Raw genomic sequence first — 137,357 nt, 5'->3', positions numbered from 1 at the left:
ACAGACTCAGGGCTCTTTACTTTAATGATAGCAACAACGTTCTCTTGAGTGAATTTGAGAAGATTTATTTAGCCGCACCGTTCGAGGACGACTTCGACGCGGTCAAGATATCTATTGTTTACTTAGTAGAGTTAGTTCTGTTGGGGAGAGAGAGGACTCTGAAGTACGACTATACATTGCTGGGAATAGTCGATGATTGGGAAACGTACTGCAACCACGATTGGGGGATGCTGTCCTTTGATAAGACTATATCTAGTCTGAAACGCGGCCCGACGAAGAGGTCGAAGGATGGTCGGTTCAGGAAATCGTACAATCTCTACGGTTTCCCTTGGGCGTTCCAGGTATGAGCCTAGATATTTGTTTACAGTTTTCATTCCTTTTAACTGATCAATAACGTCCACCACTTCTATACTTACAGGTGTGGGCCTACGAGACTATATCTTCCTTATCTGGGCGTGTGGCCAATAAGGTAAATCCGGACGCCGTGCCACGGATTCTTCGGTGGAGGTGCGGCCATTCAACTGCATGGTATGTGCTGGACAGAGAGATTTTCTGATCTAGCACAGTAAGTTCAATCCTGTTTATACCTATAAGTTTCTTTAATTTCCATATTTATGCTGACACGTTCATTACCATTGCCGTAGGGAAGAACTCGATCAATAGAAGCAACGGATGCTGAGACGACCTTCCTAGATAGGACGTTCGAACCACCGGAGCCCAAAGATGAGGACGAAGTCCCACGCGAGAATGATGCTGCTGAACCATCAAGTGCACGTGTAGGACCAGAGAAGGATGACGGGAGACAAGGAGGGAACGTCGACGAAGGTGTCAGAGAAGACGTCCATGAAGAGGCTGAGGAGGAGGAGGAGAATGGACGTGGTAAGAAGGTACGCATGTCTAGTGTGCGTCTGAGGAAGGTTGAGAAACGGATGAAGCGCATGGACAAGCGCATGAATGATGGGTTCGAAGGTATTAAGGCCGAATTAAAATCCATCCGGAAGTTCTTGCGAAGAATCGCTAAGGTAATAACGGTTTTCACTTATAATAATTACAATGTCGTTTTTATATAGCGATAACTAACTTGGCTCCATTGTATAGGGTTTACCTGTCGACCCGAATGACATGAGAAGAGGCAGCAGCGGTGATGGTACTAGGCAAGGAGATGGTCCGAGTGATGGTTCTAGGCTAGGAGATGGTCCGAGTGATGCACCCAGTGGGGGACGTAGTGATCGAGGTGATGGTCCTAAGAATGGCGATGGTTCTACACCATCTCCTAAGGATGTGGACGACATAGATGACATGATCATCGATCCCCCCCATGTGATCGCGCACGAGACAAAGGAACATCAGTTCAGCCAAACGACCGGGGACCAGGTTGAACCAGAACGCGAGGTATGTGTTCGTAATCTATAAGTTCAAATTCGATCATAAGCATGGTCTAACGAAGGTTACTCTGCCCTGTATCAACAGCATTCACCTGCCTTGACGCGCAAGGAAGACATGGGTACAGAGGACGTGTTCAAGGAAGATATCGGTTTACATGCGCGTTGTGAGGCTGCCCTTCTCGAGCAGACTCCTGTTCAGAGCAGACAGGTGGACCATATTACGATCGATTCGCATCCGTTAGAGTCATCTATGGACGACGAGGTATTTATTTTTGACTTTTCAACTCTAAACACAAGATTTTATTTGCTAACAAAATTTATCCAGGACGAATACGCCGAGGACTTCACGGACTCTGATGCGGAAGGGCCGGGAGCGACGTCGCAACCAGACCTGGATGAGGTATGTGTGCTATCGCAGCCCGTTGAACGTCAGAACCCTCGACGGGGGTCTCGGAAGAGGAAGCTCCCATGGAAGCTTCGGGGGTCGTTCAATGTCATGGTGGACGGGAAGCGGAAGAAGGTAATGCGATATGACCCACTAGTCTACGTCCCCTCTGAACAAGTCCAGAAGTTTCATGCTTGGCTGGCTAACCCTAAAACTGACCGCGCCACTCGCAAATCATGCTACGATGATCGAGGAAAGACATGGTTCCGTGACCTTATCAACTCGGGCAAGTGGATGACGAGTGAGGTACGGGTTCGAAACCCCAAATATGTGTTGTACTGGTATTTAGTTTTTTTCTAACAACAATGACTTATACAGGTGATCGATTCGTTGTTCATGTTCACGCGGAACAAACTCAAGCAACGACAGGACTTGTGTTCTCGAAGACATTGTCCTTGCGGTATGTAATATATATATATATATATATATATATATATATATATATATATATCTCATACGCTGACCGTTTTTACAAATTCATGTGCTAACCGAAATTTTTTATTCGTTGCAGAACTTTCTTCGACGAACAGACGGACTATATCAACGCATGACAGCCCCGAACGCTGTACCTGCGAGAGTTGCAGTGGAATACAATTGGGCTGGGAAGTGTAAGACCATCCTGAGCTATATGGACGGGACGCACACCGACTATCAGACACGATGGCTTGATCTAGATGCTGTTTACCTGCCATACAACATCGGTGGCAACCATTGGATTATGCTACACATCGATCTGCAGGAGGGTGAGATCATTGTGTGGGATTCGATGAGGTCGATGACACCCTTTCCAGCTCTGGAGTCCGAGTTGAGGCCGATGACTGTTGTCCTACCGGCGTTGATGCACAGGTCCGGTGTTCAGGTACTGAGGCCGACACTACCGAATACGCCATGGCGCATTCGTCAAGTAACGTCTGCGCCCCAGCAAAGCGGGTCTGGTGACTGTGGGATGTTTTGCTTAAATATTTCGAGTATGATGTAACAGGGTCAAATATGACCGGCTTAACTCAGGACAACATGAGTTTCTTTAGGGAAAAATTGGCCATAGAAATGTGGGCAAACCGATCTATATTTTGATACTAATCCGCTTATTAGTACTATGCCATTATTTTATTACCTAGCTCTTACAAACTACTTATCTTGCTTCGTATAAGACAAATATGTTAAGAAAGCAATTTGATAAATAAAACGAATCAATACAACATTGACCATTTAATATTCCACCCAAAAGAACAAAGTATGGAAATCACTGAAACATTTCACGGGCGAAATGACCCTATTCAGGGGCAAGAAATATTTCAGTCACTGAAATATTTCTCGGGCGAGAATACGGCCATTTCGCCCGAAAAAGTTTTCATCCACTAGTGCGTTGGTCTTTGCACTATTTCACGGGCGAGAATAGCATTACCCCGCCCGAGAACATCCTTCATGGCAAGATCTCATCAACATTTCGCCCGAATATATGATGATCGGATTCCAATACACAAAAAAGAAAATACATGGACATAAGTAAATCATACATCGAACTAAGACTCAGTTGTTTGTAATGGTTGGCGGCAAGTTTTCCTATTGTGACCTTGCATTCCACACTTGCTGCATTTATGTATCTGTTGAGGCTCGCCTGCTGATGGTATTCGTACTGTTTGTCGTCTACCAACTCTTGCAACGAACTTCGGAGGCTCGATGGTGTACTCAACAAAGTCGTCTGGTAAAGGCCAGTCCTCCTCATCACCCAATGGGTAGATTGGTTCGGCGTACGCGTTAAGAAGCATTTCTAATTTATACTTGGGCGAACACAACGTGTATATACTAACATTACGATGCATGGCGGCAGCGACAGCATGGGAGCACGGGATCTGGAAGTAGTCAAACTGCTTACACGTACAACTCTTACTGTTTAGGTTGACACGCATCTTGCTGTTACCATCGTGTACCTCGTACTCGTAATTATCAATCGGTCTAATCGTATGTTGTCGGGCCTGCTCCACTGCACTCTTAACAATCCCCTCAGCATAATCAGTTAGAATGGATGCTCTGGTCGATGCGTACGTCCGTCGTTCGTAATACCATCGTTGCAGAAGAGCCCTACAATGTTCTAATAGTGCAGTGACTGGCAAATATCGTGCGTGAACTAGAACTACATTCATGGACTCTGCAATGTTAGTTGTCATCTGATTGTACCTCAATCCAGGTTGATATGCGCGTGACCATTTATCGAACCCGAGTTCCTCCAAGTACTGTCGCAGTTCTGCGAACCCCGCAAGCTGATTCCAATAATACCTGAAGGTAGACTTCTTGAATGCCTTAGCTGCTAAGAGGTATAGCCATTCCACGCCTTCGCTCCGAATCTTGAACTTATCATTCAAGTTCATCTGCACATGATGCATGCAACTGACGTGTTCAGCAGTGGGGAAGACAGAAGTTACAGAGTTATTAATGGTTCGGTGTCGGTCATACACGAACACCAATCCTTCAACATCTCCAATACAACTCCTCACCCGCTCCAAGAACCAAGTCCAAGACTCGTCTGTTTCCCTGTCTACGATTCCAAATGCAAGTGGATATATCTGATTATTACCATCAACATAGGAGGCTATCAATATCACACCTTTATATTTTCCCTTCAGATGTGCACCGTCGATGACAAGTACGACGTGAATGCAACTTCTAAACCCCCGGATAGAGCAGCCTAGGGCCATGAATGCATATTGGAAATATTTATCGTCCTCCAACTTCAATGAAAATACCGTGCCCGGGTTCACCGATTTCAACGCCTCACCGTATTTACGCAAAAGAGTGTACGACTTCTTCGGCGATCCCATTAGTAGTTCCAAAGCCCTCTCTCTCGCACGCCACGCCTTTTCATATCGAATGTTAACACCGTAATTTTTCCGCATGTCATTAACAATATCCTTCGGTCTATAACATCGACTTACATCCTCAAATGTGGACTTTATAATCTGACCCACCACACGACTTCGAGCTTGCCGGTGGTCATGTTTCATTACCTCACGAGTGCAACTGTGAACCTCATAGAATGTAGAGATAAGAAAAGTATATGAACCTTTAATTTTCCTTGAACGTAGGCTCCATTTGCACCCATCCTCGGTGCATCCGACAGTGTACAAACTTTTTGTCGACTTCTTCACGCGATATTCAAAATTCATCTTCATTGCGTACACCGAGAGTTTGAACTGCAAATCTTCTTTCGATCGAAAAGTACTCCCTACCGCAATGTCCTCCGTTGACGAACAAACTTCATCACCTGTCCTAACAATTTCCCTTGAGCAAGAAGCTTGATCGGTTGCGCACAGTGCATTCGTACTGACCACGTGCACTTCGGTCGAGGGGTCCGATGATGGACCGGCTACATCGACTGGGTTTACTTCCTCCTCGTTCTCAAAATCAACATCATCCTCGAATTCAGTATCCTGGTTGTCATCATCCTCGGCCTCGTACTCGTACTCCACGTCGTTCTCATCGTTATCGTCCCATTGACCGCAATAGTTTGTTTCATCGTCACCGAAGTTACATGGGATTACATTGTCCGTCAGCGACGTCATTGATGGGACAAAACATGATGGGCCTGGGAGCGTGGAATCAAAAGGAAACGATGGAGCATAATACGGAACAGTCTGCCCTAACTGGTGGGGAAATGATTGGAATGCTTCTGCTTCTGGAATGTTACGATTCATTGAACTGCTTCCACTGCCATGTATTTCCTTCGGTACGACAGATACATACAATGGGACTTCAGAGGGATGTGGAGGGCCTCTTAAAAAAAATCTAAGGCTATGGTCATCAAAGATGTAATACTTCGGAACCTGGTACTGCAGATTGAACTTATATACATAGTGTATCAAGATTTTGAACTGATCCGGATCTATTCGGGTAAGGCTGAACATAGCACTAAGGAGCTCCTCATAAGTTATAGAGTCGTCCACATCCAAACCTCCCATAATTCCACCTTCATATAGAAATTGTGACTCATTCCAACTACCACCATAACTAACAAATAGGCGAGACATCCTGCATGTGGAAAGAGAAGAATTCGAAATTCGAAATTCGAAATTTTCGACGTTCTCGGGCGGAAGATATTGTCGTTCGGGCGAGAATTCACGCCCGTATACAATATGATTCTCGCCCGAGAAACTCATATTATATTGTCATTTTCGACCGTGAATAACCCTAACTTCGCCCGAGAATCATGGAAAAATACAGAGTATATGCCCCAAACATGTCGTTCTCTAAGGAAGAATAAAAACCACAAAGATGCACTCAAACGTTTCCAAATAAACAAAAAACAAAAGGGTAGACATGTGCGACTTCAGAGACGAAAAACACAAAAAAAGACCATTCTTTGTAAATGACATTTCACCTACCTCGTTTGTGTAGAAATCTTACTCAGCTACAAACAAACTGTGTGTTCAGATGGAAGAGTTACTTTCAATGTACAATATTCTTTTTGTTATCTGCAAAGCTGAGTACGAAGTGCACAGATGAAGAAGACTGGTTTGCTGAAGTGCACAGATGAGAGGTGGTTGTTTGATTAATTGAAAAACCTTAAATTCTCAGGCGAAATAATACCAGTTAACGGCCGAAAATTCATTGTAAGTCAACCCAACTTCTCGCCAATTCTCGCCCATAAACAACCCAAAATTAGCATTTCGGCCAATTTTCGGGCAAGAAAAATACGATTTCGCTCGAGAATTAGTTATCATTTTCACGCTTACGGCCGGGGAAATCACGTTTAAGCCCGAGAATTGACGCTATAATTGAGGGGTAGTTGGATACATTTACTTCCACTGACAATTCTGAAAAAGCAGATTTGGGTCATTCAAAACAATTTTTGAGGGGTGGGTTATTTGAGCACATTGGAAACTTATCATGGTCATATGAGTCATTTTCCCATTAACACTAAATAGACGGTTGATATTGAAGATAAATATATTATTATATATATAATTAAGAAAAATACACATATATGCATAAATTCGAGTTGGATTGGGTTGACCTAATTTTTTAAAGGTTTAACTCGAAAATCACAACCCAACCCGACCCGAGGCTTCATCTAACCCAACCCAACCCTTATAGTTTGGATTGAGTTTGTCAGATTGTCGGATTTTTTGAACACTCCAATTATTTTATAAAAGATCTAAAATTTAAGAATGGAGAAACTTTACTTTCCTCTAAAACATTTGATTCTAAATCACTATTATCGATTATTCTTTTTCTTTAGAATCTTTCGTAAGGTCTAAATTTTGTTATAACACCAAATTGTTCATCTTTTCATTCGTAGAACCACTCATGGATCGATTAAGTTGGAAAAATAATTGAAATGTATAAATTTTAGTCTTATTCAATGGATTAATTCATTAATAGACTACAGAAATGGGAAAAATCCTATAAATTGGGCTAATGCACTAACCTATAGATAGCTTATGTTAGTTTGAATTTGGATACGTGATCCATGATTCATTAATAGTTTATGATATGACCTAAATGCTTAATTATTTTAAAAAATTAAGGGTTGAAATATCTATATATGAATTAAATTTATCAAATATATTAACTTTTATTCATCTTTATTTAATTAATATTAGAGCAGGGTCTTGTGTTTGAATCCTTGAATGAGTCCATAAGCGATGATAAGTGAGGAGGGTTGAGAATTAAAACGTGTCTGCGATTACAGGGGGCAAGCGGTGCTGCTGCTGAATCCTCTTCTGAAGAAAGATAAGGCAACCAAGAATTGTGGAGCACCCAGCAGGCAGCAGGGAATTTGAAAGTTGTTTCTCAATGGAGCTGACTCTGCCTACCCCCTTCTCCACCTCCTTCCCCAAGAGTACGCTTAAATTCTTTCTGCTCTCAACTTCATTCCATTTCTCTGTTTCCCATCACAAACTTATCTGACCATGTTGCCGATTTGGGGGTTTCCATTAAAATTGTTGCTTACAAGGTAGATGTACTCGTGGGTTCCTAGAGTTCTAGCTTTCCACCATTTCTTTTCTTGCGATTGCCCATTATGTCTCTTTGATCTTTCTGCAACAGGGTTTTGGATGGTTTATTTGTCTGTGTTGGGATTTTCAATGCCCATGTAACTGTTGTTTAACAATGTTTGGTGACAAATTGGTTGCTTTGGATAACTTGGAGAATCTATATTTTGTTGGTCCCCAATGATTAATGTGATTGTTTAATTGCTAACTCATCTTTAATATGAGTTAATTAAGATGAATCTTTGGTTGGCGAGCATTTTTGGGCTCTGAATGTTGTGATGATTGATAATAGATGGGGTTGTACCACATTGCTGAATCAAGGTCCTTATAATGGCTTACAAGTAAGTTCTTCTGGTTCAAGTTAATCACGGTGAAGACTGGGCGGAGCCAGAAATTTTCATATGGGAGTGCAAATTTTTACATTCTAACATTTTGTATGTATAATCTTTCTGTTACGAAGATTTAGGGGGCAAATTAGAGAGAAAAAATTAAATCATAACCTTTTTTTTATATACATAATTTTGCTCTCTCCTTCTTTTGCTCCACCCTGATAAAATTATGATCAAAATTGGGAAATGTAGTTTATAAAGTGGTGCAACACTATTGAAGATGTTCATATCTTATTTAGGATGCTTTAAGGGCACTTTGTAGGTGAACAAGAAAGAGCGCCCTTTAATTTTTGTTCAGGATGCTAATATGTCAACAATAATGTATCCCAGAAGGGACGTGTCAGCACTCGTGGATTACATTGTCCAATGTGTCCTGAGATGGCTGTGACACGTTACACATGACAAGATGTCGTGATCAGATCATAGAAAACTTTCCTTCTTATCTCTTTCCTCTCATTCTGTTTACCAACTCAACTTAATTCTACAAGAAGAGCATCCTCACCATGGTGCTGTACTGCCTAAGTAAGAATATATATGTATCTCATTTCGTTTAGCCATATACTTTCGGCTTTCTCCTTCAAAAATATGGCTATACAAAATCAAAGGATAATGGATCCTAATCCCATCGACCTAGAGTAAAAGGAAGTTGAGTTGTAAACTTCTTTATAGTTTCATCTAAATACTCATAAATCGTCAGTGAAGTTTCTATGTTAGATTGGGGGATTAGAGGAATTGTTCAATTTTCCCTTTGCCGTTCAAGAATCTACATCATGAATTTTTGATATACTATTCTTCAGTGCCTAACTGATATGACATCAAAACTTTCTGCTGACAAGATTGCTCTTCATGTGAAGTAATTAGGGGTCCTAAGCCCATCAATCTTGGTCTCTGCTCTTTGGATTCGAATCCTCTTTTAGCTGATGTTAAACTACAAGGAGGAAAAAGAACATTGACTGTAGCTTCTTCCCTACCCGAAACAGCAGCTTCTGTTGCCATTGCTGCTACAGTTGTAGGTGCCGCAGCCACCCTCCTTTCCAGAAGAAACAAAGCTTCTGAGGCAGAGGAGGTATGGTTTTAGATCTAAAATGTCACTTTTGCGCTATTATCATATAATAAAACTGTTCAAAACCTGCATCTCGTCGCCATGTTCGTGACATTCTTTATATGATTCTTATCAAACTATCATTGAATCCAAATACTTAAGCTGATACATTATGATACTTAACACTTCCTTCACTTCTTGGCTTGAAAATTAGCACAAGCTTAACAAGTGCTTTGATTACATGTTAAACTATCATTAAACTTAAATGCTTAAACCACTCGAAGAGTAGCCACCTTCTGACTGTCTCATATTCATTGGTAATCCTGTAAATTTCAGATTCCTTTGAGAACATGTGAAGATTGTGGTGGTTCAGGCTTATGCTCTGAATGCAAAGGTGAAGGGTTCGTTCTTAAGAAACTGTCAGATGAAAATGCAGAGAGGGCGAGGCTGGCTGCAAAAAACATGGCGACTCGATTCACCGCGGCGTATGACTTTCTTGTCTCTCTCTCTCTCTCTCATTCTCTTGTTTGAAAGCTTGATCTTTCAACTTATTATATCTGGCTCAAAATTGTCTCAGGCTTCCTAAAAAGTGGAGCTACTGTTCCAAGTGCTCTTCTGCTCGTTCTTGTACTACTTGTGGTGGCAGTGGGACGTTGAACTCTTAGTTTTAATTTGCTCAAATCATCTCAGAAATGCTCTTTTTAATGTAAGTTTGACTTTAACTTTATCCTTTTATGAGCTTGCTCGACCAGTTGCAAGCTATAGCAATGTAAATAGTAACACGTTGTGTGTGAAATTTTGAGTACTTTTAGTATATTGAAGAAGTGTAGGCTAGGAAAAAACCTTAATATTTGCTGACTGTAATCTTCCTATTCTTCCATTCTACAGCAATGTCAATGAAAAATTTATTCGCATTAACATTCTTCAAATTTGTAACTTGCCTCATCCTTTGTATGCATTTAACATTAAAAAATTTAAGGGAATTTATAATGGTGTTTGCTGTGCTTTTAGATTCTTTAGAGTTGGCAAGTGGGTGAGGAATGACTCGTTATCAGATCTATTTAGAAATCATAATTACGGGATTGAAAAATATAAAATTTACATTTTTGTCATGAAACAATCTCTAATTAGATGGTATCCATAACACAAATTACTAGTATATCTTTGGATTTTTTTTTAAAAAATAATGGTTTTTAAAAAAAAATGACACAAATAAGGTAGGTTTGAAAGTATTTTCAAAATTAGGGTAGGGAAATCGCAGCCATTGGATGCGATTTCAGGTAAATCGCATTTAATGACTGCGATTTTAGGCCGAAATCGCAGCCAATGACTGCGATTTTGTGAAAGTCGCAGTCATTGCCACGACTTCGGTGTGACATGGCTTTAAAGATGCCACGTGTTGGGCATGTAGTTGCTGCGAGTTATATATGGTATATATAGTATTTTGTAAATTGATTCAATGATTGTGCAACATTGGTCATAAAGATCATTATCAACCCTCTATCAGGGCGGTTTGACCTTCAATTTTTTCAATCTTTCTCTTTTTACTTTCTTTTAAGTTTTTTTTTCTTTCAATTTCTCTTAACATTTTCTATTTCATTTATTTCATTTCTCTTTTTACTTTTTTTTTTCAATCAATTTTTCTTTTAATCTTTTCTATTTCGTTTTTTCTTTTAATTCTTTTTTTTTTCCAATTTGTACTCCTACTCCACGTTTTTTACATTTTTCTATTCCAATTTCTCTTTTAACCATTTTTTTTATTTCATTTTCGCTATTAACTTCTTTTTATTTTCAATTTTTACTCTTCCAACGTTTTTTTAACTTTTTTTTCTTCAATTTCTCTTTTAACCTTTTTTTTAATTTAATGTTCTCTTTTTACTTTTTTTTTTAAATTTCATTTTCTCTTTTTTTAACTCCTTGTTATTTTTAATTGTTTGTTGCCGTTACATACATGTGATTCTTTTTATATAAATTATTGTAATATTTAGTATGATCTAAGATTTATTGAAAAACTATGTTCTAGACGAATGTATGCTTTTACTTATAATAAAATAAATTATATTTTATAGGTAAAATAAATAAAAACTATATAGAAAATAGAAAATAAATAAAATATTTTATTCGTAAAATAAATAAAAGACTAAATAAATAAATATATAAATATTTTAAATGAAAATCGCGTTCAACTTTATATAAATAGAAATTGCGTACAATGTACGCGACTTCTATAAATGGAAAGTCGCGTACAATGTACCTGATTTCCTTGCTGAGTCATTCTTCGAGGTCCAACTCATCTATGTTATATTGGCACCTAAATCGCATCCGCATATTAATACTTTTCTATGCAAATGGTAAAAACTAAATCAAGGACTCTTAGAGTTAACTTTATGGGAGCACCCACTCAGCCCTATCTGATAGAAAACATTTCCCAATCTCAAATCTCTACCCTTCAAAACCAGTCTACCTTAATAAAATTTAATAAAATTTAGACACCTATTTTCGGTTAAGAGGTTGTGAGTTCAAATCTCTACTTCTACATGTTGTACTAGAAAAGAAAAAAAAATTAATAAGTTAGAGGTGCAATTTATCCGGGAACTAAAATTTCTCAAGTCTAATATAGAACATGTTAGATAAGAAAAATGCACACTTAATAAAAATTTGAATTTTCGTAATAGTTTAAAATTAATTTTGTTACCGTTTACAATTTTTTTTACAACAAATGCAGGTTTTATTTAATTAAAAAACTTTCTATGTAAAAATGGGAAAATTTAACTAATGATTTTTTTTTTTAATTCTTTTTGTCTAAATCACTTTTTCCATGTCTAATTAAGTCTATTATTACTTAACCATGAAAGTACATCCATTTTTCCATGTCTAAATTATCAACATGAAAATTCTTACCAAGGTTGTCAAAATATAACTACTTCTATGTAAAGAACTTCTTTGTGACCAAAAAAAAAAAAAAAGCAAACAAAATATCCATGTACAAGAACCAAATAAAATTTAAAGTTACAAGTTTCTTTTTTCCTCTCTCTCTTCTTCTTTCTTCACATCACATCACTTATGGTGTTATAAACGAGAGAGGAGATAATATTTTATCCCATTTAAAAAATAATGTACTTATAAATCCAATATTTCATATTTTTTTTACTTCACGTATTTCGTATCAGTAGATATGTCATCCTTCACATATATATTCATGATGTTTTCATTTCCTAACTAATGTGAAACTTTGTTTGCATTCTTATAAATCCAACAAGAACACAGCTTAGCGATAATTGACATATATCTCAAATTAAAAGGTTGTAAATTCGATTCCCTACTCCCCATGTTGTTAAAAAAAAAGAATCCAACACTTCAACCCCAAAAGAATTAAGGGCAAGGTGAATGTGTGTGAGCAAACAAGTGCATCGATTTATTGTTTTCATTTAAAATTTTACTGGAATTGTACATAAATTTCGGATTTTTTTTTCTCTTTCCAATATTTAAAAATACAAATAAAAATATTATACGTTTTACTTATAAAATACATATCAATAACCTGATAATTTTTGTTTTAAAAAAATATACTTTTAAAATCCTACAACTTTGATTTTTCAATTAAAATTTTTTCGACGAATAAGAAATAGAAACAAAAAATGATTATTAAAAATTTTTATGTTTCATTTTTCAAGAAAAAATGTAAAATGTAAAGAAAGAAAGAATGAAAAACATAACACAAATACTCAGGGCACGTTTTTGTTTTTCTTTTCTATAAAATGGAATACAAGAAATAGAGCGGTTGAGAAATTAAATGAAAAAGAGAGTAATAATATTAACAAATGAACCCTAATATTTAACACACCTTTCTTTCTTCTTCCACCCAACCATTCTCTCTTATGCTATGCCCAGTAAATTATGTTTGTGGGTAAAGATTTTGCATCTCCTTTTTCATTAATCTTTTGCAATGTGAATGATATATAACCAAATTGACACAATAACATCACTATCAACCATGTTGGTCCAATTTGATAAACAATAGATCTTATAATAACAATATTTAATATATACAGTGGACATTCATCTATTAAACTCTTGAGCCTATAATTATTAAAACGTAGGAAATACTTTAAAACTCAAATCATATTCAATAAGAACCTAAAAGTCATCCAATTTAATATTATTTTGGAGAAAAAAATACAAGGAATAACTCCAAGAGCTCATGAAAGGGTAAGATAGACGATATAAGATATAATTTATGTCTCCAACAGACCAGCAAACGTACGACTTGGGAGAGCTACAAATCGTACAAGTTGAGATTATAAAAACAATAGACTTTATATGAGATTTTTGGTCATTTATATATCATAGCATGCTGTGCGTAGGATGAAGCACTTGAATTTGTCATTTTTGCAGCAAAAAATGAGGTCAGACAAAAGCATAATGTATATATATAATAAGATATTTTACTTTGGGAGAATTGAAATAGATTAAAAGAAAGTATACAGGGAGACGATAACTCCATATGATTGGTGCTTCATTAACTTGGAATATGCAAAAGAGTTGACAAATGTGTAAAGCTGAATCAATTGGGTGGGTCAGGTGTTGGGAAAATATCATGGTAATCATATAATCCCATTGATTCAGCGGTTTTATTTTGTGCATTTTTTAATGAAGAGGTTCAGATGCACAACTACCAATTTGTCAAATATTGATTGTCTAGTGGCCAAGTAGAGATGGAAAGAGGTAGAAATTAGGGTTGAAAAAAAGTCGGTTCGGATCGATTTTCGGACCTAGAGAAAAAAATTGAAATTGGTTCGATTTATTTATTTATTTTTTAACAGTCACTCCCTCTTGATTTGAGGAATAAAGAAAAGTTTGATGTCAGAGCTGAGGAATAAAGAAAAGTTTGATGCCAGAGCTTACTATAGTATATACTTTTTCAACCACGTTAAATAGCTAATCGCATACATAATATTTACTTTTGAAATTTAAAAGATAATTTCTAAAAGTTGAAACATATTCAACAAGATTCTAAATATCTTTTGAAGTAAAACAAGATTCTAATAATGAGATTTACACAATTCTTAAAAAAAAAAATACAAAATCTTTTTGAGTGTATTGTCACTGGTTAAATCTCGATTTCTGTTATGACTCAAATTCTATCTTTAGAAAAGATATTTGATGTCACGACTCTGAGTCTATTTTCTCAAGTTTCATTCTTCTCCTCCTAATTTTCTCTCCCACGTCCCACCCAATCTCCAGCCACTTTTTCTCCTAATTTCCCTTTTTCAAATTTGTCATTCAACTTCTTTTGCAAAAATGGAAAGTAAGTATGCATTTGGAGAGAGAAAAAGGAAAAAAAAAGTTTGAGTTTAACGGATCGTTTGTTTTTTGAAAATGCAGGTGTTGGGTATCTTCAGATGCCTGAAATTTCAAATGTCCGAAATTTTAGATGTCTGACATGTTCAGATGACCACGTTTGTTTTTGCAGGATTTATTTATGGGAATGTTCTAAATTTATATAATGTTCCAAAAACGCCCTTATGAATATTCATATAATTTATACATTAATCTAATATAATTTGCATTAATAATAGATTTTCTAAATTAATTTAATATTTTAGGTTTTTTTATATTAATTGCATATATGTATTAATTTTTGTATGTTATCAGGTAAAATCATATTAATATAAGACTTTGTAAAAAGTAATTAATATTGAATATAAATTTAATTTTCAACTTTAATATTTTTTAAAAAATACAATTATATAAGGTAAAATTCATTTATTATATTATCAAATCATTTCTTTTAAGAAGAAAAATATCAAAGGTAAGCTGATCGTTAAAAAAATGTTGCTTTAAAATTATGTATTTAAGATAATAGATATCATTCATAATAATTCATTCTAAATATTAAAAGTAAATGGAGATATTATATAATTTAATTGAAGTATATTTTATATGTACATATAATACATAAATATACTTAATTGCTTATAAGCCCATGAGTATATTAATTTATTTAAACTATAAAATTACAAATAAAACCAAATGAATTTGATAAAAGAAAATATATGAAAAAATAACGAAAGCTAAAAACGTCAACATAGGATGCCCTCGGAATCATGGAAATGCATGTTTCAAAAGGACATCCAAATTGACTCGGATGCTTTCCAAATGGGCATCCTAGGATACCCGGACATCTCGAGATACCCGAGTATCTTACATTACTACAAAACAAACGTGAGAATCCAGATGCCCGCCTCACGGAAATCTTGGATTCTCACGAAACAAACGGTCCTAAGAGATAAGTATGGAAGTTAAAAAATGTATGCAAATGGCTGAATTCCTAAAATAGCAAAAGTTCTACACATTAGATGTAGGAAAGAAAAATTATTTAAAACATATTTTGAATATGTATGCAAAATACATATATATACACATACATACATATTTTGGAAAAAGATATCATTTCATGTGAGGGGTGGCCACATTTAATAAAATTTTTCACTATTTACACTATAAAACACTTTAATAAGCTTAACTTCTTTCCTATTATATTTTTTTAATTGAGTCATTTGAAAAATGCTCTATTTCCTTTTTCTTCTCATTATTTTTTAGTAGATACAGTTTCTATACATAATTATCTAGAAAATAGTTTATATAACTTTGAAAACAAAATATATAGTTTCTATAATTCTAAATATATACCCATCAAGTATTTGGCTTTAAAAACACTTTGTAAAAAGTTAATATACTCTAATTTATTTCAATTTTTACTATTAATTGAATCATCTTCATTTTTGTTTAGTACAACGTGTAGGTGTAGGAGATCGAACTCACAATCTCTTGGTTGGAGATATATGTCAATTACGGTTAAGCTATCTCTCTTTGCCGAATCATTTTCATTTCATTTGTAGTTACATCATGTATTACATACTTATATATAATTTTTTGTTTTTTATTCTTTCTCTGATATTAGAGACATTGATCCAAAATAATAGATTTTTAGCCAATACTCCCCATCTTGTAATGATACTTGATCAAATCATCAAAAGTATTAATATCATTATTACTTTTTTTTAAGTACAATGATCAAAATATTATAAATGTTAAAATATTGGGAAGTAGAATATAATTAAATGTTAATGAAATAGGAGATAAAGGTGAGGGGTGGTAACAAGATATCTAATATGGTAAATTGAAAACAAAAGGTGTTGAGTTGTCATAATACAATAGAAAATAATATTGTTGGTTTGGTAAGCATGGTGGGGGTATTATTTGATCCTTGGGATATACGATGGGGCCTTTGGAAGTTAAGTTAGATATGTAATGCGGCGGCCGGAGGGGATTCTGTAGCTAGTCACAAATATTAGGTGTCACAATTGTAATTGTAACTGTCAACGCGAACTCGCCACTATAAATACCTGAACTCAGCAGCTGAGCTGATCCCCCATTGGTAGTAGTAGGCGTATTAATTCAGGTTAGAGAGAAAGAGAAAGAGAAAGATCATCAGAGAAAATGGCCGGCGGTAGTGGGAATGTTGAGGGATCCCCAGGGAGCTCGATGCATGGAGTGACCGGGAGAGAGCAGACATTCGCGTTCTCGGTGGCGTCCCCAATAGTCCCAACAGACACGAGCGCCAAATTCGCACTCCCGGTGGACTCGGAGCACAAGGCGAAGGTGTTCAAGATCTTCTCCTTAGCCAACCCCCACATGAGAACCTTCCACCTCTCATGGATCTCCTTCTTCACCTGCTTCGTCTCCACCTTCGCCGCCGCCCCTCTCGTCCCCATCATCCGCGACAACCTCAACCTCACCAAGTCCGACATCGGCAACGCCGGCGTCACCTCCGTCTCCGGCAGCATCTTCTCCCGTCTCGTCATGGGCGCCGTCTGCGACCTCCTCGGCCCCCGCTACGGCTGCGCCTTCCTCATCATGCTCTCCGCCCCCACCGTCTTCTGCATGTCCTTCGTCTCCTCCCCCGCCGGCTACATCGCCGTCCGCTTCATGATCGGCTTCTCCCTCGCCACCTTCGTCTCCTGCCAGTACTGGATGAGCACCATGTTCAACAGCCAGATCATCGGCCTCGTCAACGGCACCGCCGCCGGCTGGGGCAACATGGGCGGAGGCGCCACCCAGCTCCTCATGCCTCTCCTCTACGAGATCATCAAGAAGGTCGGGGCCACCCCCTTCACCGCCTGGAGGATCGCCTTCTTCATCCCCGGCTCCCTCCACGTCCTCATGGGCATTTTGGTCATGACTCTCGGCCAGGACTTGCCCGACGGAAATCTCAGCAGTCTCCAAAAGAAGGGCACCGTGGCCAAGGATAAATTTTCCAACGTAACTTCCCACCTTACCCTCTAGTAGATAGTGATGTCTATTATAATAATTAACGGAAGATGTTATTGTTAAATGTTTCAGGTGCTGTGGTACGCGGTCACCAACTACAGAACTTGGATCTTCGTTCTCCTGTATGGCTACTCAATGGGCGTCGAGCTCTCCACCGACAACGTCGTCGCCGAGTACTTCTACGACAGGTTCGACCTGAAGCTGCACACGGCGGGAATCATCGCAGCCACCTTCGGGATGGCGAATCTAGTGGCTCGCCCCTTCGGAGGGTACGCTTCCGACTTCGCAGCTCGATATTTCGGGATGAGGGGAAGGCTGTGGACCCTGTGGATCCTCCAAACGTGCGGTGGAGTGTTCTGCATGTGGCTTGGGAAGGCAACCCAGCTTCCAGTGGCCATAGTGGCCATGATCCTGTTCTCAATAGGAGCCCAGGCTGCGTGCGGAGCCACGTTTGGGATCATTCCTTCATTTCCCGGCGCTCGTTGGGCATTATATCGGGCCTCACAGGCGCAGGAGGCAACTTCGGGTCTGGGTTGACTCAATTGGTGTTCTTCTCGACAACGAAATACTCCACAGACAAAGGGTTGTTCTTGATGGGCATTATGATCGTGTGCTGCACTCTTCCGGTCACATTGGTTCACTTCCCGCAGTGGGGGAGCATGTTCTTGCCGCCCACCAAACACGTGGAGAAATCCACAGAAGAATTCTATTATGGGTCTGAATGGACTGAGGACGAGAAGAAGAAGGGTCTGCACCAGCAGAGCATCAAGTTCGCTGAGAATAGCAGGTCCGAACGTGGCAGGAAAATTGCGTCAGCTCCAACCCCACCCAACGCCACTCCTTCCCATGTTTGACTTCATTAATTATTTGCCTCATCCTCCAACCTTATAATATTAATAATTAATGCTTCATTTTGTATATCTCTGCTGTGCTATATATATTTTCTATATTGTAATGGGTTTAATTTGGACTTTTCTGCAAGAGTTAGGATCCAAGAGGGAAGTTCTTTACTTTAGTATATTCTGGAATCTCTTTGTATCTGAAAGAACCATCTTCAAAGAGTTTTATAATGAGACTTTGGATGCATCCTAGCTAGATGGCATTTTGTGATTGGATCCACGTCCTGAATTATAACTTTTCATTTGCTGATATCATCCATCTAGGGAAGGTTGAATTGTTCCTCCTTTTGAGACATTATTATTGGAGTGTGACATGCATACATTATAATATATAAAAGATGTCATTTACACAATACGTCTGCTTTAAAAAGTCAGCTGGTTATGTTCTATACTTTGGCATTCGAATAATTATTGGCGTCCGCATCATGTTGATGTGCTATTTTAATTAGCTGCCTTGGTGGATTATTAAAATTAATGGCCATTTGTGTGGCTCTTTAATTAATTGACATACTGTAGTTTAAATAATATAGGAAGGATTGTAGGCTTGGGATGTGTGAACCGTACTTATCCCACACTTGGGGAAGAAGACTTTTCCTCAAGACACTTTAAATAATAATCCTTTTTTTTTTTTTTCTCTTTCCTACTCTTATTTGAGACTTTCACGTTTCTTTTACTTCCAATTTTATATTCTTGAAATTATAAATTTAGCTCACGGAGTTTTGATGGTTGAATTTATCTGGTCCTTAAACTTTGGACAGTTTGAATTACATTTTTCAACTTTCAAATTTAATTTTAAGTTAAATCTTTGTTGTTAAAATTTGTTACTTAGAGGTTGATATGCGACACGATATTTATTGAGCTAACGAAGAATGATTTGCACAAATTTTATTTAAATCCAAGCATGTATAAGATGTCAGTAAGTTTTGACACTGCAAATGAACAATGGTCGGTGGATTCTGGAGCCTCCATTCATGGTCTTCATTTATTGGCATCACTTTCGTTATAAATCACGGTAAGAAAACGAACTTTCTGCGACATTTTGTAATAATAGTCGCTAAAGAACATTTTAATTTAAACGACGTTTTTGTACAAATATCGCTAGTACTATATTTCAGTGATGCCATTATGAAACGGAGTTGGGAAAAATTAGTTACCAATAATGATCTTTTCCCCTTCAATAGTTGTTCAGTAGAAACTAAATCCAACACACAATAACAGAATATATAGGGAAAACACATAGGCTACGTCCAATCTTTTGCTACACGTGGGTTCTACTATAATATAGTTGGTACAATGGGCATACAATTATCTCAACTCTAGAAGACTCAGACAAAAGTCATCCAGCTTCTAGGAACTACAACAATACGATCCTAGAAAACAAGAATGAAAAACCTCACGAAATACCTAAGAGAACTGGTTGCCGACGATGCACCCAACATAGTCACGACCGCCTCAAATATTGTGCAACAACACCTCATGAAAACCTAACGAAATAAGGTGTATTTAAACACCTTTGCAACACCTCTTGAGATGATGTACTCCACATCTCAACGCTACGAACATTGCAACACTAAAGAGACACCTCCTGTGATTTTTTTTCTTGATTCGCGACAATGTCGCTCGCTTGGCTAGCAGACCCCAGCACCTGCATCTTTTTTTTCACTCTTTCTCCTCCATTGAATTTGGCTCGAATCTCAACAATCTCCCACTTGGAGATGGATAACAATTCTGCCTCCCATTGCAACAATATTGTCCATCATAATTCAGTTTTTTAACTGGACCAACAACTTCTAACTGATCAACATCTTCTTGGCACCAAACCAACGCTCGACTCCCACTACACCAACAACTTATAATATCTTATGTGACGTTTGAGTAGAGAGGATGAGTACATTAATGAACTGATACTCATCCGAATGGAGGCATCCTGAGACCATGGAAGCATGGTTAAGAAAACACTTAAAAGAATTGATAGTTACCACCTATACTAATAAGGTGCACCTTCTTTGTCGCTAATACTTTTTATTTGCGACGCATAAACCCCGTCGCTGATAATAATATTAGCGACAATACGAATAAGTCGCTAATAGTAATTATTAGTGACAACAACCGTTGTCGCTGGTAATGATTATTAGCGACGAGGCACTAACTTTGTCGAAAAAAGTAAAAACGACGCGGTTTTATCGACAAACTTAGCGACGAACGTGCTCCCGTCGCTGCTGATACTTTTAGCAACGAAATTGGATCTTCAGCAACAATTTTTCTATGTCCCTAAAAGCCTATTTTCTTGTAGTGTCAATCGTAAGAAATGTCAAGGATCCTACATTGGTAAGATAAGAGACCTAGCAAAGGTTTATAATATAAGTGGGCTACTATTCTCATTGTCAATTGGTTTTGAGATGAAACCTCATGAATAATAATATGGTATCAGAGCCCAAAACGCTCAAGCGAGCAACTGATCCAAAAATGGGATCCGGCCAAGATCGAGGAGCTAAAAGAGCCACGATCTTGAGGAGCATATTAAGGATCCCACATTGAAAAGAAAAGGGACCTTACAATGGTTTATAATAGACATGCAATTGGTTTTGAGATGAAACCCGACCATGAATGTTAATATGGTACAGCTCAAACGAGTATCCAACTCTGTCTTTCTGAGAACATTTCATAAAATTCTATTTCATATATGATTTATGAAATCAATTTTTCTAACACAATTTCATAGTTTCAAACATTTATCAAAATTTCAAAACAATTATAAATGTTCAGTAAATACAATTTATAAAATTTCTGAAAACTTCTAAACATTAAATATATAACTTCTTCAAAGTCTTTAATAATATATAATAGAAAAACACGTAAATTCTGCTTGACCTCAAATAACGATCTGTCAAAATTAATTCATACTTTATTCAACACAAATTGAACATAAACCATAAAATTTTCTGTTTGGGGAGGAAAAACCCTACTGCCACGTGGAGGACGAGGATTCGCCACTAAAGGAAGATCCGAAAGGACAACTCATCGAGCTCCATCTCGGAACCTACCGAGGTGGAAGACTCCGCCATTTCCCGTCAAAGATCAACTCGTCATTTTCAGGAAAGTGTCCTAGCTCAATTTGTTGGAGCCCGACACGTCCGACCTTAAATCAGACCAAGGTAACCGCTTGTCGCAACCCTTGTCGGAACGTAAACGTATAAATAGAGGGTCTCATTTCACCATAAGGTATCGAATTTCACCTCGAACTTAATATTGAGTCCGAACTGCTTACTGACGCTCTATTTTTCATTGAATCTCTTATAATTTTCAGATTTCTGTTTTCAAATCATCAACCAAACGCAACCTTAACAACCTATAAGAGAATTTTGATGAGTTGTGCTATGATCATGATGTTTATTTCCATACCATAATTTTTCCCACTATAATATTTTTCAATTATGCCTCAAAATTAGTAACAAGTAAACTTTCCCCAGATGACATTAGCTAGCAAATCAGCAAATCAACTTTATATAATATAAAAAGAAAACTTTGAATTGGACCCAAACACAAGATGGCATTTAGGGTGCATCCAAAGTATGATTATAAAACTCTTTGATGATCACACTCTTTCAGATACAAAGAGATTCCAGAATATACTAAAAAATTCATCCCCATATATTCTAGGGATAGGTTGAACATGCCTTTAGGATAGATAAAACTGCAATATATAATACAATATAGCAAAAATTGATGCATTATGATTAATTATAAGGTTATTCTAATGGGAGCTAAGGTTGACATATACCGTAGGATTTCTTTCTCCATGTGATGTGATTTTGAAATATGTTAGATTTCTTTTTCCTAATTTGAAATATACCTAATTAAAAGAAGAAAAATGAAATGCAAAGCCTACATCTAACTGTTATATATATTTTTTCGAACACACATGATGGAAGTAGGAGATTTGAACTATGATGCTTTAGGAGGAGATTTGTGTCTTAATTAGTTGAGTTATAGTTAGGTTGACCTCTACCCATTATGATTAAGAACAATTGTTGGATGCAGGTTTCGTGAGTTGTACGTCACCCAATTCACACTCTCTCTCCTCTATTTGAGGAGGCGCAGCCCAAATCCACACATTCTCCCTCCTCTACCTGAGGAGGCACCCCATCCACACTCTCTCTCATCTACGTGAAGAGGCGCCACCCCTTCTTGTTTACTTAAATTCCAAGAGAAAACCATTGATGTCATTCTCAAGATTTTGAGCTTGAAATCACTCTCAATTTCAACCAGATTCACAAATTTTTCTTGAAATTTTCATAAACTCGAGTTCTCTTGATTAAGATTTCGAGCGATATGTCGTTTTTTTAACCTTTTCATAAACAAAGGAAAAAAAACTAAAAAAGAAAAAAGAAAAAAAAACATCCTTCTCCGCAAAAGAAAATGTAATAGAAGGATTTCTCATTTCCATGTCCGAACGAACAGCACCAATAGTGCATGTCGGAAGACGTCTTGGGCTTATCCCAAACATATGTTGCAAGTCCAATTAAAATCTTCCAATATCCATAATTTCTGTGATTTTTCTCAAAATATCGTCAAAAGTAAACAATTAAACTGCATTAATATCCACAATTTCGGTGATTTTTCTCAAAATATCGTCGACATCGACATGTCTGTAAAATCGAAACCTCAACATTTCCATCGACATTGAAATTTTGAACCTTACATGTTGTAAGGTAGCATGAGAGAGATGAAATAATGGTTTTTAGTGAAGAGAGAGTGAATGAGATAGTTAAAAGAATATTTTAAGTTTATTTTAAAATGTTTATGCAAGAATTTGCACAACCATGATTTAACTTGAAGCCGGTCCCTGCTCCGACCTGAAACTCTAAAGGAAGACCTACACAAGAGGCAAAATCTCCGACGCTCAAGTCAGTAAGCAGCTCGAACTCAATATTAAGTTCGAGGTGAAATTCGATACCTGATGGTCAAAGGAGGCCATCTATTTATAAGTTTAGGTTCCGACAGGAGTTGCGACAAATATCGCTAAAGAACATTTTAATTTAAACGACGTTTTTGTACAAATATCGCTAATACTATATTTCAGTGATGCCATTATGAAATGGAGTTGGGAAAAATTACTTACCAATAATGATCTTTTCCCCTTCAATAGTTGTTCAGTAGAAACTAAATCCAACACACAATAACAGAATATATAGGGAAAACACATAAACGATACAAAGGCTACGTCCAATCTTTTGCTACACGTGGGTTCTACTATAATACAATTGGTACAACGGGCATACAATTCTCTCAACTCTAGAAGACTCAGACAAAAGTCATCTAGCTTCTAGGAACTACAACAATACGATCCTAGAAAACAAGAATGAAAAACCTCACGAAATACCTAAGAGAACTGGTTGCACACCTTTGCAACACCTCTTGAGATGAGGTACTCCACATCTCAACGCTACGAACATTGCAACACTAAAAAGACACCTCGTGTGCTTTTTTTTCTTGATTCGCGACAACGTCGCTTGCTTGGCTAGCAGACCCCAGCACCCGCATCTTTTTTTTTTTCACTCTTTCTCCTCCATTGAATTTGGCTCGAATCTCAACAATCTCCCACTTGGAGATAGATAACAATTCTGCCTCCCATTGCAAAAGATTGGACGTAGCCTATGTGTTTTCCCTATATATTCTGTTATTGTGTGTTGGATTTAGTTTCTACTGAACAACTATTGAAGGGGAAAAGATCATTATTGGTAACTAATTTTTCCCAACTCCGTTTCATAATGGCATCACTGAAATATAGTACTAGCGATATTTGTACAAAAACGTCGTTTAAATTAAAATGTTCTTTAGCGACTATTATTACAAAATGTCGCAGAAAGTTCGTTTTCTTACCGTGATTTATAACGAAAGTGATGCCAATAAATGAAGACCATGAATGGAGGCTCCAGAATCCACCGACCATTGTTCATTTGCAGTGTCAAAACTTACTGACATCTTATACATGCTTGGATTTAAATAAAATTTGTGCAAATCATTCTTCGTTAGCTCAATAAATATCGTGTCGCATATCAACCTCTAAGTAACAAATTTTAACAACAAAGATTTAACTTAAAATTAAATTTGAAAGTTGAAAAATGTAATTCAAACTGTCCAAAGTTTAAGGACCAGATAAATTCAACCATCAAAACTCCGTGAGCTAAATTTATAATTTCAAGAATATAAATTGGAAGTAAAAGAAACGTGAAAGTCTCAAATAAGAGTAGGAAAGAGAAAAAAAAAAAAAGGATTATTATTTAAAGTGTCTTGAGGAAAAGTCTTCTTCCCCAAGTGTGGGATAAGTACGGTTCACACATCCCAAGCCTACAATCCTTCCTATATTATTTAAACTACAGTATGTCAATTAATTAAAGAGCCACACAAATGGCCATTAATTTTAATAATCCACCAAGGCAGCTAATTAAAATAGCACATCAACATGATGCGGACGCCAATAATTATTCGAATGCCAAAGTATAGAACATAACCAGCTGACTTTTTAAAGCAGACGTATTGTGTAAATGACATCTTTTATATATTATAATGTATGCATGTCACACTCCAATAATAATGTCTCAAAAGGAGGAACAATTCAACCTTCCCTAGATGGATGATATCAGCAAATGAAAAGTTATAATTCAGGACGTGGATCCAATCACAAAATGCCATCTAGCTAGGATGCATCCAAAGTCTCATTATAAAACTCTTTGAAGATGGTTCTTTCAGATACAAAGAGATTCCAGAATATACTAAAGTAAAGAACTTCCCTCTTGGATCCTAACTCTTGCAGAAAAGTCCAAATTAAACCCATTACAATATAGAAAATATATATAGCACAGCAGAGATATACAAAATGAAGCATTAATTATTAATATTATAAGGTTGGAGGATGAGGCAAATAATTAATGAAGTCAAACATGGGAAGGAGTGGCGTTGGGTGGGGTTGGAGCTGACGCAATTTTCCTGCCACGTTCGGACCTGCTATTCTCAGCGAACTTGATGCTCTGCTGGTGCAGACCCTTCTTCTTCTCGTCCTCAGTCCATTCAGACCCATAATAGAATTCTTCTGTGGATTTCTCCACGTGTTTGGTGGGCGGCAAGAACATGCTCCCCCACTGCGGGAAGTGAACCAATGTGACCGGAAGAGTGCAGCACACGATCATAATGCCCATCAAGAACAACCCTTTGTCTGTGGAGTATTTCGTTGTCGAGAAGAACACCAATTGAGTCAACCCAGACCCGAAGTTGCCTCCTGCGCCTGTGAGGCCCGATATAATGCCCAACGAGCGCCGGGAAATGAAGGGAATGATCCCAAACGTGGCTCCGCACGCAGCCTGGGCTCCTATTGAGAACAGGATCATGGCCACTATGGCCACTGGAAGCTGGGTTGCCTTCCCAAGCCACATGCAGAACACTCCACCGCACGTTTGGAGGATCCACAGGGTCCACAGCCTTCCCCTCATCCCGAAATATCGAGCTGCGAAGTCGGAAGCGTACCCTCCGAAGGGGCGAGCCACTAGATTCGCCATCCCGAAGGTGGCTGCGATGATTCCCGCCGTGTGCAGCTTCAGGTCGAACCTGTCGTAGAAGTACTCGGCGACGACGTTGTCGGTGGAGAGCTCGACGCCCATTGAGTAGCCATACAGGAGAACGAAGATCCAAGTTCTGTAGTTGGTGACCGCGTACCACAGCACCTGAAACATTTAACAATAACATCTTCCGTTAATTATTATAATAGACATCACTATCTACTAGAGGGTAAGGTGGGAAGTTACGTTGGAAAATTTATCCTTGGCCACGGTGCCCTTCTTTTGGAGACTGCTGAGATTTCCGTCGGGCAAGTCCTGGCCGAGAGTCATGACCAAAATGCCCATGAGGACGTGGAGGGAGCCGGGGATGAAGAAGGCGATCCTCCAGGCGGTGAAGGGGGTGGCCCCGACCTTCTTGATGATCTCGTAGAGGAGAGGCATGAGGAGCTGGGTGGCGCCTCCGCCCATGTTGCCCCAGCCGGCGGCGGTGCCGTTGACGAGGCCGATGATCTGGCTGTTGAACATGGTGCTCATCCAGTACTGGCAGGAGACGAAGGTGGCGAGGGAGAAGCCGATCATGAAGCGGACGGCGATGTAGCCGGCGGGGGAGGAGACGAAGGACATGCAGAAGACGGTGGGGGCGGAGAGCATGATGAGGAAGGCGCAGCCGTAGCGGGGGCCGAGGAGGTCGCAGACGGCGCCCATGACGAGACGGGAGAAGATGCTGCCGGAGACGGAGGTGACGCCGGCGTTGCCGATGTCGGACTTGGTGAGGTTGAGGTTGTCGCGGATGATGGGGACGAGAGGGGCGGCGGCGAAGGTGGAGACGAAGCAGGTGAAGAAGGAGATCCATGAGAGGTGGAAGGTTCTCATGTGGGGGTTGGCTAAGGAGAAGATCTTGAACACCTTCGCCTTGTGCTCCGAGTCCACCGGGAGTGCGAATTTGGCGCTCGTGTCTGTTGGGACTATTGGGGACGCCACCGAGAACGCGAATGTCTGCTCTCTCCCGGTCACTCCATGCATCGAGCTCCCTGGGGATCCCTCAACATTCCCACTACCGCCGGCCATTTTCTCTGATGATCTTTCTCTTTCTCTCTCTTTCTCTCTAACCTGAATTAATACGCCTACTACTACTAATGGGGGATCTGCTCAGCTGCTGAGTTCAGGTATTTATAGTGGCGAGTTCGCGTTGACAATTACAATTACAACACCTCATTCTGACTATATAGAATAATCCACTCCGGCCGCCGCATTACATACATAACTTACCTTCCAGAAAAGCCCCATCGTATATCCCAAGGATCAAATAATAATAGTATCCCCCACCACACGCTTACCATACCAACATTATTATATTCTCCCATGCTTTTTCCCTTTTCTACTATTCTGGACAAATAGTATAATCATAAATCAAATATGCCGACTTTGTTCCTGATCTACCACATATTAAATACCTTTATACCACCTCTGACGTTTATTTCCTATTTCGTTAACATTTTAATCTCCTTCAATTACATTGGCAAATATAAATTTAACTCATTGATAATAGGCACATGTTTAGGTCTATTGAAAAAAAATTATTAAGTGTGGTTGCCACAATAGAATTGTCCAATAACTATTTGATACATATCAAAAGGCGGTGATGACAATATCCATATTTGGTCTTATCTTCGGATAAAATAAGTTGATCGACCACCTACTTCTGCACTGTGTTCTGGGCTAGTTCGTGGTATTGCCTTTTAGGTGAATTTTCTACGATGATTTCGCTCCCTGGTTGTAAATTGTAAATTGACAATCTTCTACAAGAAATTCTACATAAAAATTTTAATTCCAAATCTATTATCCTCGTGCAATGCTGTGGTTTTAATAATTATAGAACATGTGGCTGGAACAAAATCATCTTACTTTCTCAAATTTCACCGGATCAAACATCCATATTTGGAAAGATATCAAAATTTCAGCTTTAACCTGGTCAACAAAATCTCATCTCTTTTGTAAGTATGCTATTTGTACAATTTTACTCCACTAGAATGCTTCTTCATAACACCTATTATTTTTCTATGTTTCTCACGTACCCATTGATGAAATGGACGGTATCTTAAAAATAAAAAGTTTTCAAAAATTTGATCCATCCAAAATAAGTTTTATAATTTCTCTTTAAAACTAGGTTATTCTAGCCTCTTCCAATAATTTCTCATCCATCGAGGCTCTAGATTTATTTCCCAATCTCCCTACTCAATTATATCACACCTCGCCAGTCGGCACCTAGACATTCACTATTTGACAAATTGGTAGTTCTACACATTAGAAAAAAAATGCACAAAAAAGTTCTGATCGATGGGATGATTACTATAATATTTTTCCCAACCACCTGACCCACCCAATTGATTCTTTACACATTTTCCAACTCTTTTTGCACATTCCAAGTTAGAGAGAAGCAACAACCATATGGAGTTATCGTCCCTTAGATACTTTCTCTAAATCTAAATACTATTTAAATTCTCCAAACCAATATCTTATTGTATATTATGCTTTTGGCTGACCTCATTTTTGGCTGCAAGTGACAAATTCAAGTGCTTAATCCTACACAGCATACTATGATATAAATTACCCACAATCTCGTATAAAGTCTATTGTTTTTATAATCTCAACTTGGGCGATTTGTAGCTCTTCAAGTTGTACGTTTGCGGGTCTGTTGGAGACATAAATTATATCTTATATCGGCTAGCTTACCCTTTCACGAGCTCTTAGAGTTGTTCCTTATTTTTCTTTTCTCAAATATAATATTAAAATTGACGACTTTGGGACTTTAATTGTATACGAGTTGATAAGTTGTGAAGTGTTTCTTACTTTGCTGGTAAAAGTACTTTTCGAGATGAAGCTATAAATTTTGTGGGTGAAAAATTTTACCTTATTGAAATGAATGAATGATATCTCAAAATTCAAACTATCTCATTACAATAAATTTTGAGTAAGAAATACATTCGCTCAGAGGGGATCAGCTAGCTAGCTTATTAAATAGCAATATTAAAGAAAATATGGATCCTTTTTAACATTTTGGTATTACGTTAATTTGATCCTAGCTTAGTATATAAGATATCTATTAGCACAACAACCATGTAGTTAATCCTCCACAGCCCCACCCCAACTTAGTTATGTTGAATGCAAATGAAAAAAAAAAAAAAAAATTTGGTACGTACATTATTGAGTTTTGCCACGTTAATTTGACTTTGGAAAGAACCTTCATTTTAAAATTAGTATCGTTATTAGCTATATTGGTTTGTGTAACTTAGAATAAATTTCTCTTTTATTGGTTTGTGTACATGTATGTGATTCTTTTTCATCCCAGTGAAGTTTTATAAATGGAACCGGCTACGTTTTGACTGTTTATATATGTGTATCAATTTTTTTTTTTTTTTTGAGAAATTGCACTAATTACACCTCATAAAACTTACAAAATTGTCGCAACTAAACTCAATCGTTATAATATATATTGTTAGTGATAGATTGCAAATTGTAGAAACCCATCCCTAAACTATAATAATTGATACAATTAAATCTCAAACAATAGAGTTTTTACAATTTAGTCCAAAATTTTTAAGCTAATATTTTAAGGTTAAAATTATAGTTTTCAAACTTTATAGACATTTACTGCTACAGTAAATGGACCAAATAGATAACCCTCAGAAAATTCATAAAGTAATTAAATTTATAATATAACTTAAGTAATTAAATATTTGACGATGTACAATACCAACTAATATTTAATCAATTGAAAATGTTATATCCTTATTTAGTTAACGGTATTACCAATAAATACTATAAAGAATCACAATTGTACATATATGTTCTCTAACTTGAGAATTATGATAAGCTATTTCATCAAACCAATAAAATATAATTAACCTTCCAAATTGAGAGTATCTTCTGGGTTTACTTAACAGCTTAATATGATGTTTCCAAACTAGCTAAACCTTAATTGTACTCTTAAAAGTCAGAGAATGGCTACAAGGAAGAAGCAATTAATCTTGTCAAGGCCTTGCCTGATGGCCGACCTCACCATAACCTTCCTTGGTGGTCGATCTAAAGTGACCGATCTGAGGTCTTCCCTGAAAATCATTCAAGAGAGAACGACCTTCCATACCTAGTCAAATTTCAAATGACAAGAGTATGATCTGGAATAGCTACTCCCGACATGCTCAACCGCTAGTCGGATTCCTTGTCGGGTACCTCAACCTACAAATAGGGCACTTCACCCTTCAGTCAGGTATCGTATTCTAGCTCGGTCTCCATATTGAGGTAGGACTTAAAACTGACTTGAGCGTCGGAGTGTTTGTTCTCTTGTGCAGGTCTTTCCTCGTCAAGTGGTCTTTCACCTCATTCCTGACACTTCAGTTCATTTCAGTCCGCCCACCATCACCTCTTGAGTTGGTCATTCTTTTTCAAGGACACCCAAGCTCTCCCAGCAGTCATACTTGGGGTAGGTTAAGCTCTCCAAGCAATCATACTTGAAGTAGGTCGAGCTCTTCCGCGTGGCCGGTCGTACCTCGATTAATTTTTATTTTTGTTTTTACATAAACAAACCAGTTTAACTATGTTCAAATTGCTTCCAACTAAAATAGTTAATACTTACAAAACCAAAAATTAAATTAAACAAGCAACATCAGCACATTCATAAGCAAAATAACGAAGTCAAAATCAAACTAATTACAAATTAATTCACAACATACCTTCAGCACAGGTTACAAAGAATGTCCGGGACCAGTACGATACTGGCCACAGTAAGCTCAAAGCCAAGCTTATAAATTCCAACCTAAAAACAACTCATGAAATAAAAGACACAGAGAACACATAACTGAGATTATATGTATATTTAAGTAACAATCAAACTAACAACAAGAACATAACTTTCTATACTTAGTGACTTTTTAGTTCTCAATTTGATCAAAAGTACCTTCTACTTTTAATAGGAACACTTTTAAAAGTATTTTCAAATATACCTTCAAACTCTTTTGTCCAAATAAAATTAATTTCAAAATAAATGTCTATAGGTGAACCACCGCGAACAAATCAGCACTGGGTCGACCACCATGGGACTACTAACATAGGTAGACCAACTCGAGTCGACCTGCTTGGGCCGACCAGCATGGCTCGACCAGCCTAAGACTCTTAGGGATCCCACATTGAAAAAGGGACCTTATAAAAATTTATATAATAGACATGAAGTACCTCCTCTCATAGTCAATTGATTTTGAGATAGAACTTCATGAATATTGAAAGAGACGACCACCCTTGGTAGACCAGCACATGCCGATCACCTTGTGTTGACTAGGCCAAGTTGAATAACCTAGCTGAACACTTCAGGTCGTCCCACCTAGAACAATTGGTACAGGCCCTACTGGATGACCATCTCAGGCCAACCACCTCAAAACTACCATCTTAGGTTTAACCATCCAAAAGTTCATCAATCAGAGCCCCACCACCCCACTATATGGATGATCACTTTTACCAAAATTGTAGGGGAGGAGGAAGGGTGCTTGAGATTGGGAGTAAAAAAAATTAATTAAAAGTAATAGATATTTATGAAGTAATCAATTAATTGTAAAGAATATAAAAATAATTTATTTATTTAAATTTATTATTAATTATAATGTATTTTTTAGTAATTTTATAATTCTAAATTCACCTTCAAAATCAAATATTATTTAAAATTACTTTTAACTATATGAAAATCAGTTTTATAAAATTCATTCCATTTAAATCTCTTTTTAAAAAATCAATCATTCCCAAAATATATTTGAGGCATCTTTTCCATTTTCTCTATTCTATCTCTTTTATGAAACAAGATTATGATTATCTTTGATATCCATTTTTGTATTTGTTTGTTAGGAATTGAGTCAAACAGAAGATCCGTGTCGTACGAGGAAAAAGATTTTCGACAGTATTGCAACTTTCCACGGCGATTAGGATATTCTTTCTTATAAAAATTAGGATACTACTTTCATAAATGTTAAAGTTTTATTTGTATAGAATCCAAAAGAGAATTGAGTAGTTGTGGACATTGTTTGAACAAGAATTTGTATCTCGTGGTTTAGTGAATGTGATTTCAATTGTGTAATATCCTTAATTAAATAGTCATTGTTGGAGGTACTTCGAAGCAAGAAAGTAATTATAGGTGATATCTTGAGTGAGATCTCCAAAAAAGTGAAAGAAATCTACACTGTAACCTTCTTGTTGGTGTTTGGTGGAGCCAAACCACAATTGAAGGATTGAAGAATTGGATGAAGGATGAATGAAGAAATGCATGGGAGCTGCATAGGCACGCTGGCTGAGGGGACAACGTTGAGATGATACATCAGAGTATCTCATTGCCGTTGAAGCGAGAGGAATGCGCTGTAGGGGTCGGAGCGTAGAGATGCCAAGGACAGCTTCTCAACGATGCCGCGAGGGGCGTGCGTGCGTTGAGTTTGCATTTGTAGCGGTTAGATGCTATGGACTGTGTGTCAACGCTGCGACACATATTACTATAAAATCCTCGTTTTGTCTAGGGTTTTGGGCAGTCATGGGGTTTAATTCTTTAGCCGATTATTTTAGAGGGTTTTGTGGCATATTTGAGGCGATGGCCCGGGGCGTTGGCAGTACACAAAGAGGGCAGATCGAGATCAATATTTGGGGTAATTGTATCTTGATTCTTTGTGAGTTACCTAAGTATAGTCTTAAATACCTAGAAGTTAAATGACTTTTGTTGAGACTTCTAGAGGGTGAATAATATGAGGTAAGAAATTATTGAGTGCTTGTATCCAATTCTGATTTTAGTGTAACCCGCATCTGAGCGAAAGATTGGATGTAGCCCATGATCTATTAAGGTGAACTAGTATAAATTCTTGTGTCGTTTATTGCTTTCCCTATAATTTTCTCTGTGTTGTGTGATTGGCTTAGATTAATTAACTGGATTTATCTGTGGAACGGGAAATTGTCTGGAGCTCGAGCTCATAATTTCCCAACACTTCTTAAACATAGTATAACTTGCTTTTTGTAAAAGATTGAACGTAGTCCCAATATTGAGACGAACTAGTATGAAACATTCGGTATTAAGCTTTTATTATCTCTATCTCTTATTTCTTTTATTATTGTTACTTACTTATCTGTTTTTAACCTATAGGATGAGAAAATAAAATAGATGTGTTTATAGACTTATGAGAGGATCGATTGACGCATATATTGTTTTTCACAACATTTATTGTTGTCAATTATTTTAAAATAATTGAAAGAGATTAAATCTCCCTTTCAAAATGATTTTTTAAGAGATGAAATATATCTTTTTTCACAAGCTAAAATGAAAAATAAGCATACTTCTAATGTCTTATGAAATTTGCAACAAAAAATAATATTTTTTTTCTATATCTAAAATTTGAAAAAAAGAAAAAAACACTCTTAGATGTTTCTAAAAGTTGAAAAATAAGAGATAAATAACCTTATCTAATTCAAGATTTCTCAAAAGTCAATTACAATAGAACAAAACAACGAACGAGAATTTGGGACCCATTGTGAGCCCTTTTTTTTTCCTTAAATTCTTCTTTTAAACAATTCTATTTTACTAAAAAATTATTTATTTTCTTAAATCTAGCTTTTAAAACTTGTTTTAAATCTTTAAAAAAAATCTGAAAATTAAATAAAGTTGCTCTCAACAATTGCTTTTTTTAGGAAAAAAATTTCTTTGTCAAAGTTTTCTTTTCCATTTCTCAATTAAATATACCACCGTACGGCTAGACGATCAATGTTTGACAATTATGCATAAAATAAAAGCTTTGACCAATTAGATGATTAATAGTTGGATTTACTTAACCGACACGAAATGACACAAAATACTAGGCCAAATAAATAAAATAAAGATGACTGAGCAAAAAAAAATCGATATAACAAGGGAGGTCGGGAATATACATTTTCATTGGTTTTTTTGGCTACCCGCCATAATATGTTTTTTAGATAGCCTATTCTTTTATGTCACTGTCATGTCATTCTTAAATCTTCACTTATTAATTCAATCAACATATATATCAACTAACAATGTTAAAAATAGAGAACTAAACCTGAACATATAGCTTAATTGGATATGCATATACATACTGATCCAAAGATCGTGGGATAGATTCTTTAACATGTGTTTGTTATCCTAAAAAAATGTGAAGATTAGAAATTCATTAGAATTATCAAAAATAAAAAATTCATGCATATATATATATATATCTTAAGAATGAACAAACCACCACTCAACCCAAAAACTTAAGCTGATAGATTTGGTAAATTTAATTCATTTATATGGATTCTAATAATATATATATATATATATATATATATATATATATTTATTTATTTATTTATTATTGTTGTTTGATGATGGAATTGCACGTTACAAGTCAATGAAGCGCCAAACCATATTGGAGAGTTGTTGTCACCTACTATTCCCCAAATCTAATTCTAATCAATTCTCCAAAAGCAATATCTTATTATATGTTTTTTTTTTTTATTTTTTTGTGAGAAAGACCCCATTTTGGCTGCAAAATTACATTTCCTAATGCTTAATCCTACCTAGCTAGCATGGGATGATAGGATGACCCACAATCTCATAATATAAGTACATTGTTTTTATCAAGTCAACTTGTACCATCTTTTTTTCCCTACCGTACCCTTTCATAAGCTCTTAGAGTTATTTGCTATATTTTTTCTTATAAAAGAACATTAAATAGACGACTTTGAAGCTTTGATTGGATATGAGGTTAATTATTTCGAAGTATTTCCTTCATTTCCCACCGTTTAATATTGTATGTTTAAGACTTGGACAAGTGATCGAATGTCGACCACATGTAAACTATGAATTTTTATTGTCAACCATAGCTATATCATCTTTGTTAATTCAGTAGAGGTTAGGACCTTATTGAACGCCAATATAAGCATAACTAAGTAATAAAGGTATTATCGAACGAAGTTCAAATCCCCACACCTCCACAGAACCCACATGCCTCAAATTTACCATTTTGATCGGGAGCGTTTCGAGATGCACTGACAGAATTTTAAGAACTCTAAATTTACAACGCGGAGGATGTGGTGCCTCAATACGAATCATGGGAAAAGTCTTCTTCCCCAAGTATGGGATAAGTACGGTTCAAAAGCCAATGCTTAAGGCTATATATTATTTTAAATTAAAACGACAATATAATGTCATAGCCACACAAAATCAATAAAGGCTTAGCCCCACATTCAACATGATGAGGCCAATAATTTGAAATATATAAAATTGCAACATCAATATGACTTTTAAGTTTGACATTATTATTTGAATGACGTAGGACTTAATTTCCATATTGACCAACTTTTATAAATGTCAATCCATGCTGAATGTAGCGAAATACAGTGTTAAAAGTTCTTACAAGAAAAGAATTACATGCACAATATCTCTAAAGATGAGACGTTGCCAAAAAAAACAATATATACAAGTGTGAAAAAAACCCCTAAACTTTTATCCATTTAAGTTTTCCACAAACCGTCGTCACGGAAACGAAGAAGAAAGAATGCGGTACCTTTCTTAGTTTCTCGTAATTCAAAATTACATATAAAATGCAAAGAAATTTATAGTACTACGAAACTTTTATTACTGACGTGTCTGATATATATTTAATATATGTATGATATCTACTTATATAACATTCATATACAACTGATATGTCACTAATATAACTATGACTTATATTATTATATGATTTACTATTTATTGACTTAGTATTGATGTATGTCTAATATTTACTTGATATACTTATGATATACCATTAATGTACCGGTGATATACAACTGATTTTTACTTCTTATCTGCTTATATAATTTTGATATGATTTACCATTAAATTGATTTACCGTCGATGTAGCACGAATATATGTGTGATATATGCTTAATATACTTCTGATTTACCACTTATATAACTCTTATATAACTATGATATCTACTGATATAACTTCAATTATATAACTTGTCACGACCATATCATCTCATTGAACTTTCAAGGACAATCGTCATAATTAACCCTGGCCGACATCTCACCTTTTGTTAGTACAATAAATGCGGAGATGAGATCGAACTTCTCACCTTAGGAAAGGAGTAAAGTGTCTTAATCGCTCAACTATGCTCTTGTTGTCACATCTCACATTTGTCAGTCATGCATTAATTAAAAAACGTCACGAACGGTCAAAAATCCGAAAATTTTCATTTTTTCCCTCCAAAAATGTGTTTTTTGTTTTTTTAATAATCTTCAACAGTATTTACTGTTCATCGGCGTCACAAAAACCCAAAAATTCCAGTAGTGTAAAGATAAACATAATTTAAAAGTCTTTACACATAATTGAAACTTCTAAATTTATAAACTAAATAAATATATATTTAATGAACCATATAATTAAATCAACCTAGCTATAAATTAAGCTAATACTTCTTTTGAAGGTTCAATAATGGCAATTTAGTTGACCTAGTTTAATGTCTTCTTTTCAGGTTAAAGATGACCCACCGATGTAGAGAGTTGACATTCTGCAAATTTTAATTTTAGTCGACTTTCCTCTCCATCAACACAATTGAAAATTTTTGTAGAGAGATGGAGATGACAAGGATTTGGAGTAATCTATAAATTTTTGTGCAACTTAAACCCCTTTTTTCCTAGTTTTGTTAATTAACTCTTTTGTTCTTGTACAAGTATTTTCTTAATTTTCTGTTTTCTATAGGGAAAAGAAACGAAACATAGCAAACAAATATGTATGTGAGATTCAAACATTAAGCATTTAACTTATAATTAAGGTACTTACACCTTAATTATTGAGCTACATTTAGATTAGGGAGTCATCCTCTCATTTTTATTTATTATAAAAAGTATCATTTTTAATGACAAAGTGAAAATAATTTTAACAGAAATAACTAGTGGAAGACAAAGCATTGGGATCGCATATTGGATTTCAAAACCCAAATTTCCAATCTGCTCAACGTTTGAGTTATGTTGTCCATAGAATTTATCTTAATTAGTTGTTCTATAGCTTCTTTATATCAAAAGAAATTAAAGAAATAAATAAGATAAAATTAAGAACTGTATTATTGTGAAACCCTTTTAGGTTTCTTGTTACCAAGTACTTTTCAATGATAAAAGTCCAAATAAGTATGAAAATTAGAAAAGAAATTAAGAATCTACTTCAATTTGTTTATAGATTTAAAATTTTAAAATATCATCCATTATATATGAACGGTAAAATTCTAAAAAAAAAAAAGAAATTTAGGATAGTTTTATCACCTACCGTACCCTTTCATGGGCTCGTAGAGTTATTTGCTAGATTTTTTCTTACAAAATAACATTAAATAGACCATTGGAAGGTTTGATTGGATACGAGTTGAATTATTGTGAAGAATTTCCTACATTTCCCACCTTATAATATTATTGGTTTAAGACTTTGACAAGTGAATGTCGACCACATGTTAATATCTACCATAATTATATCAATTTTGTTAATTAAGTAGAGGTTAGAGTTCTATTCCGCATTAATATATAAACATAGCATCTTAAGAATCAAGGTTCAAATCCGCACACCTCAACATTTATCAAACCTCAAATTTACCATTTCAATCTTAAAGAATTCTAAATTTACCATGTGGAGGATGTGGTGCCTTGAGTATGGGATAACTACGGTTCAAAAGCCAATGGTTAAGGATATATATTATTTTAAATTAGAACGACAATATAATGTCACCTATAGCCACCAAAAATTAATAAAATGGGTTTTGGAAATTAATTATAATGTGTAGGGACAAAATGATCAAAGTTTGATAAAGAATAATATTAAAAAACAAAGGCTTAGCCCCACATTCTATATGACTTGTAAGTTTCAACATTATTATTTGAACGACGTTGGATTTAATTTCAATATTGACCAAATTGTATATGTGAATTCATGCTACATGTGGAATAATACGAATGTAACAGAATAAAGTGTTAAAAGTCCTCACAGAAAGAACTACATGCACAATATCTACAAAAATGTGGCGGGGCCAAAAATACAATATATTTGAGTGTACAAACACGGTAGAAACAATAACCCTAAAGTTTACCCGTTTAATTCTTCCACCGACAGATATGAGGCGAAAAAGAAAGAATGTGGTACCTTTCTTAGTTTCTCGTAATTCGTAGATATGAAATATAATGAACACTGATTTTGTCCATATAAATAATATAAATAATTTAATAATGTTTGTTGAGCCCATATCATTTTTAATGATCAGAGTGTTATCATTAAAAGTTATATGTCTCGAGATTTCGAATTTAATAATCATATTGATTGTTAGAAAATTATTTCTAAAAATCATATTCTTTACTATTTAAAACATATTGTTTGTTTTTTTTTTCTTTCAAAAGTTATCGAATATTACAAGAAAAAAGAGGGATATCATAGTTAGAGATCAAAAGACACACCAGAAAAATAAAGAGGCAAACCAATAAAGCCTCGGAAAAAATAATCAAGAATGAAAAGACAAACTAAAGCAAACCAAACAGCTAGCATGAGAATCGTAGCTCACATCCCCGAGAACAAAAAAATATGTTTGAGCTCAAATTTGTCAAGCTCGGAAGAAGGATAGGTCGGAGTGATCGGAACGTTCTCCTATGAGTTGCCAAACGACTTCCCAGAGCACTTGAGAAACCTGCAAAACAAGGTTAGCACTCTGACGAGTAAGTTAGTTTCAATCCGATCTAACTCGCCGAGTATATCTTGGTTTGCGTACTTTGCATTTAAGACAAGAGTTTCTATTTATAGAAACTAGGCCTGATAAGAACTCTGACACACCCTAAAAACGCGGCGTGTTGTCGGGTTTTAGGAAACACCGTTACGGATAAGGCTATAGGTCGGCTCGGCTTACTTAGGTCATGTCTTTGATTCCGATCTTAGTGAACTTGTGAAAATTAATATATTTTATGCGGTTTCCAATCCGTGCACCTTTACGATTATGACATGTGGCAGGTGAAGATGAGCATCCAACATTAGCCCCCACTTTGGCGAGGCGAAGGTCGGCTCAACGAAGGACTCCGAGGCAACTAAGGATGAGCGAAACTCACGTGTTAATGCGTGACGTCACAAATGTCGTCAGCCCTAAGTTCTGTCTCGAGAACCAAAACGTCGTCACGGGGATCACCATCATGGACAAATATTGTCTGTTGATTCTCTCCTGATCGGACCGTCCTTGTGCCTCCGGGCTGCTTTATAAAAAGTGAAGTTCTTTCCATTTCACTTTTCACTTTTCACCTTGGAGTTTTTGAGTACCTCGGCCGTCGCCTAAGTCAGGTATTTCCTCCCTCCTCTGTTAGGTAGTTTTTTAGGCGTCTTCATTAGTTCTAACCATGAGTAGCTCGTGGAGTGACTCATCGTTTGGGTCGACTAGCTCATCAAGTTCAGATAGTGTTCTAAGGGGCCCGAACTTAGCTTCCACCTCGGGAAATCAAAGTGTAGATCCTAGCTTGGTAAACCCTAACGTAGCTTCCACCTCGGGAAATCCAAATGTAGATCCTAGTTCGGTAAACCCTAATGTAGCTTCCACCTCGGGAAACCCCACTTCTGGCCCGGTAGTTGAGCTTCCTCCCTCGACCTGCTCGGTAGGTAGACTGGCCGAGCTTCACAAAACGTACCTCATCCTTGATTTTGTAGAGCTCAGGGTACCCAACGTCGGCTAATACCTCGAAGACCCCCCTCTGCGCTTCGTTAGTTTCTATCCCCAAATGTTTAGTAAGGGAGTTAGGCTTCCATTTCATCCATTCATTCAAAGGTTCTTTAGCACGGTCAACCTCTCCCAACGGATGGTCTACCGTGCTTGAGGCTTACGTATTGTGGTGGATCATCCGGGACGAGGACGAGGGCGAGGATAGACTAACGATAGATCAGCTTCTAGCTACCCACAAAGTCAAAACTTCCAACGAGGGGAAGGGTAGATATTACCTCTTTGCTCGTAGGAATATAGGTAAGCTCATTAGGAATCCTTCTTCTAATAAGAACTGGAAGGAGTGTTGGTTCCTCTTTTCTGGCGATTGACTTGTGAAAAACGAGGGGGGCGAGTCGATCTGCCACATCCCAGTAGAGTTCGGAGATATAGGTGAGTGTCCTAGGCAAAACTAGGTTCTTTCAGATTCCTCGCGCTTCTTCTTCTGACAATATGTTATGGTACAGCCCTGTCATCTCCTGTTCCGAGGATCAACGACAAATCATGGGAGATCATCAAACGCGCTCAAGGTCAGAACCTAAGGTACGCTCTGTGCGATGAGGCTCTTGTTTCAAACTCCCACCTCTTCTCCTGCAGTCTCAGCCTTCACGACCAGCCAGACGAGTTCAAGAAGTTTCCCAAACCTCGACAATACGGGTCAGAAAAGCACAAAACTTCAGAAGGTAACCTATGCTTGGCACGTTGGTTCATATCCTAAACAATCTCACTAACTCTGATCTCCCTCATAGGAATGGCCTCTAAATTCCTAGCCTTTGGAAGCGGCAAACGACAACACGCCTCGGCCTCGGTTGCTCAACCGACGGCTCCCCAAGCTCGTCAACGCACGAGCAGTGCCGACGTCGTGGCCCCTGGTCTTGCTAACCTGGCTAGGCTTTAGGCCCTGCAAGCTCAGCTTGTGCAGACCATTGTGAGAGGCGAGGAGTCGGAAGCTCCTCTAACGAGGAAGAGACGGGCGAAGGATGCACTCTGTTCTGAGGAGGTCACCTCCAAGTCTCTGCCTGCCCCTATCGAGGTCGACTTAGAGGATGGGTCCCCACTAGGTCGGCAGTCTTGCGACAGGTTCAGATTCCCATTCAAGCTCGCGTTCTCACTTCCAAGCATCCACGATGTAGCGACGAAGGTGAGGTCCTCTAACTCCCGCTGGGTGGACTGAGCTGTCCAGACACCTGGGAACCCAAGAGATGCACTGAGGAGGACTATGACTCTTACTGCAGAGGTAGCCTCGTATAAACTCTCTTCTTTTCTCTCTGTTTCTTCTTTCCTTCTTCTCTTTCTTACATTGGTTTTGTGCAGCTACATTACCATGCTTGCCTATCTGCCTCCATGGTGAGCTCCGAGCTCGAGGGGCATGACATCAGGGAGGAGGAGTCCTGGGCTTCATATGAACAACGGATCACCGAGCTCGAAGCAGAGGTAGAGCGAGCTCGGGCTAATAAGGAGGTCGAGGTCGACAGGTCTCGAGCCCTGATCGCTCAGGCTCGCGCCGATCTGCAGAATGCCAGGGTTTGAGCTAAGATGACGAAGAAGGGCTGGAGGGAGGCTCCAACAGAATATGGCGAGCTGGGCCTACTTGGAGAAGAAAGTGAAGGAGTTCCATGAATTTGACGGACTTGGGTGGGATTTTGTGGACAAGGGCTTCTACTATGCCATCGGGAAGCTCAAGACCACTTGCTCGGAGGAGGACATTGCCGTCGCCGAAAAGGAGTATGAGGCTATCTGGGTCGACCGTCCTGCTAACGCTGGTAAGGGAGTCGAGACAGCGAATGCTGACGCTGGGCCAGCAAACCTAATGGAGACGACGCTCCCGAAAAATAGCTCTTTCCTTTCTTCCTTACGTTGTTTTCCTCTCTTCATCATCATCATTTTTTTAACTTGATCAATGTACTGAGCCGAGGCATACATACCTCAGCTCTAACTGCAATTTGTTATTCAATGAAATAAGACTTTGTCCAGACCTGAGTTGTTCTTTTCGATGTCTGTACACTTAGAATTTCAATTAAATTTTAATTTTAGTTTCATTATTTGAGTTTGTCAAGTCTGGGTAATCTCTTCCCTGCCCAACGACTTACGAGTCGAGGTAACTCAGCTCGGCGGTGTGCTCAAATTATAAATGATGGTCAGGTTTTTACGAGCTGACCAATGCTTCCAAGATTTGAAAAAAAAAGCAACAATCTTTCTCCTTATGGTCTGGCATAGGTCATACCACGTAGTCTTCCTTGGCGCCCATTTGACATAGCTCGGTAGTAGTAGACGACACTAATGAATATAGTCAAATTTTGTACAAGTTATTGGAGATCGGCATTCATTAATAAATAGGAATTTTACATGTTGGATTACACAATTTTCTCTTTTGCCCTACTGATGATAGACTCGTAAGTAGTCGACGTTCCACGGATGGGGGAGTTGTCTCCCACTGAGGTCAGACAGTAGATAGGCTCCGAGATGAACTACTTTCATGACTCTGTACGGGCCTTCCCAATTCGGTTCCAGGGCTCCGACATGCTACATTACCTTATTGAGGACGAGGTCTCCAGCCTTGAACATTCGAACTCTTACCCTGGCATTGTAGTACCGAGTCATATGGTTCTGGTATTTTGCTAGCCTGAGCTGGGAGTGAGACCTTTTCTCCTTCAGCAGGTCAAGATTCAGGAGAAGAGCTTCACTGTTGGTCTGCTCGTCAAAATTTTCAACTCAGAGCGTTGGCATGTCGCTTTCTACGGGAATGACAGCTTCCGACCCGAAAGCTAGGTCGTACGGCGCGACGTAGTTCGGTACTACCACAGTACTTCTAGAAGCTCTTCTGCCCACCGACCCTTTTGAGACTCAAGCTTTGTCTTCAAGGTGCTTTTGATAATTTTGTTAACAACTTCAACTTGCCCGTTTGACTTCGGATGAACTGGCGACGAGCTGAACTGTTGACAGAACTAATTAAACCAGGCACTATTGAATTGCTTGTCGTTGTCGGTAATGAGAGCGTGCAGTATGCCGAACCGACATACTATGCTTCTTCCACACAAAACCAACGACCTTCTTCTTGGTAATGGATGCCAGTGGTTCGGACTCTACCCACTTGGTGAAATAGTCTACCACCACCACGACATATTTCAGCTGTCCCTTCGCCTTTGGTAGTGGATCGATCAGATCTAGCCCCCATTGAGCGAAAGACCAAGGACTCGAGATCGGCGTCAGCATCTCCGAGGGTTGTCATAGGATGTTTGCGAAGCGTTGGCACTTGTCACACGCCTTTGCGAACTCGTTGGTGTCATGGTCAATCGTCGGCTAATAGTAGCCTTGTCGGACGATCTTTGCAACCATAGATCGAGCTCCATCATGGTCCCGCAAACTCTTTCGTGAACCTCGCGCGGCTCCTCTGGGTCGAGGCACCGCAACAACAGTAGAGAGTATCCCCTCTTATAGAGCTTGCCCTCTTGTATTATGTAGTGAGCCGCTTGACGTTGGAGCTTCCTGGCCTGGCCCTGATCTGCCGGAGTTAAGCCACTGGTCAGAAAATTTTTGATCGGATCCATCCATATGGGCTAAGCTGACTGGATTTCCATTACTTACGATTGGTCGATGGATGACTCACCGAGTACTTCTACTGGCACCGTTCTTGGTAGGTCGGTTTCGTAGGTTGAGGCTAAGACACCAGTGTGTCAATGTTAGAGTTTTTTGACCTCGACAGTTGTTGAATCACATAATCTTTGAACTGGGCAAGGAGCTCCCGAGTTCTGTTCAGATACCTTTCCATACGAGCATCCTTCGTTTGGTACTCCTTGGTCACCTGATTGACAATTAGTTGTGAATCGCTGAGGAACAAAAGACGTTTCACGCCCATCCCCTTTGCAACCCTTAGCTCGGCTATCAACGCCTCATACTCGACTTCATTATTCAAAGCTCTAAAGTTAAATCGAAGTGCATACTCAAACCGAAGATCATCGGGGTCGAGGAGCAACATGCCTGCCCCATAGCCCTTCTCGTTGGATGAGCCATCTAAGTAAAGCGTCCATTGATCGTGGACGTCGACCCTTAGTCTGGCCGGAGTCAACTTGACAACAAAGTTTGCGGCTACCTGACCTTTCAATGCTGTCCTAGGCTCAAAGGCGATGTCATACTCACTAAGCTCCAAGGCCCACTTCATTAGCCGACCTGACGTTTCGGACTTATAGAAAATCTTCCTTAGAGGAAAGTTTGTCAAAACGACTATTTTATGAGCTTGGAAGTACGGTCGCAGACGACGCGCCGACGTCACCAATGTTAGGGCCAGCTTCTCAACATAGGGATAGCGAGCCTTGGCCTCGGTCATCGACTTGCTGTGTAGTAAAAAAGGTTTTGCCATCCTTCCGCTTCCCTTATGAGGACTGAGCTGACCACATTTTCTGACACGACCAAGTATAAGTAAAGAACGTCGCCAGGCAGCGGCTTGGACAACAGCGGGACCGTGCCGAGGTACTGCTTTAGCTACTGAAGTGCCGTTTCACAATCGTCGGTCCATTCAAACCGACCCTTTTTCCTTAATGTTTGGAAGAAAGGAAGACACTTGTTGGTGGAGCGAGATACAAAGTGATTCAGAGCCGCTAAGCGACCATTCAACCTCTGAAGTTGCTTGACATTCTTCGGGGCTTCCATTTCGAGGACTGTCCTTATCTTGTCCGGATTGGTTTCAATTCCCCATTCGTGGACCATGAATTCGAGAAATTTTCCTGACGAAACCTCAAAAGCACACTTGCTCGATTAAGCTTCATCTGATACTTTCGGAGTACGCCGAAGGCCTCTACTAGGTCGGCTAGATGTGAACTCGTTTGCTTGCTTTTTACCAACATGTCATCCACATATACCTCTATTTTGCGTCTGATCTGCTTGGCGAACATCATATTTACCATTCGCTGGTAGGTCGCGCCGGCGTTCTTTAGACCAAAGGACATGACGTTATATCAATATAGCCCTTGGTCGGTGACAAATGAAGTGTGCTCTTGGTCGAGTGCATGCATCCGGATCTGGTTGTATCTGGAGTAGGCGTCCATGAAAGAGAGTAGCTCGTGCCCTGCGGTCACGTTGACGAGCTGATCTATTCGAGGGAGGAGAAAACTATCTTTCGGACACGCCTTATTGAGGCTCGTAAAATCAATACAGACGCGCCACTTGCCTTTAGACTTTTTAACTAAAACAACATTGGAAAGCCACGCGGGGTAATGAACTTCTCTTATGAAATTAGCTCGTAATAGCTGTTCCACCTTCTTACAAATTATATTACTTCGCTCGGCATCGATAGGCCGACGCGTTTGCCTTACAAGTCTATAATTAGGATCTACATTAAGCCTATACACCATTATGTTTGGGTCGATACCCGGCATGTCTTCATGGGACCATGCAAACACGTCGGAGTTCACTTTCAAAAACCCGACGAGCTTTTCCCTCACCTTAGCCCCAGCCTGCTGCCGATGCTGACCTGCTTATCCAGCCCCAGCAAGGGGACAAGTTCTAGCTCCTTTGCTGGTGTGCCGCGATTGAGCTCTGTCTCGTTGTCATCTGGTGGTCGGTTGTTTCAAATTCTATGATGGATGCGCAAGTGGCGGTCCCCTTCATAGCAGCTGCGTAACATTCCTGTAAGGTTCTTTACTCACCTCGGATTATTGCTATTCCTGTTGGGGTTGGATATTTCAGAACCTAATGGTAAGTAGAAGGAACCGCTTTAAGGTCGTGAAGTACCGGCTGACCAAGAATGGCATTGTACGCTGAGGTGCGATCTATCACGACAAACTCAACAACCTTGGTTACTTGGTGCTCCCCCTCGCCAATGGTCACAGGGAGCGAGATACATCCTTCCGCGCTAACTGTCTCCCTGCAAAGCCAACCAAGGGCGATGGGTTGTGCTTCAAGTGCCTTCTCTCCCATCCCAAAGCTGAGTAGGTCGAGAAGGACAATATATCGGCCGACGCTCCTCCACCAATAAGAACTCTTCTGACCTTCACATGATCTATCAGACGGGTGATCAGCAAGGCAGCGTTGTGAGGCATGTGTACCCCTTCACTGTCCTTCTCGTCAAACAGGATCGACATCACGGGCTCCTTGAGGTATAGCGTATAGACTTCATGTGCTGCTTCACGAGCTAAGGCTTTTCTGCCTTCTCTCTAGTAGGTCTCACTAAATCCTGCCAGTTGTCGTTCCGTGACCCCATTCTCTTGTCATGCGACGAAGTCGCCCTCATCCGCCCCATTGCTCAATGCTCCCTGCTACTTCGCATGGCTTTACCCGTCCCCGGTGTTTCTGCCCCGATTGCCCCCCACTCGGACCCCATGAATGGTAGCGATCCTCTCTTCGTTTGGGCGACTGTGACCTTTCTCGCTTCTCTTCCCAAGCCGATTCTTCCGGCAATGCTCGCTCTATGTTGCCAACATATTTCTTCAAATAACCCCTCCGAATCAAATCCTCGACTTGCTCCTTTAAATGGAAGCAACGGGAGGTATCATGGCCAGGATCCTTGTGGAATCGGCAGTAGAGTCGCTTGTCTCGCTTTCCCGATGGTCGGCGGAGCTTTTCCAAGGCTGCGAACAGCGCCTCCAGGTCGGTGTCTTAGACTGCCGCGTAGATCTCAGCGATTGAGGCATTCAGCGGAGTAAACATGTCGAACTTTGGCCCGCGACGATCTGAAATGACCCTTTCCTCATGCCGACCTTTATTCTTGTCGTCATCAACTCGCCAAGATGAATTTCGATCATCACCGCGCCGCTTCTTGGAGGGTGGAGACTTGTGGTCCCAGTCTCTACCGCGGCTACTTCGTCTGCTCCGTCGGCATTCCACAGCTCTAGGCCGTCAATATACTGGCGAGCTCGAGCAAACATTTCGTTTAGATAGGCCGGCTGGTAGCTTCCGAACTCGATTGTCAAGTTTCTGTCGTTCAACCCCGTTGTGAAGTACATCATGGCAATATCGTCAGTACAACTCACCACCTTGACATGCTCGTCCATGAACCGAGCGATGTACACCGTAAAGGACTCATTGTCCCGTTGCTTCACTGTTCCGAGGTGAGAGAGCGGCAACTTCAAAAACTGCCTGGTTGAGAACTGATTGATGAATAACCTTCTCAGCTGTTGATAGCTGTCGATTGACCTCAACTTCAACTGTCGGTACCATAGTCTAGTCGAGCCTTCCAGCGTTATCTGGAATGCTCCACATTTCATAGCGTCACTTACTGCCAAAAAATCCATTTTTCCTTCGAATACCTCTACATACGAGATCGGATCCCCAGACCCATCATACGAGCTCATGACGGAAGCTTTGAACCTCGGCGGGATTGGGGCATCCAGGATCGCTTGGGAGAAAGGAGGCTCCTACTACTCAACCGCGTGGTGCAGATTCAAGGGTTTGCACTGTCGCTTGAGGTCTTCTATCTCCTTCTGAAACTGACCTCGAGAAGGTCCACCTAGGATCGGAACGATTGATTGCCCTGGGAGGACCTCTGTCGATCATTTACTTCCAGGTTTGTTTCTCTTGGTAAGTCGGCCTGGTACTCCCTATCCTCAAGTACCATCCACCGACGTCTCGATGATCCTTCGCCTCGACCCTGGCGGGCGCTGTAGCTGTTGAGCGATGCCTGATGAGTCTGAGGCAGCAGAACTCTTGAGCGTTGGTTTTCCCTTTGGTTGTCTTGATGAGGGTGGCCTCGCGCCTGTCTCGCCGGGGTACCACACAACCCCGGGCGTTGAAGCCTCCACGAGGGCATTCCAGCTCGGGTCTCCCTGGCGTGCTGGAATTGATACTATATTCTTTTGGTAGGGTGCATCAGCCTTTTTCCCCTGGCTAGACCCCTAGAGGCGGAAGAGTCTGACACCTCACTTCCCCTCTCAACTCTAACGGTGTCTTGACCTATGTCAGCTCGACAATTACATTAGTTACAACGACGGAATCCACACCTACGTCGGTATTCGCCCCGGAACACGCACTTGTGTTCCTCCAAGTGCGAAGACGAGGAATACACGACGGCAGACCGTTCCGCTGAAGTTGGAGTGGTGGAAACTGGTCTGAGGCAAGCTTGAAGTCTCGAGCCACTATGGGATTAGTCGTGATAGGCTGACCTCCATTCTCCTTGACGACACCTGCCGGGGGCTGATGCTCGGCAATCGGAGTTCCTACCACTTGAGAGTACGTGCGACGAGGATGAGCGTTGAGGGTGGTGGCATCCCCCATTGGAGACAAATCGGTGAGAGCTGAGAACGTGATTGCTGGGAGCAGGTTTGGGCCATTAGCTTAAACTGCCGAAATGAGACTAACTTCAAGAAATGTCGTTCCCCACAGACGGCGTCAAATGTTTGAGCTCAGATTTGCTGAGCTCGGAAGAAGGATAGGTCGGAGTGATCGAAAGGATCTCCTCTAAGCTGCCAAACGACCTCCAAGAGCACTTGAGGAACCTGGAAAACAATGTTAGCACTCCGACGAGCAAGTTAGTTTCAATTCGATCTAATTCGTCAAGTATATCTTGGTTTGCGTACCTTGCATTTACGATAGGAGTTTCTATTTATAGAAACCGGGCCCGACAAGAACTCTGACACACCCTAAAAACGCAGCGTGTTGTCGGGTTTTAGGAAAACTGTTATGGATAAGGCTATAGGTAGGCTCGGCTTACTTAGGTCATGCCTTTGATTCCAGCCTTAGTGAACTTGGGCAAATTATTATATTTTAAGCGGTTTCCAATTCGTGCCTTTACGATTATGACACGTGGTAGGTGAAAGATCAGTATCCAACAAAATAAATTAAATAAAAACTCTTTCATGAAGTAAATTTTAAGGGAAATTAGAAGTAACACTACTATCTCGCCAAGTAATCGCACAAAAATATATGCATAACTCCAAACAATATGTAACATAATTGAGGTTTATGTTATCTCAAAATATAAGCTATATTGACACAGTTCAAGTGATCCTCCATACTCGTCGTGTTGGCGAACGATCTGATCTAGTAATACAAAAGAATATTGCACAGCTCTGCAAAATTCATCACACAGTACTCCAGACCTTAAAAAACCAGTAGAAAACTAATCAGGTCAAAATTATTGGTTTCATATATGTGCCGAATTCTTATTAACTTCATGCATGATCGAAATTCTATGAAGATGCTCAAACTAGTTCAATTATTCATAAACATAATTTAAAAAAGTTTTGAAACGTAATTGAAACTTTAAATTTCAAAAACTAAATAAATATATTTAATGAACTATATAATTCAACTAACCTAGCTATAAATTAAGCTAATACTTTTTTGAAGGTTCAATAATGGCAATTTAGTTGACCTAGTTTAATTTCTTTTTATGACCCACCGATGGAGAGAGTTGACATTTTGCAAATTTAAATTTTGGTCGACTTTTCTCTCCATCAGTACAATTGGAATTTTTTTTATAGAGATGGAGATGACAAGGGTTTGGAGTCATCTAGAAATTTTTGTGTAACTTAAACCCTTTTTTTCCCTAGTTTTGTTAATTAACCTTTTTGTTCTTGTATAATTATTCTTAATTTTCTGTTTTCTAGAGAAAAGAAACAAAATATATCAAACAAAATGTGTGTGAGATTCAAACATTAAGCATTTAACTTATAATTAAGGCTACTTGCACCTTAATTATTGAGCCCTATGTTTGAGTCATGTTGTCCATAGAATTTATCTTAATTAGTTGTTCTATAGCTTCTTTATCTCAAGAGAAATTAAAGAAATAAATAAGATAAAATTAAGAACTGCATTGTAAAACCCTTTTAGGTTTCTTTTGTTACCTGAAAGCACTTTCAATGACAAAGTTCAAATAATTTTTATAGATTTATAAATTTAGATTCTCATCCATTATATACAAACGGTACGTAGCATTCTAAAAAAACAAAGAAATTTAGGATTATTTGATAACGTTTATGATTAATGATTTCTTATTTCTTGTTTTTAATTTTTAAGAAACATAAGTATTTGGTTACTGTTCATAGTATTTTGTTTCTTCACTTTTAATTTTCAAATTTGTATAAAAATTTTGGAAACAATAAAATCAAGTTTCTTTTTCTTGTTCTCGTCTGCAGTTTTTTCCAAAATATAGATAAAAGTATTGTTTTATTTAAACTTATAAAATGTATAATAATGTTTTTAAAAAATAAATATAACGTAAAAATGGAATATTTAATTAAAAATTATAGAAGTGTACTATTTTAATTTAAAATTTTAGAAAATGGTAAATAAAAATTGTTTTCAAACATATTTCAATTTATTTTTTCAGTAAATAAGACAAAGAAAAATTAAGAAATGGTTACCCACCATAGATATCTTTTATTTATTAAAAAAACAAAATATGAGAAACAAAAATAATAAACATAAACGTTATCGAACAGCCTTGTGAGTTATGTTTCAATATTCATAGGGTTCCATCTCAAAACCAATTAGCTTAAGGTCTTTTTTTTTCTTTTCAATGTGAGATCCTTAACATGTCCCCTCAAGATCGTGGCTTTTTGACTCATCGATCTTGGCCGAATCTCATTTTTGGACCGAATGCTTGTTTGAGCGTTTTGGACACTGATACCATATTAATATCCATAGGTTGCATCTCACAACTAATTGGCAATAAGAGGAATAACCCATGTCTATTAACTTATGTAAGGTCAATTTTCTTTTCAATTTGGGATCCTTAATATTATAAACGGTTTGACACTTTCTTGTTTATTGTATTTTATGGGAAACCCATGTTGTCGGCCATGGGTTTGGAAACCTTGACTTCTCGAACATAATCTCATGGGAATACTATTCAACCCCATAAATTGCCACCATTAATTCTTTTTCATTTTTCCCTTTTTTAACTTTTCTTTACATTTCAAAATGGTGGAATAGTTCCAAAAAAATAATGAAGAAGAACAGTTTTGATTAAAAAAGATTTAGAAAACTCGACACTGGGCTGTATATTCATGTACCCAAACATAGGCTACCTAATCTCAAGATACATTACTGCCACCAAAAGCTTCTTCCATGTATCAAATCTTCAAAAATCTATCATAGGTTTAACATTCTCAAGCTACCGATGTCGAACCTGCGTGTCCAAACACCCCTAAAAAGACTACCGACGTATAGTTGGATATCACGCCCTAAACCCATTAAAGTAGTTAATTAATTAAAGTATAAGAGATAAACTAATTAATTAAAAGCCTTCTCAAGTATTGGATAAGTATGGAAAGTACTAAACTAGTTAAATATTCTAGATTTCAAGGACAATGTGGAGTATTATTGGATAAGATGATGCTGTCACAGGTACATGCACACGTGACTAAGCCTCAATAATCAATACGATCTTGACTTATATACTATAAGCCCAATGACGAAAAATTATTCTTATATGTGTACTACTTTGTTTTAATTTGTCCATAGCTAACATGAGCACAGTTTAACAGTTAGTTATTTTACTCATTCCCTAAAAGGTTGAAAGTTCAATCATTCATCCCCACATGTGTTGTAGAAAGAAACATTCTTTCAATCAAATATTTATGTGTTTTACATAACTACTACAATGTTTTAAATTTCGATGTTAAAAAATATTTTCTCTCACTTGAAAAGATGCATAAGCCTTTTGAAGTTGGAGAAAAAATATTTTAAATGGTGTCAATTTTAACTAAACATGTTAAACGTCTCATGTTGAAAAGATAAGAGATCTAACAGTGGTTTATAATATATAATATATATATATAGGTTAGTTGGTTTTGAGATGAAATCCATGAATATTAATATGGTATCAGAGTTCAAAATGCGCAAACCAGCATCCGGTCCAAAAGTTGGATCTGACGAAGATCAAGATAATAGAACCTCGTAAATATTAATAAAACATTCATGGTTAGTAGAATAACTTTGTCAAATGTGTATATAGCTTATAGAATATTATTAACAATACTGGTTATGTTGGCTTATACTCAAAGACATTTTTCAAAATTAAATACAATAAAATCTTGTTTGAGGTTAACTGTCACAAGAACGATTAAATGGATTAGCAATATTGTCTATTGAAAATGATATATTAATGAGGTAGATTATCAAAATTATTTAATACATTTTTTATATCTCGAAAAGTAAGAAAAATAAATTTTAGATGATAAACTTATATTCTATATCATGGCTGTGTCAATTGGAGTTTTGGCGACCCTATAAATATCATCTCGATCTACCCTTTTGAGTTCGGCCACCTTGAATGGCATGAGTCGCATGCTACGATTTTTAGTGGATCTAGATGAAAGGCCGATCGGCATCTACCAAACTAGAGGGATTGAGAGGGAGAGTCTCTCAGAACCAAATGAGACTCGAAAGAACATGAAAATTAATTATTAAACATAACATAAAGTTTAATGATACTAACCAGAAGCGTATTGGGATCCTTCTCCTGACTCTTCCTCTCATTGTCCCTCTTCACTGCAAAGTTATGATCATTTTCTGCCATACCTCTCAAACACATGTAATCCGATTGTGAAAACATTGAGGATAGAAAATACAAAGCTAAATTAAACAAAATTATCTTTTGGTTACATCCTTAATCACTATCAAAGTCATTTGATTTTGAAGTTTCAATGGGGCTTGAACTATTAGTATTAGATACTTCAACATTCTCCTATTCGTCGTTTATAAAATCATCATCTCTGGTTCATGGTATACCTATATACAATTGTTTTGAATGACTTGTCGTAATCACTATCAAAGTCATTTGATTTTGAAGTTTCAATGACACTTGAACTATTAGCATTAGATACTTCAACATTCTCCTCTTGGTTTATAAAATTATCATTCATGGTTCATGGTATACCCGTATTCAACTATCTTTGAATTACTTGTCGATCAATAATAGTAGGATTAACGTCATAGCCGAACCATCTGTTGTGTTGTGACTGAAGCATATCTCATGGGTTATTAAATTAAAGAAGTTGGGTTGGGCCATTAGTTTTTGTTTATGCCCAATTATGTGGCTACTTTATTACATGGTGTAAAACCCTAATTTGAGACAATTCTTCTTATCGTGAGATTGAGAAAAAAGAGGTAGAATTTTGGTACAGAGGGTGGAAAAATCTACAAAAGAGTTTGTTTCTTTCTTCTTGTATTTTGTCCATTGTTTTCATCTTCTTCATGGGTTGTTCTGCTTAGAGTTTGGATTTGTTATTCTCCCTCGTTCTATTTGTTTTGTTCTTGGATATTGAAGCTAATAGAAGTTTTGCTCTCACCTTGCACAGTGGATGTAGACCACATTGGTCGAACCACTAATAAATTTTGGTGTCGTCTTCTCTTCCATTATCTACTTGATTTAGTATTAATATTGCTTGGTGGATTTATCTAGATGTTGAATAATACTGTTTGATAAAATAAGCAGCGATTATTGGTGTAATTTTGCACAACACCATCTAAGGAATATAGGTTTCTCTAAGGTGCCCCCTCATCACTACCATAATCCCTTCATGGCTTTAACTATACCACTCTCAAACTTTATGGTATATCCTAGTTCATGAAGCAAACTAGTTGAAATTAGATTTCTCTTAAACTTAGGAACATACCTAACATCGGTTAAAAGTCTAATTTTTCCTTCATGAAGTTTAAGCCTAATTGTGTCCTGATCTTCTACATTGCAAAAATGGCAGTTTCCTAACATAACTTTCCCCTCGTACTGGTTTGGAAGTTCTTAACCAATCCCTATTGGGTGTCATATGCAAAGAACAACCTGAGTCTATGATCCATGTATCACCCTCACTAGGCCCACTCGCCATAAGGACATGGTCATACTCCTCACTGAGGTTGACCCCATCGTTATCCTCTTCTCCCCTTATCCCTTTGGTTTTGGTTACCACCCCTATTCTTCATAAGGTCAGAACAAAATCTCCTTATATGACCTTCTTTATTATAGTTATAACACCTCCTATGACTAGGCCCACTACACTTAGATCTATTCCTACTTCTTCCCCCTATTAAATCTCTCACTAGCAAATAAACACCCGCTATTATTCTTTTTACTATCCTTCAATTCTAACTCTTTCATTTTAATGGCATTAATCACAATAGCAGATGTAAGATCATCTCTATCATACTTTATTTGCAGACTTAACATCATTATAACTATCATGCAATGAATTTACCAAAATGGTTGCATGATTTTCATCGAAAAAATCTTCACCAATATTTTCCATTTCATAAACTATCTTGTTAAATTCATCTAGGTTTTCTTTCCTGCTTTTATTAGTTTCCATTTTAAAACTAAAGAAAATTTACTTTATATATATTTTACTAGAAAACGAAGCTACTTGATATAAACTTTCTAACTTTTTCCAAAGCTTCCTTGTATTGTCCTCACGTATGGTTATATGACACTGTCTACCAAGTGGATGATGATCAAGTTATGCGTCATTCCATCCATTTCTGTAAGATCATCTTCGTCCTTGCCAACACTTTTTGGAATTTTCTTTGGATAAGGTAGTCAACTTTCTGTTGCTTCAACATGACCATCATTTTGATTTTCCAAGAGACTGAAGTCCCCTTTTCCATCAAAAGGCTCCATGAACTTAGTATCCCTCAGAATGAACAGTACCTCGAAAAAGAATATTCTAACAATTTTCATAATATTAACAAGAATTTACAAAATATTAGCAATGCTATAAACAATATAATTTTTAGGCAATAAAGAATGCGGATTACACAATAAAGAGAATATTAGCTTTGATACCAATTGTTATGATTTTATATAAAAAAACAGAATTGTTTGTCTCCTTAATATATTATTTGTAGCCTAAAAATGGTATTATAAATGTTAATTATGAGGTGAATATGCACAGAAATGTCCCAACAAATATCTAACAAATTTCCAACAATTAAACAGTAACGGATTAGAGAGAATTTACCCAAAATTTAGAGTGGTTCAGTCCCAAAAAAGACCTATATCTACTTTGCAAAGATTAATATCCATACGAATCTATATTATTAACAATAGAGATCTATACATACACTACATAGGAACAGAAACAAAAGACTGAAATCCAAGAGCCACGAATCAATTTCAAGAATGCTTCAATTCTGATTCTAGAAAGAATTCTAAGAGCAAACTTCAACTCAATACAAATCTGTAGAAGAACAGTATATAGATCTAAAGAAATAGAAAAATACAACTTTAATGCCCCGATCTACACCAAACCCAAGTTCGAATCAGAACGGGATCGCCAAAAGAACCTCATGGTTGCCTAGACACTTCGACGGCAGCATCGTTTCCTGTTCGATTGGCGGTGGCGATACGACTTAAAGCCCTAACATATTGTATTTATATGAAGGGTTGGAAATAAAAGGTGACTAATAAAGAGTGAAGGAAACAAACAGTGGGCTAAAGACAACATTTAATAAAATTTGGCTTTAACAAAAAAAAACACACACACACATCAAATAATTACTACCCACACTGGCGGCAACATCATTTTCTGTTCATGAGCGGTGGCTAGCTAGATCTAGTGGGGGTGGCAGTGACGGTGCACGGTGGTGACGATGTGCTCTTTCTCCCTTTCGGTATTCACTCTCTCACAACAAGGTGGCTCTCCCTCTTTATTCTTTTTTTATTTCTATCTTAGGGTTTAGAACAAAAATAAGGATGGTTTTATACTTAGGTTAGTGCGCCCGAGGGTTGGATAGAGATTGCACCTAAAACTTAACCCCACACAAGTACAATGTTACATAGATGGTCTATTTGGAAATCATAATTAGTAAAAGGATGGAAAAGTATAGAATTTACACTTTTGTCATGAAACAATTCCGTAATTAGATAGTACCCATAATACAAATTACTAATATATCCATAAGATCCATCTCAATATTAAATAATTATTAAAATATAGAATTGATAAATTGGGAGGAAATCCCTTAAAATCCCTTAAATCCCTTAAAATTTATACTTTCCAAAATTGAAAAATCAACTCCCAAAGTTTTGAAACCTCCATTCTTCTTCCTCGTTTTTCTTTCCTTCCTCCGACCGTCGGGTTTACTTCCTCTGAACCTCCGACCGTCGTCGTTGTCTCCCTTCCTCCCCGGCGGCTCCGCTTTTCTTTGTCGCAGATGATTTCATCTCCTATCGCTTTCGCAAGAGCATTTCATTCCGTCGGTTCCTATTCTCCGGTAGTTTCTGCCTGCATTCGTCTCCGGCCGAAGTCCTCCATTTTTCTCAGTCGCCAGAGCAGTTCATCTCTAATTTGAAGGATTTACACTCCATCTGATAAGTTTCAATTTCTGATTTCCTTTGTTTGAAATATTGTATATGTGAGGATGTATACTATAGTGATTACGTTAGAATATATATTATAACTCAAGTTTTATATATCCAGATATATACTGATGGTGATTTAAAACTAAAAATCTGGTGGATATATATTGCCTACACTATTATACTGGTGGATATATACCGTTAGTGATTTATATCTTGGCTTTCTGATGTTTATGTTATTTTGTGGATATATACTGATAGTGATTATTATTCTGGTGGATATATACAGATAGTGATATATATACTGACGGTGATTTACATACTGCCTACAATATTTACATACTACCTACATACTGAAAGTGTCGTATGGTACTCATCTAGCTCTAAGTATTAACTAGTTTGAATTAGAGCAATAACTAAAGAAGAAAGTTGTAAGATATCAAAGTTTATATGGGATTTAGATTATATCTGGATAAATTTTATATCTCAAAAAGTTTAGTCTATGTTATACCGAATATATTGTATATTCAATATGTTATACTTACTACTTTGTCTTATAGAATTTCATGGATATAGTGACTGAAATTCAGCTAGGATTGTTTGTACTCTTGGCCCTGAAATGAGCATTTAGTATTTTGCATTTTTTATGTAGATATATATTAGTTGGATTACATTAACATGGTCAAGTGCAAAGGGCTACCAAAACAGAAGGAAAGAAGAAGTAATAGGTTACTTAACCAATCTTGCAGCAAGTCGAACAAAAACCCTTTATATATTAATCTTAGCTTATAGGTATACACTACTTTCATTCTATTATTTTGAAGATTTATATAGGTTATAAATACATTGTATTTTTTCAATTGGTGTGCTCTTAGGAGAGCACAGAGGAAGAAACAAAAGAAAAGGATGCTCAGCCATTGAAGTGTACCTTTTACAAAAATTTGTTCGGTAATATGCCACGTTATTAGAAGTACCCACCAATATTCATTTTACCATAACAAGGTGAAAAAGTCAAGACTGAAGTTACTATATGTGATCCTATAGTTGAGTTTCCAAATGAAGATGAAATCGTTGGAACTAAAATAGTTTCTTTTTGCGGTAATACATTTCTTTACCTACCAATCCCAATTGTTCCATTATCTCTTTCATCAAATTGGCATATGACATTTCTTGATGTATAATTAGTTCTGACACTTTATATTCCACGTAATTATCTCTGTGGTTCCAAAATCCACTATGAAAGATGCGTACGGTAATAGAAGTGCTACTTACATGACATTTATAAAAGTACATTTACTTACGTGGGTATAAATTATATTTTACTTGCGTTTATACATAATGTTAATAGTAGATTTCAAAAGTACAAGTAGAATATATGTTATAATAACGAAACAACATGAACATAATTTATACCCGTGTATAGAAATAGCTAAACTGTAATTTAAAAAAAGAAAATAACATTCATTCATACACATATTTCCTTCGATGTATAGATAAACTGTGTTTTTCTTCTCCTTTGAATATTGGCGTAATCAATACATGCTTTCCATTAATTATCTTCTATTAAAAGATAAATAATACAAAAATAATAATAATAATAATTAGACAGTTGAAAACTAGTGGGAGTCATAGATGACCTCAAACACAGTAGAAATAAGACATTGTCAAATTAATCAGCATCTAAACCTCATAAAATTGATTTCATTAAAACAAACCTTGCACTCAAACAACACAATAAAACAATTCGCGTGCAAATATTCAAGCAATATGGGTATGAATGAAGGAATGAATGAATGGTACCTGTTGAAATATTCAAGCAATCAAATAAAAAACTAAAACTCAAATAATGGGTATAAAGAAGAACCATACCAGACAAGCAGTAGCAGAAATGAGAATGATGAGAAGATGTTGCACCCACAATAATTAAGATTTGGATATTTTTTAATTAACAATATTGATAAATAAGAAAAATCAATCTTTTTGAATGAGTAAATTAAGGTGTTGAAGGGGTGAATTAAGAGATTTGAATTGAAAATTAATATGGGACCCACAATAATTAAAGGAATATTATAATAATTTATGGAATTAAATCTTTTATATTTAAAAAAATAAAATAATTATAATAAATGTAAATGCAATAATTAGGGGTAAATTCGAAATTAAAATAAAATCTTACTTGCAGAAATCTAAAAGTGTAAAATTAGAAAATTTTAGACATTTATGTAAATAAGTTTCTAAAACAGCCCTTCGAAGATATTATTCCTTTTATTTTTATTAATTTTTTTATTTAAATGATTAGATTTTATTTTTATCACTTTTTTCCAAATGAATGAAGACGTGATTGAATTGGTCCCAGTTACTCTTCAGGACGGAATGGAAGAAGGGAGGAGATTCTCGAACCAGGAAAAGGATCTAATGACTTCGAAAGAATTGAATGAGGAGTCGTATGAGGTGAAAATCTTATGTACGATTCTGTCGAGTGACAGTAAGGGTGACTTATCTGTCAACTTTTCCACTATCATCCCAAAAAACCAAACTCTGCCTTACGTAAAGTTGTCAGAGTACGCTTAACCTCGGGATTTGAAATCACTGCTTATATACCTGGTATTGGCCATAATTTACAAGAACATTTTGTAGTCTTAGTAAGAGGTGGATTTCAAATCTTTTAGACCCAACCTAAAAAATCTCATACTTTGTAAGCAAAATTTTAAAAAAATTCCTCTCTCACCAAAATTTTCTTTTGTCCGACTTTTTTCCATGCTTTTTTTTTTTTACAATAGCATGGTAAGCATATACTCATCTAAATGGTTATATAATATATACTTTTTATTGTTATATACTATTATGTTATAGAATATATATTCCAACTACCACTATATAATATATTTTTATCCCATAATTTACAGTATGATAAATATATACTACTGCGAAAGGTTATATTATATATAGCCTTTAGTGGTATATACTCAAATATTTAGGTTACGTAATATATAACTTTTGGTGGTATATACTAAAATATTAGGTTATATAATATAATTTACCATATATTCAAAATCTAATCAACTCCCCTAACACGATTTTAGGTTTCAAATTAGAGATTTTAGGGATTTGGGGATTTCCAAACAAAAATCAAGGATTTGATTAAACATGGCTGCACGTTTTAAGGATTTCAAAACAAAAATTAGGAAACCGTCCAAATTCTATTTGATTTTATTTTTTATCCTTATTTAACATATATTAGAAAGAACCTATGAGTAATTTTTCTAATGGATTCCACATGGATCAATCTTCTTGACAATAATGTACATTGTTAAAAAGTTAACCTTATTGTGTAATTTGAATCCTAAAATAGACTAGTTGTGTACCAATCTCTTGTTACTAATATAGACTCGCAGAGATATTAATATTTGCAAGGTGGATGTAGGTCCTTTTTGGGACTGAACCATTATAAATCTTGTATCTATTTTCTCTATTCCCTTGCTTATTAACTGCGGGAAATTTATTAGAAATTTGTTGGAACATTTCTATGCATATTTACCTTATAATAGCATTTACAAATTCTGATTTTAGCTTGTAAAGAAGTTATTAAAGAGAAAAACGATTCTGTATTTTACATAAAATCATAACAATCGAGGCCAAACGACACATTAGAAAACTTAGGCGTATGCTCGAAAGTGCTTCAAAATGTGTCAGTAGGTGTGTGAGCAGGAATCCCTCCATGTTCGCTCATGCAACTAGGAGTTTGCTGCTTTAATGAACCAAACCAAGTCGTGAATGTCTTAAGTTTAAGTAGGAAGACAGAGCTAGTGACATTGAAGTGTGAGATATTGACAGCCACCAACAATGTCATGAATATCGTTCTTCATCAAATACGAGATGAATTTGAAAGAAGACCCGCAAGAATCCTTGCACCAACCAAGGAATAAAAAACTTGATTTGGATAAAAGATGGGTTGTTAGGCTCACAAAAGGAAATCCACATTTTTTTTCTTAACTAGCAGTCAAACTCAAGATAAAAGATTCTTCATTAATTTAGAGAAGAAAAAAAGAAAAAAAGAACTCCCTAAATTAAGAAAAGGGTTCCCAAGCTAACGTTCAAATATTTTAAATCTTGGTTCGGAGAGATAGCCTCTCGCCTTTTCGCTTCGGGAAGCCGTTGCCCCACCGAACCTCCCGTCTCTTTTCAGTTTCGTCTTTGGTTTACACTCTTTAGTCTTTATTCCATCATCTTTTTCCTTTGTTCCTTCGATTTTGATTCTCTGTATTTAGGGCTTCTCTTAGTTCTTTAAATTCCTTTGTTTGCTCACCATAAACCGTAGAAAGCCCCAAATTGTTGGGAAGATTTCGGTCGTCCTGCAGCGAATTCAATTCCTTAGAGGCTACAATTTAGGGCTTTTCTGAGTAAAATAATTCGGAATGGCGAAGACACCGTCAATTGGAAGCAGAGTGCGAAACAAGCTAGCAGATATTACGAATTCGAAATCAATCAAACCTCACGTGGAATATGAAAGTGCTTCGAAAACTTTGCACCCAAATCAAGAAGTCATCGATCAGCTGGTGAAGGTGCCGATCTTACCTCCCTTGGCTGTTCTTGAGATTCTTAATTGTTCTTTAATCATAACGCGTTGTTCCTGAGATATTTCTTGGATTGGGTGTAATTTGTGGAACAGGAAAATATGGCTCTGATGAAACTTATCGTTGAGAGGAAGTATCCTACCGGATTTTGATTTTCTGTACCATATTTAGAGTCCTGAATAAGAACTTACATTTTTCACGTTAAATTATCACTAGTTGGTTCAATCAATATTCGGGTTAATAATGATTAACACTCTCAAATAGTAGAGACTTATTAGAATCAAAATTGGATTAATGAACTAAATAGACACAACCATCCAAATTTGAGAATATAGTTTCTAATTTGACCCAACTCCAAAATTCTTCTTATTTTCTAGTGAAATCAAACCTTTCAAAAGTATTTTCCTGAACTTTTGAACAGTAAAATTATTGACCTGAGTGGAGCAGAGTTGCAGAAACTTCGGGCAAGTATTCAGAAACTGCAGCTTCAGAATTGGCATCTGGCTCAGTCAAACAGTCGCTTTTTAGCAGTATGATGATATTTATCCCTCTGCTGAGTTCATTTCCATGGACACCTCTAGATAGGTAAATTAACTATACATCGTTTTCCTTTTGCAGGAAATCAATTTTGGGAGAGATAGAGTAAGTTTTCAAAGTCTTGAATTGATTTCTTGCTGCACTTATTGTAGGAAAATTAAATCCTGATGTGTTCCAGGTCAAATCATTGGAGCATGAGATTGAATGCAAAGAGGCCTTATTAAGAGCCAAGTGTTTGAATCTGGAGGTAAGGTAGAATAATTAGGGACAAAATCAGCTGTCGGAATTTTTTCCATCATATATCTGTTCACGGTCATGTCAAATGAGTTAATATTTGTGTAGGCATGCCACCTCATTATTCAATTATCAATAGCCACAATTTAAAGTTTAGGAACTAAAATAATTATAACCAACAAAATTCTGAATTTCTAATTTAATCAAATTCTTGTCAAGATAACTCACACACAGTTATGACAATCTTACTTACACGAATGGGATATGTTCAATCAGTCGTACCGCTTTCGCCCTGAGATCTAAGGTAACTCTCGCTAGGAAAAAAATCACAAATAAGTACTTGAAATGCTCTTCTAAATCAACAATTCCTGCTTTTTCACATCACTATTCTGTACATTATAGACTAAGGAAATAACTAGACCCAACTAGCTTTCGGGGAAGATTGAAGTTTCTTTTTTCCCAAAACTTAGATGAACATGAACATGTTTTTTGAAAAGTATTAAACCAATTTTCATCGATGAACAATGGAAAAGGCTTGTATTCCTCAAGAAACTGCTACATCTTCTGACAGGGGAAAGCAGGGATGATGAATAATGGAAATTCTGTATGGCAGGTAATTGGTAATTTCCCTTTTTCTTAAGGTATCTGTTGTATTCCTCTGGTTTAGGCCTCACACTTTGTTCTAACAAATTGGTTAAGATAATTTCACTTATTTTCATGGCTGCAGGAAGGAGAGAAGCCAACAGGGCAATCTTCACTTAAAACTGACATCAAAGCTTGCAATGGAAATAAAAAGCACGCCGGAAGAACTAAAAGCCAATGTAGGTTCATTGATATCAATATAACGATATGGACATAAGTGCTTTTAAAAGTTAAAACAAGTGTTTCTAGAATAAATAAGTGACTCCTAAAAACTCATTTTGATGTTTGGTTTTACTCTTTTGATGACAGAAAAAGCTCTCTATATTTGTTTGTCTGCTTATCTTACTTATTTGTTGTGGCACTTTGGAAAACTGTAGCAATGGGCCCTTCAACTTCATACTCATACTCATACTCATCAGTGGCGGATAAAGAGAAAGTTGAAGGCAAAAGGTAACGCAATATTTCTACTAGTATTCTTCAGAGTTTTGTTGTTTGCCTTATTTATTTTTACTTTCAGGCATTGTGTTAGAAGACAATCTGGTAGATTTAGGAATCAAGTGAGAGACCCTGAAGAGAACTTGTTTGAAATAGAAGACGTGAAATTTCCTGCTACTGGAAAAGAAGAAGAAGAAGAAGAGAGGAAGAACAATATTCAATTGGAAGAAGCTCCATTTCTGCCGCAACGATATTCAATTGGAAGACCATTACGCAGAGCAGCTGAAAAGATTCAATCCTACAAAGAATGAGAACTGAGTTCCAGTATACGGTGTATGTATTTTATGATTATAACATCTTATGGTTTGCTGTTTGTATTTTTTTGTGGGTAGAATGCTGATTCTGTTGCAATTTGTTTCCTTGTATGTATTTGTAATTATAGTATTTTGTGGATTTGTGGTATGTGATGAAGTTGTTATGTATCAAATGATTCTAATTTCTATTAGAATATTATTAATATGAGGAACGACCTCGAACCCATCACCTATTTGAATATTAGATTGATTAGTGATGTGTGTGATGATCCTTGATTTCTCGTCTTTCATTAGTATTCGATTGCTAAGTTTGAGAGGGAGAAATGTTTATGAGATAGGAGTTTATTTTGTAAAGGTGAGGATTATAAGAAAAGTTTTAATTTCTTAACCGCTCAAGTCGGAACTATTAGGAGTATGATAATGTTGATAAAAGTATTGATCCAAACGAGTATGATAAACGAATAATCAAAACTAAGACCAAGTAAATAAAAATTTATTAGTCTCATACAAGTTATATAAATTATTATTTTACTAATGCACCAGGAATAACTATATAAATGACACCAATTTAAGTATAGTTTTATTACTAATAACTTTTAAATTCCTACCCTTACATTTTGTTTGTATAAATGAAAATACATATAGTCTATGAAATTTCGAAGTTTTATTTATATAGTCTTCGTATTTTAAAATGTTTGTAATAGGTCTTAAAAAAAATTATAAAAATAGTTAGTTGCAAGGGATAATTGACCAAACTAAATGAGCATAAGTTAATGATATTGAAATAATTGCTATACAAGTTTAAATGCAAATCTTTGGTAATTTTAAAATAATTGATTTGCCCCCCTAAACAATATTTGGACCAGGCTTATTCGAAACAAAATATTGCAAAATTTTCAATACTAGATTATTTACTCTGTTTAAAAATTCCAATACTAGGTTATATACAAAATACTCATTATATTGTGATTTTGTAATAATACAGTTAATATAAATCAAATTAGGTTGGATTTTTATTTATTCGTAGTTATCTATAAAAACATTTAGAACGTAAATGGTTAAGCAATATTATGCATATTCTCAAAAAAAAAAAAAAAACAATTACTATGCAAATAAATAGTGGTTTTGTATAATTACTCAAACAATGATACTCATAATATAAAAATTTCAAATAGACGTATTAAATATTCACTATTAAATTAAATACCTAACACATATGTTAAAATTTTGAAACAAAACTTTATATTTACTCTTATCTCCAAGGAGTGAAAGAAAGTATATATATATATATATATATATATATATATATATCAATCAGTATAATGGGAAATAATATTTTAGTTACAATTCTATTTTGGTCTCTGTATTTTATGGCTGTATTTTTAGCTCTATACTTTTTACTTTAGTTCATTTAAGTTTCTGTATCTTTAAAATGTTCATTTTGATTACTATACATTAAAAAAAGTGATCATTTTCGTTCCTATTTGCAAAACTTTAACACATATTCTATACATAACGAAAATCCTTTAGTATAAAGTAATAGTTACATCTTAAAGAAATATATTAAGTGTAGTGTCGTGTTGAAATTGTGATACAAAAATGAGATTAAAAACAAATTAAAGGATCAAAATAGTTAGTTTAATATTTTAATGAACAAAAGTTGAAACTACATAGAGCAAATAGTATTTCAAATAGTGTGTAATTACCATCCGACCCAAGCCATCGTAGGCCTTAAAAGTAGTAGTCCATTGGTCAGTTTTGGGCCTAAATATGGGCCCAAAATATCAGGTTTGGAGCCTATGATAGTGACATGTGGGCCACACCATGGTGTTTCCCATTTACAATCCAAAATAAAAAGAAGGAAAAAAAATGGAATTTTCAAAAATAATTAGGTATGGGAGCATATTAAAAAAAACAGCAGCCATGTGGCTAAAGCCTTATTTTCAAAACCACGTCACTGTCAACCAAAATGCTGTGACAAATCCACCAAAAACCAAAAATAATAATAATAATATCATCCTTATAAACCGTGTGGACCCCACCCTTCTGCTTCGACTTTCTTCAACATTTTTATTTCCCAATTTCTTCTCCTATTTTTTCCCCAACTGAATACTCAAAAATCCAAATCGAAAATGAAGTTTATTATATAGTTTTTGTTAGATATATGATAAGATTTCATGATGCATAATTCAATGTCACATGCTTCATTCCATTATGTCTTTCTTTGGGTTTGGCCCTCAAATCTTTTCCTTTGTTTTTATTTTATTTAAAAGGATTTTTTTTTCTTTTTCTTGGTGGTTCGATTATGATGTTTTTTCTTTTCTTTTTTAACCGTGTTGGCCGGTAGCCGAAATTCAAGTCACTTCTTTTATATAGTGTAAAATGTAATTGAGTTGTATAAGAAAATGAGCTACAAATCTAGGAGAGTGGAGGAGAAAATTCTTCATTTTCTAGATTTATTATTACTTTTCAGGAAATGAAAACACATCTCATCTTATTGTCATCTTTACGTTATATCTTTGATGTTGAATGAATAATGATGAAAAGGATAATCTTATTTAATAGGATAAACTATAAATCTAGTTCTATAAACTTCGATGGTTTTATTATCTATTCAGTCCTCCAATTTTAAAAGCTTTCAATTTAAATTTTACGTTTTTTTTACAACAAATATAAGGATGATGAATTAAACCTCCAATCTCTAAATAAAAAGTAAGATGCCTTAACCATAGTGCTATGCTTATATTGACCCCATTAATGAAAAATTCAAATGATAGGTAGTTCGTGATAATGAACACGACTAGTTAAATGAAAATATGTGACCTAGATTTATTTATTTATGGACTAGAATGACATGTTGATTAAATAAACATTGACTAATTTAACATGACACGATAAATAAATGACTCAAAATAATGAACAAAATAATATATCTGTCATGATATAAAAAAAGATTTTGATATCGAAAATTTAAGGTTAAAATTACCTCATTAAATTGAATACAGAGACAAAAATGAATCCTTAAAATGTTTTTTTTTTTTTTTTTTTTTTGCTTTTTCAAGCAAAGAGTATTAAAATGAATCATAAGAGTGACATAAAAAGCATTTTTGCATGTGAGCTAGATTGTGCCAAAGTGCTAATGGACAAAGAGAGATCTTTAATGCATGTGAATTTTAGCGAATGATATCATGCCACGTGGCGGAACTATAGTGAGTGATCCAAGCCTCACATGCAAACCAAGATTGAGTTTTGAAGGTTAATTTGGATCAATGCAGACAAAGTTGAAACCGCGTCAGGAAACAGAGGCTTCATTGGACTTGAACCGCTTTCTGGATAATACCAAATCGATAACAATTCAATATTTGAATTTTAGTACGTAACAATTTAGTCTTTGTAGTTTAAAGTTTGTAATGATTTAACTCCTATCGTAAAAATGTTTGTTAAGTTTTCTTATATATGTAGATCAAAAAAACTAATAAGGGATCGAATGTGTTTAGAAATTATAAAGACCAAATTATTATATGATAAAAATTGATACTTAATTTTGATGAGATTTTTAATGGTAGGGACTAAATTGTTACAAATTTTAAACTATATGAACTAAATTGTTATATTCAATGACTAAATTGTTATCCATTTGAAAGTACACTAAATAATTAGTTTAACAAAATTATAGGAACCAAATGTATTTTTCTAATCTTATATATATAGTATATAAGTGATATACTTTATTAGTTATGTAAAACTGACGTGATCATATTCTTTATCACATAAGTATATATCGATAATATATCATTATCAATAATATAAAAATGGTATAATACCAGTAATATACAAGGAAGAAAAATGTAGTATTTATAAGTTTTTTTTTTATTCTTTTTGTGTATAGAAATCAGCAAATATGACAAGTAGTTTTATCAAGTATTTTAAGTTTTCAAAATGTAACGGTTTATAAATATATAAATTTATTGTGTTTTCGGATTCTGATTCTGTCCCTATTTATTACATTGTCTTTTAACTTCAAACACTAGGTTAAATTATTTTTTTGGAGAAAACTTCGGTTCGGAATATGAATATCCAGGGGTAAGCTCCTTCTGAATACCTATGTGGTTCAATAGTATATAGACGAGTGTTTTCTTTAATTATTTATTAGCTTTTAGTATCTCATAAATATCTTCTATATTTTCTCTTCCTCCCTCTCCGTATTAAGTCACATATTTCTTTTTTTTATCTCTATTAGGAGGGAAGTTTTTCGGAAAAAACTTGGCTCCTGAGCAACCTTTCTTCACCACCATTAAACATTTGACAACTAAGAGAGAGAAATGCATAATGAATAATATTATATTTCAAGTTTAACTTGTTGGTGAGGAGATTCGAACTCACAGCCTCTTAGTTTGAGGTATATGTCAATAACCGAGCTAGGCTCGCTTTGACATTGTATTTCAAGTTTTATTTTGATAGTTGAGGCAGTTATTGGGCTAGGGTCGTATATAAACATTACCAAATGTGGGGAAACTAGGTTGATCTTAAATTTTTTTCTTACAACAAAAATATACCTTAAAGTTTGGATTATGTCGTTATCATTTTAATAATTTCATTTCTATCCTCAACCTATAAAATTGTTTTAAAAATTAAATATCCCTTTATCTATCAACTTTCTGTAAGTTAAAAAGAAATTAGAAATGTGACAGGTGGTGAACAGTAAAAAATTAAAAAAAGTACACATGACAAATTTTAAAAAAAACTTCCCCATTAAAATGAAAACATAAATATGACAATACTTATTATTAATATTTAAGAGGTTCCATCTCAAAACCAATTTCTTTTCCTTTTTCAATGTGGGATCCTTAACATGCCCCTCAAAATCGCTCTTGGTCGGATCCCATTTTTGGACCAGTTGCTAGTTTGAACGTTCTCTGCTCTGATACCATATTAATATTCATGGGTTCCATCGCAAAACCAATTGACAATAGAAATGGTAGTTGATGTCTATTATAAACTATTATAAATTCATTTTTTTTCAACGTGACGGGATCCTTAACCATACTACTAGAAATTAGCTTTTTATTGACCCAAAAAACAATTCTCGGCAAAAGTGAAAAACTGACTCGAAAAAATTTATCCCGATGCAAAATATTGGTTGAGAAAATTGTTAGTGTAGGCCCCTCAGAAGAACTCTATGCCAATGCAGAAAACAAAAACATTGGTAAAAAAGTTGTAAAAATCGAGATTACATGTAAGCACAAATGGAAATCGAAGGGTTATAGTCAGGTTCAAAATGGTGCCGATAAGAAGTGAAGCATATTTGGGGAGTTTCAATCAAAAAATTTCGTGTTTAAGGGGAGGAAGTCACCCATTGCGAGAAAAATCGCAGAGTTTTTTTTAAAAAAGTATGGGGTTTGAAAAGAAACGTTTGTGAGAAGAATATGTTCTTGGGAGAAAATTTGTGGGAGAGTAGGGTTTGGTGGAAAGCACATGGCTCGGAAGCTAGGAGAACAGTAAAAAACAACGATTGACCGATGAAGGAAGATGATGTTCATCCTCAAACGTAAGAAATTATCGAGCACTTCATGGTCCCTAAGTTCGATTGTCGTGGATTTTCATTTTTATATTTTGTTTTAGCCCTAATTTTTGTCAATTGATCGTGCATTCAGAAGGCCTTATATTTTGGCCGTTTACCTCTTCAAAAATTTTGTTTTCTTCCAAATCTTTGGATTGTGAGAGGATGTACTCTCTCACAATATTTTATTTTTTTATCCTTACATCGTCTCAAGGTTTTGGTCTGAGATTCGTCTCTTTAACTTCAAATGAAACTATTTTTTATTAAACTTTACCACAGAGGAGAAAAGACAATTTGAAGGCCCCTGGGACGGAATGTGGTAGGTCTTCGAGCCTCACGCTCGATTCTTGAGACTCATGAGCCGTCTCGCGAAGATCTTCAATCTGAACTTTCGTATCGACTTTCTGTTAAGTCTCAAACCACGCCTTCGCTATCGCAAGAATATAGCGATCGAATTAGCTATTACTTGCTCAGCTACTTTGCGTATTATGAAAGTCGTATTGTCCGAAGGGGGCATGCTGCAACTGCATAGGTGAGTAGTAAGCGTAGGAAGCGTGCCCAAATGGTAGTGGTATAGCTGTGTGGTTTCACATTACTAGATTGAGATCTACAAAGGTGGTGGGGACTTCGACTGCCTTGTATCAGGTGAAGATAAAAGGTTACTAGAAGGAGCCTTCGACATTGATTTCTTAGTCGAGCCTGGTGGTTTAATCGGTTTTGAAATGGATCGCCATATGAATTTAGCCGCACTTTGGGGAGGAACTACCCTTTTTGAATCTATGCAATGACCCAATTTATCATTATATTATTTTGTGAATTTAGAAAATAGAAAAATTGAGGAAAATAAAAGACTAGAGATTTCTAGGGGGTTTTTCATTAAATATATAAAATTTTCATTTAAACGATGTTGATGCAAAAATGTAATCAAGCATCGTGGAGTGACCTGTCTTGGACCCTAACAAGCTGTTGCAGAATGAGTTAGGTAGGGAAGGTCTTTCTGAAAACTGAAGTATAGCAAGTTTGAGAGGGAAGACCTCTCGGTCGAGCTGACTTAGAGTGAGCCAGAGGAGGAGATTTGCAAAAGTAGGTAGAGCACTTCGACACTCAAGTTAGTTGAGTTCGAGCTGGGTAGATCAGCTTCAAGCAAAAATTGCATACCTGATTGAGTGGAGTGAAGATGTATTTATAAGGGTTTGAGGGGTAGTTACCCATCCCATCAATCTAGAACTGTTTCCCAGGTGGGAGGTGGGTGAACTACTTTGTACTGTTGACGAACTGTATGACATTAGAAATTTGTCCCTGAGGAGCTCGGTGGACGTCGATGAGCTTAGGAGCTCGGCAGTGGTAAGCTCTTCTATTGATGAGCTTAAGAGCTCTTTTGTCAATAAGCTTAGGAGCTCAACGGTAGATGAGTTTAGAAGCTCTTCTATGTATGAGTTTAGGAGCTCGACGATAGTCAATAAATGTCAGGTCAACATCATATTAAAAATAATGTGAGGTGTACTAATATTAAAGATTTTTTTATAAAAGTAAAACTATAGTGTGAAGAAAGGGAATATGGTCCTATTTTTATAGTACTAAAAAAATTTTCTAAGAGATACTTAAAAGTCTATTTGGTAAGCAATTGTATTCAGATTTACTAAATCAAATGAATTGAGTGAATATGTATTTGATAATTTTTTTTTTTAAATTTTTTTTGAATTCTGTCATCTAAAGGCTGGAAATTTTGAAAACTTCAATTTTATCAGATTTTAAATTTGAAACTTTAATTAAAATGCAGAATTACATTAGAAAAGATAAAAAAAAAAACTTTGATACATATATTATTTCAGGTTATAAACTCATTTTCATTATAAAAAAAATAAAACATGTAAAATACAATATATTATAAATTATATAATATTGTAAAATAATAATTCTACAAAATTTAAAACAAAAATGTTAATAAATTAATTGATATTATTTTAGATTGAATTAAATATTTAGTTTTTTTTAGTGCAACAAATGGGGGTGGGGAATCGAACTCACAACTTCTTGGTTTAAGATACATGTCAATTACCGCTGAGCTATATTCGCTTTGACAATTAAATATTTAATTGGTAACTATCACTAGTTTATAAATATATTACTAATTAAACACACATTGAATAATTTTTTAAACTAAGATTCAATATTCAAATCTGTCACCAAACACATATTTGAAAATTGAAAATAAATAATATTATTCATTGAATTCCTTGTTCTTAAATTTATATTTTGTTACGGTGGAAAAAAAAATCTCGTCACAGAGCCGTCACAGAGCCACAAAACATGCAACCAGGCCGCCCTCACCAAATGAATAATCAACCTAATATGTGCCCAAGGGAGCGCACGATCTGGAGGGTCGATCGCACTCAGTTGAAGTCAACTGGAAGACTCTCTAACCATCCAGACTACCGACATGCTGCGCAGTCCGATGAGATCCTCAGATGTGACTCTACGTAGAGAATAATTGTTGAGCATTGACTATAAAAACTAGGTAATTACACCAGTATAAGGTATGCGTGAATCTGAAATCTAAATACTACGAACTACAAATCTGATTAATTGCTAACTTTAGTGTTAGAATTCGACTCTTCTTCTTGCAGGTTTTTGTACGCAGTGGACTCATTTCGAATTCGGACGCTCTTCGAGTTCTAAAAAGATTTCGGATTCAACATGTTTTCAGATCATAACTCAAATACACCCACCAACAGATCCACAAAGGGACCGAGGGCACGTGTTCCCGAATTTGAATATAGCTAATAATAGTACTAAGTTTATCAAAATTCACTTTCGTTCGCTGGCTTCCTTGTTGCCTTGAAAACATGTGTTATCCTCCGTGGTCCTATGTTTGAGCTTCAATGATAGATTTTCTTTGATTTTTATTTATTTTGCAAAAAGGGCCTATATTGGACTTTTTAAAATATTTTTTTATTTAAAATAAATAATTTTAATTTTTATGTCTTAAGTTTTATAACGTGGACGATAATTTTTTTAATGAATTAAAATTCACACTCCTAGAGTTTGTAATTTTTATTTTCTATTCAATTTCTATTAGTTCCCCATTAAATTAAAAAAAATTGCAATCATAAATAGTCAACAGTAAAATACATGTTGCTGAGAGGTCAAAGAGTTTAAATCCATTTCCATATTTGTTGTACTCAAAAAACAAAAAAACAAAAATTTAAACGAAACAAATTATGAAAAAATAAAATTCACTAATTTAATCAAAATTTAGTTTCTCAATTAATTTTGATTAATGCACAAAATCTACTAGGAGAGGGAGGAATTTTTTCCGAAAGCTATCCACGAATATGTATAAATTTAATAGGTTTGCCAAAACTTACAAATTTAAGTTAAAAAACCAACTCTTAAAAATTCGTTTTTATTAAAATCATATCCATATCATATCAGTATGTGTTTTCTAACTCATTTGACACAAATAAAAATATTTTTTTAAATCTTTTTCAAATAAAAATCTATTAAAAAGTATCGTAAGGTACAAAGATTAGAACACTTGTATATCTTAAATGTAAGATGCAAAATTATACATATCACTAAAGATCCAAAGTTATATGTATTTGTATCTCCATGATACAAAATCATGGATTAGCCACTGCACTCTTACTTATCGATAAGTATTTAAGTTTTATTTTTTAATATATTTAATCCAATAATAAAAAAGACAGAAGAGAGAACATAAGAAAAGAAGAAAAAGAAAAAAAAAAGATTGGCTTCTCGAGAGGGCTCCAAGGCATGATGTGATGTGAAGACCGACCGCCTAAAGAAAAAGATTGTAAAAGCCAAAACAGAATCTCAATCTGTTGTGTGTATATATATATTTTTTAAGAAAATGAAGAAAAAGGGAAAATCCAAATTGTGGAGCCCACACGGTTGGGGCAGTTACGACACAGAAGAGTAGGGCAGGGGATTTTGTTTCTATTCGTTCGACAGGTAGTAGCGGTTAGAGGGCCCCACTGAATGTTGTATAACTTACTTTCTTTCAAATTTCATTTAGCTCCTAATTCTGTATATATATTTATTTTTTAATTTGTATCTGTTGCTCTAATTTTCCTATTTCATGCTACTCTAAGTTGTATACCCTAGGGTTTTTTGAAAGTTTGAATTAATTAGTGTTAGATTGTTGGAACTTGTAATATGTATGTCTTCTTGCTAGTTCACAAAGCCACACCTAGCAGATTAATTAAAGGGTTTATGGTTTAGAGTTTAGTAATCTATTGTGTTGGAAGCAATTTAATCGACTGTCACATATCAACATCACAGACATCACTTGCCAGGATGATCGGGAGAGTCAAATAAGAAGACTCAACGAAGACAAGTTCTTTGAGCTCGACATCCGAAGTTGAGCCGAGCAACATTCTACATACTGGCCGACCTATGTCAGGTACGAGCCGATGTTAAAGAGTAACCGAAAAAGCACAAATGACAGACATGTTCTCTGACACGATAACTCGATCATAAGGTTATCAAAAGTCTTGTCGGGAACTCGCCTCAAGAAATAGAGAGCCCCGCTTCTTAGGTATTGGTGGAGCCAAATCGACACTGGAACGAGTTAGGATCAAGTCGAGATGAGTCGGGATAAAGAGGAATGAAAAACTGTCTAAGAAGTGGAGCTACAAGCCATGGAGGCCGAGGAGGCACACAGTGGTATCATGAAGGTGGGCGCGCAGACTTTTTCGTCCGTAGCACCATGGCACAATTGTAACCATGTTATAAAAGCAACAATTTCGTGTTTTAGGCTTTCTTGAGCTGTTTTGGGAGAAATCTTGTGGCATTTCAAAGGCAATGGCTCGAGATATTGGCAGTAGAGTTGGGTAGATCAAGACTAATGTATTCAAGGTAATTAGATCTTGATTCTTGTGAGTTTTTCATTCTTGTACCTAAGTATATCGTGTTAGAATGCTTAGAAACTAGAGGGCTTTTGTTGGGACCTCTAAAGGGTGAATATTTGGTGGAGATATTTGAGTTCTTGTACTAATCTCATATCATATCAGTAGAACCCGCATATGAGTAGAAGACTGGACATAACCATTGTTGGGTTAACCAGTATAAAATTCTTTGTTTCGTTATTGTTTTAGCCTTTTAATCTCTTATTGTGTTTGATTGACTTTTGGTTTGCTGGATATAACCATGGAAGGAGAAATTGTTAGAGCCTTAATTTCCCAACACATATAAGGTATGCAAACTATATTCTCTCTCGAAGATAGATCGGCTTGTGTACTGACTAGAGCGTTGAAGTGCTAACTCTGTTTTGTAAGTTCTTTGTACTTCAGTGCACGCAATCCGAGCTTTGTGGATCCGAACTTGATCATTTTCATGATCAAGCACATTGAGTTGATTGTTTTTTTTAAATGTTCAAATTTATCCCTTGGTTAATGGATTGAATTGTGAAAAATATAAGAAAAAAATAGTTCAAACTCCTATAGGTTGCATAGGGCACATCACCTGGACAAAATTTCAGATTGAATCTAACCCGAGCATGTAACCAAAGAGTATCTCGGACAGTCCAAGAAACATCTTAATATGGATAGTGTATATAAGTACTCTCAAGGTGAGTAATTCATGTATGGTCCAGGTATAATCCATTTTGAGAAATTTCCTTTCCAAATTTATTTCTCCTCCCTCTCCTTGGAAGAAGAAAAACAATCTTTTCATCTTTATACACTTCTTTCAAGGGAGTGTCACGCATGCAAATCTAGTGGTAAAGATATATAGCAATGAAATTTTTAATTATATCAAATACTAAATGAGGTGTAGGAAAACTTCAAGGGTGTTTGGATGTGTAAGGAATGGAAACAAAGTCTCACATTAGTTATATAAGCGAGTGATCCATGGTATATAAAAGAGGATAATTATCTCCGTTGATATAAAACTTTTTAGGTGAAATCAAAACAAAGTTGTGAAGACTATATCCAAAGAAGACAATATCATACAATTGTGGAAATACTTGAAAGTACAAGGGATACTCTTGTTCTATAGAAAGGAAACAAAAAAGCGTTGCTACTCAAGATGGAATCGAGAACTCGAGGAGACATTGCTTAGAAACTAGATTTGAGCCTCTAGGCACCGCCCTTAGTTATGCGACGTTATCCTAGAGTACCATGGCACTAGTTGAAGCAGAAGGAAAAACTCAAAAACCTAGAGTCATGACATAAATATGTTTTCTTTAGAGAGGGAAAAATCTAAAGTCATTAGGACATCTTTTCTTTTTGAATACCTAAATTACAGGATCTTGAATTTGATGGTTTGGTATTATTCATCACGTGAAGCATATCATCGAGCTTAGAGACCCTCTTTGGTTACGGTCTTGCAGACCGAGTTATGGGAGCATGGGAGCAAGTCCATGGGTTGGTTGCCCTATCAAGGCCATGGCCGTAACTTATTAGATGTACTACTAAAGCATTATTAAGTAGATGCAATAATGCTCAAAGTACATACTCAAATACGTAATTTAATTTAAAACAAATCTATTTGTATTACAAAAAATCCACGAAGAGATATGCTTACGCATTAGATTCACCTACATAGAACAATGGCATATACTTTGGATGTCCAAAAAGTACATCGGTCAAAAAGAAAGATCCCTTCGGTTGTTGGTTATTTCGTGGGTTTGTCTTACTTTTTGAAAAGGACACAATCATTCTCAACTGTCTTAAAAGTAATTCGTTTATCCTTTTTTTTTCCTTAAAAAGGGAAGAAAAAAAACAATGGAATGCCAATGCTTTTCTTTCACAAGGAATGATGAGTACTCTTGATTTACTTTTGCCAAGAATGCTAGCTTGTGTCATAATCAATTGGGATTTGTATCTTTTTTTTCTTTGTTTATATGTTTGGATCAAGGATATGTATGTGTGAAGCACAAGAATCATATTCCAATTTAAGATTTTCAGTTTCTATTCCATTAAATTGAAAATTATCTTATTAATTAAATACTATATCATAATTTTATGTTAACATACTATGTGATTTGTTTTAAAAGAAAGAAATCTATTACCTAGAAGAGATGATGGAGTGACCTTAACGAGAAGAATTAGATATAAATGTTCGTTAGGAATCTAACTAAAAGGAAAAAAGATTCATGGTATGTATATAATGATGTAAAATGATAACATCTCTATTCGTATGAGACTTTTTGGGTGAAATAAAAAATAAATCCATGTAGGCATGGACTCAAATGAACCATATCATACTAATTGTCCTAACAAGTGGTATCAAAGTCTATACTTTAGACTTAGTTGTATCAATCGACTGTGTAACAAAAAAGGTCGGAAGCCTAAAAAAAATGTAGTCACGTTGAGTTGTGGTTTAGCTCTATCAAATATACCATGTGGTTTTTAGAGAAGGTGGATGTTATCCTAGAGATAAGATCAAGTTCTCGGTAACTATTTGAATGGAAACTTAATGGTGATTTGTTCAAGGGAATGATTGGTGGTCAGTTTTTTGAGGGCATAATTATTTAGAATGTGAACATAATCTCACATCAATTAGGAGAAGAAAAAAAACTCGATTATGTATAAATAAAGAACATCTTCATTGATACAAAGTCTTTTAAGGGAAACTAAAAGCAAACTTAACCGAGTTTAGGCTCAAAATGGACAATATCTTATTATTGTCAGTGATCGTTGATTTTCAAGCAAATTCAAGCATTTAATGACATAAAAAATAGACTAATAGGTAAATCTTTCAAAAACTTAACATTTACTCATCTAGTTATTCATTTGTTTATTTTATGATGAAGCCAAAATTGGTATGTTAACTAAGCATTTGAAACAAAAATTAGTGAGCAAAAGTCAGCTCTCCCTAGATAGTGTTAGTAGTAATCAAGTACTTATCGACCTAATTATAGTTAACCCACCAAACATTCTTGGCAACTTGTTTTTTATTTTATTTTAATTATTTACAATTCCATTTCCATTTCCATATCCTCTCTCATTGCCAACCCATATCATGATGATCTCAGGTGCTGCATATACCTTACCTAAAGCCCTTAATTTAATTTGCAAATTAAAACACCATAACGTGGGTCCCTTTGTGGAAAAATGGTCCAACCCTTTTCTTTGGGGGAGGAGAGACTTCTGAATTAAAAATAAAATACTATTTTGATATCTATATTTCAGTTTTGTTTATTTCAATTCACATGCTTTCAATTTTTGTCTATTTTAGTCCATGTACTTCTTAAAACGTTTGTTTTAATCTCTATACTTTAAAAAAACGATTATTTTGTTCTATTCATTTTATTTTTTATCTCACTTTTTTTTATCACAATTTCAACACACAACACTACACTTGTTATATTTCTTGAAATGTTGTCTATGACTTTATATTAAAAATTTTCTATTGTGTATAAAATTTGGGTTAAAATTTTACAACCAACGATCAATATAGTCATTTTTTAAAAATACAAGGACCAAACCAAAATGAATGTTGTAAAAGTATAGAGACTTAAATGAACCAAAGTTAAAAGTAGAGAAACTGAAATAAATCAAATTTTAGGGACCAAAATAATATTTTGCTAATCTTTTTTAGTACAACATGTGGGAATGAGGTATTGAACTCACAATCTCTTAGTTGTAGACATATGGCAATTACTGCTGAGATATGCTCGCTTTGGCAATATTTTGCTAATTAATGGAACTCCTCCGCCAGGATATATTTTGAATCATCTTTTCTTTTACATTTTCACATTTCTCAATGTTGAGGGAAAAATCAAGCAGGACAGGGGTCGAGCACTAAAGGCGACAGCGAGATGGGGGACCACCAACGGTTAGCATCATACATTGTGCATGCATACATATACGTCGCCATCATAACTGTTCGGGGAGACGTCGAGGACTGTAGCCTATAATCTGCGGCTGCAGGGGGACAAACCGACAGGCAGAAGCACCACCCATTGGTTGTCGGGACGTCCACCACCCTCCGTTAGGACCTCGTATAGCTCGACATGCTCCTGCACCTCTAACTACCAATGTTTGTTGGTTGGCCAATCACGCCTATTAAAGAGAAGGATCCTAGGTGACATGTGATCCTCTCCAAAATTCGTCATAAATGCTTAATGTTATCAGGCTAATCCAAAACAAAATGGTCGTAAAGAAAATAGGTTTGATAAATAATCTTTAAACATTATATAGTATGTATAAATGATAAATAGGTCTAAAAAAACCAAAGAATATATACTTAGTAGAAAATGTTTAATTTTGTTCTAACATGAAAAAGACAGAAAAGGAAAAGGAGAAAAAGAAACAAGATGGGCTTCATGTATAATCTTTGGACATTATAGTAAAATTTACATTAAATTTTACACATAATTATAGCATAATGCATGGTTATGTCGGCAAAGGTGGTCGTGCAATTATGATATGTTGTCCTCTCCCTCCTTTATTTGTTCTTTCAGTCGAGCCGCTACAAAGAGTTATCCATCCATTAATGTGAATATTCGGTTGCTTTATAATAATTATAACCTCACTCTCCATTTTCACCCTGAAAAACTCTCTCTCTCTCTCTCTCATGTACATAATTATGTCAATTATGAATTATCCATGTAATTATGATTCTTATCATTTCCATATAACATGCCTAAGATTAAACAAATATATACGGAGTGGAGAGATAAATTATGTTTGAATCTATCTTTTTATCTTGGCCTTTATTATTTTCCCCTCCAAATAGAAACTACTGAATTCCATTTTAAAGGGAAGAATCTCAAATCACTGGCGTTAGTGAATCCTTGGTGATCATCATGATATGTGTTTACATTTGCCCAAGTTGACTTTTAGGGGAAAAAATGGTAACAATTCAGCCCTACTTACCTTAGCTTTTATAGGTTATTAACTCAGCCAAACTGTGATTTTGCGGGGCCAATATTTTACCCTAGGAGTGGAGGGGGAGTGAGATGGAGTTTTTTGGATAAAGTTCGGATGATTAGTCAACTAAACCGAACTCTACTAGTTAAAATATCTATCTCCGATTAAAAAGTTCTGAGTTTGAATTTCCACCCTTAAATATTGTACTAAAAAAGTTCGATGCGTGGGTTTAGTGTACTTCTTTTGAGCGTACTGATGAAGCTCATAACTTGACTAAAACCCTCCCCCGAACACTCTCTAACTAATTAGAAAATATTATTTGTTTGGGTTAAAATACTTGTTTGATCCCTATACTTTCAACTTTTGTTCATTTTGATCCTTATATTTCAAAAATGTTTATTATGGTCCATGCACTTTCAAAATTGGTCTATTTTAGTCACTGTACTTTCCAGAGCCATTCATTTTAATTTGGTTCCTATACTTAAAAAGAAAAGATCCATTTTATTTTTATCTCATTATTTTCTATCACAATTTCAACACGATATACTACACTCAATGAGATGTAATCATAACTTATATTAAAGGGTTTCTATTGTGTATAGGACTTATTTTGAAATTTTGCAAAACAGTGATCAAAATGATCATTTTTTAGAAGTACAGGGACAATAAAAAATATTTTGAGAACAAAACGAATATCTTGAAGATACAGGGGACCAAAATAAACTAAATTAGCTAAAAATACATGGACCAAAATAGTATTTTAACCTCATTGTTTCCACTTTTGACGGGTGAAGAAAAATAACTCAATGGTTTTAGAAGGATATAGAAGAGGCATAATAGGGCATGATCCTGATAAAGAGTGAAGAATAAAGAGAGAGTGAAATGTGTGATTTAATTTTATGCTTCAATTTGGCGCTTCCTAGGAATAGGATTGGTGCACGCATGCCAAGTTTACAAGACAAAGTAAAGTTGTTTGCAAGCATAATGCCAAATATATAATTACACCAAAAATGGGGCACGAGAGGGGTGGTGGGTCGCCCAATTCTAATTCCTCTCCAATTTTTTGTTTTTTTGCTTTTTTTTTCCTTCGTATCGTACCCCCAAAAACTCTCATAAAATATACTTATAGATATAATAGAGTGTAAAATATTATTGAGAATGCGACCAAAGTCTCATGTTGCTTAAATAAAGGGAGGATCATGAACATATATAAGTATTGATAAAATATACTTCTATTGGTACGGGATTTTTTGAGTGAAATCAAAAGTAAAATAGTGAGGGTTATGTCCAAAGCGGACAATATCATACCATTATGAAGATACTTAGCTTGGAGTAGTTGAGGTACCGTCCTTAACATAGAATAAGTAGGTTATGGGTGAGATTAAATTAAAAATAATTTATGTAGACCAACATGACTCAACTAGGCCGTATTACCAATTAAATAGTTATTGAAGGTGCATGTCGTATGAGATTGATATGAGTAGTCAAGTATCAACTTAAAATTAAGAATATGTATAGTCAATTTGATCCTAACTTAGAGGATAAGATATTTATTACCATACTAAAAGTTGATAGTTCAATTTTTATCCAGTAATATTGAACTAAAAAAACATTATGAAGCTATCGGGCCCTAGCCTGACCTAATGAGAGACAAGAAAAACTATTATCTAATAGAGGTATTCAGTGTTTGACCAGGTAAACTTTGAAGGAACTGAACAATTCAATCTCACATGGGAGGTTAAGTTTTTCCAAAAGAATCCTAACATGGTGTGTGATTGTAATTCCTAGAGAATCCTAACATGGTGTGTGACGGTAATTCCTAGGAAGAAAATAAAAAGTATAGTTAATTGGGTAATGGGGGAATTTGATTTTTCTTTTTAATGGTTAAAGTATATGTTTGGTTTTAACCATCACTTGTGTCTATTAGTCTCTTTTACTTAAATAAATAAAAAACAAAAAAAAATTAAAAGTCATAGGCCCTTGAACTTTGTCCCGAAGAGATAGCTTGGGCGATAATTTGAGGCATCAAAAAATAACTTTGAGGGATCGTGTATTTTGTGGGAATTAAAGATTCCCGTGAGACTAGCATTTGGATTCCCTCATTTGTTTTGCAGTAATGTAAGATATTCGGGTATCTCGAGATGTCCGGATATCCTAGGATGCTCATACGGGAGACATCTTACGAGTTTTGAATACCCTTTTGAAACATGGATTTCCAAGTCCACTTTTTACTTTTTTGCCCTTCATTTTTTTCTCCATATATTTTCTTTCATCAATTTTTTTTATTTTTTCCTTAAAAAATTCTTTATTTTTATTTTTAAATTTATAATTAAAATAAATTAATATACTCATCTTCTAATAAATAACTTTATGCTATTAAGTATATTTGTACATTAGATTTACATGTAAAATAGACTACAATTAAATTATATAATATCTCCATTTATTTTTAATATTGTGAAGAAATTACATTATTAATAATATTTATTATCATAAATGTATAATTGTAAAGCAACATTTTTTTTACATCCAAGATATAATGTGATGATAGGATAAATAAATTTCACTCCAGATAACATAAGTTATATAATTGTCCTTTTAAAAAACTATTAAAGTTGAAAATGAAACTTGTATTAAATTAATAATGAATTAATTTGTTTTACAAAATAAGATGTAAAAAATAAAAATATTAAATTAATTTAAATAAATCTATTATATTAAATGAATTTAGAAATTATATAAATATTTGTGTGGGCATCTTTTGAACATTCTATAAATTTAATACATTTCTAAAAAAGCAAAACAAACGTGGTTATCCAAATATTCTCAGATATCCTTAAAAATCTACCTACGAAACAAACGTGGTTATCTGAAGATGCCAGACATCTAAAATTCCGGGCATTTGAAATTTCATGCCTCTTTAGATATCGGTCATCTACATTCTTGAAAAACAAGGTTCAAGTCACATAAGATGCAACTTCCACTGAGCGTTGCGGCTGGAATCGGAGTAGATGGTATTTTTACCTTTGTATGTATCCTATCTCATAGTTAGTTTTAAAACTACGTAGTTTAGTTTTGTTTATCTTTAAAAAATAGAAAAACACATTTTTTCTGGGAAAAAAAATTCCTACGATTTTAGCACATAAATAAAACCATAGAAAGTTCCAACCCGAATATAAAATATGTTTTTCCCCCTTTTCACAAATCCAAGGTTAAATTACATTTTCCCTTTGGCTATTCTTGGGTTCAGGTTAGAGGTTGAAATGTAAAATTAAAAAAGGAAAAAAATAAAACCGAAGTGGTCTGTCACATCATATGATTAGATTTTTACCATAAAAGTATATAATTACCATCAACAAATCCATATTTGAAAAAAGAAAAACAAAGGGAAAAAAAATACAGACCCATAAAAAATTACATTACGTAGTTTTCCAAAAGTAATAAATTTCATTTGCAATAAACACTCATGTTGTTAATTTTAGAGACATTAATTAGGATTGAAAAAAGTGAGATGTCTGAATATTAAGACTATTTTCAACATTTTTCTCTAGAATTAAAGCGAAAGTAATGCTTAACCTTAAACTAACAAGTAAACCAAGAAAAGAAATGATCTAAATACAAATAAAATTCTGATAATTAGTCATATCAACATTTTGCTTTTTGAGTTGGGTATTTATGAAATTTTTGGGGTAATTAAGGTTTAAACCTTTGCAACAACTTTTGTGGCCCAAATTTAAGATTATAGCGTCGGATTAATGAGTTTTAACTATAAAAATTATAAAAAAAAAACGATAAAATAGATTTTGTGTCCTTTAGATTTGAAAATAAATATCTAATTGATTTTAAGTTTCAAAAAGTGTAAGTTTTGTCCCAAACCTTTAAAAAAGTTTTTATATATTTTAAAATATGTCACCTATTTTTCAAATTTTTAAATATAGCAAAATTTTCATTTAAATAAGTAGTATATCAGATAGTCATATCTCTAATATATTAGATATATATCATATATATAGTACACAAACACTCATAATATATTAGATGTATATCATATACATATTGCACAAACTCTCATATCAGTAGTATATCAGATGTATATTACATACATACATCATTAATAAAATATATTACAGAAATATTACAGATGTATATTATTTGGATAAAATTGTCATTTCAAAATTGGACCTCCGTTTTTTTTTTTTTAAATTCTATTTAAACAAGCTAAATGTAGTTGCTATTTTCTAATTTTACTAAATATTTTTGTCATATTTGCAACTGTCCCATTTTTTTCTCTTCTCCTCCCGTTCCTTTCCTCCGTCTTCTTCTTTTCCAATTCTCGGACGACCACTTACACATGGTAAGGTAGAGTGGATCGTACCGTTCAGATCTTGGTTTCCATTTCCTCAAAATAAACGAACCTTAAAAGGTTCACAAGAAGCAAAATAGAAATAGAAATATTATCATAGAATTTGGAGAGAGTTTGTTTAATTCCCACATTGTGGGCAAGAAGAAAATGGAATAATGATAGTATATTAAAAAAGGGTATAGCTTTAGGGTATTGTAGTATAGGATAGGATAATGTAGAAGTAGAAGTAGGTTGAATGTGATTAGATTAGATTAGGTTTTGATGCATCCATCCCGGTTTTGTCGCTGAAATCAGATCCCCAGTTCCCATCATTCCTCTCCAATAACCACACACGAAAACTCCCACAAAATTACCCCAAATTACCCCATCAGCATCCCACTTTTTATTTATAACAACAAATTCCTCAACTTCCATTCCAAATTCCAAAACCCCAAATTCCACAGCTCTCTCTCTTTCTTTCTCTAACTCCATGGATGCCCATCGCAGCCCTGTTTTAACTTGGGCTTATTTCTTGCAAGCCAAGGTCAGTTTTTGCTCAATTCTTGCTCAATTTTTGTGGGTTTTGTTTCTGATGGTTTGTTTTTGGCAGAACATTGACGAATTGAGGCATTCTCTTCTGTGCACCACTGTGGAGCTGGAGCAGACCAGAATTGCGGTTCAGGAGGAGCTGAAGAAGAGGGACGACCAGATTTCACATCTCAAAGATCTGCTTACTCAAGCCATTAGAGAACGCGACGAAGCCAACCAAAAATCTGAAAAACTTCTCCAAAAACTCTTATTTCCTGCTCCTGCTCCTCCTGTCGTCTCTGCAATTTCCACCATTGAAGACGAACCCAGAAGGGGAATCGACTTCTCCTCCTCCGATTGCGAAGAGAGCATCGTCTCCTCTCCGATTCCGGCCGAGATCGCCGCCGACTGGCTCCCGGAAAAGCCACTTCCGGAGAAGGGTAGCCTCTTACAGGCCGTCGTCAAGGCCGGCCCGCTTCTGCAGACCCTCCTCCTCGCCGGACCGCTCCCCCAATGGAGACACCCGCCGCCGCCGCTGGAATCGTTCCAGTTGCCGCCGATTGCAATCCCCCTTCCGCCGCCGCCGCCGCCGCAAGCCCTGCCGTCAACTAATTGTGGGATAGTGAACAAGAAAAGGGCGTGCGAGGAATTGGAGTCTCCAACAGCAACCAAATTGCAGAGGCTTCTGTTCCACTAACTTCCAACAAAACCCAATTGAATTTAATTAAACACCACTGATATAGATCTTGTATAGAAGTTAAATGTTCTTCAAGTTCTAATTAAGAGATAGAGTAAAAGCTTGATCTTGAGGGGGTTTTTTCTTTTTTTTTTCCTTTTTTGGGGGGTCCATGATATATGTGAAATGGGCATTTTATTTTTCTGAAGAATTTGGTGTGATTATAGTGAGTTTTAGAGTGATAGAGTGAGGAATGAGGATTAAAGTTATGTGGGTGTGGAGAGTAGTTAGGGGGGTGGGGAAAGTGTATGGTCCTACATATCAGAATCAGGATCTTCTGCCTGCTGTTGTGCTTGTATATCAAAAAAGAAATTTAGAGGAGGTTTGTTTTGTCTTAATTTAAAATCTCTCCCTCTATTGTTTTTTTTTTATTATTAACCAAAAGAAAAAGAGTATATCTGTCCTATAAATAATTATGGTTTTTAAATTATTTGTCAAGTTTCTTTTTTAGCCAATGCCCTACTTTGATGGCAGTCTAACTTCTATTCATGTTAAACTCTTCTTCCCACTGCGATCCTACTTGTTAAGAACAATTATGTTTTAAGTAGCATAATATTGTCCGTTTTGGACATAATTCTCACAATTTTATTTTTTATTTCATCAAAAAAAGTTTCATGCTAATAGAGATAGTTGTCTCCATCTATATACTCATGATGATCTCATTCCCAACCATATTATTTATAGCGTTTATAGATCTTTAGATAAAACGTTAATTAGCTTCTTTGACATTTAAGAGTTTTTTTAGTAAGGGATGAAAAGTTCCTCAATACTACAAAAATTTCACCTTTTTTCTTCTTTGCAAAGTATAAATTTTGGATTCCCAACATATTTCTTTTAGCTTTCAAACTTATGGGTTCGCAATAAATTTAAAATATAATATTTAGGGGTACATGGCGTGAAGTTAAAGGAGGGGGTTTCCCTCTTGAGAATGGGTTGTGTGAATTTTTTGTGAAGCAGCCAATCTCGAATCTCATCATGGTGAGTTCGACCATGACTTTTGGAAGTGTAAACACTTGTAAAAATACTTTAAAAAAAAAGAAAAAAAATCAAAATCAGGTTAAATAATCGAAAGTAATTCGAAAAATTCTAAAAAAACTTAATAAGTGAAGCGCTTTAACTAAAAAAAAAAGGGAAAGAAATTACATATTTTGCATCTTAAACTATTAGATATTTGTACAGTTTTATGGTGAAAGATTTAAAAATAGAAATTAGCGTAAATTACAATATTTTGGGGTTTGGAGTCCAATTTCACAATAATGAAATAATTAAACAAAGCTATGTTATTCCAATTAAAACGTTATATATATATATATATATATATATATATATATATATTTATTTTTTGAGGCATAAAACATTATAAATTGTTGAATGGAAACATTAATTATTCTCAATTTTTTTCGAAAAAAATTATTCTTCATGTATTATTAACTTTGATTTTGATGTTACATATTACTACTATTCCTAAATTTAAAGGCTTTAAACCATTAATTAGTACTAAATTAAGTCATTTTAAAGATTGGCATTCTTAGTCAAGCTGAACATAACCCAGTGCTAATTGGTACCTATATCTTCCGTTGAATTCGGAGGTTTAAACCCTTGAAAGTTCAAATCTTCTTACTCCCAATTTGTTATAATAAAAAATATTTAACAAAAAATTACAAAATGTATTTCAAATCTGTATTTTATTTGGGGAAAATTTTCTTGTACTACGGGAATTATATGGATACAATATTAAGAAATTATTTATAAAGGCAAAAATACAGTATGAATAAAGGGAGTATGATACTCGTGTAGTACTGAAATCTTTTCCGTTAATTGGGTTCATATTGATTTCAAATCTACAATTCGACGGTCACTAGGGACACGACAACATTGTGGTGTTAATCTCCCAATAGATATCCGATAGTTTAAAAGTTTAAATTTAATTCCTATAATTTGAGTTTAATTTCAGTTTGATTTTTATAGTTTTAAAAGTTTTATTTTGATCTTTATGTTCGATTATCACATAATCATCCCCTAAACTCTTTGTTATCCACTTGAAAAATCCATATTTTTCCTTCCATATTTTACTGAATCCTAAACCCCAATATGGTCAAATAACATAGCTAGTCCAATAGAAAACGACAGTGCCTTTGTTACCATGTTAAGAAAAAAAATGTTGACCTAATTAGTTATTTTAAATTACATAAATCAATATATCACAAAAAATTTGTGTAATTTAAATAAACTATAAAAAAAAAAATTGAAATAAAAACCTGAATATAGCTCAATGAGTAAAGACATATATATCTAACTAGAAAATCGTAAATTCGAATCTCTCTATCCTATATGTTGTATTAAAAAGGAAAATTGAAATAAGTTGAAAATATGAAGAGTAAATTAAAAATTTTATAACTATATAGTGACCAAATTTGTAATTTACCTTGGAATGTTAGGGGTGAAGCATAATTTGGTTGTGGTGAGGTTTCGGCCGGAGTCCACACGGCAGAGAGGTGGCCAAAAGCTGGCTTTATTAATTAATTTATTTACGAGTCTATTTGACTATAATTTTTTTTCTCTGAAAAATTTTAATAAGTTGAAATAAATATACATGTGAATGAATAATGATTGGTTTATTTTGGAGGGAGACGTGTTCGGAAATCTTGAAACTGCCCCGTTTCCGCGGGGAATGCTTCCTCTAAACCCTCCAACTTTTTTTTGCCCAAATTTTATACTATAAAAAGTTGGTCAATTGCCCTACAACCTAAAGTTTTCTTCTTAATGGAAGTAAGATTTGTGACATGTCAATATCATCTTATTTGAGATTGACTTTCTTGATGGAGAGATCTCTAATGGCCCATTTGTTTTCATGATTAAGATGGATTTGGGCTCATTGCTAATGTGAGATTGCGTTTTAGGAGGCTGATAGTGTTGAAATTTGATCTCTTTACACAGATACTTTTTGAGTTCGACATTTGTGTTGATGCAAGATTTGGTGGGGGCTTGTACGTTGAATGCTCCGACGAACACAACTGATCACACAAGAGATGTGGATAAAAATGTAGTGCTAAGTCCAACACACTCGGATGCCTAAATCAGAAAGAGAGAGTTTAGTTAAGAATAACAAAAAGTAGGGTGGTAAAACATACCTCAAGCCTCAAGTCTTTCCCTCAAGTTGGGTCGAGTGAGGCTGCCTCAATCGAGTCTGGTTGGTTAGACTTAATCAGGTTAGGTATTGTTTGGTGATAGCGCACTATGTGAGCTAATATTTTCAAGAGAATTATAATTGGATTATTTGTAGTCATTCTGTTATTGATGATTGAAAAATTGATGCACATTAGACATATTTTGCAGTAATGAATTATTGGAAGAAAACGAGATGTAATTGGATCAAATGAGAAAAATAAGAGTAATAGTGACTGAAGAGGAATACACAACAAGGATTTGATCCCATGACCAAGCTGAATATAGCATTGACACGCTGTCTATAGCGTCTCCACTCTACGAACTTAAAGCATCCTCGCATAAAACTCGTTGTGGCATCTCAATCCTGTTTATAGTATCTCAATCCTATGTAGAGTTTGAATGCTATTTAGAGTGTCTCAACTATGTGGCCTATAGCATCTCAACTCGATTTACAACGTCTCAATTTTCTTATAATAAGAATTGTTTGTTTGCGCTGTTGGGGAGGAATTTTAGAGAGGTAATTAGGAAGTTTGCAATTTTGGTCAATTTGGAGAGCAAAGAGATCATTAGAGAGTAGAGGAAAGAGATTTTCAAGACTCAGGATCATGGAGATCGCTTCAGGGACGAACGATTAATAATGTCGAACTTAGTTTTTCTCCCTTTCCTTGCATATTGAAAATTTGTTATGAAATTTACATGAAAGTTTGTTGTTTTACTTTGAATAGGAGTAGATAAATTTCTTGTCTTAGGAAATGATGTAGCCACTGACTTTAAAGATTAATTATTGCTTAGTTCTCCTGATGGATTGATTTTAAATGTTCTATTTTGTGTTTCTCCATACTTCATGTCTTTAATCTAGTGATGTGGTTTAGAATTAGAACTGGGATGCTTGACTAAATAAAGATGGTTAAGATCGAGATATTTATAGAAGTTTTTTAGAAGTTTTTTAGAGGTCATTAAAAGCCTTGTTTCATTTAGTTTTGAGTAATTTAAGTAATTGGTTTGTGGATTAAATAGGTGAAATCAATTCCGTGGGACCTTTCTTCATATTGATTTTTAGTATGTTATTATTTGCTTGGATTTAGACCTTCATTCGGATTTCAATCTCTAAATAAAATTTAGTGATTCTATATATAGTACTCGAGTAAGCTAGAAACTTAATCTAGAGGAGATGGTACTCGATATCCACTTACCATTTTTACTTGCAGTGTAGCAATATTCTTTGCTACATTTGGTCAGGTGGTTTGACTTTGGTCGAGTCAAGTGTCATCTAGGTCGAGTGTAGGGATGTTTACAGGTTGGGTTAGGTCAGGTTTGGGAAGTTTTTTGGGCCAATTCTAAATTTTGAATTCATCAAATTAGGGAGCCAAGGGAACCAAACACAATAGCAACCCAACCCAACTAAAAAATTTCAGGTTAAGTCAAGTTGAGTAACCGGGTTGAGAGAGGTAAGAGAAAGTGAGATTGAGAAAGACCGAGGTCAGAGTTCAAAGAGATGAGAATCATGAGAGGTGACAACGTGAGATCGATGAGAGATGTGAGGCGATGAAATCGTGAGAGGAGAGGAGGAGAAGAGGCAAGAATCTAAATCGGAACGGCGCAAATCAGTGGAAGAAAACAAGAGAAAATGCGTATAGTTTCTTTTGATTTCGTCATTTTTTCAAATAATTCCATTTTCCACTTTAACCCATTTCCCCAAATATTTTTTTTCTTCTTAAAAATGGAGGTTGGACCAGTGGAAATCAGAATCATCAAAGTTCATGGCCTCAAAGAGGTCAATCTCTTTTCCAAAATGGATGTATATATATGATGTTGTTTCCATCTCTGAACAACCCCAAAGCTGAATGAGACGCTGCACCAATATCGGAGCAGTATTAGATGCGTGAGGGAAAGTTGATGTTGATGGACAGAGCGCATCTCAATGGTGGATCTGGGGTTGCAACGGAGGGGGAAGGGGAGAGACGAGGGGGAGGGAAGTGGGAGGCAGGAAACCCTAACTTATATATATATATATATAAACCGACCAAAATTTTCTTTAACCGACAAACTATATCGAATTTTCGAATCTTAAAAAATTCAACCCAACCTAACCCAAAAATTTTTTTAAACCCAAGTCAACCCTTAGGGTTTGGGTTGCTCGAGTCACTGGGTATTTTTAACGTCCCTAGTTAGGTGGTCTGGATCGACCGATTTGACTTAGACGAGTCACCCCATATTGCTTCCTTAGTCTCACTTTAGGTGAACTAGTATGGTCGTAATTTCACCCATAATAAACTAGAGAGTGGATGACTGAATTATTGACCTTTAGAATGGGTTATATACATGTGCCTTATCCATTGACTATTGAACTATGCTCGAATAAGCAATTTAATAATCTTTTTGTAATCAGGTAAAATATATGGTAAGTTCTGTTGGAATTTTGAATAAAATTATTTTTGTTAAAAAATGAAGAATCACAACTTTTCATGAACGGGTGTGTATTTTATAAAGGTTATGTCCTTTTATCAAAATACATAACCTTACATGAAAAAATATGACTATTTGAATGGCCACAAATAGTCTATAAATACTTGGTTTTTCTCAGTTTTGGAAGACATAAAAATTATCTGTCAAAATTCTCTCTTTTTCCTCCGAGTACTTAAATACTGTGAGTTCGTTGAGTCCTGTGTGAAGTGCTGCATTCACAGGTTGGTATATCCGTCCTATCGTAGGAGAGAATTGTTCATGAAACCTTGAGTACCGTCGAGGGAACAAAATTTTCTTAAGGAAACGACGCTACGTTGGGTTCGGATTTTTAATTTTGTGTTTCCTTGAGTTTTCTATGCGTATTTCTCCAACAAATTCAAACATCAGCCTTTTTAAATATAATAATAAAAAAATTCTTGAACGGATATACATAAAATAAGATATTCTTTTAAAATATAACTGTTTCTTTATCTAAATTCATTAATTTCATACCAATTGTCAAATTTACCTAAAATTAAACTTGAAATTAAGATAAAATTAAATAAAGCTAAAGGTGACAATAATTAAAACAATGCTGAGACATAAACCTTGTTAAATTTGAAATAAAATTCACATTTTAGTTGTTCTTAAAAGTATTGATCAAGACTCGAGGGGGCTATAATTGGAATAGATTTCTCTTTTGATTACCTACAATTTTTTATATTACTATTACCTACCATTATTATTCAAATAAGAACCATAGGAAAACCATGAAATTACAAGGAGAATGTTAGAGGTAAATAATTGGCAACCATGTGTCAGTAGAGTTAAAAGATCGCATATTCATAAAAGAAAGGACTTTACATAGGTTTATAATAGACATGAACTACTCTTCTCATTGTTAATTGGTTTTGAGATGGAACCCTATGAATATTAATAAGTAGGTCACAATGATGATGACCAGTAATATCCATAATGGCTGACAAAGAAGAGAGGGATTAAAAAGATGAAGGCATGCTATAGAAAGCCATCTAGTCGAGAGTGAAGCATCGCAGCGCTATCACGATTTTTTCCTTGAGGTTTCGTGTGTTGTGGTACAAATTAACAGAGGTGTGGCAACTGTGGCAATGTTTTGGTTGAGCAACATAAGCAGATTGAAATCTCAGGGTTGTAGTGCATCCTCGACAATTGTTCTCGAGTCTATTGATGATGTTTTTTTTTCATTCCTATATTCCTAGGATCATATTGTCGTTGTTCCTAGAAGCTAGGTGGTTTTGGTTGAGGCCTCTAGAGTAAGAAATATTGTATGTCCATTGTAGCAATCCTATTATAGTAGAACGTGCTTGTCGCGAAAGACTGGACGTAGCCCTCGCTTGGGTGATCAGCCAATATAAATTCTATGTGTCGTTTACTGTGCTGTCCCTATATTTTCTCAATTGTGTGGTTGAATTTAGCATTTTCACTCAATAACTATGCAAGGGGAAATGATTCTTGGTAAGTATTTTTCCCAACAGCTGGTTCATTTTTCCAGATACATGAAACTATCATCTCTCTGAGAATATATCAAATTTGTAATGACTTAAGCGTTGGAGCCTTTTACTCTCTCCGTGCGGGTTCTTCATATTTTCGTGACTAGTTGAGTCCGAACTTCGTGGGTTTGGTTATTTTTCATGATCAAATAGAGAACACAGAGAAGAGGTATTGAAAAAAAGAACATAGAGCAAATATGAGATTTCTAAGTTGTTTATTCTCAGATTTCATAAGCATTATTTATAGAATTACAAACTTGCTGCACGTCCACAACTCATGTGAATGCAAGTGCAAGTGCACATTATATTCTAGCCAATTATAATATAAACAAGGTCGAAATCCACATGGACGATGTATTAAACCTTAAGCATACGTTAAGAATACCAAAAATGCAAAATAAAATAATATCAAGTGTTGTTATCACTTAATCGAAATAGAGTTAACATAAAATTGCAACAAGGACTTCAAGAGAGAGAAACGCTGCTTAAGAAGATGCTGGGTAGAAAAAAGCTTCAGCACAACGAGTAAAAGGATAACAGATATGAGATTAAGACGGAAGAGATTCCTATATGCTCCACTCACTGATAGAGATACTCTAGCATAAAAGTGTTTGCCAAAACTTTTCGAGCTTGCTTACATTAATTAAGTTTATTCTACAAGCAATTCTCATCATGGAAATCAGTGGCAATCAATCTGAAAACTAGCTGTTCCCTAAAAAATAAAACTATTTCTATGGAAGGCAGCACATAATCATCTTCCAACGGCAGATTCTGCAGTCCAGAGGTTTAGATTTGTTAACTATTTGTTCCCTCCGCTATTCCAAGCCAGAAAGTATCTTCCATGCGCTTTTTCAGTGCAAGTGAGCTCGAAAGTTTTGGCAGACACTTTTCCACTCTCTACCTTAGTACCCTACATATTCAAATCCAAGCTTTTTTGATTTTTATGTTGATGTGATCAATAAAATTAACCCAGATGAGAAGGATTTAGCCGCGGTTACCTGTTGGGCAATTTGGTGCGATCAAAATTCAACGGTTCATGGAAAGCAAATTTCTTTCCCTGAAACAAAATGCAAGTGGATTAGATCTTATATTCAAAGTTACTCGCATGCTAAGAATGTCATTTCCCCACCAGTGCCAGATTTGGGACCCTCCGTGTGAAGGCCATTTGAAGCTCAATACTGATGCTTCATGTAGACCTTCTTCTTCGGGTCTGGGGTTTTTTTTGCTCAGGTCTGATGGCGTTTTGGTAGCGGCCAAATCTGTCTTCGTTCCTCATTCCCTTCCACCACACTGCTTGCTGAAATTAAAGGAATTTTGGAAGGTCTGCGGTTTGCTCGATCTATGAATTGCAATCATCTTGAAGTTGAATCCGACTCCCTCCTGACAATTCGGTTGCTTAAAGATTAAATTTATACCTGAGGTGATGAACTGAACCTGTTGATGGAAGTGTGATAGGTATCTCTATCCTTCGAGTCGATTTCTTTCGCCCATGTCGCTCGAATATGTAACAAACCTGCTCATCTTTTCGCAAAAATGGGGGTTTTGTCAGCCACCTCATTTTGGTCTTCTAACTTCCCTTGATGGCTTTTGGATTGTGTAAAGGGAGATTTCCCTTCAATTATTGCCTAAGTGGCTTAATTTAATGCAATAACTTTTCAAAAAAAAAAAAAGAAAATAAATCTCCGTACAAAATTAATTGTGATTTAATAAGGTACAAAATCAACCCATAAATTACTCAACCAAAACTTTAAGATCAACTGTGCAATGTCATTTTTTGTTTAGACCCTATTGATTTTGTACCAATGATATGTTTTATAATTTATTTGACCAATATTAACTTTTTTTCAACAAATTTTCAAACAAAAACCCATCAGTGGGTAAACATTACAACAACTTTTACAAGTTTATGGCCGAAGACGATTCTATCCGAGGTGCCATTTGATTAAATTAAAAGTTTAGGATAAAAATTGGTACACCTAAATCAAATTGAGGTAAAATCTAATATTTCACCTAGAACTTAAAATGTTTGTAGTGTGGGTGCAAATTTTAAGTGAGATTTGTCCTATTCTTCTTTTGTAAAATAATTTATTTTGCAAACATTTGTGTGCTCAGATGTTACTAATTTGTGCGTTTAGCTGTGAGCTGAGCGACTAGAGAAAAACTATACGTATAACTCATTGACAAAGGATGACAGAGAACTTAGGTTATGATAATGTGGTTTCTTATTCCTGATGAAGGTCGTTTTAAGATATTTAAAATCGTCAGGATTCTGCTTCTCATTTATTTGATTCCTATAAATTTATTGGAAGAGAAACAATAGATTTTGAACGTGTTGGGGTGAATTTATATCATCTTCGGGTTCACCCGTACTAAAATAAAAAAGATTGTTACTCAAATTGAACTTTCTGAGAAAAGCGATTGGATTGAACCACTTGAGCCAACCCACAAGTCGAAATGACCCAAACTATTGTTGGAGCTACAAAGAGCGCAAACAAAATCCTACATTGATTAGAGGAGATAATGAACCATGATAGGTAGGTGAGTACGAATGTTTTTAGTGAAATCAAAAGTAAAGTTGTACTAAGGATTATATCCAAAGTGGACATTGTGAAGATACTTGGGTACTTGGAGTACCGTTGTCCTTAACATGTAGTATTAGAGTGCCATAGTCAAAAACCTAGAAGAAAAGTAGATCTGTCAAGTCGTGAAGATTGTTAGTTCAGCTCCTCTGATAGGAGAAGGAGGTATATTTGTTCGAGGGGAGGTAAGAGTGTATTTGTAGTAATTGACATCTAATGTTCCCACAATATGATTCGTGTAGCGGTACTCTATCTAGATTTGCTGGATAGAAGCAAACTATTGTTGTTGGTGGGGAGTCAGAGATCATGCTATGATCTCATGTCGGAGAATGAACTATTCGAGACTGAATATAAATAGCACTTGATTCAAAAAGTGAATCATTGGATTTTCAAGGAGTTGCAAAGAATGTAAACAAAGTCTCTCGACCCGCTACCAATTCCTGTATCAACAAAACAAGTGTTAACTATTGGGTAAATACATGAGTGGAATAACATATATGAAAATGTTACCATTTTAATACGCATTTTAGATGATTATGAAGGACATACAGATTTTTAAACTTGTATCCAATTGTAGCAGTCACATTGAACAGTAAAGGGAAAAAAAAAATTTGATGGTAACAAGTCTAACTTGGAAACGGAATCTTACCACCAAAAAAAAAAACAGTCGCAAAATGGAAATGATTGGTTCCCCAGTTGATTTCTCCCTTCCACACACACACACAAGTGCAAGTGTTTACCAAGAAATTCAAGAGTCTCTTGGTTAGATTCCAACTTTGCAATACCAATAATTATTTTAGGATCCATTTGATATTAATTATATTTTTCATTTCTTTGAAATATTCTCCAAACGGTATATGAATTTTAGAAACAATCAAAACTTTTTTTATTATTCTTGACTTTTTTAATTATAAACAAGGAACGAGGACATTACCGGACCAATTTAATGACTTTCAAATTCAATGATGAATTTTTTTTTTTCGAATATTGTCCTTTCGTGTTGTTATTTTATTTTTAGGGGGGGTAAGGACTCTATGACTAAGATTGAATAAGTACTACGAATTAAATAAGTTGAAAAGAAAACAATTTTTAACTATAACATACTACAAAAGGTCAAACGTCTACTACATTTGAAACAAATAAAAGTTGTGACATTTTTTAAATACATATTTTTTTAACATATTAAATTTATATTATAAAGTGGAAGTTCTAAAAATTTGTATTACAACCGTTAAAATTCTCAATTATCAATCAATAAGGGTTATACAATTCTCCTCGATCACGATTAAAGGCAAATATAAAATGTTTATTAATTTTATAAAGGAGTGACTAGAAAATTTTTCATTTAAAAATGATGCTCAGGCTTTCTATTAAATTTAATTGTATATGCTAGTAAATATATATATATATATATATTTACTATGTAGACTGTAGTTTATGATGAGAAGACTATGGATGAAGGGTTCAAATGAGCTATTGATAAAACTATGCACTCTCACCAAATTTAAAATAAAATGATTTAAAAGTTCAGAAATTACAATTTTTTTAGTACAACAATTTAAATATAGGGATCCAACCTTTAACCTCGAAGAAAGAAATATATACTAATTATCGTTGAGCTGCTCGTATTGGTGAAAGAACTCATTTTAAAGAAAGCCCAACAATTACGTCTTTTGGGCCTTTGGTGAGCCTCTTCCACATTTGTGAAAAAGCCCAACAATTATGTACGGTTAGCCAAATACTAACTCATTTAACCGAAAACCAACAAAGAAAAATGAAAAGCTCCAGCCGAAGAATGCAAATATTGTATTAGCATTTTCATCCCAAGTATAACAATTAAATTACTATTATCTTTTTTGTCCTTTTTTTTCTCTGTCTTTCGTTTTTCTTTAGTTTATTTGTTATATTGAAATTACTATACTAAGTTTACTTAAAATTAGGCTAAGAAAGTAACGTAGGTCGATTCGTTTGGGTCAAATCACCCGATCAGTGTCGGACCACCTGTCCAACCAAATTCCAACTAACGAAATCTGATGGAGCCAGTCCACTCGAATAAATCCTTAGAGAGATGCTTGGAGTGCGATGTTCGTTTTAAAACTCTACTTTTTACTGTTTTTAAACAAAATTTTTGTTTGACTTAGAGATGTTGGGCTTAGCACCACACCACTTTACTGATCTATTATGTATACCTAGCATACCCAAATGCTGCATCAATATTGTCCTATGTTATCTTTTATTTACTTTAATCAAACAATTTTTTTCACACATTTAATGTTGTATTGAATATAATATAATTACACCTTGTGGTTAAGGTTGCTAAGCTGGTTTACAAATTCCAAATACCATTTTTGTTTTGATATTTTTTCCGAAGTTTCATAATCTTTTCCCTTCTATTAAAATGTATGAAAATGAAATAATTGAATTGTATATTAAGATAAAGTATTCCCACTCTCAAACGAAACAACCCACGAAAATCATCTACATCTTCACTTCAACTAAATCCTAAATCTAACAAATTAAGGATTGAAATTTAAACAAAAATTAACTATTTAATTAATAATCTACCATTAATTATCTCTCTCAGAACTAAATCGTTAGAGATGAGTTGGCCCAATTTAGGTCCAAAGAGTGATTTAAGCTTGTGGCCTGCAGGAATGAATCGACCTAATGACCAAATTGATGAATAAATTTCTCCACTTATCAAGAAAAGTTAAATCATTAGAGAAATGAGAAAAATAAATTGGAAAAATACATTTTTGTCCCTAAACATTGAAGTATGTATTTATTTTAAAATGAACACTTTTAAGTCTCTGAGATTTGAAAAATAGTTTTAAATGATCATTTGATCGTTAGTTTGTTGGATTTGCAAGTGAATGCAAACAAAGTCTCACATTGACTAGGAAAGGAACTGATCCCAAATATATAAGAGAGGAGAATTATCTCCGCTGACATATGAGACCTTTTGGATGAAACCAAAACCAAAGCTCACAAGCTCAACCTTAGGGAAACACTTAAATTGCATCAAGTCAACTTGTAGGGCTTTCTTGATATCAAGTACAAAAGCTCACCAAATGAGGAACCTAGTTTACTAGAGGCGCCGAGCTAAGTAAAACCTTTTGACTAGCATCATTTTGTTTACGATCCAAACCTAAAATTTGGCATTCACATATATTATAATTTGATAAATCAAGTAATATTACAAATATTATTTATTTTTTCAAAATTATAAATAACACGGACAACCATTTTTTATGAGTACAACAATCGAGACAGGAGATTCGACCTCGTGACCTCTTGATCAAAGACATATATCATCGTTGAGTTAAATTCGTGTTGCCTGTACATGATCTCACTTTCACAACGATTTTGTAAACATTACCTACAAAAATACTATAAATTAATCCGGAGAAATGAAAAGCAATTCAATTTGCAACAAATACAAACTCAAGTAGCTGGATCAATTTTGTTTTTTAATTTTGGCAAAAACCAAATGAAATCAAACTTAAATTGTTCACGTTTTGAAATTCATATAAAATAACAAAAAGCATTGAAATTTCTTTCACATTCGAATTGATTTGCTTTAGTAAGAAAAATGTGGAACTATATATCTATATATTTTTTAATATAATATGCGTGGGATGGAGATTGGTCACAATATTTGGAGATAGACGTCTAAACCAATTGAGTTATATTTAATTTGACAAAAATTATATATATAGACTGTGAAAGTATCTCAATTCTAAAGTTATTAAGAATATTTTGATAAGTGAAAATAAATTTCTTGTAATCTAAAACAAAACAACAAAAAGGCTCATTGAATAACTTTCGAACTAAAAAACTACTTTCCATATTGAGATAATAGTATTTTGATTTTATTACATAAAAAAAATTATTCATGTACCACATACTAACAAGTGTATGATAGGAAGTTAAAGTGGTAGCAATTCATTTTTTGCGGATCTCATTTAAAGTATATTATCTCGATCAAAAGATTAAATGGTTTGAGTTCCCATCCATTCATATGTTGTTCAACTCAAAAAGAAAAAAAAGAAAAAAAAAAGAAAAAAACGAAGGGAGTAGAACTCATTTTTGCTAACCTGAACAATAGCAAGAAATGACATATAACTCTTTTTGTTCAAGAAATGACATATAACTCTTTTTGTTCAGGTTGGAGGTTCAAATCTCGATTTTTTTTACTAAACTTTTTTTTAATAAAATAAATAAGTAGAACTCGTTTTGTAAACAATAGAAATTCTAAAAGTTATATATATACACACTCCTTTTATAAACAATAGAAATTCTAAAATACATGCATACATGCATATATACATATATATATATAGCTCCTTTTTTAAATAGTATAAAGTCTAAAAAAACTCTAGAGATACAAATGGAAATATATGCTCGAAATGTAAGAAGAAATTTAGTTAAATGCGAGGTGTGGAATCTAACATTCAGACCAAGAAAATAACATTCAAACCTTGTTCTTATCAAAAAATAATCGGTAGTCACAATAAAATCCTGAGAGCACTCGTGGAATTGAACATGAGAAAACAAGTAAGCACTCCGACGATCTAGTTAGTCTCTGTGCTAGATAAATTAATTAGAAAGTATAATAATCAGTTTTTGCATACCGTCTTCATTTAACCATGTGGTATTTATAGATGGGTAGTGGCCAAATGACCGTTGAGGAGCTTGGCTCCTTTTTTTTGAACTATACGGTTAGCTTTCCATGAAAATAGGAAAACTTCACGTTGAGTGGGGGAGCGGTTTGGCTGTCGTGGCGTAAAAAGAGGAGTAAACTGTTTAGCTTGACACCCAGCTCGGTTAGGTGTTTAGTTCAGCCATTATCCGACCTCGTGCTAGCTATATGGATCGAAACCGGATGACGTGTCCCTTGGAATTTGATGGTTAAACAATAGCCCCCTACTTTGAGAAAATTCTAAGGGCCCATTTGAACTTTCTCGAAGTAGCGTTTAACGTCAGACTGCAAGGTGTAGAGCCGAACTCATTTTTTCCCCTCTCTTCCGAGTTGATACCGCTTCCCGTCAAGTATTTATAAATGCTCAATACAAATTTCACTTGAGTGCCTGTAAATTGCTCTTAGATTCTCATTGCTGGAGACTTCAATTGCTGCAAACTCACGAGGTTAGGCGTTTCTTCCATTCTTACTTTGCGTTCGTTTTGGTTAACCTCGCGTTTGTTTCAATTTCGCTCTAGCTCTTTAAGCTTCGTAAATAGCTAGGACTAAGTCATTCAACGCTAGCTCCCATAAGGACTCAACTTCTCAAGTCCCTTTAGAGAGTCTTCCAGTCAAAAGTAGAAAATCCCGCCGGAATAAGCGTGGCGAATCGCCGGACAATAGAGGCGATTGCTCCGACTTTTCATATTCCAACTGTCCCGACAAACTATTGGGGATTCTTAGGTATAATTATTCGATCCCAAACGATATCGAGTTGATGACTACTAGCGAAGGGGCCCCTTATTGTGAAGTTCCTATGGAATTTGATAGATTGGATAAGTTCAACTCTACACTTGCTCACACTCTCCCTTACTTCGGCTAAAGTTTGTCTTTAAACTGTCTTATTCATTATTCTGCAGTTTTGATCGATCCTCCACCCGAATTGACAAAAGAGTCTAGGTCGGTTCTGGCTAACTATGTAACCCTTTCTGCTCGGGATCGCTATAGTCCCGACCTTCTGTCCAACAAGAACTTGACTGTGGACTCGCAGTTGAACTTTCTAAGGGTTGGTTTCCCCTACCCTCTTTTTTTTGCTTTATTGAAATTTCACTAACCTTGCTCAAACTTTGCGTAGAGGAAATGAATCCTCGTCCAACGAAGTTTAAAAGCAGCCGTCGCTGAGAGATTCCGCTGGGAGTTGGTACCTCAGGTTTTGCAGCTGGGGAAGAAGTGGCTACAAGTTCTCCCCCTAAAAAGGTACAGCGAAAGAGAGGTCATGTAACCTAGGTGCAATTTGTGCCTGACGATAGGTCTGAGGAGCCGTTCAGGCCTCCCCAACCACCTACGGCTAAGCCACAGACTCCGGGAGATGCGTCTGGGCAAGGGCCTGCCTCTCCTCTTACTGGTGCGTTAACGAACGATACCTCCAGCAAGCACTCTCCACGGGAAAGTGGCGCTGAAGGCTTGCCTTTGAGAAGAAAGAGGCTTCGACGCGATGAAGAATTGGCCGACCTGGTCAACACACAAACTGTTGATTTTCATGTAGGGGCTCCCCCTTCTATTCTTCCTGAGGTCGTTATCCCTTCGTCCGGAGGTTGGAGAGAGGCTGCCTCTGCACTTGAAGCCCCATGAACTGGACCTGGGATATCCCTCTAGGAGCTTGACGAGGCTCAATCATGCTCCCCTCTAATTGGCAATGCAGATTTCACCAGCGGGCCTTCCGATGCTGGGGAAGGCTCTTTTGAGGTTTCTGGATCTCCACTTATCTCCGCAGATTTGGTGCCCCCTTTCTTGACTGATCTACATACGAGTGAAACTTTATCACTCGCAGACAGGCTTTAACCTATTTTTTCGGATGAATCAGAGAAGCATATCTGAAGTATCAATCCTTCATCATCCCATGAACTCTTCCACAAGGCCACTACATGCATCGCGAGGGTAAACCCTGACTTTCCCTCTTTTCCTTTTATTAGCTCTGCTATTTTAAGCTTGTTTTTAACTTCAATTTTTAGGCATTAGCTCTTTCCTGCCGCGAAGTGGCTTCCATTAGAATGGAACTTTCTCACCGTGACACGGCTAGTCGTAAAAATAGAATCAAGCTCACAGAGGCCACTAGAAGGGCCGACGTTTGTTCTGCTCGGCTCGCCAACTACAATATTTTGATGGAGGAGCTTCAAAAAGAATATGAGCTGCTGGCCAAGGAGAGAAGAGTTTAAAACCCTGAGGCGTGAGACCCTTAATGTCCTTGCTGCCTCTAAAAAATGAATGATTGAAAACAATAAGTTTAAGGTTGATCAGGTCAAATTGGAAGAAGAAGTGTCCCGTTTACAGGTTAAAAATTCCCAACTGAAGGCCGAGCCTGATCAAGTTGGACCTCTCGTTGCTCAATTGTGGGAAGAACTCGCGGAGCTGAAGACCTCTACGGGAAACGTCCTGAGAGTAGAGATCGAGAAAAGGAAAACAATCGAGACCGAGCTCACCCAAACTTTGGATGTGGAGGTCGTCAGGAGAGAATCGACCGAAGCAGAATTGGTGGATACCAAATCGAAACTCGGCCAGACCGAGTTGCACCTGGCCACGATTGAATCTAAATTCCGCCAATCTGAGAAAGTGATAGAAGACTTTGTGTCGAAGCTTGCGGATGCAGAATCCAAACTTGTCAACATTGAGGCGAGACTCAACAATTTTGACCTTTTGTATGAAGTAATGTCTCACTTTCCTGAGTTCAGGCAACTCGAGAAAGACCTGGAGTACTGCGGTCTCGAATATGCGGTTGAATGGTTAAAAAGGTTTGCTAAGGAAGTCAACCCTGATCAACTTGTCTCCATGTTTGACCGCGATTCGGAACTATCCATCAAGAGATCATCTGAACCAACAGTTGACTCCGATCTTAACAAAGGCACTTCGGAAGTGACTTACTCGTGTAATACACTGGAGTTTGTATTCCTCCATTATTTCTTATTAAGACCGAACTGATTGCGGAATTCAAAACTACCAAGTATAGATATAGACAATCTCCATTCTCTAGTTTTGACAACAAGGGTGCCGAACCCAAATAATCTTTCAGTTTGAGAAAAGTTTGCTCGCATTCATCTGTCCATTCCACATTCCCTTTTGTCTGTAGGATTTTAAAGAATGGAAGGCACTTATCGGTTGAGCGAGACACAAATCGAATTAATGCGGCTATTTCAGCCGTTTAAGCATTGCAATTGTTTCAAGTTCTTTGGAGATTCCATCTTTAGTACGACCTTAATTTTATCTGGGTTTGCCTCTAATCCTCTGCGATTAACCATAAATCGTAGGAATTTTCTTGAAGAAACCCCAAACACACACTTTGTTGGGTTTAGCTTCATATGATCATATTGGTCTAATACGCGAAAAGCTTCTATTAGGTCGGCCACATGTTGTTCGGCTGTGAGGCTTTTTACCAACATGTCGTCTACGTAGACCTCCATATTTCAACATATCTGCTTGTTGAACATCATGTTAACCAACAGTTGATATGTCGCTCCTGCATTTTTTAAACCAAAGGGCATTACTTTATAACAATAGAGGCCCTGATCCGTTACGAAGGCCGTATGTTCTTGGTCGGATACATGCATTTTTATTTGGTTGTATCCCGAATACGCATCTATGAAGGTCAATAACTAGTGACTGGCTGTTGCATTGACGAGTTGGTTAATTTGGGGAAGTGGAAAGTTGTCTTCCGGACAAGCTTTATTTAAATTTGTGAAGTCGACGCACATTCTCCACTTCCCATTTGCCTTTTTTACCATTACAACATTGGAGAGCCATGCGGGGTAATAAACTTCTTTAATGAATTCAGCTTTAAGGAGTTTATTAACCTCCTCAGATATTATAGCGCTACAAGTAGCGTCGAGTCAATTTGGTAGGTTTACAATTTGGGTCAACATTCAACCTATGAGTTATTATGTTGGAATCTATTCCTGACATGTGCTCATGAGACCATGTGAATACATCGACATTTTTTTGTAGAAAATTAATTAAATCTTCTCGTATTAGAGCTTTTAGCCCCAATCCAATGCTGCCAAACTTTTCATTAGACCCTAGCTTAATTTGTTCCAGCTCTTGCTTCGACGTTCCCCATCCGAGTTCATTGTTGAGCTCATCGCCTGGTGTCACGTCGAATGAAGTAGTCCCAACAGCACAAGTCTGGGTACCTTTCAGTACCGTCGCATAACATTCTCGTGAGGCCTTCTGTTCGCCTTTGATGATCCCCATGCCATAGGGGGTTGGATACTTCATTACCTGATGATATATGGAGGGGATAGCCTGCAGTTCATGTATATATGGTCGTCCTAATATTGTGTTATATGCTAATGCACCATCAACCACGACGAACTCTGTAACCTTCTGAACTTTGTTGTCATTTTCTCCAATAGTGACCGAGAGGTCAGTACAACCCTCTGTTGCGGCCATTTCTCCTAAGAAGCCGACTCGGGGTGTTGGACATCATTTTAGTTGCGACTTCTCCCATCCTAGAGCAAGATATGTTGAGAGTGAGAGTATGTTGGTGGATGCCCCTCCATCGATGAGTACCCGTCGGACCTGCACATTATCAATTATAGGCGAGATCATCAAGGCGTCTTTGTGTGGTAAATGAGCTCCCTCCAAGTCATCTGCAGAAAAAGATATGGCCACTGTTGACCGAACATATGATGTATTGACTTTGTGGGTAGTTTCTCGAATGAGGGCTTTCCTCTTATTGCCTGAGTATCCCCCACTTGGACCACCAAAGATGGTGTTTATCACCACGGGCCTTTTTCCAGCCGCTTCTCTTTTTTTGGGTGAGGGAGATTTGTCTTGATCGTCACGATTTGTTCGGTCGAACTTTCTTTTCCCTTGAGAGGAACAAGAATCTTTCTTCCCAACATACTTTTTCAGATGACCTCGCCTGATCAGATTTTCGATCTGGTCTCTCAAGTGAAAGTGAGGTATCATGTCTGTGGTCTTCATGAAACCTGCAATATTAGCTCTTACTCCGCTTATCCGGACTCGACTTCATTTTACCCGACTTCTCCAACATCGTATGCAAGTTGTTATTCTCGATGTTGGCCAGGATCTCTGATAAGGGGACGTTGAGCGGGGTGTAATAGTTGAACTCCCTTAAACGACGATCATGAACTCGTATCGTTCGTTCTGGCTGAGATCGGTTATCGTGGGGAGTCCTCTTTGTCTCATAATCACGATTTGCATTACCTTCTTTCGGCTGCGAGCTCTGCCCTTGTGCTTTTGTATGCCTAGATATTACGGTTTGATGCTGGAGATGATTTGCCCGGAGTACATCTTCAGCATGCATATACTGACGTGCTCGCTGGATTGCCTCGGCATAAGTCTGAGCTAGTTGGATGGCAAAAGAATGTACCAGGTCGGGATTATTTATTGCCGATGTGAAAGTCATCCTGGCTGCATCACCCGAGCAGTTTGAGACTTTAATTTTTTCTGCCATAAATCTCTCGACGAAGTCGCTCAGCGACTCGTTCTCCGATTGATAAATGGTGAGAAGATGTGTGTCGGGCATTTTCCTGTCATCTTGCACCGAAAATTGGCTTATGAAGATCTTCCCCAGCTGTTTCCAAGACCCGATGGTTTTAGGCTTCAATTGTCTGTACCAGGACCTAGCTTGGCCCTTCAAAGTGACAGAGAACGCCCTGCATTTCATTTCGTCTCCTACAGCATTTAACTCCATCAAGCCTTCGTACAAGTCGATGTGATCAATCGGATAAGTTGATCCATCATACGGTTTCATGTTGGGTTTCTTCATCTTTAGTGGAAGTGGATATGCCATTATGGGAGTTGTGAAACGGGGATCTTCTCGCTCGCCTAACTCCACCTAACTGGCATCATCCGCTTTACAGCTTTGCTTTAAAGCCTCGAAGTCATTCTGAAGCTTACTAATTACTTCTTTCATAGAATCATGCACCTTCGGTACATCAACCGTAGCTTGATATGTCGATGTAATGGCGATCGCCATAGCGGGCGGCCGGTGAATTGTATTCGAATTGACCGCACCAGTTACGGGGGTAGATCCCCAATTCGGTGTAGCCAGAGTTTGTTGACCGGCTTGCTGAGGTGTGTTGCGCTCATTCAATGTTTGGCGGAGGTCAGCGGCTTCTGCTGTAATATGTACCCACAAACCTTCCCTTGGATCTATCGTAGCGGTCCGCCTTGCTCCTAAATTCAGTCGTTCGTGGATAGACACACGTGGGAGTGCATCTTCTTCCCCTGACATCGTCGTGGCTTTTCCTCGCGTTGGGTCTCTTGGAACCGGGGATTCAGCAGTATGTTCCTGCACATCGACCTCCCAGACCCTGGCCCGGGTGCATTAATGTCTCCTGCTACTGCCTTCGGAATGTGGCTGCGACGCAAAGCCGCAGTTAAATTAGCAATCTCTGCCCTCAAATGAGCAACTCTACCCTACTTCAATCGAACCTCGTTGAGTTCTGCATGTAGCCCTACTAACTTCTGACCCATCTGTCGGGTAGTGCTTGAGGAACTTGGCCGCGCCATGTTCCTTCTTCCTCTACCGCCTCGCATCAATGGCAGTCTTCCTCACCCGCGGGTCGGAGTGCGCACTGTGTTTTGAGTGCGGCTGCTGGTGTACGATCGTTGAGACATTCCTTCATCTGCCATCGCTTTGTTGGTTGACCCCAAAGGCTGCTTTGTTGACTTTAGATTTGAAGAGAATTTTCGTTCCTACATACGCCACCAATTGTTCTTACCAAAAAAATAATCAATAGTCACAATAAAATCCTGAGAACGCTCGTGGAATTGAATCTGAAAAAACAAGTAAGCACTCAGACGATCTAGTTAGTCTCTGTGCTAGATAAATTAATTAGAAAGTATAATAATCAGATTTCGGATACCGTCTTCATTTAACCATGTGGTATTTATAGATGGGTAGTGGTCAAATGACCGTTGAGGAGCTTGGCTCATTTTTTTGAACTATAGGGTTAGCTTTCCATGAAAATAGGAAAACTGAATGTTGAGTGGGGGAGCGGTTTGGCTGTCATGGCGTAATAAGAGGAGTAAACTGTTTACCTTGACACCCAGCTCGATTAGGTGTTTAGTTCCGCCATTATCCGACCTCGTGCTAGCTATATAGATCGGAACCGGATGACGTGTCCCTAAATTTGATGGTCAAACAAAACCTAAACTGTACTCAGTATTTTTATTTTCACCTTATAAATAGTATTAAAATTAAACTTACAATATTGCAAATTTTTCCACTATATATTAAAATATTTAGAAAATCTCTCTCTTTCAATCAGATCTTTTTTCATAGTAATTTTTTATAATTATTTTTCTTAAAATTTCTATCTAATTTAGTTTTTTTTTTCTTGTGTTTAAATGGAATATAATTTAGAAACTTGCCTACCCATTTTATTTTATTTTTATCCATTAAAAATATTTTTTACTTGTAATATTGTTTTTAAAAGGTAATTTTAACAAACAATAATTTTGAAATTCAGGTTTACTTTTTTTCATACATGATAAATCATACCTTCGATGATTATTTTCAAACATTAGAAATCATGTCCATGAGCTTGAGTCTAAGAAACATGTCGAGGTTAAAATACTAACTATATTTCATAACCTTGTTTTTAATTTTTACATATTTGGATTTCCATATTTGAATTTCTTTTATTTATCTCAAATTTGGCTTCCACTAATACTGTTTTATTTAATTCGATTTATATTTTATTTAAGTGATTACATTACTTAAGAAATCAAGACTATGTAATACATACTTTTATTGGTATAATATATATATTTATTTATTTATTTATCTAACTACAATATTATAATAACATACCCACTCAATATGTTGTACAATATAGGCATATTAGTTGTATATACTACACCATTAGACTATATAATATATACTTTGAAGCATATATGACATATATTCAAAATATATACTCCATATTAACTTCATACTTTTAACATTACCCTACACTATTCAACACTGCTAAACAAAGAAATTAAATACAAAAACTTTATTTAATTAAAAGAAACTTAAACCCAACACATACTACATGTGTACTTATATCTCTACAAATGTAGAAATCCAAAACAGAACATTAATTTTAACAAAAGTAAATCAAGTTTCGGTCAAAAAGAGAAAAAAAAAACAAACAAACAAAAAACAAGCAAATCATAAGCAAATCATGGTGATGGTATTAAAATATTATCAACTTTAGTTCTTTTTGCCTCTTAGGCCAATAGAGAGGCAAATTTCTATCCCTCCTCTTGAAAGTTTGGTTGATAACTCTTTCGTTTTTAATTATTTTTTAAAATTATAGTTAAGTTGTTAACAATTTCTCTCGTATGTTTTTGTTTTTATTATAAATTATCAGTTAAATTTCAAAAATAAAAATATGTTTATGAAAACTTACTTTTTTTTCCTTTCAAAATTTAGCTTAAATTTTAAAAATATTTTAAAAAATGTAGAACAAAACAAATAAATGCATGGATAAAAGTAGGGTTTACCAACTTAATTTAAAAAAAAAACATAAAACCAACCAAATAACTTCCAGATTATAGACTAAAAAAATTATATTTGGATTACAAAATAAATATATGGATAACGTTTCTATTTTTTTTTAACGAGAAACATAATTAGATTTGATAAGTAATTTTTAGAAGAAAAAGTATCCATTATTTTTTATAGAAAAAAGAAAGAAATTTAATTTTATGGAAAGTAAAAATAAGAAATAAGAAATTTGTTTCTTTTACTCAAATTTGTATATAATTTTAAAAACAATTTTAAATAAATAAGAAATAAGAAATATAAATAATTATCTAAATACTTCAATTTCTCAAAAGAACAAAACTATTTTTTATTTTCCATAAAATTTAAACTATGCTAGGGTGTTGTTTCCTAGGACATCTAGATTAAAAGATAAGGAAACAATTACTCTAGCAGAATATTAAAACTGTTATCATTTTGTACATGTCGTCTCTTGGTACAGCAAGACACCATGCAACTACTGAAGCGTAAGGTGGCATAGGTCGTCTCTCACCTACAATTTTCAAAGCGTTATTTTTGGAAATAGTTTGAGAGTTACATATATTTTGAATAAGTTTTAAAGAGAGCATTATTAAAAAAAAATCCAGGAATTATGTTTTACTATTTTTTTTTGGTATAATGTTTTACTAATTCCTATGCTCCAAAATTCCTTCCACATTAAAAAAAGTTTGGTTTTGTTTTTGTTTTTTTTTTATTATTTGCTCTCTTTCTCACATGACTCACATCTGCCAATAATTTCCCAACTTCCACAGTTTTCCATTTACATATCTATTTGTTTTCTTTCTCAATAAAATAAAAATAATGGTTATTTTAATTTTTATTTTTGGAGCCATCTGTTTTCCACTATTTAGGCCTGTCTTTTTGGGTCGTTCCTGTGAGCCCCAGTTCCCAACGCTTTGACTAAAACTGAAACCGCCCTTTCCTCACTATTACACATTCTGATTTTATCGTTTTAAAAAATAAATGCACTTTTGGCCTCACTCTTACCTAACAATAACATGTGCATCCGAATCAAATTCACAATCTTTTGATCTGATATTTATATTAGAACTATACTGCTTTGACTTACCCATACCAACTTTAACTTGCTCATATTTGATTTTACACTCTCGTATATTTCACATAAAATTTATGCCAACTCTAAATTATACTCTTGCTTCCTAAAATTAAATTTTAAGTGTGTACGTCGATAAAAATATCGATGTTGGTAGATATTTCTAAGAAAATTATAAAAATAAAACTTTCATAAAAAATATTTAAATTAATAAATAAGAATTTTACTTTTTAAATAAATTAAAAATAATTAATATTAATATTATGCCTATATTAGTAAAATTTGATGGATATGTCGACATGTTAACGGATATTTAATACCATGGTCACGATATACAATCCAACCTATCAACATACTTTTAACTTGATCATCTCCTAAATTCATATAATTGTTTTATATAACACCTAATTTCATTAGTGATAGATGGTAAATCACACAAACCATCTCTAAACGAATTATAAAAACATTACATTTAAGCTAATATTTTGAAAGTAAGTATTATAGTTTTCAAATTGTATAGAGTAAAAAATTTTGGGTTAAATTGTAATAATTATATAGCTCGACAATTTGGTTATATCAATTTTTAGGGGTAGTTTGAATAGTCCGTGGATCATGAACTTGAATACCTTTGCCATCTAAAAATGATTGATTGAATTGAAAATTCATAACTGTGATTGTAATAATTACGTTTGCAATCTCTCCAAAATAAAATGTCTGTTTTTTAAGTACAACGTTTATCCAAAATGTCTTATACATCCATAAATCAAATAATTCAACATCCATACCAAAATAAATTGATAACTTCCTTAATTTTTATCCTTTGCATTTTTTAATTTTATAAATTCCTTACTTTTTTCAAAAAGATGTCCATTTATCTATATTTTATCTTGATTTATCCATAAAATGTAAACTCGATATTTCTTTCTTCAAAGAAAAATCTCATACTTCTTTCTTTTTTCTTTTATATTAATAAAATAAATATAGGGTCTCCCCGACTATCATGTTAACTTGACCACGATAAAAGGATCATCCTAAGATCTCACATGACTATTGAGAATCAAGAGGAAAACAAGGTTACCCATGAACTTGTTGGTGGATCACTTGGTGGTTAATGGTTATGGCAGCAGCAAAACTATTTTCCAAATCCAAAATTTAGATATGGATGAAATTTTGAACAGTATCCCCTACACTATAGGAAACAAATTAAACCAATCAATATCGATATAAAATTAAAACAAAAGCGGATAGGAAATCAATCTAAATCAAGCAATTTACAGATTATAATTTGAATTAAAACTCCAACTATTTAATCTCCCATTACCTCCTTACTTTTTTCCACTCCACAATCATAATCATTGATCCGCACATCTTCCAAGGCAGAGCACTTAGCACCACTTTCTTCTTCTTCCTCCTCCGTTTGTCTCTGTTTTTGTTTCATGATCTGAAAATTTAATCTCAACTTTTTCACCCAAATTAAGAAAACAGAAGAAGAAATCCAAAATGGGTGCTGACACAGGGAGCACGCCCGGCGACGGCGGCGGAAGCGAGGTGGTCCGGTTCACGCTGCAGGTGCTTAAGGGGCGGTGGTTCACGGTGTTTGCGACGTTGCTGATCATGGCCGGCGCCGGCGCGACGTATCTGTTCGGGACGTACTCGAAACAGATCAAATCGACGCTGGGATACGATCAGACGACGCTGAATCTGATGGGGTTTTTCAAGGATTTCGGGGCGAACGTCGGCGTGCTCTCCGGCCTGGTGGCGGAGGTAACGCCGACGTGGTTCGTGCTCCTCCTCGGATCCGCCTTGAATTTCACCGGCTACTTCATGATCTGGCTCGCCGTCACCGGCCGAATCGCGAAGCCGGCGGTCTGGCAGATGTGTCTCTACATCTGCGTCGGAGCGAATTCGCAGAACTTCGCGAACACCGGCGCTCTGGTGACCTGCATCCAGAATTTCCCCGAGGGCCGCGGCGCTATGATGGGGCTTTTGAAGGGCCTCACCGGCCTCAGTGGCGCGATTCTCACGCAGATTTACCACGCCGCGTACGGCGATGACGCCACGTCGCTCATCCTCCTAATCGCGTGGCTCCCGGCCGCGCTCTCCGTCGTGTTCGTCTTCACGATTCGGAAGCTCAGTGACGATTACCAGAGACAGCCGAATGAGAGGAAAGTTTTTTACCATTTCCTCTTTGTCTCAATCGGGCTCGCAGTCTTCATCATGGCGATGAATCTCGCTCAGAAGGCAGTCGAATTCAATCGCGCAGCTTACGCCGGAAGCGCCACCGTCGCCTGCCTTTTCCTCTTCCTCCCTCTGCTTATCGTAATCAGAGAAGAGCTCAGGATCTGCAACACAAACAAAAACCAGCCAATCGAAAACCCAAAACCAATCGAACTCAAACCCAAAATCGCCGTCCAAGAATCAAAAGAAGAGAAGGAATACCCACCACCGGAATCGTGTTTCTCCAACATCTCCCACAAGCCGGAAAGAGGACAAGATTACACAATCCTACAAGCCCTCCTCAGCTGGGATATGTTGGTTCTGTTCATCGCGACATTCTGCGGATTGGGGACGAGCTTGACGTCGGTGGACAATTTGGGGCAAATCGGCGAATCCCTCGGCTACCCAACGAAAACTGTGAGCTCGTTCGTCTCGTTGGTCAGCATCTGGAATTACTTCGGCCGAATCTTTTCTGGGTTCGTCTCGGAGATTCTCCTGGAGAAATTCAAATTCCCTCGGCCATTAATGATGACTCTGGCCCTCCTCCTGTCCTGCGTCGGCCAGCTTCTGATCGCCTTCCCGGTGCCGGGCTCCGTCTACTTGGCGTCGATCATAATCGGGTTCACCTTCGGGGCTCAGCTTCCACTGCTGTTCGCCATAATTTCGGAGCTGTTTGGGCTCAAATATTTCTCGACTCTGTTCAACTTCGGGCAAATCGCGAGCCCGTTGGGGTCGTACATTCTGAACGTGCAGGTCACCGGAAAGCTGTACGATAAACAGGCGCTGAAGCAGCTGAGGGAAAAGGGGCTCGACAGGTCGGCCGTGAAGGAGCTGGTTTGTCTCGGGAAGCAGTGTTACAGGGAGTCGTTTTCGTTGACGGCCGGGGTTACGTTCGCCGGAGCTCTGATTTCGCTGATTTTGGTGGTGAGGACTCGCGAGTTTTACAGAGGGGACATTTACAAGAAGTTCAGAGACGATGAGAAGAACGAGGAGACCCAAACCTGACAGTTCCGGTTTCTTAGTGGGCCGGCCCAACTCAGAATATATATATTTTTTAATTTTCTTTTTATATTCGTCTGTATTTGTCGTAGTTTCTACTCTCCATATCAAAACTTCATCATTTGAATACATATATATATATATATATATAAATAATATATATATATGTGTATGGCAAACGTGAACTTTACTACTTAATCTATGTAATCTATGACATTTTTGGTAGGTAGCCAAGTAATCAAATATGAGTTTAACTCAACGATAATTGACACCTGTTTATAACCAAGAAAAAAGTCATGAGTTCGAATTTCTCTACTCCTATCTCTTGTACTAAAAAAAAATAAAAACTGCATTTAGATTATCGTTTTATCTGGTTGTTAAAATATTTTAATAGAAAAATATTAACATTCGATAAAATAGTTAGAAGTTAGAATGCAACATAATTTGTTGGTTTCGAATTCAACATTTGTATGTACTAAAAATTAAAATTTTACATTGTAGAAAGGGAAATTTTCATTGGAACTACTTCAAATAACACATATAATGTGTGTTGAATGAAGGGGAGAGTAGGACCATTAATAGGTTTCTTTATCCATATTATAATTTTTATATTAGATTATAATTTAAGATTAGGGGATAATTAATTATTTTTAATTTTTGCACATTTATTTATCATTTAGTATTAATATTTGAATGGAAGTGTAAAATTATAGCCCACATACCAAAGTGAGATTGATAGCCTCGACAGATTCAAAATGATGTTTGAGTTGATCACCGCCGCACCTCTACTATGTTGCCCACCTTCTGCTCCCTCATCATCGCCTCTAGATTATGAAAGTTCTCTGAACCAAGATGCAATGAGGATGAAGAGTATCCCAAGAAATCGCACGTGGGTGACCTCTCAAATTTTGTGCTTTTGATAACTCTTCAAAATGCCCTGATGATGAAGCTATGAACCATACATAACAATGTTGCATTTGATTTTGTTAATTGCAACAGCACTATCGACATCCAACATTGACATCCTCAACACCCAACCATCGTCCACCATCACAAAAACCAGCAAGAAAGAAGGATCCTCCTTGGAAATCGTCTCCATAATAATAAGAGAAATCCCTATTATATCTCGATCCATGCTACTTCTTCAAAAAAACCCATGGAAGAACTGAAATAGACTCTAAAAAGAACTCAATCGGAAGACTGAGAGAAAACACACACCATTCACATAGAGAAGGAGTGTGATGAAGCAGGCCACTGACCACTGCGCACCCCTTCCCCACTTTTTTCTCTAACTTCTTTGAAAAATATTGGAAATGATCAAACTAATGAACCAACATTAAACGAATTACTCTCTCATGATCATCAATTAGCAACAAATCATGCTCAATTAGCATGATGATTACTGCCAATATCATGGGTCAAATTCCACCTGCTATGGAAGGAATATCACACCTCATAACAAAATCTATTTCAAATACCATGAGATTTCCCTTAGTGAGCCATCTTTGAGAATTTCCTTAAAAAGCAATTCTTCCCGTTTCTTTGTCAATATAACATTACTTCCTTGGACAACTTGCATCAGACAGTAATGCTTCCTTATTGTATCGGTTTCTATTTTATTAGTTTTCTTTCCTAGTAAGTCTTTTGTGCAAATGTCTATATTTATTCATTGTTTTTCTTTGACAGAGGGTAATTGGAATCAATTGAGTTCCTTTGCAGCAACTTGTTTGTTTTATTTTATTGTATCAGAGCTATTTTGCACAAAAGAAAAGAAGTAAACACTTGCTGGAAATCAAGTCTACTCATGGCCAAAACTGAAATTAAGTTGTCTATTCAAACATTTCACCAATTCTCAAGTTTGATTTCAATCAAACTCAACTCCACAAACTACCTTCTGTGGAAATCTTAGATCTTGCCTCCCATAAGAAACTTGGGAATTGAGCATCATCTACATGGAGATCAGCCACCAAAAGCAAATATTGTGGAAGGAAATGATGAACTTGCTTCCAACACTCAACATTGGATAAACAATGATGGTCTCCTTACTTCATGGATGTTAGGAACCATATCTGAAGAGGTACTCTCAATGATAGAAAGTTGTGAGATTGCACATCAAATTTGGAAGTCACTCGAGGAGCAGCTGGTTACCCTGACGAAAGAAAACGAACTACATCTAAATGAGATGTTGATCAACTTGAAGAAAGGAAATCAGAAAATGGAAGACTACATAAAGAAATTTAATTCAATCAGTGACAAACTATCTACCATGAAAACACCCTTGGATGATACTACAAAGGTATTCCACTTAGCAAGAGGATTGGGAGGTAAGTATAAAGATTTTAGAGTTGCAATGTTATCAAAACCACCATATCCCTCTTATAATCAATTTGTAATTGCATTGAGAAATCACGAGATTCAACTATGTTTTGATCTAGAGGAAGAAAAAATGTCTCAAATAGATCATAATCAAGCCTTCCTTGGACAAAGAGGTAGATTTAGAGGAAGAAGAGGAAGAAATTTCAGTTCAAGGGGAAAGGAAGAGGGAGCTTCCAACAACATACCAATTACTCTCTTTAATGCAGACCATTCTCCTCGAAAGATTCAGACATATCCTCCTTAACAACGAAACAAGTCCAAGGATAGAAAAATTCAATGTCAGATATGTGGAAAAGATAACCACTCAGCATTAGAGTGTTGGAATAGATTTGATAAATCTTATTAATCCGAGGAAATTCCCAAGTCCTTTACTACTCTAAGCTTCGATGAACAAATTGATCGAGTCTTGTTTGCAGATTCAGGAGCCTCTGCCCATGCCATGAATGATACAGGTAAGCTCACAATTTAAAATTTACAATGACAGTGAACAAATTATATATTGGAGATGGTAAAGGTCTTGACATAACTCACATTGGAAATGACTCTATTAATGCTAGTTTAAACAAGCTTAAACTAAATAATGTGCTCGTTGTTCCTGAAATTAAAAAACATTTGCTGTCTATGAGTAAATTAGCTTTAGACAACAATTGCTCCATCATTTTTAATGCTAATGGTTTTGTGATTAAGAATCAATAGGGACAGATTCTGGGCAAAGGAATTAAACGAGAAGGCCTCTATGCCTTAGTGAGGAAAATCAAGAAGCCTTCCCAGCCTTTATAACCACTACAAACAATAATAAGGCCTCTTATTCTTTGTGGTATAAGAGAATGGGACAATCCAATGATCTTTATCTTAAGTATCTTAGTGATTCTCATCTTTTGAAATTGTCTAATTGGAAAGACCAAACTCTATTTGTGATTGTTGTCAAATGAGTAGAAACAACAACTTATCTTTTAAATCTAGCAATAAAATAAACATTTTTCCTTTAGAGAAGATTCATTGTGACTTGTGGGATCCTCTCCTATTGCTTCATGTCAAAATTTCAAGTATTATGTTAGCTTTGTTGATGACTTCTCTAGATTTTGTTGGTTGTATCCTTTAAAGAAAAAATCAGATTTCCTCTCTTGCTTTGTTAAATTTCAAAGACTTGTTGAAAATCATTTGGAAAGAAAGATTAAGTACTTCCAAAGTGATGGTGGTGGTGAATTCACCTCATTCAAGGAAATTCTTGAACAACAAGGCATTTTTCACCAATTTTCTTGTCCTCACACTCCTCAACAAAATGGAGTTGTGGAAAGGAAGCATAGACATATTGTAGAAACTGCGTTAACTCTCCTATTTCGCCCTTAAATTATTGGGTTGATGCTTTTTTTACTGCTATCTTTCTCATAAATAGAATGCCATCAAAATCCATTAACACACAAACTCCCTTTTTTAAACTTTTTGGAAAAGAACCTGATTATAGTGGAATTAAAGTCTTTGACCGCAAATGTTTCCCTTACTTAAGAGATTACAACAAAAGCAAATTATCAAAGAGAACCTATCCTTACATTTTTATGGGTTATAGTCCTATCTATAAAGGGTATAGATGTTTAGATGCTTCATCTAATGGAATTTACAAATCAAGACATGTAATATTTGATGAAAGCAAGTTCCCATTTGAAAAACAAATCAAAACTAACAAAAATAAAACTAACAAAAATAAAGAAGAAAACTCTTTAGTTGTTTCTAAATGTACAGGATTTGAAGATTGGTTTCACGCCAACAATAAAAGGGGAGGATCAGCCATCAACACCAATACAAAAAGCAAGGAGATGAACCAATTAAACCACAAAAGAAATCAATACAAACTGATTGAAGAGCCAACACCAGATGTTACTCAAGATGGAGAAGAACAAAACATATGGCCACCTATACCTACTGATTGCTCACAAGAGGAGCAATCCACCCCTTCATCCAGACAACAAAATATAGATGGTCCAAGAACTCCCTCCACTGCCATCACCAATAACCAACATGAGATTTTTGCATCTGGAAACACTCCGAATAATGAGGAAAACCCTAGTCATATACCTCAAAGCAGATTTTAAACAAACAACAGGTATCTCAATTGCCAGATATAAATAAAAATTTAACTATTGACATTTTTCCATCTCTTGCAGACACAAACGCAACAAATCAGTCAAACTCCAGGCAAGAACAACCACAAAATAGAAGTCAAGCAATTGGAAAAATAGCTTTCAAGGATCAAGCCTCATCAATACATTCTATGTTCACAAGAAGTAGACTTAGAGAAAATCTCCATCCGAAAGAAATTGAACCTTTGGACAAGGAGAACCAAATAAGCCACAAAGCTTTCCTAGCTCTTGATCCTACCAGTGAACTAAAAAACTACAAAGCAGCCCTAAAAATTCCTCATGGAGGAAGAAATGAAGGCCTTCATACAAAATCACACATAGGAACTAGTTGATCCTCCTCAATCCACCAACATAATTGGATCAAAATGGATATTCAAGACAAAATTTAAGGAGGATGGATCCATAGAAAGATACAAGGCACGTCTTGTAGTCCAAGGATATTCTCAAGTAGAAGGAGTAGATTACGAAGAAACCTTTAGTCCAGTAGTCAAACCAACGATCATTAGACTAATCATAACCATAGCTATTACTGCTAGATGGGACTTGAGACAACTCAATGTCAAAAATGCCCTTCTTTATGGATTTCTTGCTCTCAAGCTGATCCCTTGAAAGACCTTGGAGACCTTCACTTCTTCCTTGGGATAGAAGTTACTCAACTACCTACTGGAGTGTTCTTGTCTCAATCAAAATATGCACAAGGAATCTTAGACAAAGCAAAGATGATGGAGGCTTCTCAACTCAGCACACCCATGGCGGTCACAACCACCACATCAACTAATGACAATAATTTAGTGGATGCAACTGAAAATAGAAGTATAGTGGGATCATTACTATACCTAACTCTCATTAGACCAGATACAGGTTCGTGCATCTTGGGGGTGGGGGTTCGAACTTATGACCTTTTGAACAAAGATAAGTGTCTTAACCACTTGAGCTATATTCGATTTGACAAAAATTCTTAGTAGATTTAATTAGACACTAAATCTCTTTAACCTTCCAAGAAATATAAATGATTTTGCCTAAAATAATTTTGTCTCATCAGGTAAATCAATTATACCTAATATACCTAGTATATTGCACATTTATATAAATCCATTATATAACGATATATTGATATACCATCAATATATCTAATAATCTTATTGGGTAAAAAAAAAAAAGAACATTAGTTTTTAATAGAATGTGGAACCTAACAAATTTAAAACTACCAAACTTTCGTACCCATACAAAATATATATACAAAAGTATTCATATTTCCATAGAACTCATTTGGAGAGAAAAGTTTGATAAAAGAGATAACAACTAAAAGAAAATAACTAAAACCTAGCTACTTTTTTAATTTCTTTAGCTAAAAGCTAGTACGTTGTTGGCAGACTATATCGGGAGGAAGTTTTCACTTTGTGTTTTCTTGCAAACCATTTTGCATCATTAGATTCTACCGATGTTGCGTGGGGCAGAAATTTGGTACATAATAAACTGTAGAACTGAATTCCTTTTATATAAGAAACCAAATTGAAAAGTAAAATCCCATCTCATAAAACAATTCTCATTCTTCCCACTAATCAGCGACCATGGGCGACAACAACCATGCAGCAGCGAGTTGGCATTTCGTGAAACAAGTTGCAGAAGGGCGATGGTTTTCAGTATTCGCATCGTTTCTGATCATGATCGGCGCCGGTTCAACTTACCTCTTCGGAACATACTCAAAACTCTTGAAGACCCAATTCGATTACGACCAAACCCAAGTTAACACCTTGGGATTTGCCAAAGATCTCGGCTCCAACTTCGGAGTTTTCGCCGGACTTCTCGCCGAGGTGGCTCCCTCGTGGGTCCTTTTCCTCGTCGGCTCATCCCTCAACTTCTTCAGCTACTTCATGATTTGGCTCTCCGTCACCCGCCGCATTGCCAACCCCCAATTCTGGCACATGTGCCTCTACATTTGCTTGGCTGCAAATTCCCAGAATTTCGCCAACACTGCAGTCCTCGTCACGAGCGTCAAAAACTTTCCGGAGCGACGGGGGATCATCCTGGGGCTCCTCAAGGGCTTCGTCGGGATCGGAGGCGCCATCTTGACGCAGATGTATTTAGCCATTTACGGCCACGAAAACCAGGCCAGTGTGATTCTCCTTCTAGCGTGGTTCCCCTCGGTCATATCCTTTGTGTTTGTGCTCTCCATTCGAACCATCAAAGTCCGGAAACACCCGGAGGAGCTCAAAGTGTTTTACCATTTGCTTTATGTCTCCATAATTCTGGCGCTCTATATCTTGTTCTTGACCTTAACCCAAAAGCAGGCTGTTTTCTCCCACGCTGGCTACGTGGGTGGCGCCTCCGTGATTGTGTGCTTGTTGTGTCTCCCCCTTTTGATTGCCATTAGAGAAGAATTCATGCTGTTCAATCTCAACAAACAAAACCAGGACGGACACGTCGCTGTTTTGATCCATGACCAAAAACCTCCGCCCAAAAGGGCATTGGAGGAGGACGCTATAGACAGTGTTTCAATCAAGCCGGAAAGAGGAGATGACTTCACCATCTTTCAAGCTCTCCTCAGTAAAGACATGGCTCTTCTTTTCATAGCTACACTTTCAGGATGTGGCTCGTCTATTGCCGCCATTGACAATATAGGCCAAATCGCGGAGTCGCTTCAATACCCGCCTCACTCCATAGCAATTTTCGTCTCCTGGGTCTCCATATTCAATTTCTTCGGCCGCGTCTTCTCCGGCTTCATCTCCGAAACCCTTATGGTCAAATACAAATTACCTCGCCCTCTCATGTTCGCCTCCTCCTTTCTCCTTACCTGCATTGGCCAGCTCTTAATCGCCTTCCCATATCGCGGCTCAGTCTACGCCGCTTCCTTGATCATTGGTTTCGGGTTTGGAGCCCAAGTTCCATTGCTATTCGCCATAATATCTGAGCTCTTCGGCCTCAAACACTACTCAACGCTCTTCAACTGCGGCCAACTCGCAGTCCCGTTCGGGTCTTATATACTAAATGTGGATGTAATAGGCAAGTTGTACGATATGGAAGCCATAAGACAAGGTGGAAAGAAGACTGGCAAGGGACTAACTTGCACTGGAGCTAATTGCTTTAGTAATTCCTTCACAATTTTGGCAGCAGTGACTTTTTTTGGAGCTCTCTCTTCGCTTGTGCTGGCTTATAGGACTCGAGACTTTTACAAAGGAGAAACGTATAAGAAATATAGAGAAGATATGTGGATTCCTAAAGCAGATATGGAATTCTATTGTTTGGATAACAGGAAAGACCATGAAATCAAATAATTCATTATGACCCAATTATCTCTCCTTTTGTCTCCTTATTGTAATATAAAATATATAGTTATTGAAATAATTCTAGGGAAAACTTCAGAAACAAAGATTAGAAAGAAGCTAATAAGCACTCAATTTTATTTACTATTTCCACTAATCAAAGCTCAATATTTTGTCGAGGATATTGATTTGTTTTTTTGGTAAAGGAACCAAGTGCTAGACAATTGGGTAACCTTGCATTTTATTTTTTAAATTGGACCTCAAAATGAAAATTTCAAGAACTACTATTATTTCTCTATCTTTTTTTTCTAAAATTGACATCCTTCTATATAAATGTGTCCTTTGGTTCGTCATTCATATCTCCGAAATAATTTGAGAGGTTGAAAGATGTGTAAATAAAGTTCCACGTTAGTTAGGGAGATGACGATCTATAATATATAGATGAAGACAATTATTTTCATTAATATAATACCTTTGGTGTGAAACTACAAGTATAATCATAGGGCTAGAAAAACTCATTATTACATATCTCCTCTATATTAAAACTCACCACCTGTAGTATTTGTACTGGCCAATGAGAATATACTGATCCAACCCTTTATGATGATTCGGGAGCAATCTCTTATATATTAAATGACCTAGGTAACATCTCATCTACTGCACCTTATAGTGGACATGAGCGACTATGTAACAACCGAAAAAATATTTATATATTTAAATTATTATTATTTTTAGTTGTTTCTTTTATTTTTTCAAAGATAAACCTTTTTTGTTTTAAAAATTATTTTAAAGATAATTTGTTTTTAAAATTAAAATATATATATATATATATATATATAAATAATTTTATTAAATCTTTATCTCTCCTTTTTAAAAGAGGATTGATTAGGCTTTGTTATAAAAACCCTAAACTCTAGGTTTCATTTTAGATCTAGTTTTCTCTCCAAGAGAAAAAGAAAAGAAGAAAGTTTTGATATTTTATCTCAAACATCGGTAAGTTTTTCTTCCTCATTGTTTTGGTTTTATTTTTCTTGATCTGTAGATCTTTAATTCAGTTTATTGGGAAAAGTTTTGAGGTCTTTGGCTTTTAGAATAAAAGATTTTAAGGACTTTTTGCCCTAAAAATTTTTCATTGTTTTTGGACTATTTTGAGACTTTTTTTTTTTTTTGCATAAAAAGTTTAGTATCCTATAAATTATAGTTGGTTCTTATGATTTTTACATGAAAAATTATATGTTTTTACCAAGTTTTAAATGTTTTCTATAAATTTTTCAGATCTGATTTTTCTATAAAAATTAGTAAATTGTTAATTGTTTTATTGAAAATTCTTGGAAATTTTATTTTATAAAACAGAAAATTTTCCTGATTTAAAATTCCCAAAATTGTAATTGATTATAAGGCTTTTAAACTAGTTTTGTTGAGAAACTTTTTGTAAATTTAGTCTGTATTAATTTCTACCGATTCTTGTAATTTTAAAGTTTGCTATTGTTGATTTTAGAGGCTTTTTAATCCAGTTTTCAGATGTGGTTTTGTAGCCCTAAATCCATATTTTACTTATATAGGATTTAAGGATTGATTTTGGATATTTGTTGTTTTTAGGCCTCTAAGTTGACAACTACAAGGAAGAAGTTAATTAGATTCGTAGGATTTGGGAAAAAGGTAAGTAATTTATCATATCATTTCGAAAACATTGTAAGTAATTTGTTATATCCTTTCGAAAAGTATTGTAAGTGATTTACTGTATCCCTTCGAAAAGTGTTGTAAGTGATTTACCATATCCCTTCAAAAAGTGTTGTAAGTGATTTACCATATCCCTTCGAAAAATATTGTAAGTGAAACTAAAATTTATTTTGGATTTGATATGAAGATTTGAAATTGATATCTTACATATGAAATTCAAGTTTTATTATGGATTTTAAAACTAATTTGGCAATTGATATTATGTTTATTTGCAAAGTATTTGAAGTATTCTTATATGATTGGATAAAGTTTTGTTTAGATTTATTTAAAGGTTTGAAATTGATATTTTGTTTATTTGTGAAAGATTTGAAATCATGTTTTGGAGGATTGATAAAATTTGTTTTAAATTGGTTCAATGTTTTGAATTAATTTAATATTGAAAGTAAGTATTTGCTTTGCATTTTATTTGAAAGATATTTTGATTGATTTGATACGGCTATCTGGATATGCCATGATTTTGTTTTCAGGAACGTTTTGCTTATTTGGGGTTGATAGATTTCTGTTCTGACTTATTTGTGGAAAGACACTTTTGTGGTTTGACATTCCTTGGGGATGAAAATTTATGTGTGTGTTATTCACTTACATGGCCTCACACTTAAGTAACCGTTCTGTTTATTCTGGTCAATATTATTTCGACAACTCTATTCTGGTCGATATTATTTCGACAACTCTATTCTGGTTGATATTCATTCGACAACTCTGATAGAAACTTCTGATTGATTGGTGTTACCGACAGGTAACATATTATGTAGGCTACCCAAATAATGCAACATTCCACTCTAATTTTGAAAGTATGAATGAATGTAACATTGTTTTGAATGTTTGAATGATTTAGTTATTCGAAAGTTTGAAAGTTATACCAAATGTTTTAGAAGAAATTTCGAAAGTCTTGATTGAAAGAAAGTTTGTTTTGAAGGATTTGAAGTTTGATCGAATGAAAGTTTGTTTCGAATGAATGAGAGATTGTTTTGAATCATTAAAAGTTCGTTTTGAATGAATGGAAGTTTGTTTTGATTGACAGGAAATTTTATCTTATTTGAAGACTTTGTTTCTGAAAATCTAGTTTGTTTTGAAAGTTTTGAAAATTGTATTAAATATTTTAAAGGATTTAAAAAGTTTTTATCTGTTCGTATTTTTGTTTACGGATGTTTTGAAAGGAAAATGAATTTCGAAATTCGATATGGAAATTGCTTATTCAGTATTTTTGTACTCATTTTTTCTATTTTCTAAATATTCTTCAGATGAAGGTTTGCATGATCGTTCTGGTAGAAGGTGAAGTTTAGCGTACTGGCATGAGTTTGAAAGTCATCTTCCTATTTAGTTAATTTAGTTTAGAAAAATTCTGTAAAGAAATTGCTTCCGCTCAATAATTTTAGTGTTTAAAGTTTCTTGAAAGTTAGGTTTTCGCATTTTGTCAGAATGACCGTATTAGAAAATACGGTTTGTTATAGACTATATGTTGGAGATGGTACTCCACATTACATATCACACACTGCACAACAACTTTACACACGAGAACAAACATCCTAGAGCTAAACAATGTACTTGTTGTACCAAAAATTAAGAAAAGCTTACTATGCATTAGTTCTTTAACTAAGATAATGAGTGTACCATTATGTTTAATGCTGGTGGATTTGTTGTGAAGAACCAGCAAGACAAGACCTTAGCTAAAGGATTCAAGAAGGCAGGATTTTATGCCCGGGAGAATTACAAACCAAACAATATTTTTCAAGCATTTTCTACTCTACTACATACAATAAAGCTACTTACACTATTTCGCACAAACGAATGGGTCACATGAACGACAAGTTCTTAAAAATTTTACAAAATAATAATCTTATCGAGTTATCTTAGCTGGAAAAAGGAAGAAAATGTGTGTGAGAGTTGTCAATTAAGCAAAAGTTGTAAGGTACCTTTTTAAGGTAATGAAAAATAAAGTTTACATCCGCTTGATAAGATCCATTATGATTTTAAATATTGTCTGCTTTGGGCATAACCCTCATGGCCTTGTTTTTTGTTTCACCCAAAAAATCTCATACCATATATCATGGATCAATCCCTTCCCTAACCAATGTAGGACTTTGGTTGCATTATCCTTACAAACCTAACACCCCTATTCTGTTATGTCATAAGTTTAAGTATTATGTTAATTTTGTGGACGACTACTTTAGATATATTTGGTTCTATCCATTAAAGAACAAAATCAGACTTATTCTCTTCTTTTGTAACATGTCAAACGCTCGTGGAAAATCAATTTGACAGGAAAATAAACGAATTACAAAATGATGGTGGAGGAGAGTTTCAATCCAAAACATTCAAACTACTCTTTGGTTTTACTTTATCAATCTCATATACCTCTCAAGCATTGGGTTGATAGTTTTTATATTGTTTTCATAATCAACCATATATCATCCCCTTTCATGAAATTGTAGGGCAAGCAACCTAACTATAATAACATTAGAGTTTTTGATTGCATATATTTTCCATATCTAAGAAACGTAACAAAGGACAAGTTGTCAAAAAGAACCTACCCATGTGTGTTCATACTTCATAGGTTATATTCCAGCACATAAAGGATATAGATTCATAGACCCATGCTAGAATAAAGTATATATCTCTAGACATGTGAAATTTGATGAAGAATCATTTCTCTTTTGAAGAAGTTCAAAACCAACCAAACTTGAGATAAGAAGCAAACCATACCTGTAAAGAAGAATAAAATCGATGTCCCTAAAATCAAGCTCTTTATCTGAAAATCAAGCTGACAAATCTCCTACTCTTCCTGTCATACCATTATCATCTCAAGCAGTCAATTGAGACCAAAATTCTACTAAGAAGAAATAAAACCCCGAGCTCATTGGGGAAATTTTCATTCAAATTCAGCAACCTCCAATCTCAGTAATTGCTGCTTACCTTCTATAAAATTGTATGGTCAATTATCTTCAACAATGACCATACAATCAGCCATTTTTTTTCTTTCTTTCTTTCTTTCTTTCTTTCTGTTAGTTTCCTTTGCTTTCTTGTGTAATTAGGATCAATCAATCAGAAGATTGATTGTTGCTATTATCCTTGATTTTTCCTTATATGTTTACCTTCGTGTAAGTCTATATGTAGAAGAAGTCTCCACAGGTTTGTTTAAGGGATTGAGTTTCTACAAATAAATAATATACAAGAATTTTCATGGCATCAGAGAATTACACGAAGTGTGTGAAGGATCCTTACAGAAATTTTTATTGATTATTGTTCAAAACTCATAGCCTGAGTCAGCCCTCACAATTCAGTCATTCCATCAATGCTCTAGCTTGATTTATCTCAAGTTAAGCTCCACAAATTATTTGTTATGGAAATCACAAGTTATTCCTCTTGCCTTGGGTTAGAACATCATCTAACCAGCAGTGATGGAATGACGGAACTCTACTCCAAATCCTATCTACTTGAAGCATAAATCTATGACAAATAAGGGAACTTTGCTCCAAATCCTATCTACTTGACTTGGCTCAACAATGATGGTCTTTTAACTTCATGGTCACTTGGAATCATCTATGAGGATGTTATAGCTTATGATTGAAGGATTGGAGATTGCTCATTAGGCATGAAACTCACTTGAAGACAATCAATTACCAACAAAAGTGAAATACATGTCAATGAGGCCCTACAATGTTTGAAGAAAGGAAAATTGCCTTTAGATGAATATATCAAACATTTTAAGGCTCTAAGTGACAAATTTGCTGCTATGAAGAAACCCCTTGATGACTTAGAAAAAGTCTTCACTCTAGCTCATAGATTGGGAAGCAACTACAAAGATTTTAGAACTGCTATGCTGTCCAAAGCTCTTTACCCAACATTTAATCAATTGTCTTAGCATTAAAGGCTCAGGAGTGGAGGATTATTTTTGAGGTTGAAGAAGAAAAACTAACAACTCTCCATCACAACGAAGCCTTTTATAACAAAAGAGGAAGAAGAAAGGATAGAAGAAGATATTTTACATCAAGAGGGTGGAGTCTTCAGGTTAGTAGAAACCAAAATCCTCTGACAAAACCGTTGGAGAGAATGTCACATCTTACAAAAATCATCACCAATAATCAATCAAGGTAAGTCCACTATCTGTCAAATTTGTGGGAAAGCTAATCACACTGCCTTGAACTGTTGGAATAGGTTTTATCATACCTATTTATCGCAGAAGATGTTCCAAAGGCACTTACTGCTATGACACTAGAAGAGGAAAATGATCCTATGTTATATGCAAATTCGAGCGCAACCTCGCATGTGGTAAATAATTCAGGTATGATCTCCTCAACTCAACCTTATAAAGGAACTGAAAAGTTATATGTCGGAAATGGAGAAGGATTGCAAATTACACATATTGATGAAGGAAATATTCCTACCAAACATAGCTCATTGAAATTGAAAAATGTGGTTGTAGTGCTCAACATCAAGAAAAATCTACTTTTTGTGAGTTACCTCTAGTAATAATTGTATAATAGCATTTTCTGCAAATGATTTTGTTATAAAGAACCAATAGGAGAAAATCATTGCTAGAGGAGTTAAAGAAAGAGGCACTCTATGTGGTTGAAGAGACTGCATTTCAATCTGCTGCCTATATATTCTGTTTTTGTTGGACACAACAAGGTCATTTACTCAATATGACATACTTAGTTTGGATGGAATCAAATTATTTGTATTCCAATATATGGATGATAAGAAATACATGGCCTTCTTATATAGAAGATATGCTCAAACATAAATGGAAATAAAGATAAAATAATAATTAATATTGACAACTAATTTACAGCTAATATTTACAAATAATAAACCAACACTCCCCCTCAAGCTGGTTGAAAGATATCTTCCATTGCCAGCTTGTCAACCATCTTGTCAAATTGTACTTTCGGTAGTCCTTTTGTCGACACATCGATAGTCTGCTCCATTGTTGGGAGGTAAGGGATACATATCACGCCGGTATCAACTTTTTCTTTTATGAAATGTTTATCAATTTCAATATGCTTAGTCCTATCATGTTGAACTGGATTGTGGGCTATGGAGATGGCAGCCTTGTTGTCACAATAAACTTTTATGGGTGCTTTCTGAAATACTCTCAATTCTTCAAGTAACCTTTTTATCCACATCCCTTCACAAATACCATGGGCCAGGGCCCTAAATTCTGCTTCAACACTACTTCTAGCCACTACATTTTGTTTCTTACTTCGCCAAGTTACTAAGTTACCTCCAACAAATGAACAATAACCAGAAGTAGATCTTCTATCTGTCATACTTCCTGCCCAATCAGCATCGGTATAAACTTCAACCTGCAAATGATTGTGTTTTTTTGAACAATATATATTTTTCTGGAGTTCCTTTCAGATATCTTAAAATTCTATAGGCAGCTTCAAAGTGAACTGATGCTGGTGAGTGCATAAATTGACTTACCATGCTTACTGCAAAGGTAATATCTGGACGTGTGTGAGACAAGTAGATGAGTCTTCCCACAAGACTGGCATCGTTCCTTATCCTTTACTTCTTCTTCTCTTGCAGCTTCCCGTTTCAAATTAGGTTCAATAGGGGTCTCAACTACCTTGCATCCAAGCAAACCTGTTTCTCTAAGTAAATCAAGAATATATTTTCTTTGGTTAACAAAAATACTTTTCTTAGATCTTGCAAACTCCATTCCTAGGAAGTACTTTAACGTTCCTAGGTCCTTGATTTGAAATTCGCTTGCGAGTCTTTTTCTTTAAAGTAGCCAGTTCTACTTCATCATCACCTGTAAGCACAATGTCATCTACATAGACAATCAAAATTGCAGTTTTATTGCTTTCAGAACGTTTGTAAAAGATGGTATGATCAGCTTGACTCTGAAGGAATCCATAGCTCATGACTACTTTACCAAATCGTTCAAACCATGCTCTCGGAGATTGTTTGAGTCCATACAGAGATTTCTTTAACCGACATACTTTATCCTTTCCAAGATTAGCTTCAAAACCTGGTGGTAAACTCATAAATACTTCTTCTTCAAGATCTCCATTCAGAAAAGCATTTTTTACATCGAGTTGATGAAGAGGCCAATCTAAATTTGTAGTTAGAGATAAAAGTATCCTAATGGAGTTGATTTTAGCAACAGGAGCAAAAGTTTCCTGATAATCAATCCCATAGGTTTGAGTAAATCCCTTAGCAACTAGTCTAGCTTTATACCTTTCAACACTATCATCAGTATTACACTTGATTGTAAAAACCCATTTACACCCCACAGTTTTCTTATCTCTTGGCAAATCTACGATCTCCCATGTACAATTATGTCTTAGAGCATTCATCTCCTCTATAACAGCTAGTTTCCAAATTGGATCATTTAGGGCTTTTTGTATGTTTCTTGGAATAAACAAGTTAGTTATCCTAGACGTAAAGGCTTTATGACTACTTGATAGTTTTTCATAGGAGATATAGTTTGCAATGGGATATTTGGTGCAAGTTCGAGTTCCTTTTCTTAAGGCTATAGGAACATCACGATCATAAACAACAGGTGTGACATTTTCAATATTTGGAGTGACAAGTATGGAAGATTGATTACCTGGAGTTTCAGAATTATCCCTCGGAGTTTTAGATTGGGTCTGTGATGAGTCAGCTATCTAGTCCTCATTCGTTTGATTGAGTCTTCTTTTAGTATAAAACTTAAACTCATGATTTGGACCAATTTGATCATTTCGTAGTAATTCTCCCCCTGAATCAGAATTTTCTACACTTGGAATTGAAGGACTCGTAAAGACCGGACTAGGACTAGTAAAGTTGAGACTTAAAACATTAGGAAGAGGAATAGGTATATCCCAAAAATTATCATCCTCTAAATTTAGTTTCTCCCCCTGAAGATAATTTTGGGTAAAAAATGGTTGATTTTCCAAAAATGATACATCCATACTCACATGTAGTTTTTTTGTTTGAGGATCAAAACATTTATACCCTTTTTTCGTAGAATCATAGCCCAAGAAAATGCATTTAATAGCTCTATGATCTAATTTTGACCAAAAAGGACTAGGAATATGCACATAAGTGGTACACCTAAAAACTTTGAGAGGTAAATCAGAGTTCAAACAAGTTGTTGGAAAATATTCTTTCAAAGCATCAAGAGGAGTTTTAAACTTCAAAACTTTAGTAGGCATTCGATTTATTAGGTAGGTAGCTGTAAGAACAGCTTCCCCCCATAAGTACTTAGGGACATTCATAGAAAACATTATGGCCCGAGCAACCTCCAATAAATGCCTATTTTTTCGTTCAGCAATACCATTTTGTTGAGGAGTATCTCGACAAGTGGAGTGACGAGCAATACCTTTATTTTTAAAAAACTCACTAAAATGTTCATTGAAATATTCAGTTCCATTGTCAGAATGCAAGATACTACTTTTGGTTTGAAATTGGGTTTCAATCATATTGTCAAAACATTTGAAAATATCTTTCACCTCAGATTTGTTTGTCGATAAATAGATCCAAGACAAGCGAGTATGATCATCAATAAAAGTTACAAAGCACCGTCTACCACTATGAGTTAGAACTTTAGAAGGACCACAAACATCGCTATGAATTAAGTAAAATGGTTTAGAGGACTTGTAAGGTTTTGGCAAATATGTGGATCGATGATGTTTTGCAAAGATGCAGTTTTCACAATGAAATTGAGAACAATTAACTCCTTTAAACAAATCTGGGAATAGATATTTGAGATAGAAGAAACTAGGATGTCCTAACCTAAAATGCCATAGCATAATTTTTTCTTTAACAGAGAGAAACCTGTTACTACTAAAGCACTGAGTTATTTTATTACTACCAGAAGGTTCATCAAAGTAGTAGAGGCCATCCAGCATCCTAGCACATCCAAACGTCTTCCCCGAGGACCGATCCTAAAAAACACAGTGAGATGCATAGAAAGTAACAAGACAGTTAGAATCTTTAGAGAGTTTACCAACTGATAGAAGATTGCAGGCTAATTTAGGAAGATGAAGAACCGATTGAAGAGTGATATTTTCAGTTAATTTAATGGTTCCCTTTCCTGCAATAGAAGATAAACTGCCATCGGCAACCTTAATTTTTTCATTGCAATATGTAGGTGAGTATGATTCAAATATTTTAGAAGAACTAGTCATGTGGTCAGAAGCTCCGAAATCAATGATCCACGGAGATGAGTCAAAACAAGAAAATGCTCTAGGGTAATTACCTGTTTGTGCCAAGGAAATACAAAGATTACCAAATGACGAATAGGTCTCTAGCTGTTGTGATAGATGCTCTTTAATAGATGGATTTGAGTCAACACTATTAGTGTGAACTTGCTCCCGGTCACTCTCATATTCCGCTAGACTTTGGTTGGAACTTTGAGTTACTTCAACGATTTCTTCAACCATGGTGGCAAAAGCAGATTAACTATAACAATCAGACCACAAAACTGATATTAGAGTAGAAAGACTGAACCAGAAAGCCAAAAAAAAAAATGGCAAGAAACAGACAGAACCGATGAATCAAATCTGATGACCCAGATCGATCTGAGTGAACCGGTCCGAACCGGACCAAACAGATACTAAATGCAAACCGAACCGAGCTAAACTGAGCCAAACCGAACCGAGCGAACCGACCAAACCGGTCTAGGGTTTGTAAGACAGCCACAACCCACGAACTAAAAATAGCAGACGGTCACCAGAAAAATTTCCAATGGTCTTCCTCCTTACGAACGCTGGTGACCTACAGCGGTGGGTCTGACGTTCCCTTTCGGTGGCGCAACTACCCATGACCAGTAGCGAACGACGACGGAAAGAAGGCGCAATGCTTGAATCAATGTCAGACGGCAGCGGAATAGGCACAGACGGCGACGGACGACGGACGGAGGTGCGACGAGTCTCAATGTCCTCCGAGCTCCGAATCTGCAATCAGTGATACAAAATCCACGACGAAATGAACCCAGCAAGCGAACAACCCGAGCCCGAAGGAGTCGTCCGGAAGTAAGGTGTGCCGTTTGACGACGGCGGCTAGGGTTCCGGCAATGAAAGGGGGCGACGACAGCTGCTCAGATGTTAAGGTTTCTAAATGTCTTTAGGATATTTGAATTTATTTGATCTGTGCGATGACACCGGTGCAGATCGACGGATCGACAACAACAATTGCGTTGCCGTGGGGAGTTCGCCGGAGGTAGATGACGGCTAGGGTTTTAAAATTAGGGTTTGGTATTTTTGATGATGGCTAGGGTTTTGAGAGTTAGGGTTTACTCCCTAAGCTCTGATACCAACTTAGTTTTGATGGAATCAAATTATTTGTATTCCAATATATTGATCATAAGAAATACATGGCCTTCTTATATAGAAGATAGGCTCAAACATAAATGTAAATAAAGATAAAATAATAATTAATATTGACAACTAATTTACAGCTAATATTTACAAATAATAAACCACAGACATAAATGTCCTCGAGAGTGCTTTGTAATAAACACATGATTCACGTGACAAATTGGAAAAAATGAACCTATTTGCTCTAGTTGTCAATTGAGTAAGAGCTGTAAATTACCTTTTAATTTAAAGAATGAACGATGTTCTACTCCTTTAGATAAATTGCATTGTGACTTGTGAGGATTTGCTCCTATTAACTCTTGTCAGAAATACAGACATTATGCTATTTTCATTGATGATTACTCTAGATTTACATGGATATTCCATTTGGAAAACAAATCTGACCTCTTTCTTTGCTTCTCAAACTTTCAAAAGAATCTATAAAATCTACTAGAAAGGAGAATAAAGGTTTAAAAAACAGACGGAGGTGGTGAGTTCCTTTCTTCAAATCTCAATTCTTTTCGAGAGAAAATAGAATACATCATCAAATGTCTTCTCCTCACACACCACAACAAAATTTTGTGGCAGAAAGAAAACATATACATATTGTTGAAATAAATCTAGCTTTACTTTTCCAATCTAGTGTGTGCCAATAACGTATTGGACAGTTGATCCTTTTTTAACTGCTATTTTTTTTAATAAATCGAATGCCTTCAAGTGTTCTTAAAATGAATACTCCTTTTGAAAAACTATATCTAAAGAAACCAAGTTATAATATTTTGAGAAATCTTTGGAGGTAGAGGTTTTCCTTACTTAAGAAACTACAACAAATATAAATTACTTAAGGAACTTATCCTTGTGTCTTTATTGGCTATAGTCCTATACATAAGGATATAGATGTCTTGATCCAAAAACAAATCGGGTTTATATTTCTAGGCATGTTGTGTTTGATACAGAAGTTTTTCTCTTTTCATGAACAACTAACACAAGTTACACATAACACCTTTAGAAATCTAGATGTCACTATGTTTGCAGATGTAGAAATGATAAAACACTCTCATCTCAACAAACAAGTCATCTTTCAAGCGCACAACCAGATGGGTGGATTGTATAGAAGCAGTGGCAGTAGTGGTCAATTCGGAGTCATCCAAAGAGCTTGTTAAGGACAACGGTACCCCAAGTACCCCGAGTATCTCCACAATGGTATGATATTGTTCGTTTTGGGCATAGCCCTCACGGCTTTGCTTTTAATTTCACCCAAAAGGCCCACCAATGAAGATAATTGTTCTCTCTTATATACCCACGACCATTTCCTTCCCTAGCCAATGTGGGACTTTGTTTGCAATCATCTTACAAACCTAACAATCCTCCCCTTGAACAAAGTACCACCGAGCCTCCCCTCAAGTAGCCACTCATCCGTCTACTCTCAGAGACTAGAAATAGAGCTTGCTCTTATCCAAGGCTTCTGGGCACAACCTGATAGAGCACACTCACAGATTACACAATGACTACACCTTCCGAGGCTCACCACTTCTTTGTTCGGCAACCGAGCATTTCACCGACACAGTTAGGTTTTAGACCATGGCTCTGATACCACTTGTTAAGGACAATGGTACCCCAAGTAGCCCGAGTATCTCCACAATGGTATGATATTGTCCGCTTTAGGTATAGCCCTCACGACTTTGCTTTTGATTTCACCCAAAATGCCTCATACCAATCAAGATAATTGTCCTCTCTTATATACCCATGATCATTTCTTTCCCTCGCTAATGTAGACTTTGTTTGCAATTACCTTACAAACCCAACAGAACCTACTGCTATTTATCCTAATCACACAACAATAAAACCTGTTGTTATAGATGAAAACATAGTAGAACCTTGATAACTCTCCAAAAGAGAGTTATTCTAGTGTTTATTTAGGTGATTTTATGCAAAGAATTGTTAAAGTATGTCGGTTTTTGGTTCTTAATTAGCCTAGTTAAGATTAGAAAGTGAAATTCAAGCCAATCGCCTTAGGTCTTGAATGCTTTAGCTAAATACTGCCTTAATTGCTCGTATTTCTGGTGTAAATGCACAGGTTTGGAAGTAGAAGACTAAGCATAAAGGAAATGCAGCAATCCAGAGAATAGTGGGCAAAATAATTTCGAGGCAGAGCATATTAGTGCTGGAGCGAAGCAGAGCTGGAGCATGGATTCACTGCGCAGTAACAGTTCAAACACGAGATTTACCTTGTTCGTACAACTTTCAGCTGGGTGCCCTAAATTTGGAGCCTGATATAAAAGGGAAATGTTGTCCTAGCCGCCACACACAGATCCCTAAAGAAGCACATTTTTGGATAGTTGAAAAGATAAGGAGAACGATTCTCTCCATTTTTGAGGAAGAAAGCTGACAATAGAAGGAGACATTTCTTTGCAATTTCGAGCTGACAACTTCTTCTTCGTCGATTTTCTGCTATCTCCCTAAGATGGGTTGTCTTCTTCTTCTACCCATTTTATTTTCTTCTTTATCTATGAGCTAAACCCCATTTTCGAGGGAGTTTCCCATACTGTAACGGCTGTAAACTGAACCTCTAACTACTATATTTGTTTTTAAATGAAGTTGTATTAATTTCTGATATCTTATTGAGTAATTTCGGCCACTCTGCTCGGTTTGCTTGCTTCTATACTGACCCGGGAAGGCTTATGGTTGCTGACTTGCTTCATTTGGGATTAACGCTTTTCTATAGCTTTGTGGGTTCTCAGGAATGGGGTCTTCTAATCTTTCCTAGAGTTTGTTTCTACTGCTTGGAAACTTAGCAACGGAAGTTGTGGGTTTTCATGTTCGGGTGTCTCGGAAGGGAACCAAGTCGAGTTGGACATTAACAGATGTTTGTTAGTTAGAGGGTAGGTTGATAGGTTTGTGAATGCATGTGAATCTCCCCCACTTCTTCATATCTATATTCTCCCTGTTTTCATCTTCTGTGCTGGTTTTTCTGCTTGTTATCGGCTTTACGAAGTGTGTCTGCTGCAGTGATCTGTTTACTGCTTTGTTTATTTTATGTTTACTTGTTCAAGTCATGAAACAACATCTATACTTCTTTATTTTGTGTTTTTGGTATATGTGAACACTGTTTAAAATATTAGCCAAAGTCCCTGTGGATACGACCTCGTTACGTATTGCAATCGACATTTCATGTATACTTGCACGTGTTGTCAGCACGGTTGTGTGGATGCAACATGATTTTGGCACCGTTGCCGGGGACTTGAGTGCCTTTATTGTAAACAATAATAGTGTTTGTAGATACGGTGCTTAATCGAGTTTTCTTTTTCTCACATTTTTGTGTGATTGTAGGTGCATGAACGATTTTGAGAGCTTGGAATACATTATCGATCACGAGATAGAACGAACTTTCTATAGAAATCGACGAGAACAAAGAACCCAAGCTGAAGCAAATATGAATCCACCCAACCCGAATATGTGTCAACCTATTCCGCCGAATGTGAGGATAAAGGAAATAGTAGATGTGGTTCATATTGCTGCTGACCCTGAGGTAGGAGTGCCCCCTCTCAATGCTATATTACTAGCAAATGACATCGACAGAGAAATCAAGGTGTACGCGGCTCCAACATTTTATAATTTCAACCCAGTAACCACGGAGTCTGAAATTGCTGCCCCAAAGTTTGAACTAAAACCCGTAATGTTTCAGATGCTCCAAACAGTGGGTCAGTTTCACGGACATCCTACTGAAGATCCGCATTCACATCTGAAGTCTTTCATGGGGGTATGCACTTCGTTCAAGGATGAAAGATGCAGCAAAGAAGTGCTGCGACTTAAGTTGTTCCCCTATTCACTTAGAGATGAAGTCAAGACTTGGTTAGAGTCGCTACCTTCAGAATCCATTACAAGTTAGGATGACTTGGCCGAGAAATTTTTGATGAAGTACTTCCTGCCCAGCAATAACGCTAAGTACAAAAGCGATATTAATAACTTTCAGCAATTTGCTGGGGAGTCAGTAAGCGAGTCATGGGAGCGTTTCAAGCGATTGCTTCAGAAATGGCCTCACCGTGGAATCCCAAGGTGCATCCAGATTGAAACGTATTACAATGGATTGGACGACGCCACGCGTCAGGTCATTGATGCCTCAGCAAATGGTGCTTTGCTAGCAAAACCTTATGCTGAAGCATTCAACATCTTGGAGAGAATATCATCAAACAACCATTCATGGTCAGACCCTAGAGCTATTAAAGGTAGAGGAGGTAAGAGGCTTAATGAATCTGAATCATATTTTGCTTTGAACTCGAAAATTGAAAAAAACTCAACAGATTTAGTGATGAAAAGCATGACACAACAGAGCACAGTGGGAGCATCTGCTAGCAAGGAAAATGTTAGCCACATCCAGAGGATTTCTTGCTCTTTCTGCGAGGGAGATCATCAATATAACAATTGCCCTGACAATCCAGAGTCAGTTACTATTTGGGGAATCTGCAAAATAGCAGTGTAGTTAAATCTCACATATAAATCTCATAGTGAAGTTAAATGATTTATATACAAATCTCCAAGTGTAGTCACCTCAGCATTCCATTAAATCTTAACCTAATTTTTAACAGCAAAGACTAAATCGTAAACAATTTTAAAGTACGGAGACTAAATTGTTACTTTTGAAAGTTCAAGGACCAAATCGTAACTTTAATGAAAGTACAGGAACCAAATAAATTTTTTAACCTTTTTTTATGGGTTGAAGATCCAAATTCATGACCAAATCAGTTGAAGCGAATAGGATCAAATTTATATAATATGAATGAATAATTTGTATTTTTTATAAAAATACTATAGGTTAATGTTGACTTTATAAATTCTATGTAATTCACGTAATTAATAGAATGTTATTTGAAAATAAAATGGGGTAGTGAGTAAAACTTTAATTTACTAATTCGAACAATTTCTATCAATCTTCCCGATATTTTTATCGACTTCGACATTTTCATAACTAAGTTATTTATAGTTTTACATATGATGGTAAAAATGATCCATTATAATCTAATTAAACTATAATTAATGTTTTATTTAATAATTCAAACAATTTCCATCAACTTTTTTATCATTTTCATGATTTTTCCCGAAATATCTGTCGACATCGACATGTACATTGACATTTCAATAAAATTGGGACCTCGACATTTCCATCAACATCGATATTTTAAACCTTGACCAAAATGCAAAATAAAATATTATCAAATGTTGTTATGCTAAATCTAGACAAAGTTAACATAAAATTGCATAAAATGAGTTCAAAGAGAGAAACACAATTAAATAGACGTTGGGGCAAAAAAAAAACTTTAGCACATTAGACATGTTTGGTAACTAATTTCATTTCTTATTTTTAAATTTTGAGAAATGTTTGGTAAAATGAATTAATTTCTTAGAAAGTAAAAAGGTAACTTTGGTTTTTTCTTGTTCGTTTGTTTTTGTTTATGTTTCCCCGCGCTATGGATAAATAATAAATCGTGTGCTGAATTATATATATGATAAACCTATGGACGGGCGGCACTACTGTATACCTGTTCACTCCCTTTTGTAAAAAATGACCATTTTTTTTTAAATTTTATATTTGTTTAATTTAAAATATTTTAAAATTTATTCTAAATTATTATATTTTCTTGAATAAAAATTTTCTGTTTTCCAAATTAAAAATATTTTGAAATTTTATTCTTTATTTAAAGCCAATAATTTATATTACTTCTATACGAAAACAAATTTATATGCTAAATTATATTTTCTTTAATGAATTATATTATTCGAGTATATGTTTTATATTTTTATATTATATTTACTAAATTAATAAAAATAAGCCAACATTAGTTAAGATATATATTATTGATTAAAAAGTTGTGCGCGAAAGAAGAAACGAGAAATAGTTATCCAACATATTTTTGTTTCTATTTTTTTTATTTTCAAGAAACAAGAAACAAAAATAGTTACCAAACATATTCCTATTTGTAGTTCTAAAAAAATTAGAAAAAATAAATAAAAAAAAATAAATAGGAAATAGAAAACAACAAAGGACAACGTTGTAACCAAACAGGCTAAGTGATAACGCTAATATCTATGAGGTTACAAGTTTAACAAATGAAGACCTATTCAATAATTCTATAAAGCACATTGTCAGAATGAGAGAAGAAATTTTGAAAAATAAAATAAAATAACTAAAAATTAGAAAGATTGCCGCTATCGGGTTCGAGTAACTAATTAAAATTTTAGCTAGTCGTTGACAGAGTATTGGAGAGAAGTTTCCAGTGTGGTTTGTGTTTGCACAACCATTTTCCATCATTAAATTTTACCGATGACACGTTGGGAAGGATGTTTGGTACACAAACTGTACAACAGAAATCCTTATATAAGGTAGCCAAAATGGACAGTAATCTCACAATTCTCGTTCTTATTCTTCAACATATCCTGAATTATTAGAGAGCATGGGAGAGAAATGTGCAGTAGAAAGTTGGCGCTTCGTGAAACAAGTTGAAGAAGGGCGATGGTTTTCAGTATTCGCATCGTTTCTGATCATGATCGGCGCAAGCTCACCCTACCTGTTCGGAACATATTCAGAAGTTATAAAGACCCAATTCAATTACAGTCAAACCCAAGTTAACACCGTGGGATTCGCCAAAGATCTCGGCTCCAACCTCGGAGTTTTCGCCGGAGTTCTCGCCGAGGTGGCTCCGCCGTGGGTTCTGTTCGTCGTCGGCTCATCCCTCAACTTCTTCAGCTTCTTCATAATTTGGCTCTCTGTCACTCACCGGATTGCCATGCCCCAGTTCTGGCAAATGTTCCTCTACATCTGCTTGGCTACTAATGCACAAAATTTCGCCAACACCGCGGTTATGGTCATCAGCGTCGAAAACTTCCCAGACCGACGAGGGATTATTCTTGGCCTTCTCAAGGGCTTCGTCGGCCTCGGAGGGGCTGTCTTAACTCAAATCTATTTAGCCATTTACGGCGACAAAGATGCATCTGATGTGCTTCTTCTACTTGCATGGTTCCCATCCATTATGTCTATGGTGCTTTTGTTTTCAATTCGAACCATCAAAGCTCGGAAACATCCGGAGGAGCTCAAAGTGTTTTACCACTTGCTTTACGCATCCATAATTCTGGCTGTGTTTATCTTCATTTTGACGTTAACTCAGAAGCATATTGTTTTCTCTCATGTTGGCTATGTTGGTGGCGTCGTTGTGGTTATAGCATTTCTGTGTCTGCCCCTCTTGATCGCCATTAAAGAATAATTCTTACTCTTTAAACTCAAAAAACAAACTGTGGATCCATCTGTCACCCTTCTCATTAATGAGGAGAAACCTTTGCTGTCTAGTTTTGTACCTGGAAAGCTCAAGATTTCACCGTCTACCATGGAGGAAAATTCTCTATCCAAGCCAGAAAGAGGGGAGGATTTCACCATCTTGCAAGCTCTCCTCAGCAAAGACATGGCTCTTATTTTCTTGGCAACGATTACTGCATGTGGGTCATCCATTGCCGCCATTAACAATCTAGGGCAGATCGCGGAATCACTTGACTACC

At 35.9% G+C, this 137,357-nt stretch overlaps 9 protein-coding genes, 1 long non-coding RNA gene, 1 other non-coding gene and 1 pseudogene across 13 annotated transcripts; 7 read left to right on the top strand and 5 right to left on the bottom strand.

Moving 5' to 3' along the window:
- The first annotated feature begins 7,455 nt into the window (after nt 1-7,455).
- On the top strand, nt 7,456-10,169 carry LOC111020449 (uncharacterized). Of its 3 annotated transcripts, none has more exons than XM_022297135.2 (4): nt 7,456-7,669; nt 9,064-9,275; nt 9,588-9,736; nt 9,829-10,169. In XM_022297135.2, the coding sequence occupies exons 1-4, from the start codon at nt 7,624-7,626 to the stop codon at nt 9,914-9,916; spliced, it is 495 nt and encodes a 164-aa protein (XP_022152827.1). In that variant the 5' UTR covers nt 7,456-7,623; the 3' UTR covers nt 9,917-10,169. The 3 variants fall into 3 exon arrangements, with proteins under 3 accessions (XP_022152827.1, XP_087977532.1, XP_087977533.1); XM_088121406.1 differs by lacking the exon at nt 7,456-7,669 and adding an exon at nt 7,725-7,783 and having other exon boundaries at nt 9,071-9,275; XM_088121407.1 differs by lacking the exon at nt 7,456-7,669 and adding an exon at nt 8,136-8,161 and having other exon boundaries at nt 9,071-9,275.
- A 6,511-nt stretch (nt 10,170-16,680) lies between these two features.
- Nucleotides 16,681-18,697, top strand: LOC111020454 (high affinity nitrate transporter 2.4-like). Its single transcript, XM_088121402.1, is given in 3 exon segments — nt 16,681-17,576; nt 17,658-18,048; nt 18,051-18,697. Coding segments are annotated over 3 exon segments (1,602 nt in total). The 5' UTR covers nt 16,681-16,754; the 3' UTR covers nt 18,440-18,697.
- Nucleotides 18,698-25,164: 6,467 nt separating this feature from the next.
- Nucleotides 25,165-27,182, bottom strand: LOC111020453 (high affinity nitrate transporter 2.4-like). Its single transcript, XM_022297140.2, has 2 exons — nt 26,287-27,182; nt 25,165-26,205 (listed from the first exon to the last, which is right to left on the bottom strand). Exons 1-2 carry the CDS (start codon nt 27,106-27,108, stop codon nt 25,423-25,425), a joined length of 1,605 nt encoding a protein of 534 aa, XP_022152832.1. The 5' UTR covers nt 27,109-27,182; the 3' UTR covers nt 25,165-25,422.
- Nucleotides 27,183-43,465: 16,283 nt separating this feature from the next.
- Nucleotides 43,466-44,131, bottom strand: LOC148212446 (uncharacterized). The gene has a single exon (XM_088122231.1). It carries the CDS (start codon nt 44,129-44,131, stop codon nt 43,466-43,468), a length of 666 nt encoding a protein of 221 aa, XP_087978357.1.
- Nucleotides 44,132-46,029: 1,898 nt separating this feature from the next.
- On the bottom strand, nt 46,030-47,093 carry LOC111020475 (uncharacterized). The gene is made up of 2 exons (XM_022297159.2): nt 46,457-47,093; nt 46,030-46,370 (listed from the first exon to the last, which is right to left on the bottom strand). Exons 1-2 carry the CDS (start codon nt 47,091-47,093, stop codon nt 46,030-46,032), a joined length of 978 nt encoding a protein of 325 aa, XP_022152851.1.
- A 13,108-nt stretch (nt 47,094-60,201) lies between these two features.
- LOC111020452 (shugoshin) lies at nt 60,202-63,015 on the top strand. The gene is made up of 9 exons (XM_022297138.2): nt 60,202-60,597; nt 60,705-60,742; nt 61,031-61,139; nt 61,228-61,251; nt 61,325-61,393; nt 61,952-61,993; nt 62,108-62,201; nt 62,400-62,472; nt 62,540-63,015. The coding sequence occupies exons 1-9, from the start codon at nt 60,451-60,453 to the stop codon at nt 62,766-62,768; spliced, it is 825 nt and encodes a 274-aa protein (XP_022152830.1). The 5' UTR covers nt 60,202-60,450; the 3' UTR covers nt 62,769-63,015.
- A 19,779-nt stretch (nt 63,016-82,794) lies between these two features.
- Nucleotides 82,795-84,100, top strand: LOC111020483 (uncharacterized). The gene is made up of 2 exons (XM_022297167.2): nt 82,795-83,059; nt 83,126-84,100. Exons 1-2 carry the CDS (start codon nt 83,006-83,008, stop codon nt 83,738-83,740), a joined length of 669 nt encoding a protein of 222 aa, XP_022152859.1. The 5' UTR covers nt 82,795-83,005; the 3' UTR covers nt 83,741-84,100.
- A 7,429-nt stretch (nt 84,101-91,529) lies between these two features.
- On the bottom strand, nt 91,530-92,509 carry LOC111020500 (uncharacterized). Its single transcript, XR_002602681.2, has 3 exons — nt 92,051-92,509; nt 91,920-91,978; nt 91,530-91,831 (listed from the first exon to the last, which is right to left on the bottom strand). It is a non-coding gene; the product is annotated as an uncharacterized LOC111020500 (long non-coding RNA).
- A 16,498-nt stretch (nt 92,510-109,007) lies between these two features.
- On the top strand, nt 109,008-111,270 carry LOC111020474 (protein NUCLEAR FUSION DEFECTIVE 4). The gene has a single exon (XM_088121318.1). It carries the CDS (start codon nt 109,290-109,292, stop codon nt 111,009-111,011), a length of 1,722 nt encoding a protein of 573 aa, XP_087977444.1. The 5' UTR covers nt 109,008-109,289; the 3' UTR covers nt 111,012-111,270.
- A 5,820-nt stretch (nt 111,271-117,090) lies between these two features.
- Nucleotides 117,091-118,809, top strand: LOC111020473 (protein NUCLEAR FUSION DEFECTIVE 4-like). The gene has a single exon (XM_022297157.2). It carries the CDS (start codon nt 117,091-117,093, stop codon nt 118,792-118,794), a length of 1,704 nt encoding a protein of 567 aa, XP_022152849.2. The 3' UTR covers nt 118,795-118,809.
- Nucleotides 118,810-133,756: 14,947 nt separating this feature from the next.
- On the bottom strand, nt 133,757-133,862 carry LOC148212445 (small nucleolar RNA R71). The gene has a single exon (XR_015790001.1). It is a non-coding gene; the product is annotated as a small nucleolar RNA R71 (small nucleolar RNA).
- A 2,399-nt stretch (nt 133,863-136,261) lies between these two features.
- The window catches only part of LOC111020472 (protein NUCLEAR FUSION DEFECTIVE 4-like), a 1,745-nt pseudogene continuing 649 nt past the window's right edge, over nt 136,262-137,357 (top strand).

The sequence above is a fragment of the Momordica charantia genome, assembly GCF_013281855.1.
Source record: "Momordica charantia cultivar OHB3-1 chromosome 3 unlocalized genomic scaffold, Mcharantia_2.0 BLBB01000003.1, whole genome shotgun sequence".
Lineage (NCBI taxonomy): Eukaryota > Viridiplantae > Streptophyta > Magnoliopsida > Cucurbitales > Cucurbitaceae > Momordica > Momordica charantia.
This window is presented reverse-complemented; position numbering and strand designations above follow the sequence as displayed.

Bases quoted from the DNA above. Each gene is read 5' to 3' on its own strand.
- LOC111020449 (XM_022297135.2), top strand. From the start codon at position 7,624: ATGGAGCTGACTCTGCCTACCCCCTTCTCCACCTCCTTCCCCAAGA. The intron at 9,276-9,587 runs GTATGGTTTTAG...TGTAAATTTCAG, and splicing joins AAGCTTCTGAGGCAGAGGAG to ATTCCTTTGAGAACATGTGA. The intron at 9,737-9,828 runs GTATGACTTTCT...AAATTGTCTCAG, and splicing joins GCGACTCGATTCACCGCGGC to GCTTCCTAAAAAGTGGAGCT.
- LOC111020453 (XM_022297140.2), bottom strand. From the start codon at position 27,108: ATGGCCGGCGGTAGTGGGAATGTTGAGGGATCCCCAGGGAGCTCGATG. The intron at 26,206-26,286 runs GTAACTTCCCAC...TAAATGTTTCAG, and splicing joins CCAAGGATAAATTTTCCAAC to GTGCTGTGGTACGCGGTCAC.
- LOC148212446 (XM_088122231.1), bottom strand. From the start codon at position 44,131: ATGACCGAGGCCAAGGCTCGCTATCCCTATGTTGAGAAGCTGGCCCTA.
- LOC111020475 (XM_022297159.2), bottom strand. From the start codon at position 47,093: ATGAGCTCGTATGATGGGTCTGGGGATCCGATCTCGTATGTAGAGGTA. The intron at 46,371-46,456 runs GTTCGACATGTT...CGCTGTTCGCAG, and splicing joins TCAGATCGTCGCGGGCCAAA to CCTTGGAAAAGCTCCGCCGA.
- LOC111020452 (XM_022297138.2), top strand. From the start codon at position 60,451: ATGGCGAAGACACCGTCAATTGGAAGCAGAGTGCGAAACAAGCTAGCA. The intron at 60,598-60,704 runs GTGCCGATCTTA...TTTGTGGAACAG, and splicing joins TCATCGATCAGCTGGTGAAG to GAAAATATGGCTCTGATGAA. The intron at 61,140-61,227 runs GTATGATGATAT...TTCCTTTTGCAG, and splicing joins CAAACAGTCGCTTTTTAGCA to GAAATCAATTTTGGGAGAGA.
- LOC111020483 (XM_022297167.2), top strand. From the start codon at position 83,006: ATGGATGCCCATCGCAGCCCTGTTTTAACTTGGGCTTATTTCTTGCAA. The intron at 83,060-83,125 runs GTCAGTTTTTGC...TGTTTTTGGCAG, and splicing joins CTTATTTCTTGCAAGCCAAG to AACATTGACGAATTGAGGCA.
- LOC111020474 (XM_088121318.1), top strand. From the start codon at position 109,290: ATGGGTGCTGACACAGGGAGCACGCCCGGCGACGGCGGCGGAAGCGAG.
- LOC111020473 (XM_022297157.2), top strand. From the start codon at position 117,091: ATGGGCGACAACAACCATGCAGCAGCGAGTTGGCATTTCGTGAAACAA.